This window comes from Eumetopias jubatus, unplaced genomic scaffold, assembly GCF_037043125.1.
Source record: "Eumetopias jubatus isolate StellerSeaLion01/CBP00866 unplaced genomic scaffold, mEumJub1_p1.0 scaffold_1, whole genome shotgun sequence".
NCBI classification, from domain to species: Eukaryota; Metazoa; Chordata; class Mammalia; order Carnivora; family Otariidae; genus Eumetopias; species Eumetopias jubatus.
Genome location: NW_028274807.1, coordinates 150,260,962 through 150,382,710, shown reverse-complemented (window position 1 = coordinate 150,382,710; position 121,749 = coordinate 150,260,962). Strand labels below are relative to the sequence as shown.

The 121,749-nt window shown below is 37.3% G+C and overlaps 1 protein-coding gene and 1 pseudogene across 5 annotated transcripts; both read left to right on the top strand.

The window, feature by feature from the left end:
- The first annotated feature begins 222 nt into the window (after positions 1 to 222).
- On the top strand, positions 223 to 121,527 carry GOLGA4 (golgin A4). Of its 5 annotated transcripts, none has more exons than XM_028107079.2 (24): positions 223 to 564; positions 17,412 to 17,501; positions 34,030 to 34,095; positions 43,489 to 43,803; positions 46,964 to 47,011; positions 48,503 to 48,559; positions 54,413 to 54,511; positions 55,305 to 55,434; positions 56,557 to 56,744; positions 57,035 to 57,118; positions 59,258 to 59,405; positions 70,247 to 70,425; positions 72,996 to 73,124; positions 75,714 to 75,869; positions 77,656 to 81,902; positions 82,889 to 83,010; positions 83,604 to 83,734; positions 97,105 to 97,218; positions 97,368 to 97,388; positions 97,773 to 97,841; positions 100,063 to 100,138; positions 107,083 to 107,186; positions 112,035 to 112,121; positions 120,864 to 121,527. In XM_028107079.2, exons 1-24 carry the CDS (start codon positions 493 to 495, stop codon positions 120,885 to 120,887), a joined length of 6,756 nt encoding a protein of 2,251 aa, XP_027962880.1. In that variant the 5' UTR covers positions 223 to 492; the 3' UTR covers positions 120,888 to 121,527. The 5 variants fall into 5 exon arrangements, with proteins under 5 accessions (XP_027962880.1, XP_087882865.1, XP_087882869.1 ...); XM_088026739.1 differs by lacking the exon at positions 120,864 to 121,527 and adding an exon at positions 118,241 to 118,353; XM_088026743.1 differs by lacking the exon at positions 34,030 to 34,095.
- On the top strand, positions 50,963 to 51,190 carry LOC148165078 (cytochrome c oxidase subunit 6C pseudogene; annotated as a pseudogene).
- Positions 121,528 to 121,749: the final 222 nt, after the last annotated feature.

The following is a 121,749-nucleotide window of genomic DNA, read 5'->3' as shown; positions in this document are numbered from 1 at the left end:
CTGCGGCGCTCAGACCAGCCCTCGCCCCAACTCGGAGGGCAGCTCCGCAAGCAATGAACTGGAGCAGTGCGGAACACCGCGTATTACTCGCGGGTGTCGCGTTCGGGAGCGACACCCCGAGCGCGCATGTGCCGGCGCGACTTCGTGCTTGGCCCCTCCGGCGCTCCGTAGAGCTCCCTTGGCGAGCTCCACGTAGGCCGCGCAGGCGTCTTTGGCACACCGTTCACCTGCTGCCGTTGTCGCCGCCGCCGCCGCTGCCGGGGCTGGATGGGGGGCATAGGCCAGCCAGTGGCACCCAGAAGAAAGAGACGCGGCGGCGGCGACGTCGACACCCGCAGGACGAGTGTCTCGATCCGCCTGCGAGCCCAAGGAGGAGGCGGTGAGGCCCGGCCCCTACTGTCCCTGGTGTAGAGAGGCCGCCGTCGCCGCCGCGGCCGGGTCTCCCTGGGCGCTCGCCCCTCAGGTCTCACACTCAGGACCCCGCGCTGCACCATGTTCAAGAAACTGAAGCAAAAGATCAGGGAGGATCAACAGCAGCTCCAGCAGGCGCTGGCCTCGACTCAGGTACTATGGCCGCTGCTCTCGTCTAGTTCCCGACACCCCTTGACACAGCTTCGGGGGGCCAGGAGGAGGAAAGGTTCTTCCGTGACCCTTGACCTGAGAATCTCCCCCAAACTCTGGACTGGGAATGAGTCCAGGGCGGCCCGGGTCCTCTGTACTGGGGACCTGGGGCCCCCAACCCCAAACTCCATGCAGGAGAGTGGGAGGGGGTGGCCGGATCCCTCGGGACGTCTGACCTCTAGTTTTCCCCCAGCGCACGACCCTGGCCTGAGAATAAGTTAGAAGGGCTCCGATCTTGCGTGACTTTTGACCCCTATCGAAGGTTCCCCCACCCATCCGAGACCCCAACTCAGGAGTGGGGGCGGGATGGGAAAACCTGGGTCCCTTGTAATATCTGACTTGTCTGAAGTTCCCTCTCCCATCATGACCCGAGACTGAGTACGGAGGGGTCTGGATCCCTCTAGACTCCCGACCCGTTACGGGGGTCTAATGTCAAACCGTGGTCCAGAGGTGTGGGCCGAGGGTCGAGCCATTCCAGGCCAGGCTGCCTGCCGGAGCGTTGGACCTGAAAGAGGTGGCAGTGTGGCCGGCGTCCAACGCCTGAGGCTGTCACGAGTTAGTCACTTCGCATAACTTGGTTGATCCCGGACGGGCCGTAGGGACAGACATTCTGAGGCCAGGCCGGGGTTCGGCCTAACGCCAGCCGGGCTTCTGCTTCTTCAAGAGTCTTGTTCAGTTTTTTTCATGAATGCTGTTGCTTCAGGAAATGACAGTTTCTAGGAAAAAGGGGGCGTGTTAGCAGTGTTAATTTAAAGAACAGTCTCCTAGACACCAATGAGAATGTGTGTTTTGGTGCTCGCAGCACTTGTCTCTTGAGCAAAGATGAGGGCTTCTGCTAAATTTCTTCCCAGCCTTTCTCAGTCTCAACAGATTGAGCAATTCTCCCTCTCTCAAATTTTAGTTTCTGTAAGAAAGGCTGAGTTTTAATGAATTTGGAGACATTTAAAAGTAATTTTAAAAATACGTTTTTCTTATACAGCTTTTAAACAACTGTTAAGCAACTAACAACTATTAAATCAGCTATTGCATTAGAACAACTGTCAACTATAAATTGAAGTTGTTCTCTTAAAAGCTAAAGCTCATGTAGAGTAAAACTGCTTGAAATACACTGGAATATGACACTGAATATTTGTTCTAAGTAAAATGTAAATAATGATTAAAATTTAGATAGTAAATACCTTACTTTTCATACTATTTACTGCCAGCTTTTCTAACTTTACAAAACACATTTATTTAAGAAACAAAAAACTTAGGAGTGAGGTAGAGATGAGGAATGTGGGGAAACACCATGTTGGCGAATATGAAACAGTTATATTTGGGAATGTATAAAGAATCATTGGTCCAAGATTCCACCTCTAGAAATTTATTCTAAGAAAGTTTAGGATGGGGTGCCTGGGTGTCTCAGTTGGTTAAGTGTGTGCCTTCGGCTCAGGTCATAATCCCAGGGTCCTGGGTTCCAGTGGGGCATAGGGCTCCCTGCTCAGCGGGGAGTCTGCTTTTCTCTTTCCTTCTGCCCCTACCCCCTGCTCGTTCTCTCTCTCTCTCTCCCACTCTCTCTCTCAAATAAATAAAGCCTTTAAAAAACAGTTTAGGATGTGTTAAAGATTTAACCTCATGGATTTTTATTTCAGTGTTGTTTTAATAGGTAAAAGCTGGCTAAAAATAGAAAATTGATTAACAGGTTAAGATAGTTGGTTATTATGCAGCCTTAAACAAAAACCAACATTTATTGGGCTCTTACTATGTGAGAGGCATTTTGCTTTGTATTTTACACGGATCATTTTATTTAATTCTTACATACACCAAAGAGGTAGATACTCTTATAGATGGAGTGAGGTTCAAAGAGATTAACTTGCCTAACACACCTATTGTTAGAACCTGCAGGAAAGTAATAACAACATGCAAAGATATTTGTGTTATAGGACAGATTAAGAAGCAGCATGTAAAGTGTGATCCCAGTTTTGTGGGGAAAAAATATGTATATAAAGTATATATGTATTTTTAATTATTAATTTTTTTAAGATTTTTTATTTATTTGAGAGAGCGCACAAGCAGGGGGGAGCAGCAGAGGGAGAGGGAGAAGCAGGCTCCACGCGGAGCAGGGAGCCCGACGTGGGGCTCGATCCCAGAACCCTGAGATCATGACTGGAGCTGAAGGCAGACGCTTAACAGACTGAGCCACCCAGGCACCCCATATGTATATAAAGTATATTTATATACAGGCACTGAAAATAGTTTAAGAAGGAAGTGCTCATGAGATATCATGATTATTTTTCTTATAATGTTTAGTTTTTCTTCATGAAAATGAATTGATTTTGTGCATTAACAGAGAGAGGTGGTTTTTAGAATAGTAAAAAAGTTAATGAGCTAACATATTAGGTAAGACAGTGCATCTGGATCAAATAAAATCACTTTATGTGTAAAAGATTTAAAACTTTGACAATATGTATAATATGTATATCAAGAAGGTAAAAGTTAAATTGTTAGTCATCATCTACTCATAGAAACTTGATTCTATTCTGGTCTCAGATCTTCAGCTATTATGAACCCTTCAGGATGAGAAGTTCTGGATTATTGTTTTCAAAGTTAAAGATTTTTTTTCAAGGGTGAATTAAAAAAACAAAAACCCTTTTTTGATGACAATCCTTTTGCAACAGATTACATGTATCCTTGTCTTCTTAAGCAAAGGATCTTGAATTTGTATAATATTATCATTTCTTAAATTTTGAGTATAAATTATTTTGTTTTGAAGGCACCATGCCTCAAGAATTTACCTGGGTGTGAAAGGCATTTTCCTTTTACCCATTCAAGAGGATTTGTTTGTTCTTGGTCTATTTTTTGTAATTTTGTAACCTCTGTGTCTTTCTTCTCTCTGCCTTTGAACTGTTGTGGGCTTTGAATCAAGACACATAAGCAGCTTCTTTTTTTTTTTTTTTTTTAAGATACGTAAACTCATAAAATTTTGTGTGAAATAAGGGCAAGTACCTGAGGGATTCTTTAGCACAGTGTAGTGTATTAATACAAATTTTGAGTGTTTGGAGGCCTTTGTGTGCATACTTTCTGTTTCTTAGCTTGCTTTTCATAGGTGTGGTGGCCTGAGAGGTATTTTTCCAATAGATTGAATTGTAAGGCATAGATAATTCTGGGATAAACCATTTGCATCACAATATTTGTAAAACTTTCCAGCAAAAATAATAATGATATAGTATAGGGTTTCTTTCTTTTTTTTTTTTTTAAAGATTTTATTTATTTGACAGAGAAACAGCGAGAGAGGGAACACAAGCAGGAAGAGTGGGAGAGGGAGAAGCAGGCCTCCCGCTGAGGGGAGAGCCCAATGTGGGGCTCGATCCCAGGACCCTGGGACCATGACCTCAGCCGAAGGCAGACGCTTAACGACTGAGCCACCCAGGCGCCTAGTATAGGGTTTCTTAAGGTTTTGAAAACATTCAATAAAAACAAGAAATAGCCTTCTAATATTCCCCAATCACTTCTATTTGGTTGGTACTAAGATTATTTGCACCTTTCCTTGACAAATATTTTAAGTAATTATTTATTCAACACTGATGATGACTTGAAGCCTAATCACTAATTAAAAATGAAGTTAAAAAATTTTTAAATAAAGGTTCACTTATTATTATTATTATTTGTTTATTTATTTATTTTTTAGAAGTAGGCTCTATGCCCAGTACGGAGTCCAATGCAGGGCTTGAACTCACGACCTTGAGATCCAAACCTGAGCTGAGATCAAGAGGCGGACATTTAACTGACTGAGCCACCCAGTGCCCCCACTTATATTATCATCATCATCATCATCATCATCATCATCATTTTTTATTTATTTATTTTGTTTTGAGAGAGAGAGAGTATGTGTATGAGGTGGGGCAGGGAAAGAGGGAGAGAGAGAATCTTAAGCAGGCTCCACACCCAGCACAGAGCCTGACCCAGTGTTGATCTCAGGACCCTGAGATGAAATCAAGAGTCAGAAGCTTAACCAACTGAGCCACGTAGGCACCCACTTACATTATTTTTTTAACAATAAGTATCTGTTTTGGATTCTTAAATTCCTATGTGATGTCTGTCTCGATTGGATGGGGGCCCCCCAAATGTGGGGCGTCCTGATTAGGTGGGCGCCAGTGGCATGGGCGGTGAAAGGATTCATACAAGGCAGAACAAAGGAGATAGAAATTTATTGAATACATAAAAAAATAAGTGGGGTGCCTAGGTGGCTCAGTCGGTTAAGCTTCTGACTCTTGATTTCATCTCAGGGTCCTGAGATCAACACTGGGTCAGGCTCTGTGCTGGATGTGGAGCCTGCTTAAGATTCTCTCTCTCCCTCTTCTCCCTGCCCCGCCTCATGCACGTACTCTCTCTCAAAATAAATAAATAAATAAGCAAATAAATAAATAAATAAATAATGATGATGATGATGATAGAGATTTATTGAATACACCTTTGCTGCAGGACAGCAAAGCAGACTGTTTGCAAGGAGGCAGTGAGTGGGGGCTATATTTAAAGCAGGAAGGTGAGGACATATGGGGACGTAGGGAATTTTCACTTTTTTGGTAACTGTTCCTGGTTGTAAGTAGCCCATTGGTCAGTTAGGGCCTATGGATATTTTGAGGGGGGTTGCCTGATGGGCCTGCCTGTATTTAGGTAGGTGGTCGCTGTGGGCCCTTTTGCCTTGATCAAGTTTCTGTTGCTGAAGCCTGTTGTCTAAAAGCAGTCTTACAGGGGCGCCTGGGTGGCTCAGTCGTTAAGCATCTGCCTTCGGCTCAGGTCATGATCCAGGTGTCCTGGGATCGAGCCCCACATTGGGCTCTCTGCTCTGTGGGAAGCCTGCTTCGCCCTCTCCCACTCCCCCTGCTTGTGTTCCTTCTCTCACTGTGTCTCTCTCTGTCAAATAAATAAATAAAATCTTTAAAAAAATAAATAAAAGCAGTCTTACAGAATGAGTTGGATAAAATAAATATTAAAAATAATATAGAATAGGGGCGCCTGGGTGGCTCAGTTGGTTAGGCGACTGCCTTTGGCTCAGGTCATGATCCTGGAGTCCCGGGATCGAGTCCCACATCGGGCTTCCAGCTCAGCGGTGAGTCTCCTTCTCCCTCGGACCCTCCCCCCTCTCATGCTCTATTTCATTCTCTCTCTCAAATAAATAAATAAAATCTTTAAAAAAAAATATAGAATATCTTGTAATTGGGATATATGTAATACATAAATAAAAATATACTTTTAAATTTTATTTATTTATTTAAGTAATCGCTACACCCAGTGTGGGGCTCTAACTCATGACCCTGAGATCAAGAGTTGCATGCCCCTCTGACTGAGCATGCAACTAAAACTGGTTAAAATGGTAACTTTTATGTTATATATATTTCACCACAATAAAAGAATTAAAAACAGCAGAAAGTGGGACTCCAAAATAACAGTTTATATAATAGAAATTTTTAAAAAATGCACCGATAGCAGGGAAAAGAGTCCCTTTCTGAAGGAACATAGACTTATTGTAAATCCATGTGTACTAAATAATTACCCTCCATCTTGAAACTGGGGAAACCATAATTCCCAGGGAGAACATTAATGTACAATAATCTGTATTTTGACCAGTAGCACATAGTGGCTGTTGGTAATTCGTTAGATAGAATGTGCATTAAGTTCTCATGTTTTAAGTAATAAAATAATCCTAGTTTATGGGATTAAAAAAATGTGCTATGAAACTTGAATAGAGTACTGGTCATACAAAGTTCTTTCATCTGCTTCTTAGTTTGATAGAGCTAGAGGAAAAAGTTCTAAGAGAAGTTTTGTCTTTCTAGCTTTTGGGGTGAATTAACCCAATTTGTTAAATTGTGAGATTCAAAGATCCCAGGACATGGATGTAATTTTACACACCTCAACTTTACATCCCATGGAAACTGTAGGAAAATTCAAAGGGCATCCTGCAGGGCCCAAACAAGAGAGCAAGGCTGGAAACTGATGTAGAATTCAGTTAATGTGTTAATATGGAAGGTCAGGGCTCTAAAAGTATAGGATTTTAACCAACAGAGGTTGGTTCCTTTACCTTCTAAATCACAAGATATTAGTAAGATTTTCTCATTTATTTATGCAATTTTACGTGGGAAATATTCCTTCAGACTGTTGAGCGTCTTTCTCTTCATCTTCGAGCATCATGTGTTTGAGATGAGAAGTCTAATTCCAAACCTGTTCTTTCTTCATTGGTAGTTAACCTGATGTTTGAATTTTCTCTTCCTCCCTTGATTTTAGGAAATTCCCAAATTTCTTCTTTTAGTTCTTTGTTGTTGTGTTTTGCCCCCCCCTTTAAAAATCTTATTAATCTTTCTCGACAAGTTCTTTGTATATATATATTTTTTTAAGATTTTGTTTGTTTATTTGACAGAGAGAGACACAGCAAGAGAAGGAACACAAGCAGGGGGAGTGGGAGAGGGAGAAGCAGGCTCCTTGCTGAGCAGGGAGCCTGATGTGGAGCTCGATCCCAGGACCATGGGATCATGACCTGAGCCAAGGGCAGACGCTTAACGACTGAGCCACCCAGGCGCCCCTCTTTGTGTATTCTAACTTTCTTTTTATATATTCCTTTTTTCCTGTTTGCTCTATTGTTTTGAGAGATTTCTTCAAATTTTATTACTAGAATAAATTTCTTTAAATTATTAAATTTATTTAGTAATCATTTAATTTCTACAAATAATAACAGTAGTAAACATTTATTGAGTAATTATTATTAATCAGGTACTTTTCTTGGTTTTATTGCATGATTTCTAAATTGAAACATGAAATAATATAACATATGACTTGTATTATCCCCATTTTACAGATAAGAAATTGAAGCTGAGGGAGGTAAAGTAACTTGTTTCTGGTACACAGTTAATCAGTGGTAAAGCTGAGATGAACTTGGGTAGTGTGGCTCAGAAGCCCATTTTTTTAACCACTGGGCTTGTACTTACTGCTTTGTTTTACTTTTTAGTAGCAGCTTATGTTTGTTTAAAGAAACTAGAGCTTATCAAAACTGGGAGGATAAGCATTATATTGTGTGTGTGTATACACACACACACACACACACATACATATTTAAGTTCTGTTTCTTGATTTATCTGATTTTTTGGGGGGTCACTTATTCTTACTTGCCATCTTGGTTTTTTGTTTTTTTGTTTGTTAAGAAAAATATCTTGTGATTGTTGGTTGTTCATTTATATTTATGAAGTCCTGGTGGGTGATTTATTTTGCTAGCTGACATGGGTTTTCTCTGCTCTTATGTGCCTCTCCCCTGTGTGGAGAGTGGTTAGGGAAGAGAACAATCAGGATTCCTCTCTGCCAGCCCAAACAAGGGGGGGTCTACCTACTTTGAAAGGTGACCGTATAATTTATCATGCAAACATCTTGAGAATGAAAGGGGACACTACTTCTAATAATGATCTTGGAACATAAACTGGCATAAACTGGGTAAGACTGGGTTGCAGTGGGCAAACTCAAGTGTATTGTTACCCTGATACTTTGTGGTACCAGCCCCCACTTCTGAAGATCTAACTCCTACAAGGTAGGTTGCTTATTACATTTTGCAGTTGCTTTTGTCTGGACATATGTTTGGGTAGGAGGAGGCTGACCTCCAGTACCTGTTTGTCATACAAACCCTTAATTAATCCCTGAGAACAGTATCTCCCATTCTAGTACTCTAAACCTGTGATTTTTTTTTTCCCCTATTGGAAGAATTTGCTGCTGCTACTACTTCAGCCTTCTGTGCAAATTTGGAGTTATGGCTACCTTTGTCCTTATTTCTCCACCAGTTTGAATCCTTTTGCCTTCGATTCTTCAGAAATTTGTCATTATCTTTTCTTTTCTTTTTAAAAGTTTTATTTATCCACTTGACAGAGAGAGAAAGAGCACAAGCAAAGGGAGCGGCAGAAAGGGAGAAGCAGGCTCCCCACTGAGCAGAGAGCCTGACATGAGACTTGATCCCAGCACCCTGGGATCATGACCTGCGCTGAAGGCAGATGCCTAACTGACTGAGCCACCCAGGCACCCCTGTCATTATCTTTTCACTGTTGATATTCTCTGTCTTATTCTTGAGTTTTAACTAATCTATGTTTTTCTACCTTTTTTTTTTTTAAACTTTCATTTCAGTGGGTTTTTAGGAGGGAGAGGAGGCAAACAGTATTCAGTCTACATTCTTGTACTGGAAACCTGATCATCATGATGTATTTTTTTTTTTAAGATTTTATTTATTTATTTGAGACAAAGAGAGCACATGAGAGGGGGGAGGGTCAGAGGGAGAAGCAGACTCCCCGCCAAGCAGGGAACCCGATGCGGGACTCAATCCTGGGACTGCAGGATCATGACCCGAGCCGAAAGCAGTTGCCCAACCAACTGAGCCACCCAGGCGCCCATCATCATGATGTATTTAAACATAAGTTCAGGGGTCGCCTGCGTGGCTCAGTCGGTTAAGCATCTGCCTTCGGCTCAGGTCATGATCCCGGGGTCCTGGGATTGAGTCCCTCATCGGGCTCTCTGCTCAGCAGGGAGCCTGCTTCTCCCTCTCCCTCTCCTGCTCCCCCTGCCTGTGCTCTCTTACTTTTGCTCTCTCTCAAATGAATAAATAAGTAAAATCTTTTAAAAAAACAGCATAAGTTCATCTTCTGAAATATTTGACTTTTTTTTTAAAGATTTTATTTATTTGTTTGACAGAGAAAGAGAGAGAGAGAGCATAAGCAGGAGGAGTGGCAGGCAGAGGGAGAAGGAGAAGCAGGCTCCCCGTTGAGCAGGGAGCCCGACGTGGGGCTCGATCCCAGGACCCTGAGATCATGACCTGAGCTAAAAGCAGACGCTTAACCGACTGAGCCAACCAGGCGCCCCTGAAATATTTGACTTTTAAATTATAAATTCTCAACAAGTGTATATTCCTTAGATTGTAAAGATATTATCTGATTTTTCTATCTTATTTATTTTGTAGAATCACTTGGTTAAGTTAGCATATATCATGTGATTGGCCTTGAAATACGCTGTTAACAATAGCTAGTGTCTGAAATGTTGAGAATATCAGTGCACTTACTATTCATTATCAGCCATCTTTTAATCTCTATGCCATGTTTTAAATTGTATTGGGTATCTTGTATTGAACATACTAAATACTTATGATTTTAATTAAAATTTTAAATAAAAATTTTGCTTTTATTTTTATCAAAGTAATATGTTACAAGGTTTTAAAAGGTGAAGTACTACGGAAAGGATATTATGCAAAAAACCATTGTCTGCTCCAACTCTCCAGTTCTGTTCTCCATGTTCTCAACATTTTGTTTGCTCAGATATTTAAATTCATATTTTTTTTTTTAAAAGATTTTATTTATTTGACAGAGAGAGACACAGTGAGAGAGGGAACACAAGCAGGGGGAGTGGGAAAGGGAGAAACAGACTCCCCGCTGAGCAGGGAGCCCTGTGCAGGAGTGGATTCCAGGACCCTGGGATCATGACCTGAGCCAAAGGCAGACGCTTAACAACTGAGCCATCCAGGCATCCCTTAACTTCATATTTCTAATAATAAGCTTTTGTTGCTTTGCTCTTTACTGAGTTGTACATTATAAACCATATTTACTGATTTCCTGCCAAGGTAGATGATTTTGGGAGCATTGCTCCATTTTCTGTTTGCAGTGTTGCTATTGAGAAGTCCATTGTCATTCTGCTGCTTTTTTCTTTCTAGAGATTTTAGGATCTTCCCTTTACATCTTGTTGTCTGAAATTTCATGGTAGATATGCCCCGTATGGATTTCTTTATGCGTTGTGCTGGACACTCAGTGGGTGTATGGTGCCACTCCTGTGCTTAAATTCTTCAAAACTTTTACGTATTGTTTCTTTGATAATTCCCTCCCCTTTATTTTTTCTCTTCTCTCTTGAGGTGCAATTTGGTAGCTTTTGTGCCTTCAGGATAGGTTCTCTTTTTTTTTTTACCATTTATGTTCTGTTTTGGGTTTTTTGTTGTTTTGGGTTTTGTTTTGCTCTACTTTTGAGAGATTTCTTCAATTTATTTAACTCTTCAATTGAATTTTTAATTTTGGCTATCTTATTTTAAAATTTCTAAGGGCTGTTTCTTACTGTCTTTTCCTTTTTCATAGCATTGTTCTTGTTATACAGATAAAATATCTTTTATCTCTCAGAATACTGATATTTTTTGAAGTTTTCTTTTAATCTTTATTGTTTTGTTTTTTCTAGTTTTTGTGTTTTTGCTTGTTTTTGGCTCACTTTTTTACTCTGGAAACTTTATTGCATGCTCTGGGCTTCCCATTCATATTTAAGGGTGAGGTACTAGAAATCTGGTGCTACTTGGAAGTAGCATGTGACAGAGACAATGGGGTTCTCTACTGGGTTATTATTGGGAGAAATACCTTCATACTGGTAACCACAGGTCTGGAGGTCATTTGGTTTCTCCAGAGAAGCACAGTGTGCGTTGGAGAAAGGGTGAGGGGGTTATAAGCCAAGCTGCCAACCTTCTGGAAGCAGGGCTGATTCACTGTGCAGATACCACTTAATTCCATTAAGGTTAGTCATATACTTTGCCCTTTACTCCTATCTTACTGTGCTTGGTTTTGCCCAGTTTGGAGCCTTATTGGCTTCCAAAAATAAACCTCTGGTTCTTCAGAGGCTCTGAAAGGTTGGATAGGGATCTAGGGATCTTTCAACCAGTCTTCCTGTTTTTGGTCTTGTCTCTTCACTTTTGCATCTTGTGTTATATTTTTGCTTTAAGTCCTAAGTCTTTTCATGGTTCTGGGGAGAAAATAAGCTTGCTTCTCATCATTATTCTCTTTTGTAGCTCCTTGGGGTTGTAGTGTTCTCAATTGTGTTAAATCCTTTACTGTTCTTCCAATTATACCAATCTTCTGAACATTGGTTGAAATTTTCTTTCTTTCTTTCTTTTTAAAGATTTTATTTATTGAGAGAGAGAGGAGAGAGAGAGAGAGTGAGCAGTGGGGACGGGCAGAGGGAAAGGGAGAGGGACAAGCAGACTCCCTGCTGAGCAGGGAGCCCAATGTGGGGCTCCATCTCAGTACCCTGAGATCATGACCTAAGCTGAAGGCAGACACTTAACCAACTGAGCCACCCAGGCTCCCCTGGTTGAAATTTCTTAGCTCTTTGGGAGGCAGAGAAAATAGGAGCATATACTCCCTCTGCCATGTTTAACTGGAAGTTTCCTTAAATTACTTTTGGGTGAGTGGATTTCACTATATTAAAGGACTGGTTTTGAGGTAAGCATTTATAACATGAACAGCAATATTTCATTTCCAGCACTACTATTTTAGATGTCAGGATGCAGAAGGTGTTTTATGAAGGACATGGTGAAAATATCTAATAATCTCTAATAATTTTGGTAATTAGAATATAAAAGTTTATGTGAAGAATTAACTCCAGGTTACTTTGGCCACCTCTATAGAGGTGTGATATTAAATAGATTGGAGAGAGACACTCAGCAGGGCTGTGATGAGAAGGATTCTATGGTTGTGTCCTTGCCATGATTGATTGTCCACAGGTATGGGAGGGAGAAATGAAGCCAGATTTTGTTACACGTGTGTAAGAATAATGTCTCATCTCTTTGGGGCATAACTTGAGAACCAGGAAATAAGTCAAAAGGCATCCCAGATTTTAATGTCACCAACTTCACATTACATAGCTAATCTTAAGTTATTAATTAGGAAACTTAAAAAACCCTCATTTAGAGCTTCCTTATGCTTATTTTGTCTACAATTCCAATAAATGTAGTTATCCAGTTTCTAAACTAGTAGCAGGCTAAAATGAGTAGAGAAGACTTACTATAAGTAGCATATTTACAAGAGTGATAACCTAGAAAATGTTAAAGAAAAAAGAAAATGTTAAATTATGTTGTTTCCTTTTTTTTTTTAAGATTTATTTATTTAAGAGATAGAGAGCAAGCACAAGCAGGGGGGAGTGGCAGGGAGAGGGAGAAGCAGGCTCCCTGCTGAGTGGGGTTCAATCCTAGGACCCTGGGATCATGACTGAGCCAAAGCGGACGCTTAAGCGATCAGTCGCCAGGTACCCCTCCTTTTATCTTTAAAAACTAGAATTAGTTAATTGATTTCAGAAAGTTGTAGATTCAAAATGGTTACAACTCATTATATCTCCAAAGCCCTTTAGGTTTTCAATGAGGTGTAACCATTTTGAATCTATAATTTCAGATAGATATCTGCATCTCTACCAATGTCTATATTTATATCTATATTTTTCTAAATCTATCTAATAATTCAGCTATCTTAATTCTTTCCATGAATACTCCCAGATAGTAGAGCCCCTAATGAGTAAACTTTGGTTAACATAGTTTTGACTCTAATGTAGAACTTTTCAGTAATATGAATATCCAAAATTTGTGTTTTTGTTATCTTTAGGTTGTGTTGTTCAGCCTAGGATTAGTGCTTTTTAATTTTTATTTTTTAAGATAACTAAAATATAGTAGATATATCTGATGTAGTCTAGATTTACGAGTTAGTGGCTGTGTTTATTTACACTGTTCTTCCAAGGACATGGTATGGTGAAAGCATTTAAGAGGGTTGTGGAATCTTTTAGTGGGTTGAGATCAGCTTTTTTTTTTTTTTTTTTTTTTTTAAGTAAACCCTACACCATGCGTGGGGCTTGAACTCAACCCTGGGATCAAGCTAGCCAGGCACCCCCTAGCTTTTTTTTTTTTTTTGTAGTGAAAGAATTAACTGGGTCAGGAAATATGACACTTTCTGTCATAAAGATTAAGGTTCTGTAAAACTTTTGTCTTAGAGGTATCTGTATGTAAAATGCTTTGTGTTGTCTGTTTACATCATGGGTCCCAGTAGAAAAAAAAATCTGAGAAACAGTGATTTAAGAATACCAGGGAAGGGCCTCTGGGTGGCTCAGTTGGTTAAGTGACTGCTTTCCGCTCAGGTCATAGTCCTGGAGTCCCTCATTGGGCTCCTGGCTCAGCGGGGAGCCTGCTTCTCCCTCTGACCCTCTCCCTTCTCATGCTGTTTCTCTCTCTCTCTCAAATAAATAAATAAAATCTTTAATGAATACCAGGGAAGTGGATGAGGGAATTGGAAGACCTGTGTCCTAACCCATAACACAGATCTTGTATGCAACGTGAGCAAGCGACATAAGCATTCTGACCATATTTTCTCATCAGAGATGAGAAATTGGGGATGATAATATCAGTCCTTCTTATCTTTCAGATTGGTTGTGAGGATCAAAACAAAAAGTATTTAAAAACATTTATTGGGGCACCTAGCTGATTCAGTTGGTAGAGTATGCAACTCTTGATCTCAGGGTTGTGAGTTCAAGCCCCACATTGGGTGTGGAGCCAATCAATCAATCAGTCAAATATATTTGTAATTTTAGAGCACTTATTTATTGAACAGGGCCTTCTAAATTGCTTTGTTGGATGTTGCATTAGCCTTGAAGGGTAGATGTAGTCTCTGTACCATGGGGTTGAGAGACAAGTACTCCTAGTATGGTAGTAGTGTGCACAGGGTGCCGTGGCTGCACACAGGAAAGCATTTTTGAGAGAGGGTGACATCTGAACAGAGTCTTGATGGACAATGAAAAGTCATGGTATAGGGACAAGCCACTCAAGGCTTATTATTCCCAAAGTTGATTGTATACATTTTCTAATGTTGCATAACAAATTACTACAATCTTAGTGTCTAATAACCCAATTGTTACTTCATAGTCTGTAGGTCAGAAGTCTGGCATGGGCGATGGTTTCTCTGCACAGAGTTACACAAGGTGTCATCCAGACTATGTTCTTTTTTTTTTTTAAAGATGTATTTATTTGAGAGAGAGGGCATGAATGGAGAGGGGGTAGGGCAGAGGGAGAGGGAGAAGCAGACTTCCCGAAGAGCAGGGAGCCCGATACGGGGCTCAATCCCAGGACCCTGAGATCATGACCTGAGCAGAAGGCAGACACCAACCTGACACAGCCACCCATGTGCCCCCAGACTATGTTCTTATCTGGAGCTTAGGGTTTTCTTCTGTGCTCATGTGGCTGTAGTAGAATTTAGTCCCCTGTGGTTATAGGACTGAGGTCCTTATTTCTTCCTGGCTGTTGAAGAGGGCCATTCAGCTCCTGAGGCCACCTGCAGTTCCTTGTCACTTGGCCCTGATAGGCATTTTGTTTTCTTTCAGGACAGCAGGGGTGCATTTCTCTGCCTTCTGCCTCTGCCTTTGCACTCAGGACTCTTATTTGAAGGGCTTTTGTGATTAGGCTAGACCCATCCAGGTAATCTTTTGATTGACTCAAAGACTACTGATTAGAAACCTTAAATATGCCTGTAGAAATCCCTTTTACTATGTATACAGTGTGAGATAGTCAAGGGAGTGAGCTCATCATATTCACAGGGTGAGGGTCGTTTGGGGTCATCTTAGAACTCTACCTACCACAGTGACTAAAATGGTTTTCCCTATACTGAAATAGAGGCCAATGGTTAGTTAATAATCCATTGGTGGGCAATAAAGATATTAATTGTGACAAATAGCTTAGAAACCAGTCCAGATTTCTCATGGCTATGAGAATTAATTAGACCAAGTGTAGTTTGGAGGAATCTAAATCCCTTTATATTTTGAAGTGAGGATAGCCCATTAAAGATCCAGGACCTTCCGATAAATGGTCAAGTACAATTAGTTTTTTATGCATGTTTTGTATTTTACAATCATACGTAACATATGTGATCCTTACTCTTGCAACTCCAGGGTAAGACCTACCAGCCATCAGGCCAAGCCTGCAGGTGGTACTACTTTTCTGAATACAGTGTGTTTTATGACCTACCTATTGCACACTCCAACATTTGATTTTGCTAGTTAATCCAGAGCTGATGAGGTTCTCAGTTACTGATTAGGCTCACATGAAGCCAAAGTATAAAGATCTTAAATATTTACATTGGGGGTATACTTTTTGAGTGATTGGATGGTCACTGTCTAAAAGTAGCCCTTTCCTGGTATCTGGAAAGCTGAATCAATAATTCCTCTGCACAACTGCATAAAGCTCTGTTTCCATTGCTCACCAGATGATGAACTTCAAATTTGTGTGTCTATTTTCTCACATCCCTCACTTATGACTCAGAGTCTCATGTGGGTATATTCATTGTTGGAGCTCAGGTCACCTGCCCTAGATGAAAGGGAGACTGAGTAAGTTTTCTGAGTTCTAGCTTACGGAGTTACAAGAGCTGTTTAGAAAAAAAAAGTTGTTAAATTTTTGTCATTATTTTGTTGATATTTTCCCCCCTCCTCCCAATTAAACTGTTCCTTTTGATTTCTGGTTTTGACAAAAGTCTCTTTTCTATTCAGTGATTATAGAAATAAACTCTCATATCTTCTTTTATATTTCAATTTTTAAAAATCATGAGTTAAATAGGTAATAGGGATTAAGGAGTACACTTGTGATGAGTACCGGGTGTTGTATACCTGAAACTAATATTACACTGTATGTTCACTAACTGGAATTTAAATGAAAACTTAAAAAAATTCAATCTTTAATATAGCTTAAGTATGAAGTAAGCATCTGATTGGTGTCTCTCCCCCCATATGGATGGCATTTGTCCCAATACCATTTATGGGACATCTGTCTTAATTTGAAATGTTGCACTTATTGTGAAGTAAATATGTATATGTGTGTATGTATGTATGTGTGTGTATGTGTGTACACTATTCCTAGTGACCTCTCTGTTCCAGCCTACCCACAGCAGTATGTGCCCACTCAACAGATCAGGGTTCCATTGGTTCATTCATTCACTCATTTATTTAACAAATATTTATTAAATGCCTTTTATTGATGTAGTGCTTTGCAGACTACAAAAGGGTAAGACATCAGGGCTTATTTCTATGTGTAGATGAGTTCAGATCTGTTTTGTTATCCATGAGGGAGGGTCTTAAAGTTTTGGCTTTATACTTTTAGGATTTTTTTAGTTCATATTAGAGTAGTAGATTTCAACCTTCTAGTTTAAATTTTGGGCCTTTTCTCCTGAGGATTTTTGTACTGAAAATGATAGGAGTCAGGCTCTCCTTTGCAGAACTAAATAGATTGGCATCTTAGGATCTAGCTGTGGTGTGCAAGGTAGACTTAAAGCAAGGCCCTTGACTAGAGAGATGTTTACTTGTGCATTACATAGTATTGAATATTAGAGCTGGAAGGCGCTTTATTTTTTTATTTTTTTAAAGATTTTATTTATTCATTTGCGAGAGACAGAGACACAGAGCACAAGCAGGGGGAGAGGCAGAGGGAGAAGCAGACTCCCTGCTGAGCTGGGAGCTCAATCCCAGGACCTGGAAATCATGACCTGAGCTGAAGGCAGACGCTTAATCATCTGAGCCACCCGGGCGTCCCTGGAAGGCACTTTAAAGATTGAATTGACAACCTTATTTTTTTCATGAACTTTTAATTTTGGAATAATTTTGATTTTAGGGAAGTTGCCAAAATCGTACAGAGAGTTTTCATATACTCCTCAGCTGGTTTCACTTTCCCCTAATGTTATCATCTTATGTTAACAGCACAACCTTATTTTATATATGAGGACACATAGCCCTCAAAAAGTTAGTTTAGCTAAGGTTACAGTTCTGGTTGGTGGTAGAGTCAGACCCAAGGACCCAGTAGGCAGCCTAGGTCTTCTAGTTGATTGTTTTCAGTATTGTTTTCTTTTTCGTGTGTTTGTTTTTTCCTTTCTTTCATGGGGTTCTTTGGGCATGAACTGAGAGAAAGACTACACAATACACAGTCCACTAGCCAATGTAGTTTTTGTAATTTATGCAATAATTTTTTAATCTAGGCTCCCTCCAATTCTTCAACACCAACAAGAACCAGGAGCAGGACATCTTCATTTACAGAGCAACTTGATGAAGGTACACCCAATAGAGAGGTAAGTTTGGAATTTCTTCTTTAATAAACCTCTTACAAGAAGCTTACTAATCTAGAATGCAGGCTACTGTTGATAACAAAATGGAAAATTATTTTGACAGGTCAATTTTTAATTGTTGGGTATTTTTATTAATAACATAACATTATTGTTTCTTTGTAAATAGTAATGCTTTTGTAAAGTATGTTTTCTTTGAGAATTTTAATTTGAGAGGACAATATACTCTGCCTTTAATGGTTGAGGTTTATAATAATTTGATAATAATTTGTTTAACATAGCATCAAATAGAAAAAAGTTCTATATTTTCAAGCTATTGATTGGAATCTGTGAACCTAACTGATTTTGTGTGACTTGCAGCTAGCCCCATAGCTCAGATTAGATTATTTTCAACTTCTTTTTCTTGTGGTGAACTGCCACACAGGTTCAGAAGAGAGTAAAACAGAAATGCACAAATCAATGAATTATGAAGGAAACCACTGAGGTTCCAAAAGGAACCCTGCCAGCATTATAGCGCTGCCTTCTCCCCCCCAGAAGATTACTATCATCCTGACCTTTTGGTACTTGTTTCTTTCCTTGTCTTTATAGTACCACTTAAGTATGCTTTCTGTTGTGAACATTATAAACATTTGGGTTGTTTACAGTTTGGGGTTATTATAAATTATGCTCCTGTGAACATCATTGTACATTTCCTTTGGTACACATGTACCTGCATTTCTTTTGCTTTGTACCTAGGAGTGGAACACTGAATCAAAAGGTATATAGAGTTTTAACACTTTAGAAGATAATGCCCACTGTTTTTCAGAATAGTTGTAGAACTTTACTTTTCTACCAGGAGTTTCTAAAAGTTGCTGGTGCTCTTATTCTTGCTAGTCTTTTTAATTTCAGCCATTCTCATGGATGTCTGGTGTTCTCTTATTGTAGTTTTAATTTGCATTTCTCTGATGACTAATAAGATTGTGCACTTTTTATCTCTGTATTGGCCATTTGATGTCTTTTTTTGTGAAGTGCTTGTTTATGTATCTTGCTCATTTTTCTCTTGTCTTTTATTGATTTGTAGTTCTTTTTTATGTAGTATGGATAGGAGTTTTTTTAATTAAGGTATAATTGACATATAACATTAATTTCATGTGTACAATATAGTGATTTGATATTTTAATACACTGAAATGATCACCACAATAAGTCTAGTTACCATCCATCACCATACATAGTCACATATTTTTTTCCTTGTAATGAGTTTCTTTTTCTGTATCTTGATGTTTCTTCTTCTTCTTCTTTTTTTGTTTCAAGTTTTTATTTAAATTCTAGTTAACATATACAGATAGGAGTTTTTTATTGGCTATATGCCTAGCAGATATCTTCTTCTGGCCTGTGGCTTGCCCTTTTCTCTTAATGGTGTCCTTAGATGAACTGAAATTCTTAGTTTTAATCTATTACAATTTATTAATATTTTATTTTCTGGCTAGTGTTTTTGTTTCTTATTACAGAATTCTTTTCTTACTCTGAGAGTATTTTCCTGTTTTACTTTTCAAAAATCATTTTTTTTAAGAAGTATAGTGTACAACATAGTGATTTGACAAGTCTATAAGTTACATTGTGCTCACCAAAAGTGTGGCTGCCATCTGTCACCATACAGTGCTATTACAATATCTTTGACTGTATTCTCTATGCTGTACTTTTTATTCCTGTGACTTAATCATTCCATAACGGGATGCCTGTACCTCTTGCTCTCCTTCACCCATTTTGCCCATCCTCCCATATCCTGTTTCACTTTTCACATTTGGATCTACATTCCATTTGGAAATGATTTTTTTCAGCATGGTGTGAGGTAGGGATCAAGTCTGTGTGTCTCCCTCCCACCCCCCACCCGCCCATTCTTTCCACATTGCTCTACTGTGCTACCTTTTTTCCACTTGTCCCATTCTTTCCACATTGCTCTACTGTGCTACCTTTTTTCAGAAATTAAGTATCTATATTTGAGTAGATTTGTTTCTGAGCTCTCTATTCTGTTCCCTTGTTTGCTTTGTCTGTCTTTGATCTGATACCACACTGTCTTAATAACAGTAGTTTTATATTAAATCTTGTCTTCTGTAGAGCAGGTCTTTGCTGTCTTGGTCAGTGTGGGCTGCTTTAACAAAATTCCATACGCTAGTAGCTTAAACAACAGACATTTGTTTCTCACAGTTCTGGAGGCTGGGCAGTCCAGGATCAAGGTGCCAGCAGACTGGCTGTCTGGCGAGGGCTCTCTTAACTGATTTGCAGGTAGCTATCTTCTCATTATGTCCTAGCATGGCCCTTCTTGGTACAGACACCTAGGAAGAAAGGGATGGGTGGGAGTAGGGGAAAGGCAGTTCTGTCTCTTTCTCTTTTTATAAGGATACTAATCCCATCATGAAGGCCCTATCCGCTTGACCTTCTCTAGTCAATTACCTCCCAAGGGCTCTGCCTCCAAATAACATCACATTGAGGGCCTAGGGCTTCAATATGTGAATTTGGGGAGACACATTCAGTCCATAGCACTCCTACCTTGTTCTTCTTGAGTGTCTTAGCTATTCTTATTCCTTTCCATATAAATTTTAGAATTAGATTTTCACATCTCAGAAAAACAAACTCACAACGAAATGAAACACAATGACAACAACAAAACAAACCTGTGGAGATTTTGATTGGGATTGTATTGATTCTATAGATTAGTTTGGAGAGAGTCTCAGTATTATAAATCAAATTTTATAACCTTTTCAGTATTATAAGCAGTACTGTACTGAGCATTGTACATAAACATTTATAATGCTATTCTTCTGCAAGATAGAATCCTAGGAATGGGATTGCTGGGTTATAGGATGGATTTCAAATTTAAAAATTTGAGCGGTATTTCCAGGTTGTTTTGATGAAAGTTATTTTTTAATTTTTTCTAAGGTTACTTTAACACAAAATTTTAAAACTTTATAGTAGATGTTGATAGCAAAATAAACACTTATCGTATAGTTTTTTTTTTTAAAGATTTTATTTATTTATTTGAGAGAGAGAGAATGAGAGAGAGAGAGCACATGGGGGGGGGGTCAGAGGGTGAAGCCGACTCCCTGGGAGTCCTATGCGGGACTCATCCAGGCACTCCAGGATCATGACCTGAGCCGAAGGCAGTCGCTTAACCAACTTAGGCACCCAGGTGCCCTAGTATAGTTTTTGCATTCAAAGTTAATGGCATATTATACTATGTCCTTGGTGCATAGATTTAAATGATCTGACAAAGTTGTTTAAAGTATGAAGTATGTGCATACTTTCTTTGGGATCTTATTTTCTTGTGTATCACTTGCAGTATTACATCTCTTTGTGATTTCAAATTTAATGCTGTTGAACTTAGTTTATACATGTAACCAATTTGAATGAAAGCTGCAGTACTGAGTAGAACCATTTTGGCAATCAGTGTTGATAGCATCATTACTATACTCAGTATATTGGTTGATTTTATAGTATATTGGTTTACACACAATACAGTTGAAACCCTGAAAATAACTTGTTGATTGCTACTATTGCTTTTTAATTTTTTTTAATTTTTATATATTTTTAAAGCTTTTTTGTGTAAGCAATCTCTACACCCACATGGGGCTCAAACTCACGATCCTCAGTCACATGTTCTTCTGACTGAGCCAACCAGGCACCCCTACTATTACTTTTTAAAAAATATTTATTTTATCTAGGATGCTCTAAAACTTTTTAATTGAATATATCTTTACAAAATAATCCTTTTTGAAAGGGATGATTTGAATATCCTTTTACAATAGGCTAAGTGAGCTAAAGGTTATTTTTTGTTTTTTCCCAAATTCCCAAATTTCAATCCTAAAGATCCTGTACTTCATAGGTTTAACTAAAGAAGTGGTTTCTGATTCAAAGAGCAGCATCATCCCTTCATCTCCTTGCTTTTAAAGTGTTTCCTAACAACTCTAAAAGCTATTTTTGACCAATGTAATTGGTCAGTTCAATTTATTTTACAAAATTAAAGGACTTCCTAATTTCATAATCAAGTTATTGATTAAATGGGCATTACATAAGAATTACCTTTTTATTCATCCTCCCACTCCCTGGGTTTTTGATTTTGTTAAATCTCTGAGATAGAAGATCCCAACTTTCTGTTTTTAAATGTTATAATGTTCCTTTTTAGTAAAATGTGGAAGTTTAACTCAAAATATAAATATTTGTCCACCTCTCCAGTAAATACAGTAGTCTTTGTTATCCAGAATGCTTCAGAAGTAGATAGTTTCATTAAATAATTTCCTGGATAATTAAAGTTTTTATATACCTCCTAATATGTCTATTTTACTGTGTTAATAAATACTATATGTAAATCTAAATAAGTCTGTCTTTGGTTGCAGGCTTCCTTATAAGGATATAAAAAATCATCTATATGATTCAGACATTGAAGGCAAAGGAGAACAGACTGAGATTGTGCTGACACTAAGGTCTACAGGGCTCTGGCATTCTCTCATCCTGTGCACATGCACGTTGACCATCCGCTTTCTTCCGGTGATCTGGGCATAGCCTTGTTATCTTCAGCATAGAGCTTCCTTCTTCCCCTTTTGTTGCTTGAGATGAATCTTTTTTGCCTCTCTAGAGCTGGATGCTTTAGAGTAGTAGAGAGTGTAGGATCATGTGAAAAGCTGACTAGGCAGATGAGGCTACCATAGCCTCCTGCGCTCTGTTCCACTCTGATGATGTTTTTTAATTGAGATTAAATTCCTATAACATAACATTTACAATTTCAAAGTGGCATTTCATATATTCACAGTGTTGTACATTCATCGCATCTCTCTAGTTCCATGACATTTTCATTATTCCAAAAAGAAACCCCATACTCATTAAGCAGTTACTCCCCCATGCTCCCTCTCCCCCAGCCCCAGGTGACTGCTAATCTGTTTACTGTCATTATGGATCCATTTATTCTGGATATTTTGTATAAATGGAACCATACAATTTGTAACCTTTGGTGTCTGACTCTTTTAGCATGATGTTTTGAAGGTTTATCTATGTTGTAGCATGTTTCATACTTCATTCCTTTTTGTGGCCGAATCTAATGATTTTTCTAAGAGCGTGAAGGTCTGTTTATGTAATTTGTTTGAAGTAAGACCTGGTGTAGACTACTGAGAAGAGGATAGTGTTTGGAGTCATCTGGATCAGCCTGGATTAACATCCAGGCTTTGTCACTTGCTGGCTGAAGGACCTTTGAAAGTTAACTTTCCAGTAACTCAGATTTTCTCTTTGTAAAATGGAAATAATAATACTTGTTTTGTGGGGGTTTACCAGCATGTAAGTCTCCTAGCATGGTGCTTTGCATGTACTAGGTGCTCGTTAAGTTTTAAGTAGTTTCTGGGGGCAGCCATGGAAGATGGGAAGGTCTGCTCAGCTTACTTTGCTTAGGTCCCTGCCTGAAGGGATGGAAACAGAGGGACCATTATGTAGACTAAGGTCCTAGGGATGTTATCTCTCTGTCTCTTTACTTGCTGAACTTTTGAAGGAAGGATTGATATCTTTACTTACCCTGCTCTCTAATTTGCTGTCTTTTGGACACACTTCCTCATAGTTTAGGCATGTCCGTTCTTATCCTTATCCTAGGGACTCGTCTAGCCAACATTTTCATATTGTTTTATTTTTTTGAAGATTTTATTTATTTATTTGACAGAGAGAGAGAGACACCGAGAGAGGGAACACAAGCAGGGGGAGTGGGAGAGGGAGAAGCAGGCTTCCTGTAGAGCAGGGAGCCTTATGTGGGGCTCGATCCCAGGACCCTGGGATCATAACCTGAGCTGAAGGCAGACACTTAACAACTAAGCCACCCAGGTGCCCCTTCATATTATTTTAAAATTAAATTCCAGAAATCAGTTTATTTTCTTAGGATCCTTTTTTTGTTTGTTTGTTTGTTTTGCTAAAAAAATGATGCATAGAAATAAATAGCTCTGGTTAATTGATTGATGGATTCCATTTTGTTTAGTAGATGTGTGTTCATAAATACCATATGCTTTTTTGCTTCCCTACATGCAGAGAGACAGCCTGGAATGGTGGAAGGATCACAGGATATCATCCCTTACTTGCTGTGTGACTTTGGACAAAACTGCTTTTAACTTCTTAGAGTCTCAGCTTTCTCATCTTTAGAATTGTGTTATAATGAATATCTCCTCTCATAGGGTTCTTGTGAGGAGCAAGTGAATTTAGAAGTATGAAAATACTCATGATTTTTGAATCACATACAAAAGATTATTATGATACAGAAACGAAAAGGCTTTTTCTGTACCTGTCAGCTCTTGGATAGCACAGACACTAAATTTTTAATTGTGACATTACAAGGGAAGAAATAATGAAGCGTCGGCCTGCTTTGGATTGGAATGCTTTCCCAAATGTTGAGAAAGATGTCACTTTTTCTTCTTCCTCCTCCCCCCCGCCTTTTTTAAATTCTGTTTTCAAACAATCTTTATACCCAACATGGGGCTTGAACTCATAACCCTGAGATCAGGAGTTGCACGCTCCACTGACTGAGCCAGCCAGGTGCCCCTCTTTTTTATTCTTCTTGATCTGAGACATCTTTCAGAAATAAAATACTGCTTCTCTAGTTGTCTTTGCCATTCCAAGTCAGTTTGTACTATTCTATGACACTCTCAGCTTTTGATAATTCTTAAGCACATTTTATAAATTTATTCTATTTCAGGGCTACAGGCATTGTTCTTTAGGAGTTACTGAGAAGTATCTTGAAAGTAATGGGCGAGAAACATTTCTTCTTAAGTCTGGAATGGATTTTGCCCCTAAATAGATTGACTTTCAAAGCTGATATGCTTTTACTTTGTTAGACATTAGATTGGAAGTTACCTGTCCCTACCCTCTGTCAGTTAGTGCAAGTCTTTTATCCCTGTCAAGTTGCCTTAGTATCTATTCAGTTCTCATAGTTTTTTCTTTTGCTCTAATGATAGGATATGAGTTATATTAATAGGCTTCCTAATATTAAGCTAATTGTTCATTCCTTAAATCAACTCAACTGATCAGATTGCATTATTAATATCTTGCTGTACTCACTTTGGTAGTTACTTTATATACATGTCTCCCAACTCTATTTGTAAGGAGAGTGGCTTGTACTTTTCTTTTTGTGTTGTCTTTATCAGTTTTTATTAGTTGGGAAGCTTTTTATCTTCTTCCCCTCTCTTTTTTCCCTCTCCCCCTCCATTTATTTAGATCTTCTTTAATTTTTTTCAAAAAAAAAAGTATGCTTTTCAGAATATAAGGTCTGTACTACTTCTGTTAAATTTATTTTCAAGTATTTTATTCTGGATGTTACTGTAAACGGGATTGTTTTCTTAATTTCATTTTTGGTTTTCTCATTGTCACTCTGTAGAAATAAAATTGATTTTTGTCCATTGATCTTGTATCCTGCAACCTTGCAGAACTCATTTATTAGGTTCTAATAGTTATTTAGTAGATTACTTAGTATTTTCTAGGTACAAGATCCTGTTATCTGCAAACAGAGGTAGTTTTATATCTTCCTTTAATCTGGTTGCCTTTTATAACATTTTCTTCCTAGTTGCTCTGTCTAGGACCTTTAGTACAGTGTTGAACAGAAGTGTGAAAGCAGACGTACCTCTCTCATTCCTGATCTTGGGGGGAAGGTATTCAGTCTTTTTGTCTTTAAGTATGATGTTATCTGTTGGAGTTAGTAAATTGCCTTTATTATGCTGAGAAAATTCCCTTCCTTTCCTAATTTGTTGAGTATTCTTAGAAGCAGTGTTTAATTTTATCAAATGCTTTCTTTGTGTTTATTGAAATGGGCATGTGGTTTTTTTCTTTATTCTGTTGATATGGTGTATTATATTAATTGGTTTTTGGATGTTAAACTAACCTTGCATTCCTGGGGTAAATCCCACTTGTTCATGGTGTACATCTTATATTGCTGGGTTTGATTTGCTAGTATTTTATTGCGGATTTTTGTGTCTATATTCATAAGAGATGTTGGTCTGTGGTTTTCTTTTTTGTGATGTCTGGTTTTGGTATCAGGATAATATTAGCCTTATAAAATGAGTTGGGAAGTGTTCCCTCTGCTTATATTTTTTGGGAAGAGTTTGTGAAGATTAGTAGTAATTATTCAGATGTTTGGTATAATTTGCCAGTGAAGCCATCTGATCCTGGACTTTTCTTTGTGGGAAGTGTTGTTTGTTGTTGTTGTTGTTTTTTAAGATTTATTTATTTATTTGAGAGAGTGCACATGAGTGGGCATGAGCTGGGGGAGGGGCAGAGGGAGAGGAGAGAGAAAGAATCCTCAAGCAGACTCCCTGCTTGTTGAGTATGCTGAGCATTTTCAGAATTAGAATGGCGAGCTGATCTTTCTTTCTTTTTTTAAGATTTTGTTTATTTTATTTGAGAGAGAGAGAGCATGAGTGAGAGAAAGAGACAGCAGGAACAGGGGGGAGAGGGAGAGGCAAAAGCAGATTCCCCCCTGAACAAGGAGACCAGTGTGGGGCTTGATCCCAGGACCCTGAGATCATGACCTGATCTGAAGGCAGACGCTTAACCGACTGAGCCATCCAGGCACCCTGCTAGCTGATCTTTGAAGACTTATTTTTCTTAAGCAGGTGCCCTAGGACTTAGTAGAAATTCCTTGAATCCATATTGCTGCTTCCTGGTTTCCTAGCCCAATATAACTTTCTTCCCATTTTTATATACCGTTGGTCTTTTCAGTAGTGATTAGGGCAAGGGAATATTAACACCTTGTGCTGATTTGCTACTTTTTTGTTTAGAGACCTTATATATAGTAGATATATTTATATAGACAAAATGGTCTTGAATTTATTCAAAATGATTTACCCATGGTCTGTACTGAATGAATATTTTCTCATCTGCTGCTGTCGACATGCTGTAAACAATTTTATTCTTGAATCTTTGATAGAGTATATTATGACAAATACTTCTTAAAATGTACATTGTTGGAAATAAAAAGAATGAGTTTAATGTCCCCTACTAGTAAGTAGGTGTTGTAGCTGACATCTGTATATAACAGTATCTAGGAAGTTAGAAACAAGACTTATACACACTTGCTAAGGTACTAAACTTTTTAGAGACCCTCCTCTACTAGGAGATACATTAATTCATAGGAGATATGCTAATTTGTTACATACAGTGAATGCTAGTGGATGCCTTAGCGCAGTCATTAGGACTTAATTTTCTCTTTGAACTCTGGTTAAGAAGGACGAAGTAAGTCAATCAGAGAAAGACATGTATCATATGACCTCACTGATATGAGGAATTCTTAATCTCAGGAAACAAATAGGGTTGCTGGAGTGGTGGGGGGTGGGAGGGATGGGGTGGCTGGGTGATAGACACTGGGGAGGGTATGTGCTATGGTGAGTGCTGTGAATTCTGTAAGACTGTTGAATAACAGACCTGTACCTTTGAAACAAATAATACATTATAGGTTAAAAAAGAAAAGAAGAAGAAGATAGTAGGAAGGGAAAAATGAAGGGGAGGAAATCGGAGGGGGAGATGAACCATGAGAGACTATGGACTCTGAGAAACAAACTGAGTTCTAGAGGGGAGGGGGGTAGGGGGATGGGTTAGCCTGGTGATGGGTATTAAAGAGGGCACATACTGCATGGAGCACTGGGTGTTAAATGCAAATAATGAATCATAGAATACTACATCAAAAACTAATAATGCAAAAAAAAAAAAAAAAAAGAAGGACTGGGAGGGTTCTGTGCCGCCAAAGTTAGATTTAGTGCTGCAAGACAGGGGCTGAAGTGGGGCTCCCAGCCCTGGAGGAAAGAGGTTGAGAAAATCTTTCGCTAACTGTTGCCTTGAGCTCTCTGTGGCCCATTATGAGAAGCTGGTGTCCCTAGGGAGGCTTCATGACCAAGAACTGAAGCAAACTCACATTGGCTTATTGTGACTGAGTCAGTGATAACCCCTATGTTGCCATAGGGCAGGAAACTCAAACTGGAGCCTAGGGAATCAGATTGACTGGATAAGGAAAGATGAGTGCAGAAGGAAGGAGAAAGATGATACCTTCCTCAAAGTGAACCTGTAAATGAAAATTCTAAAACAAATGCTAGGAAGGCAGCCAATAAAAACAGGAATTGGAATATAAATTTATCCTAGATGAAATTCAAATAATAGTCTAGAAAAGACTTTAAAAAACAAATATCTTTAATAAGATACACGCAGTAATAATTCTCTGAAAAAGAAGATAAAATTGTGGGGGGAAAAACAGACCAAAACAAAAGTAGATTAGGTAGATAAGAAAAAGAACCAATTAGAAATCCTTGAAGTGAAAAAAAATTTGATATAAAAACATAGAATAAAATTCAGACAAGTCCCAATTCATGGGGAAAATCAGGGTATTTAAAAAGAATACAGAGTAATTCCACCAAAAACTCATAGAGATAAATATATATATGTGAGAATAAGAGACATGGAGGATAGATCAAAAGCCTTCAGCAGATATCTAATGGGAGTTTTAGGTATCTTCATAAATGTTTAGACATAATATAACTTCAATCAGTGTTAGTTCAACTGATGGCTTCACCTAAGGACCACAGAAGAGGTGAATTAAGTTCTTAATAGATTTGGATTAGAATTTGAACAGAGTTTGAGAGATATGGAGTTGAGACAGAATTTGATTGAGAATATTTGGGAACTGATGTAAGATTTTCATAGGCATAAGAAGCAAATGACAAGACAGGCGAGTGGGAAGAAAGGCTCTTTAGGTTTTGAGGTAGCTGTCAATGGAAACTAATTTTGATACACTTGGCTTTTACTTGGGCTAGGGGCAGGAGTGTAAATTGCTCTTTGGCAGCATCTTCCTTTGAAATGTTCGGTCAGCATGTTTTTCTATACTGGGTATCCGCTTTTGTGTGTTTTTTTTTTTTAAGATTTCAAATATACTCTTTACTGTGAAATTCTAAATTATTTTGTTGTGGGCCAGAGTGACTTCATTTCAAATGTTAATTTTGGAAGCCTAAGAAGAGTGAATTTGTATAGTCCTTAATTTAAAATCACATCCATTTCAAGGATGACCTTTCTGAATTGCCAGGAGAGTTCAGATTTTCAACAAGAGTAGAAACTTGGATAGGATGAGTGCCCAGAGCCAAACAGGCATCTAGTACATTTTAGTATACCACTAATACTCAACTTTTAGGACCAGATGAAGAGTTAGTGGAGGCTCTATAGTCATATCCATAACTCTACCATACTAAGATGAAAAGTGTAAGTTCTTAAGCTTGTGCAACATTTATTTTCTGATACAAGTTCTTTATATATAATATTATAATATACATTAACTGCAGTGTTAATATTTGCAAAAGATTAGTTTTTTTTAGTTTTTATTTTGAAAAAATCCTAGATCCACAGGTTTTAAAATTTTTTTAGGGAAGGCCTTTTACCCATTTTCTCCCAAAGATGTCTTGTATAACTATTGTATGCTATCAAAATGGGGGAATTGACATTGGTAAACTGTGTGACATCCACAGAGCTTATTCAGATTTTAGCAGTTTTACATTTAAAAGTTCATTTTAATTATAATTTCTTCTAAATCTAATTCATGATTATTAATATTTTGGTGTGTATAGTTTCTGAAAGAAGACTGAAGGACAGAAGAGAATACATATTATAAGAATTAGTATAAAAGAATTTATCCTTAAAACTTGTTATATGAATTTCAGTTTCGAAAGTTTCCTTTGTACATGTTGGAGAAAACTATTTTTGTTTCTAAGTACAAAATAAATGATTTAAAATTTTATGTGTTTTGTCCTCCCCATAAATTTCAATGCTGTCTTTTTGAATGCATAAAAATGGTTGGTATTTGTTATATTAAGGCTTTGTGTTCTTTACCATGTATGGTTTTTTATTGGTTTAGACTCTTACACCAAATTGGCAGACACGCGGTGTGCAGTGGTGGCTGTTGCATATATCATTTGTATGCCAGTAAGCAAGTTGGTTCAGGTTGGGCTTTGAGTTTCTAAACTGCTCAACTCCTCTCCATTGCTAACCTTCCCAGTAACTTGTTATTTCTGTGGGTGGAGAGATGGTAGCAGTTGCGGTGGGGCAAGGCCACTGTAGTGTTGTTTATGCTGCGTGGAGAGAACACTTTGCAGCATGCTCTTATTGTGATCTCTTTTTCATTATTTGTTTTATTTTTATACTTCTGCTTCTTACACTGAATGAGACAGCTACTAGCCGGGATGATAGCAGAGCCTGCTTTTCTCTCTGAGTATACTATTTTTGCTTTGGATTCCTCCAAACAGCCTAAAACACAGACTGACAGTGTGGTGAGTCCTTCCACCGCTTTCTGCATTCCCTTTGTGGGGAAGCAAAGTAATTTGATAATTCTAGAAGCAAATCTCATGCTGCTTGTCACTGTCTCTCAAAGCATCTTCAGTGCCTTGTTGCTAACCCTGCTCTAAAAAATCAGAGTGAATTGCTGAATTCTGATGGCTGGTGTGTTTTCTGGTAGTTTTTTAACAACAACAAAATAACACTGTTCTCATTAACGTGGTGAAGACTACCTTCAACTTGGTCTAAACTCTAAATTTTCTCTCTAGGGAATGTTTGCACATTAACTAAAAATGGTATGTATTACTAGAAATCTCTGTCTTACTATTGGTAGGAGGCCAAGAATATTTTGAGATGTGACTCAAATTTTAAGAAAAAAAAGCATTGTATGTAAATCCGTAATTGAACAACAGTGAGCAGGTAGGTGGATTCTACTGTAACAAATAATTGCATCTTATTTTGGGAGAATACCAGTTTTCTATATATTAAACATCTGAAAGGAAGTAATTATCTCATTATTTTTCAATTGACTGAATTCATATAATTTTGAATCTTGTGTATGATTTCACTCTGAGAAAGTAGACTGTTTTTATATGTGTCTTAAGTTCTTAATATAGGGAAATTAAAAACTTACAGATGTTTGATTACCCAGTAAGGATAGCTTTTTTTGTTGCATTGCACACTGACTGATTTGGGATTAAGGTTTTCTTAAATGATGAGAACTGGTTTAATTTACAAAGTAGCTTGTGATGAAATTAGAACATTTCTGTACTTAATCCAGGCAGCCAGTAAAAACTTGGTCTGCATATGGTCAGTAGCAATCCTAAATTACATTCTGAACTTGGGTGTTTTTTTTTTTAATTTTTAAAAGATTTTATTTATTTGAGAGAGAGAGAACAAATGGGGTGGGGGCATAGGGAGAGGGAGAAGCAGACTCCCCGCTGAACAGGGAGCCCAACATGGGGCTTAATCCTAGGACTCTGGGATCATGACCTGAGCCAAAGGCAGATGCTCAACCTTCTGAGCCACTCAGGCACCCTGAGTTTGGTTTTAGAGAAGAAAGCACCTGAGGGTTTTAGTGGTGCCCTAGCTTGGATCTTAGGGCAGAGGGTCTCTCCTTCGTCTGGCTGTAAGTAACACCTCACTATTTTCAAAACTGGTTTGAGAGGGAGACAGGAGTCCCAGTTAAAGATAACTTACCAATTTACTTTAAAAACACAAAATGATATTACTTTATACTTCATGTAATAGTAACAGAGACTTAAAAGAGCTCCAAGGCCCACTTCCATATACATAAAAGTAACTTTTTTTAAAAAAAATTTTTTTTTTTTTTGAGACAGGATGAGAGAGAGAGCACATGAGAGGGGGGAGGGTCAGAGGGAGAAGCAGACTCTCCGCCGAGCAGGGAGCCCGATGTGGGACTCGATGCAGGGACTCCTGGATCATGACCTGAGCTGAAGGCAGTTGCTTAACCAACTGAGCCACCCAGGCGCCCTACATAAAAGTAACTTAAGTACCTCTTCTATTGTGAAAAATGCTAATGATTTTAAAATAGAGGCTTTTTAACTATTTAAAAATAATTTAAGTAGACTAAAAGTCTTCATTAATCTTATTTAAATTTTGTTCAGATAAAAATTTCTCTCCATGTAACAAAGGGAAACCATAACATAACCTATAATGGAATACAGATTTAGTGAGGGTGTACTTATGAGTTCATCAGCTGTTGACTTTTAGCTAATTCAGTTTTTTGAAAAATGACCCCGAATTCTAAAAATTGCTTAGTGCTCAGCAGTCAATAAATAGTTGTTGAAAGATTGAACAAAACATAATTGAAGATAAGTCTGGCAGGGAACCTGTGTGTGCTCTTGAATTAGATGCACGTTAGAGTAGAAGAATTTTTCTCTTGTCTTAGAATTGCCTCCAGGAGAAAGTATTGGTGACAGTTGAGTATTAACATGAGTTGAGCTTCTCTCTGGGAGAAGGACTTCAGAAGTCTTTTTATACTGAAGGAAGTAACTGCATAAGGATTTGACAAGCATATACTGAACTTCTACCACCAGTCAGGCAGAAGTTAGGTCCTGGGGACCAAGACGAAAATACAGGGTTCCTGCCCTCCAAGAGTTTATAGTTTAGTATGGAGACACATGCTTGAAATACAAAGGAATTAAACCTTCACAGAAGAAAATATAGGCATAGGGAATGTGTTAGCCCTCAGGCAAGCCATATGAAGCTTCATTAAAGAAGCTGCATTTGAGAGTTGAAAGGTAAATGAGAATTTGGGCAGAAATGAAGAAGGCATTTCAGGTAGTTTAATAATCTTTAATTTGCTTATACAGTTTTGTAATTTAAATTTACAAGGTAACATGACCAATTCTTTCTTTAACTGCCCTGCATTTATTTAGATATATGGTATAATACATGTATTGAAATATATATGCAGGGAGGGAAAGTTTTTAAATGTTAGGTTGTGTTTGTCTGGTAGGGTGATAGGTCAAACAATTATAGAATAGCTTTTTGTATGGATCACAATCATGTGTCAAGTAACTTAAGAGTAGAATATGGACTCTCTCACCAGTCTTCCTCCTAACTTAAAATATTTTAGGGAACCATTTCATTTCCTTTCTCCATAATTTAACTGTTAATTTTCAACATATGGACTGAAAGACTTGTCAGACTCTATAAAGTATGTTTTTTATTGTATAGTGTGTAGCATAGTATATTTTTAGGGCCAGCAAGCATTAATTATCACGCTACACAAATATAGCCATATATACAACTTGCAGTTCTTTGAAATGGCAGAGAATAGGAAGATAAAAGTTATGTTCCCCCAACTTTTCTCCCCTGTGTAACTCAAAGGAAAATGTCTTGGACTGATAAAATTTGATGACTTTTTTTTTTCTTGCCCTGAAAGAGAGAGAGAGTGTGTCTGCATACGAGCAGGGGGTAGGGGGAGCAAAGGGAGAGGGAGAGAGAGAATCTTAAGCAGGCTCTCCACCCAAAACTCTTTTTATATTAGAGGGAGAAAGTATTTCAGTTGTTATTAGAGAAAAATCCAAACCAAAAGTGGAAGTAGTGATAGTGGTATAAGAACTCTCTCACGTCCCCCAGTATCCTCAGTTAATAACTCATGGCCATCTTATTTTATTGTCATACACCTGTGCTTCTCTAACCACCGACCCACACATGCACACCTCCCTTCCCCTGTCTCCATCTCTGTTGCATTATTAGCAAATTTCAAAACCTTATTCCATCTGAATGTTTTGGTATATATTTCTAAAAGATAATGACTAAAAATATATAACAATACATTTATCACATCTAAAAATTAATAATTTCTTAGTATCAAATACCTAATGAGAGTTCAAAAATTTGAGAACACTTGCAAAGCCAAGTGCCTTCTCCACTTATATTTAAGAATAAGTAAGGTCAGGTATTTGACCCTTCCTTGGTCCACTATGGAAATGTATGGGAAATGTCTAATTTAACTACCAACTTACTGAAACATAGTGGCTAGTATTTGCTCTAATGCTTAGTTTAAAACTTGAAAGTTATTTTATCATGAGCTACTTATATAGCTCTAATTTTGGTTAGTGTATTACGAAGGCAGTATAGAATTTTGAATCTCGAACAATCTCATTCATTATCATGGAACCAATGCCAGAATGATGTAGTGTCACTTAGAACATTCATCATACTAACAGAACAAAACAAAAAGCTTTCACGTGTGGAAGATTTTATAAGTTTTTCTGAAAATTACCATAATAATTTCATTTAGATTGCTGGTTTCAGATGAATGAGGCATTTCCATTTCTTGTTAGGAAGATGTGTTTCAGGTCTTAGCCCAAATAACTTTAATTTGAGTATTATCTTATCATAGGGAACATTTGACATTTTCCTGGATAGTTGTCTATTTGAATGAGTTTTGCTAATTGAATCCCTGATGTTAATTTTGTCATGGGAGACAAAACTGGGGACATTATAATGGGGAGAGGTATGTGATTAGTTTAAAATAAACTTTGCTACATACTAATCTTTGCTATTTAGTTACATAGAGCAAAATAAATTTTCTAAATACTCACCATACTAGTTTTGCCTTGCATGAAAACATTCTAATAAATGAACTAATTTTGTTTGATAAATGTATCTAATAGGTTTTGGTACTTGGTTTTTGTTCTTAACAGTTTTAAAAGCTTAGCTTTTTGTTTCTTTTCTTTATGATGTTTCTTTGTTTTTCTTAGAATGTATCTATCCAAGCCACGAAATCTTCCGACAGTGTTAATGGAAGTGAACCAACAACTCCTCAGGTCTGTTACTGATGTTATTTTAGAAAATAGCAATTCGTTTCAGAGTGTTGGTCAATCTATATTATTAGCACCTGACTTTCATTGAAATAGTGATGTCCATACATTTCATATAATATGTATGGTAAATCCAGGTTGGTTGATGCTTTCTTGGAAACAGTTTTAAATGAAAGTAGTTCATGTATATACACCAGTCATGTAACATGCCATTGTTATTCACTTAAAAAATTAACGGCAGTGAAGAGAAAAATTTTGAAAAAAAGGAATCTGACTTTATAGTTGTAAAAGATTATGAACAGTTTATATCTAAAGACATTGAGTTCTTAATTTAGAAGGTGGGGATATGGAGGAAATGGGATTTCTCTTAAAGTTGGCTCTAATGCATAGTATTTTACTACTAGAAAACTTGTGTTATCTTTGATTTAGAAGTTATTTGGGGAGTACAGCTCAAGTGACATTTTTTTGACTCTTTCCAAAAAAGAAAGAAAAAATTCATTAAAAACGTCATAATGGCAGCAGTGTCTGAGATGAACATTTGTTTACTTTGCCTTTGATGATGATATAATCATTAACCTGGCCATTCTCAGCAGTCTCTAATGTAGGGCAAAAACATTTTTAATCTGTGAACCTGGAGCATATATGTAGACGATTTATGAACTAAATGATTTATGAACTAAATTATGTAGACTAAACATTCTAAAGTATTGTCTAGCAAGCGTACGGATTATAGCTTCCCAAACTCCATGAACAGATTCTGTGAACTGAGAACCTCATTCCTTTCACTGGGGGGTGGTTAAGTTCTAGGCATAGTCCAAGTCCCTGAGCTTGTTGACTCTGGCTTTGCCCAGACTCCCTAGTTAATTCAAGGTCCTCTACAAATATATCATTTTCTATGAGCGCCATGAAGTAGGGGTAAAATATTTGGAGATACCAATGGTACTGGACAGATCCAGTGATCTTTAGTGAATATTATTAAAAAATATTATTTAGAATGCCTATTTTCCTCTCTCTTAGAATAGTCCAAAAAGACTAAATACTGTTATGAATACAAAAACTAGAATGAATGATAACCAGCTTTATAACACATTCAGGAGAAATTTAAGTTTTCATTAAGGTGAAGAATGAACATGCATAATATTCAGGAAGTAAGCCCACTGAAGGCTTTGAAATTTCTTTAAGAAATACAACTATTTTTCTAAAAAATAATAAAGTAGTATTTAGTATGTGTCTGGCATTGTTAAACATTTTACATATATGATCTCATTTGATTCTAATAAGGGAGATGCCTTTACTCAGAGTCTATTTTTCAAACATTTTTTTAAAAGATTTTATTTATTTGAGAGAGAGAGAGAGACAGACAGAGAGAGCACACAAGCAGGGGGAGCCGCAGAGGGAGCCACAGAGGGAGAGGGAGAAGCAGGCTCTCCACTGAGCAGGGAGCCTTATGCGGGGCTCGATCCCAGGACCCTGTGATCATGACTTAAGCCGAAGGCAAATGCTTAACCAACTGAGCCACCCAGGTGCCCCGCAGAGTGTATTTTTAAACACATTTCTGACAAGTTGGTTGTTGGCTGTTATTAGCAAATTGGGAATAATGTATATTCTTAAAGGGGGTGGAATGCTTACTATAATTGGGCATCTTGACAGCAGCAGGAAATCAGAGTTGACACCAAGGTAGAAGAAGAGATGGTACAAAGCAAGCCCAAGAGTTCGTAAGCATAGCTGCCTGTGATCCCCTTATTACTGGGTCAGACATCCTACGTAAATCAGTTGGTTTTGGCACACAATATCATGATTTAACAAGCATTTACTCCTTTTTTCTTTTCATCACAGTATATTATGAAAATTTTCAAACACATAGAGAAATAGAACTTTAGTGTGAGCATCTGTGTACCACCCAGATTCTATCATTGGTACTTTATTATACTTGCTTTATCACAAATCTGTCCCAGTATACATTCTTCTATCTGCCCCTCAATCCATTTTACGTTTTTGATGTATTTCAAAGTAAGTTGCAGGTCACAGTATCCTTCCCCCTAATATTTTAGCATGTACATCATTAATCAGAGTTCAGTATTTGTATTTAAGTATTAATGCTTTAATTAATTTAAGAAGAGAGAAATACCATATATAAGAATTAATTCTCAAGTTAAAAAAAACAAGTTAAATCAAATTTTAAGGGACCTTGATATGGAATTGATTAGTTTCAGAGGTTTAATTAGTGGTATAATTATGTATATAGCTACTCATGACACACAGCCTAGTGGTTCTATAGGAATGAATCATGATGAAAATTTACTTTAGTTAATTTATCTGACGAAAAGGGAGTTATCTCCCTAGATTTTTTTTTAGATTGAAGTATAATTGACATACAATATACCTTTAGTTTCATACTAGGTGCACATCATAGTGATTTGATATTTTTATATGTTAGGAAATGATCCCTCTGATTAGTCTAGTTACCAGGATCTGTCACCATACAAAGTTATTACAGTATTACTGTGTTCCCTATGCTGTACATTACATCCCCCTGACTTCTTTCTTTTATAACTGAAAGGCTCTACCTATTAATTCTCATTATGTATTTTGCCTTATTCCCCAGACCCCTCCCCACTCTGGCAACCAATAGTTTGTTTCCTGTATCTTTGAGTCTGTATTGTTTTATTTTTTTTTTAGATTCTACAGATAAGTGAAATCATAGGGCATTTGTCTTTCTTTGTCTGAGTTACCTCATTTAGCATAATACCGTCTAGGTCCATCCAGGTTCACAAATGGCAAGATTTCATTCTTTTTATGTAGCTAAGTAATATTCTTATATATATATATTCCTGTAATATTCCTGTTATATATATAATACATATATATATATCACATCTTCTTTGTCCATCTATTGAAGGACACTTTAGATGTTCCTTCTGTATCTTGGCTAATGTAAATAATGCTGCAGTGAATGTAAGGATACATATATTTTCTTTGAGTTGGTGTTTTCATTTTTTTGTTTCAGATAAGTACCCAGAAGTGGAATTGCTGGATCGTATGGTAGTTCTATTTTTAATTTCTATTTTTTGATGAACCTCCATACTGTTCTCCATAGTGGCTGTGCCAGTTTACATTCCCACCAACAGTGAGCCAGGGTTCCCTTTTTTCTACATGCTCACCAGCACTTGCTATTTTTTGTGTTTTTGATAATAGCCAGTCTGACTACTGTGAGGTGATACCTCGTTGTGGTTTTGGTGTGCATTTCCCTGATGATGGTGAGCATCTTTTCACATGCCCATTGGCCATCTGCATGTCTTCTTTGGAAAAATGTCTATTCAAGTCCTTGCCCATTAAAAAAATTTTTTATATTGTGTTAGTTCTTTATATATTTTGGATATTAATCCCTTATCAAATGTATGATTTGCAAATATCTTTTCCAATTCAGTAGGTTGCCTTTTTGTTTTGTTGATGGTTTCCTTCACTGTGCAAAAGCTTTTTAGTTTGATGTAATCCCATTTGTTTATTTTAGCTTTTGTTACCCTTGCTTGAGGAGACTGGCCCAAAAAAATACTGCTAAGACTGATGTCAGAGAGCTTACTGCCTATCTTTTCTTCTAGGAGTTGTGTCCTTTTTTGAGGTAAATTTTAAGTAAAATGAAATATATAATCCTCAAGTGTGCATTAACTGAGTTTTAACAAATATATATGCCAAACCCATATGCTAAACGCATACAGAAATATAGAACATTATCAACACCCCAGAAAGTTCCTTTATGGTTCTTCTCCCTCCTAGAGGCAATCTTTTAAAAATTTTTTCCACCATACCAAGTTTTGCTTGTTTTAGAACTTTATATATAAAGTAGCCTCATGTATGTAGTATGTACTCTTTTGTAGGACTTCTTTCACTCACCATAGTGTTTTTGAGATTTCATCCACGTTATTGTGGTTATCAGTAGTTTGTTCCTTTACATTTTCGTATAGGATTCCTTTGAAGAGATATTGTACAGTTTATTTACCTGTTAATGGACACCTAGGCTGTTTCCAGTTTTCGACTATTATGAATAGAACTACTAAACATTATTGTAGAAATCTTTTTGTGGATGTGTGTTTTCATTTCTTCCTTTTTCTTTTTGACTTATGGATTGTGTACTAATACTTTTTGATGATTTCTAGAATAACATATACTGTATCTGTAAAATGATGTGCTTGATACATCTCGTTTTGACCAAAACACTGAATGTTTAAATATCTCTTATTAGATCATCATTATCATTTTGATAGATTAAGATACAACTGAACAAATGTGTACTAAGTAGCTGCTTTATGGAAAGCACTGTGGCAAGGAGACAGAGATAGGGAATATGGATTCTTTTCTAAATGAGCATAAAGTCTGGGGTGAGGGTGTGTGTGAAGAAGAGATAATGACAGGAAAACTTAGTGCTTACTGCATATAATACATTATTTTAAATATTTTAAATGTTTTCATTCATTTAATTCTTATATAACAATCCTACTAGGGTAGTACTCTTATTATTTCCATTTTGAAACACAGAGGCCTTAAAACTACAAACTACCAAGTGGTAACGCTGCAATTCACATCAGGGAATTTGGTTCAGAGTCTGTGTTCTTAATCACTGTGCTGTGATGTCACTGTAGTTATTCTGGGGCATAAACAACTCAGTTGTTATACCAGCATGTAAGTAACTAATGGTGAGTCAGAATGCAATAAGCGCTCCAGTAATGGTTCTAGTAAAAGCTAAGGCCATCAAGAGAGGTTACTTCTGATGAGTGAGATCTGAGGTTTCCTAGAAGAGCTGACATTTGAGCTGAGTTTTGAAGGATGTCTGGATTTTCCTATGCAGGAAAATTATGGGCAGTGGTACAGAGGCACACAATGATGCATTTGTTCCGGGGCAGGAAGTTGCCTGTTATGACTCAAGGTTTTGGTACATGGAGGGGTGAATTTACACAGAAAAGGGTCTTGGGAAATGGGAACCGTAAATATAAGCTAAGGATTTTGAACTTTATATTAAATGAGAACCCAGGTTAAGAATTGGAATGAAATGGTCTGGATGATGTTTTAGGAAGACAAGTCTGTGGTGACAGTGCAACAGGGTAGATTGGGGTAAGAGATTAGAGGCAAGAGAACACAAGGCTGCTGCAGGTATCCAGCTGATACGAGGATAAGGGTCTGAACAAGAACAGTGTTGGGGGAATAAAAGGAGGGGTTGAAAACAGGGTCAAACGGGAGACAGAAAGGAATTAAAAGTAACTCTGATGTGTTCATTTATTTTTGCATATATATTTCTCCTTCTCTAACCCCCTTCAGTTTTTTCAAAAATGAATTCTAAATTGGTGAATGTCTTTGGATCAGAAACCTGACAACAGTTGGCACGAGTGGGAGTTTAGTTTTTCACACATCAGAAGGCCTGAGGATTAAGGGCCCTTCTCCCTTCAGCCTCTTGTCCCCCCACATCCTTGCCACTGCCTTTCACCCTCACTACTACAAGTTGGCCTCCAGGAATTGCACCTTCATTTTAGACAGGAGGAAAGACTGAAGACAAGGACTAAAGCCATATTCCTTTTTATAAAGAAAATAATACCTGTCCTAGAAGGTTGTATTTTATAGATTTCCACTTAGTGTAAATAGTACAATAGTGGCTGAACTTATTATACCTTTGTAACCAACGCTCCAAATCAAGTAACAGAAATTACCAGTATCCCAGAAGCCCTTGTGCTCCCTTCCATTCCCTGCTCTTACTCCCAGGGGTAACTTCTATCTTTCATCTAGGTTAATTTTGCCCGTTTTTGAAATTTATGTAAGCAGAGTAAAAATGGGTACTCTTGTGTCTGTCTTCTTTTGCTCGGTACTTTATTTATGAGATTCATCTATATTGTCGTGGTTGTAAACCATTCTCATTGCTGTCTAGTATTCCATTGGTGAACAGACTGCAATGTATCTATTTGGTTATTCATAGTCATCAACAGTAGCTTCAAGTTTGGAGCTATTTTGAATAAGTTTGCTATAAACTATCTAGTTTGTCTTTTGTTGAACATATTTACACCTTTCTATTGAGTATATACATAGTAGTGAAATTACTGATTCAGATTGTGTACACGTGTTTAGTTTTAGTAAATACCGACAAATAGTTTTCCAAAGTGGACTGCTCCACATCCTTACCAATACTTGGTATTTTCCATAGTTTTAATTTTAGCCATTTTGGTGGACGTACGGTTGTATCTCCTGTGGCTTTAATTTGAATTTGGGAAGGTGAATGTTTTTACCTGGGTGTATTGTTACTCTGAACAAAATTGGGGTCTGGTAAAAAGAAAGAAAAGAAGATTGGATATCAGATGGTAGCCAGTATATGTTGTTCACCTTAAGCCAGTCATACTTCGGAGTACTGCATATGTATTGATTTATTACTCCTCACAACTACCCTATGAGGTGAGTAGTTGCTATCCGCATTTTACATATGAAGAAACAGAAGCACAGAAGGTTAAGTCACTTGTTTAAGGTCATATTGCCAGTAAATGGGAGAGCTAAGATTTGGTCCCAAGATGTCAGGTTTCATAGCCTGTGCTCTTAGCTACCGCATCATATAATCAGAAGACTCTGCCACATAAGCTTGTATATGACATTCTTATTTGTAAGTTTGTTTTTTGTTTTAGTCTTCTTTCTCTAATATTAATGACAATTGCTAATGTTTATTGAGTATTTGCTACATTGTAAGCACTTTGCATGTATTAACTCCTTAGTCCTTGTGGCCTCCATATGAGGTGGCTGGTATGACTATTATCATCATATAATTATTTTTATCATCCCCATTTTACAGAGGGGGAAATAAGACTAGTGAAGTGATTTGGTCAGGGGCATGTAGAACATAGTGGTGGAGCCAGGGTTTGAACTCAGGCACCCTTACTCAACAGTCCACAGGCTGAATCACTATACTCAAACATGTTACTTCCCAGTGTGGTGGAGGTGGCAGTTATTAAGTGTATCAGCTTCTGCAAATACATGTCTTTGACATTGTTCATTAGCTTTTGGCTGACTCTAAACCAGCTATTTCTAGTGTTATTCAAACTTGCTTCACCTGTTTGTCCTAGGGCAACTTACCGTGTGAAGGGAAAAGCACTTTTGGCTTAGGTCAGAAGTGGCTGGTAATGGAATATCAGTAAAGCAGTTCTTAAAGGTTTTTGAGCATAAAGGTCTCTCCTCTTCCTTAAGACTTTCTCCATCTCCCCCCTCCCCTAATATACGGGCAAAACTTACACATTATGAAAAAAAACCCTAGAAAGTACAAAAAAATATAAAAAATGAAAATTTAAAAAACCACCTAAAATTTTACCACACGGCATCACTCACTGTTAACTTTTGGTGTTTATTCTTAATGATCTGATTCTAAGGGTGTTTGTGTGAACATACACATATGTTTACACATATGCATGTATATTGAAAAGTACATGTCGTTGCTTTAAATCAAAATGAGTTCACAATATGCATATTGTTTTCTAACTTGGTTTTTCCCATTTAATAGTATGTCTTGAACCTCCCTTCATGTATTATAATTTACATCATGTATCCTCTAGTGGTGTACATTTGGGTTTCTTCCAGTTTTGACTATTACAAACAACCTATGATAAATCTCTGTGCATATGAAGGGGGTGGGGCATGTTATCCCCTCTTACTTACTCCCACCTTGCCTAATACTATTACTAAATCTCTAAAATCCATGAGTAAAGTATTCTTGGTTTGATTTTTAAAATTGGATACTAAAGAGAATCTTTTTCTTTTCCTGTAATCTTTGCCCACACATGACCTCAGTCTTCTCTGAGCATTCATTCCTGGCATTGCTGAGATCTTGCAGGTGACCCTGTGGCACTAATGAGAATGAGTTTGTTGGAAGCACCTGTTAAATACTGACTGCTGTAACCTGAACAAAATACTGTAGTTTAAAGCAGGTTGTTGAATTACACTATTTTTCATTGTTACTAATGAAATGAATGTTACTTGGGTGCCTGGGTGGCTCAGTTGGTTGAGCGACTGCTTTCGGCTCAGGTCATGATCCTGGAGTCCTGGGATTGAGTCCCACATCGGGCTCCCCGCTCAGCGGGGGGGTCTGCTTCTCCCTCTGACCCTCTTCCCTCTCGTGCTCTCTGTCTCTTATTCTCTCTCTCTCAAATAAATAAATAAAATCTTTAAGAAAAAAAGAAATGAATGTTACTCAAATTAAGAGAACAGCTCTTGCTTATCACTTTTTTTTTTAAAGGATTTTATTTATTTGACAGAGAGATAGCACAAGTAGGCGGAGTGGCAGGCGGAGGGAGAAGCAGGCTCTCTGCTGAGCAGGGAGCTGGACGCGGGGCTCGATCCTAGGACCCCAGGATCATGACCTGAGCCAAAGGCAGCTGCTTAACCGACTGAGCCACCCAGGCACCCCTGCTTATTACTATTTCTAACATCAGACTTAGTGATCTGTGCAGAGGGACTCTGTGCAGAGGGACTCAAGCTCAGACTTTTCAGCTGCCCTCCATGATTTTTTAATGCTTATTTTTATTTTTTATCTTATATTTATTTTTATTCCCAGTAGACAGAATGATAATTAGAGCAGAGCTGGATGCCACTAGTCAACTCTGCCTGGCATTCTCTTATTGAACAAAGTGGGCTCACTAAGCATTACCCTCACCTTTCCCCCATTCCCCTCTTTTGTTGAAGGGAGTGATGAGGAATTAGCACCTCCATACAGACTCAAGGTAAAGCCCACTTGATTTCAGCCACACACTTCACACTTCATATTATATACTCTGCTTTTAGGCACTGGGTATGTACTGCTGATGCAGATAACACTGCTTCCAAGGATCTTACAGTTGAGGGGACGAATCCTCACAGCATACCTGTGAGGTCAGCTGGGAAAGCATGGCATCCGTCTTTTTTACAGATGTGCAAACTGAAGGGAAATGACTTAGTGAAGCTTGTTCCACTGTTTGGTGACGAACCTGGCACCTACACCTGAGTCCTCTGACTCCAGGTCCAGTGCTTTTTCAGAAATAACGAGATGTCTCTTGTTTTTCAGAAAACAATGTATTATGTACAATGTCAGGAATATAAATTGAATTTGTTAGAGCCTTTTTTTAAAAAAAGATTTTATTCATTTGAGACACAGAGAGAGAGAGAGAGCATGAGCAGGGGGAGAGGCAGAGGGAGAGGGAGAAGCAGGCTTCCTGCTGAGCCAGGAGCCCAATGTGGGGCTCAATCCCAGGACCCTGGGTTCATGACCTGAGCTGAAGGCAGACGCTTAACCATCTGAACCACCCAGGCACCCCATGTTAGAGTTTTTAATAGATTATTTATGGTGATAGAGAATACTGAAAGTCTAAATGTGCATTTTAACCATGTTTCGTTGGATTTCGGTTACAGTCTGGTGACATGCAGTCTTTTGCACAGAAGCTCCAGCTCCGGGTGCCTTCTATGGAGTCTTTGTTTCGAAGTCCACTAAAGGAATCTCTCTTCCGATCTTCTTCTAAAGAGTCTTTGGTACGAACATCTTCCAGAGAGTCCCTGAATCGATTTGACCTGGACTCCTCTGTGGCCACCTTTGATCCATCGTCTGATATGGAGAGTGAGCCCGAAGACTCACTCTCCAATTTAGACAGTCTCAGCAAAGAACAGTTGATTCAGTGGTTGCGAAGAATGGAACGAAGGTTGAATAGCTACAAAGGAAAATGTTCTGAGGTAGGGGCTGACTTTTTTGCCTATATGAAATATTTTCCCATTGTTCTCTGATTCATGTTACTGTATGGCTTTTATTCTTGTGGTTGCTTAAACTGTTGATTCCCTAGATACACTGATTACGAAGGGTGGGTAGTTTGTGGCATTATCTAGTTAAAAGATTTTCAGGTGAACAGAAGCCCTTTGGCAAGACATTTAGTAAAATTTTGGAGAGGATCACTGTCTGTAGCTTTCTGGTTTGCACATTCTGTGCCCCTTTTTTCCCCCAGCCCCTCTCTCCAACATTGCTTGGACACTTAGTGCACAGTGCATCGTCTTTCCTCCTCACATCCCCTCCCTTGTTCATCCTCTAAGTGCTATAGTTCCAAAATGACCTCTTCTGCCAACCAGATTTTCATTACTACTGATCCCAGTTATGTTTTAGGTAGTCTGATTTTCTGACACATTTGGTTCATGCTCATTATACCTACATTTAAACTTTGCCTCAAATGAATCTTTAACTGCTAAACCCCCTGAGGATGACTCTCTGTGGTCTAAGAGAGGAGGAAGTAGTCCTGCCCCATCTCTCTTTTCTCTTCTTCCTTTTGGGCTGAATTATATTAGTTGCCCTGTGTAGTTAAAACAATTTATCTTCAGGAAAGCCTTTCTGGAGCAAGTTGCCCATGGATTTTTTTTTTTTTAAGACAATGCGTAATGTTTTATTGTCTTAACAGTTTGTAACCCAGCATTGTAGTTAACTTTAAGTAATGAATAATAAAGTTCAAGGTTCGTATATAAAGTTAGCCATAACTTCTATTCCCAGTTATGGCTACAATATGTGTAGTTTTACCCTGCAGCCAAAAATAGCAACAGAAACCCCTAATGAAACATATAAAATATCTTTTTAAAACTAGTACTGACAAAATAGAAAGGAAATATTAGGCGAAAATCTATCAGTTGGCTGGACTCTAGAGATGTAAACAGAGCATTAAAGCCACCTATTTCATGAGGTACTTGTGGAATCAGGCAACTTTTTCCTTTAAATTTCTTTTTTTTTTAAAGATTTTATTTATTTGAGAAAGAGAGAGTGGGGGGAGGGGCAAAGGGAGAGAGAGAGAGAGAGAATCTCAAGCAGACTCCTGGCTGACCACAGAGCCTCATGCGGGGCTTGATCTCACGACCCTGAGATCATGACCTGAGCCAAAATCAGGAGTTAGACGCTTAACCGACTGAGCCACCCAGGTGCACCATTTATTTTTTATTTCTATCCAAGTTAATAATGGTCCTGAATTTGTTGTTGTTGACTTACCCATGGCTTCTGAGTTTGAAGCTGGGGCAGTAGTATAATTAGTATTTAAGTATGCAAGACACTATGCATTTTATGTTTATAGTGCCATTGAATTTTACACCGTCTCTGTGAAATAGATATTAATTAGCTCTGTTTTGTAGAATAGGGATTAGAGACTCCTAGAGACTTAATCATAGAGTTTAAATAATGTGCTTAAAGTCACATAGGTAGCAGTTAACAAACTGTGGATTTGATTTTAGGTCTTTCTGGTGGTTTCCATTCTTCTGTGCCACCCCAAGTCGAGTCATGCAGCTTATTAGGGATGAAAAGAGCACGTAGTCTTTGTTTTTTTTTAAGATTTTACTTATTTATTTGACAGAGAGAGACACAGCGAGAGAGGGAACACAAGCAGGGGGAGCGGGAGAGGGAGACGCAGGCTTCCCGCTGAGCAGGGAGCCCAACGTGGGGCTCGATCCCAGGACCCCGGGATCACGACCTGAGCCGAAGGCAGACGCTTGACGACTGAGCCCCCCAGGCGCCCCGAGCACGTAGTCTTTGTCTGTCTTTCCTTGGCACTGTAGGTAACCAGGATAAAATAGCGCTGTAAGGGACATCCAATCGTTAGGTCGCTCTTCACCTGTACTGCTCCCCACTCTTTGAATACCATTTTCCTATCCAGCAATAAGGGTGCCTAGCTTAAGGTCATAAGAGCAGGAGGATCTTGGTCTTTGGCAGAATTTTTTTTCTTCTTTATTGCTTTACTTACCTTCCATTGCTGCTTGCCTCTCAACTCAAGACATCAGCAGATGTGTTTGGGGGCACACAGCAACCTTCCAAGGGAAATGGCAGGGCTCAGAACAGGGGAGTACTTCCTCCCAAAGCTGTAGCCTATGTCTTCAGAGTCCTCTTGTACTTCTAAAGTGGGGTCCAAATAATTTAGTGGAGTCATGTGCTTATTTTTCAGATGAATAATGCTAATTAATAGGTTAAAAGATTTGTTAATCCGTAATTTCATCAGGTTGTGCTAGAATGTTCAAATATCCTATTTAATTAGGTTAAATGTTTAAACATCTCTTTAGGACCCAAATTACCAGTTTTCATATGTTGGTTATAAGTTCCTTTCCTCAGATTTTTACCTAGCCATAGTCACAGTTCCTATAATCAGAGACTTTTAGAGACGAATTACATGGTCTGTAATAGCCCAAAGCAAGAATCACCTGATGAGCTTGCTAAATAAACACATATCCTGTCCCCCCTCCACCCCCAGTCTCATTCACTTAGTTTGGGGTGGGACCCAAAAATTTCTCCTAGCAAGCCCCCAGGGGATGCTGTTGCTGGTGGTGACTACAGTTTGAGTAGTCTCTTCCCCTTAGGCAAATTGGCTTTAATCCCTACCCCATTCATAATTAAGTACTGAAATTTGAAGATTTATTTATTTGAGAGAGAGGGAGAGAAAGGGAGAGAGCACTGAGCCGAGCCGGGGGAGGGGCAGAGGGAAAGAGAGACAGAGAGACTCTCAGACGCCCCCCTTGAGTTCAGAGCCCAACGTGGGGCTAGATTCTAGGACCCTGAGATTGTGACCTGAGCTGAAACCAAGAGTCGATGCTCAACTGACTGAGCCATCCAGGCGCCCCTAAGTAGTGAAATTTAAAGATGTATGTGTCTAAGGTGAAATCAAGTACAGATTTAATATCTTTATTTATAGTCAAGTTACATTTTACTTTCTAGAAACATTTCTAATGTTTGTTTTGACTGTATATGCATCTAGGTTGAATTATCTATAAAAGGATTCTTCCGATTTGTGTATTTTTTTACTTTTGTAAAGATATTTTAGCAGAGTTTAGAATATTTATTTAGGAATGACTGATGTTATTGGTGATTTTGTCTTTATTTTAGTTTGTTATAGCTTATCAGACTCTTCAGAGAGAGAAGAAAAAGTTACAAGTAAGTGATATCTTGGCTGTGATATTGATTCATACATAATTTAAAAATTAGAGTCTTATTGTAAGATAGTTCTGACCCTCACTTTTAATAATTCTCCATGCGATCCATGTATTTAACCTATTTTACTACTGGCAATTTTAATAAAGAGAGTGAGTGGAAAATTCCAGAGATTTTACCTCTGGTAGGGATGGGCTTTTTTTGTTTTGGATCCCGGCAGTGTTCAAGAGGTTTGGATTTAAGGCATGTTTGCCTCTTTCAAACATGCTTTCTAGTGTCTTGGTCTGCAGGTTGAATCTTTGTTTTAGTTGTAGAGACATACAACCTTCTAAGCTTTCCCTTCTGTTTTTGAAATACCTGCAGACATTTCTGTTCCATATCATTCTATCAGGGTCCGAACACAAGCATCCTCTCTCTTTTTTCCTGAGGCTGCTTCTTGTAAAGCTCTTGGTCAAGTATGTGGAGAAGGAGGAAGCCATTAAGCTCTTCTGGGTGACCCACCTTGGCCCCACTGTGTCACCCTGTCCCGTGGCTAGACATTTCCCACCAGGTAGCCCAGGTGATAATTCACAGGTCAGAGCTAAGGGGAAGTATCCACTCCACTTCAAACAGTGCCATCAGTTTGCTGTGCTAAGATACATAAATATTTATCATTTAGAATAATGCTTTACTAATTTCTGCTTCTGTCCTGTCTTGAGAAGGATGGAGAATTATATTCTTATATTTGTTAGGGGATAGCATTCTGTATCTCTGCTGTATCACTTATAAACATTTTTAAATCTTTTAATGGTAAAATATATAGAAAATCATGCACAAAAAATATAGTCTTATTTTTTACAGTAGAAGTTATTTAAAACAGTTTAGCATTTTGTCCCATCTAAAAACACTAATTACATAACCAAAAAGTTATTTGTAAAGTGAATTTTGGTAAAATTAATTTCCCCATGTACATTATCTTAAAATATTTAATCTACCATAAATAATCTCCATTAAGTACAACATTAAATTTCCTGGCTTTGTTCTGGAGTATAATCAGTTCAGAATTGGTAACACCAGTTATTTATTGCTGATTCAGTGTTCTCATTGTCTATAACAAGTGTGAAAATTAGATTATTACAAATAGAGTTTTTAGTTTGACAGTGTTCTCTTAAACATGAGGTCTTTTGAAGTGGAGGGTAGCTCTGATTTAATCCATTGTATTATTAATATTCCATAAATTCATGCTTAAAAGTTCATCTTATTCCCACTTATTCCTACTGTTTGGGGGTACCTTGCTTGGGTCTCTATGAATTGTCTCTCGAGTTTTATTTCTAGATGTATGTAATTCTACCACTAAGTGGCGGTAGAGAACTGTAGAGAACTGTGGTTGTATAGTCCCAGTGTAAAGAATGTTGAAGATAAAGTTCAATGACTTGTGCTCTTTTTTACTTGCTTTTCATTACTATGTCATGCAGTTGTTTGAACCAGCTTTTTTTTTTCTTTTTAAAATTAAAGGGTATATTAAGTCAGAGTCAAGATAAAGCACTTCGGAGAATTGGAGAGTTAAGAGAGGTAAGTCGTAGTGATTATTTGAGAATTAAATCTCTCATTTTTATCGTAACTCTTATACTTGTTGGGATAGTTTCATATTTACTTCATTAGTTATAGTAAAAACCAATCAGCCCAACCCCTAAGACCAGAGATCAATTCTTATGGTTTTATTTGTGTGGTTTCCCTAAGATATATGCTGGTGGAATTTATGACATAAGAATGCCTTATTTAGCAACAGAATATCATTTGCCAGCTTGACAGTCAGTGGCAACTTCCAAGGCTAACCTGTCTCTTCTATTAGGTATTTGAGGCTTCTTTTCATTGTTCCTAGCCAACAATCTTGATAAAATTAAATAAAAATTATGTTCCTTGTAATTTTGGGGGATAATTTTTACAGTGAAATATTAGAGTCCAGGCAGATATTTATCATTTGGAATCATACTTGACTCATTTATGTTTCCGTCCGGTCTTGAGAAGGATGGAATATTGGCTAGCGGGTAGGATTCTATGTCACTGTGATATCATTTAAACATTTTGAAATCTTTTAATTGTAAAAATATTTTAATTGTAAAGTACAACAAATTTAGAAAATCATGCACAAAAATATATAGCTTATATGTATATGGTGAACACTCGTGTAACCACGACTAAGGCCAAGAAATAGAATGTCGCCAGTCACCCTGAGAGCCCCTCTGTGTTTCCCAGGCCAGTCATAGCCCCTCCCTTTCTCCAAAAATAACTACTGACTTTTGTTGTGCTTCCTTGTGTCTCTTTAAGGTTTTATCACCGAAATGTGAGCCTCTAGGTACTACAGTCATGCCCATGTAAAAATTGTTTTGATACATCTTTTAAGTCTTCTTTAAATCTATATATCCCTGCTGCATCTGTTTTTGTTACAGGTCACCTGTCGAAGAACCTGATGATAAATTAGAAGACCCCAAATGACTCATTTGCCTTATTCCAGCATTATAAACACAACACTCTTAGAATAACAATACTATCACCATCAATTATGATTACTGAGATTAAATAAATTTTTATATACTATTTCTGTTTTCCACCTTTAAAAATCTTTTTCCATATCTATACTGTTAGATCATAAGCCATTAAATATGTATTCTTTCCCTTTTAACCCTTGTGAAAACCCTCGTAGGAAATACTGGTCAGAGCCACAGATTGATAAGTTTTAGTTCTTTTTTTATTTTTACTTATTTTTATTTTTTATTTTTAAGATTTTATTTATTTGACAGAGAGAGATACAGCGAGAGAGGGAACACAAGCAGGGGGAGTGGGAGAGGGAGAAGCAGGCTCCCCGCCGAGCAGGGAGCCCGATGTGGGGCTCGATCCCAGGGCCCTGGGCTCATGACCTGAGCCGAAGGCAGACGCTTAAGGACTGAACCGCCCAGGCGCCCCTAGTTCTTTTTTTATTATCTGCCTACTCGTATTAGTTTTCTTTTGCTGCTGCAGCAAATTACCACAAACTTAATGGCTTAAAACAACACAAATCTCAGAAATTTGACACAAGTCTTACCAGGCTAAAATTAAGGTGTCAGTTGGGCCGTTCCTTAATGGAAGTTCAAGGGGACAATCTGTTTCTTTGCCATTTCCGGCTTCTAGAGGCTGCCACGTCCTCTGATGCATAGTCGCTTTCCTTATCTTCAGAGCTATCAATGTTGCATCTCTGCCCATTCTACCATAATCACTCCTCCCCTTCTCTCTGAACTCAGTTGGGAAAGGTTCTGATTTTAAGGACCCATGTTATTAGATTGGTCCCACCCAGGTAATCCAGGATAATCTCCTTGTTTCAAGGCTCTTAATTTGATCACATCTGCAAATACTCCTAATATGTTCCAGTTTCAGGGATTAGGATTTGGAATCTTTGGGGCCATATTCTGCCTACCACCCTGCCTTTAGTCAAGACTATAATCAACGAAATGGCCAGGAGACAGCTTATAAAGGAAAGGAGGAGAAATAAGGGGTCTAGAGGCCATATAGTAAATTGCTGTTTGGTGCATATCTATACTGTTATTGTAGTAGCTAAGATATATTTCTGAATCAAAATCCTGGTTACAGTTACATGAAGAGAGATTTATTCAGTAATTTATATGTAAATAGTAGGTAGATAAGTGAAGGTCTGGATATTTTAAATTTTGTTCACAAAGAAAAAAATTTCCTTCAACTAAATAGTATAACCCATTAAATCATGACTAGTATTTAATTGAACATTCGAAGTGCTATATGTCATAAAATGTTCTGTTTCTTTGGAATTAAAGTCCGAATAGAAGTTACATACTGTTTCATTAGTACTTTATTGACTTAGACTGGGGCAAAACAGTATAATGTTCCTTATTTTGTTATATCAAGATACTCAAGGTATCAGGAAAGATGTTGGGTTTGAGGTTGGTGTTGAGGAGAGTAACTACCATGACTTCCCGTGCTCTGATGAAACCTCAGATGCGAGGCCTTCTGGCCAAGCATCTGCGATTTCATATTGTTGGAGTGTTCACTGTATCCCCGGGGGTTGCAGCATTCTGTAAGTCTGCTGTGGCCGAACCAAGAAAGAAGGCATATGCAGATTTCTACAGAAATTATGATTCCATGAAAGAGTTGGAGGAGATGAAGAAGGCTGGTATCACTCAGGGTGTAAAATAATTTTGGAATGTAAAGAATTTTTTTGGGTTGAGTTCCATGGAAGTTTGTCACTGACCTGTTTGGGTTATGGAATAGTTTCCCTTTATAAGTAAACAACTAACAAATACCGTGGGCAGTAAAAAGAAAAAAAAATTTTTTTCAGAAGATAGTCCTTAGTATTTTATATATTCCTCATGTTGTTATGAGTATATGCACGAGTAGAATCCATGAACATCTCTCCTAATATTTTCTAGGGAATGAAAGAAAACAACAGTTCTGTATAGGCAAATATTATGTCTTATGTCAGTTTCTAGCATATTAGAGATTTGTTAATGAATCAGATAAAGAAGTAAAAAGGTAAGCGAAAACATACCCCAACAGATACCCTGTAGTTTTCTTCGCCTGATTTTGAATCTTAACATCAAAACATAATAAATAGGAATATCATACTATGAGAAGCTATGAAAATTATGAGCTCATCCAAATAGATGGGGGGTTCTCTGATTTCCTTTTAAGGCCAGTTAAGTGGGGAATAAGTGAAGACATTATTTTAGATATTTCCTCCTTTCTCTGTCCTTCTGTCTGTGCATGGTGTGTTCTTTTTCTAGGCTCACCCAGATGCAGCTCGCTACGAGCAACTGCTGTTCTCAAAGCTAACTTCAGGGAGGGAGGGTTCATGTTTCTCACCTTGAAACACAACCAAACATAATGGGTAACATTAAGGCTGAGATAAAAAATAAATAGTTAATTAGTTGGGATATAAGTCGTTTTTTTTTTTTTTTTTAAGATTTTATTTATTTATTTGACAGAGAGAGACACAGTGAGAGAGGGAACACAAGCCGGGGGAGTGGGAGAGGGAGAAGCAGGCTTCCTGTGGAGCAGGGAGCCCGATGTGGGGCTCTGTTCCAGGACCCTGGGATCATGACCTGAGCCGAAGGCAGACGCTTAAGGACTGAGCCACCCAGGCACCCCTAAGTAGACAGTTCTTAAGTTTCTTTGTAGTCTTTACTGTTTATGGAGTGCTTTTTGGTAGAATAGGGTAAGGTAGCAGGGGGAGGGAGAAGAAGATATGATTAAAGATGCTGCCATTGTATCCAAGGACTTCTTATCTACATGGGGAGATGAAAACGTTTTAAAACCTGAAAACCATCATATAAATTGAGGAATTTTTGTTGGCTGTTAGGGATGGCATGTAACAGAGTCTAGTATGGTAGGATGTAGAAAATTATGTGGAAAAAATGAATTTTAAGGAAAGTAAAGGACTGCATTACTATTAAGGAGATGTGCAACTGTTTCATACTAAAGAATTGGCCTGTGCAAAGTCATGGAAGATAGTGCTTTCCAGACTTTTGGATTTCATGGACTGAAAAAACTACCTTCCAGTTCCTTCCAGATATGGGGGAAAGGAGAATTGTCATAGACCTGCAAACTTTCTTTTAAAGATTTATTTATTTATTTGAGAGAGAGCCCGAGAGAGTGTGTGCACATGTGGGGGAGGGGCAGAGGCAGAGGGAGAGAGAGAATCTCAAGCCGACTGGCCACTTAGCTGAAACTAAGAGCCTGATGCTCAACCAGCTGAGCTACCCAGCCTCCCCAGAGCTGCAAACTTTTATTTTTTCAAGTAAGGATGTTGAAGAAACCAAATTCTTTTATTGTCATTATTTCATGAAAGAAAGCTTTTTCTTTCTTTCTTTCTTTCTTTTTTTTTAATTTTTAAGTAATTTCTACACCCATCTCAGGACCCTGGGATCAAGATTCACATGCTTTTCTAACTGAGCCAGGTAGGCGCCCTGGGAAAGATTTTTTTTTAATATCAAAAAAGATGAGGAAGGACATATTCTCAGAGTAAAGGACAGTTGTTTAAATGAAAGAAAAACTCTCTCTGTTGCTTTTCTGTTTGTTATTTCACCATGGGTCAGTGAAGACTTCATTCTGGACTTGTACTGATTCAAAGACTGGCATTTGGAGACTACTGCTGTGGGAAGAGTCAAGCCAGGAGTCTTTAGTGAGAGGAACAGTGCAGATGGGATCTTAGGGCAGTGTAGGTGTGGGGGAGAATAGAGGACAGTTAGTGCTTCAGTGTTTTGAGAGTTAGTAAATTTGAAACAATGCAAAAGGAGGGCGTTGCTTGTAAGTCCTTGAAAATATTGTTTGAGGAAAATTTTCTAGCAAATGTGTAAGGGATGGATTAAACCAGAGGAAGACTTGGGGTAAGAATTCTCTCTAGAAGGCTACCGAAGGAAATTAGTCATTGAAATGATAAAGATCTGGACTATGGTTATAGATGTGGAAAAGATAGGACTTAAACATTGTAGAAAAAGTAATACAAGAATTTGATTATATGCAGGGATTGACAAAGTTAGGTAAACTGTGACTGAATATTTTGAGCTCAGGGAATTAGAAAAGTAGGAATCCTAGAAAAATAGAGGGATTTGATGGGATATTTCCTATGTTCCAGATATTATTCTCTAGGATTCTAATGGAGTAAGTGTAAGGAAGAAGGACTGAGGACGCAAACTGAGTCCAGGGGGATAGATGCCCATAGAATCCGTGAGGCAGGTAGAGGAAATTCAGAGATACAAGTGTAGGCAGGAGCCTGAAGCCGCAGAGAGCGGGTATCTCAGCTGAGGAGGGACTTATTGGTGACTAGTGTGATGGAGAGGTAAAGATCATTGGATTTAGTGAGGAAACCTCATTAATGACCTAAAGAGAGTAGCATTCTAAATAATTTCAGGAACTTGGAATTTTTCTGTTTGGTAATCAGCTAGTTCAAACTTTTCATTTTACAAATGAGGAATCTTCTGACTTTGGCTATTGACTGCTGTTGTGTATTGGGAGGAGGAAAGTTCTATTGGCTATGGCTATCTGTTTGGTATAAAACAATGTAGTTTTAGATCAAGTGCATATAAGGTAGCACACGTAGTAATATGTCTTAAAGTAGGATACAGTTTTTTTTTGTCTTAATTAATTGTTTTATCCTCTCCACATTATCATTACAGAGCAGTCATTACAGCTCTAAAAATATACTTTCTTTTCTTGGATCTCGTATTTTTTAAGGAACAGAATTATCCACTGGGATAAATACCAATGTTTTACCTGCTGATTCTTCTCTAATTATTGTGCTGATACCTCATCTTAAGAAAAATGCAAATCTGTATTGATCATGTTTTTAAACTTTGAAAACTTCGTTTGTATTTTTTTTTTTTTTATTGAAAACTACTTACAAAACCTTTTATGTTTTAGGAGCTCCAAATGGATCAGCAAGCAAAAAAGCATCTACAAGAGGAGTTTGATGCATCTTTAGAGGAAAAAGATCAGCATATCAGTGTTCTCCAGACTCAGGTAAAAGAGTAAAAGAAAAAGAGTGGAATTTTTAGATAAAGAAGAATTAAAGGGGATTTGATGGGATATCTCATAGGTTCCAGATGTTACAAAATGACCTATTTTTAAAACTCTTGCTTTTTCTTAGGTGCTTTTCAGTATATTTTTTAATGTATTTTGTCTTTTGGCTAACTATGATATCATTGAAAATAGCAAATATAAAAATCAACTTCATTGGGAGTAAACATTTTATTTTGATTTTTCCTCCCAGTATAATGATAAAGAGTATCTTTTACTCTGTCCCCTCTGTTTTGTTTTATTTTATTTTTTTTAAGACTTTATTTATTTATTTGACAGAGAGAGACACAGTGAGAGAGGGAACACAAGCAGGGGGAGAGGGAGAGGGAGAAGCAGGCTTCCCGCTGAGCAGGGAGCCCGATGCGGGGCTCGATGCGGGGCTCGATCCCAGGACACTGGGATCCTGACCTGAGCCGAAGGCAGACGCTTAACGACTGAGCCATCCAGGCGCTCCCCCCCTCCCCCATGTTTTAAAGTACTACTGTGTAGTTTCTTTCTCTCTCTCCCTCTCCCTCTCTTTATTTTAGAGTGAGAGTTGGGGGGGGTTCCGCACAGACGGAGAGGGAGAATCTTAAGCAGTCTCCATACCCAGCACAGAGCCAGAAGGCAGGGTTTAGTTTAGATCTCACAACCCTGAGATCATGATCTGAGCCAAAACCAAGAGTCAGACACTTAACCAGCTTAACTACCCAGGTGCCCCTCATTTTTTTTTTCCTAAGGCACCTTTCTTTTTTAGGTTTCTCTGCTGAAACAGCGGTTACGAAATGGCCCGATGAATGTTGATTTAGCAAAACCATTCCCTCAGATGGAACCACAGGCTGAAGTTGTCTCTAAAGAGAACACAGACGGTGATATAGAGCCAGCAGGTAAGCTTCATCTTGTCGAAAGGTTAATTTAAAAGCTAGAGGAGGATGTTGATAGTTTCCAGGGCATGATGTGGGCTGAGGTAGAAGTATCCTCCAGGAAGATGCAAGAGTTTTTGTTGTTTTGTTTCTTTGCTTGTTATTGTTCTTCAGGAGAACAAAGCTAAGTAATTGTGTTAAGACTTGAAAGTCTGTGTGTAGCACCACATTTTCGTTGTAACTAAAATTCATTCTAGTGTTCTCGTCAGCAGCACGTATACTAAAATTCATTATATTACACTGTTTTATTGATAGCAGTAGCTAGATTTCATATAAACAGGTCAGTTCTGTTTAAGATGAATGAATTTGCTATTTTCATTGTTTGGCTGTTTTAGTTTTTGAGTAATATTGCTTACATACTTCTACATTCAAAGATATCTATAGTCTATTATTTGGTTTCTAATTAGAAAGGAAGAAATAGTTAAATTTTGTCTCAAAATCCAGTTATAGCCCTCCATATTTTTTGAGGCTTTAAGGTACATATTCAGTAAAATTCCCACTTTTTATTTACTGGCTCTTTCTCTCAAAGACATTTATGATAAACTTTTAGTCCAGCCAGAGCCAGAGCAAGGTGCTGAGCAGCTGTCTGAGCAACCAGGCTATAAAGGGTCCTGAGAGTCCCTTAGGGTATGAAAACTTAACTCATAAATGTGTGGAGAATGTAGAAAGCTGTACTTAACCAGAACTCCTCTCAGGGACAGATTAGAATGCATTGGAAAAAAATTCTTTATTAGTCTTTTAGGGATGGGAGCCAGGACACAGAGGGCACTTTTGAATAACAAAAGATGGTTATCAAACTGTCTTTTAAGGAGGGTGAATTCAGTTAATGTTAGTTGACTACTGAGTGTTTTGTGCCATTTGTGGTGGGCCTGAACCCTAGGGAGGTGACTGTGCTCCTCAGCTTTTTGGGATATGGATCATACAGATAGTGAGAGTCGAAGTTGGGAAGGGTACCCTTCCCTTCTTCGTCTGGCTCAGAGCGTTGGGGTGGGAATACACCCCTGTGTACTAACAGAGTAACTGTTCCCAGGGAGCCCTTCTATTCCTTACTGACCACCCCTACCTGTGCTGCTTTATTGTTGATAGTGGTAGATGGAGCTTCTGCTAAAACACTGGCGGTACTTCAGCAGAGAGTTAAGCGGCAAGAGAATCTTCTGCAGCGTTGTAAGGAAACCATTCAGTCACATAAGGAACAGTGTGCACTCTTAACCAGTGAAAAAGAAGCCCTGCAAGAACAACTAGATGAAAGGCTTCAAGAGCTAGAAAAGATGAAGGTAAAAGAGCAAATGAGTTTGGTTTATGTAACCCTGTGAAGCCAGATCCACAGGTCCCAGCGTGGCCTGCACCTCCCTCCTCTGCAGAGCCTTCCCCTCCCTCCATAGAAAGCACGGAGACAACTTCCGCGCACCCTGGGCTTCAGAGCACTTGCACCATCCTTTTCTGACGTCCTGTATACTTGGCTCTTACTGGACTGAGAAATATCCAAATTCGATAAAATGTTTAGAGTTCTCATACGAGGAGAAGCGTTATTAGAGTTGGAAATGAATTTTTAAAATTTTTTTAGGAGCTTCATATGGCTGAGAAGACTAAACTTATCACTCAGTTGCGTGATGCAAAGAACTTAATTGAACAGCTTGAACAAGATAAGGTAAACCAATAAACCTTACGATACTAAAATTTGTCAGGGGGCCCCAGCATTCCCTTTTGGAAGCAGTTAGAAGCATTCAGGCTTATGCTTTCCAAAGTTATTTGTAGCTTGCTTCCATGAAAAATCTTTTTGTTGTAAGTTTGAAATTTAAGTAACAGTTAGCATTAGTTGTGTATCACGTGAAGCTGATTCTCTGTGATTTTTTGATCCCAGTCAGCATTTTGATTCAGAGATTAGAATAGCTATTGCAAAAGAAATCTGTTTACAGTACCTACCTACTTTTCAGAGAAAAGTTGAATTTTTTATAGTTAAGGCATTACTAAATGTGAATGATATTACATATTGTCTTCAGCGGAAACAGAAGAATCTCTCAGATACACTGTCTAAAGTGAAGAAGTGGTAGTATATATATTAGTGTAAACAGAAGTTTCTGCAGGTGAATTTTGGGACTCCTTTCAGGTGAGATTGGCAGTGTAGCGGTAGAACAGCAGCTGTGGTGATGGCAGCAGAGGCAACTGAAAATTCATGGGCAGACGCTTTTGCGCTAAGTCTTTCAGCCCCAGGTTTTTGGGTTCTTTTTCTAAAGCAGCTCCCAGTTGGTTCGCATTGTCCAGCGTTTTCTTCAGTATGCCACTTTACCGCTACAGTATTTTAAGTGGCCATGCAATTAAGAACATGTCAGGGCTGTTCTGCTTTTTGAAACGTATTAGCAGTCTTTGCATTCTATGATGTCGTTTTGTTAGATTCTACTCCGCACACTTCATGAAGGCCCGCTTAAAAAAAGTGAACCCACCACCCAGCTTCAACAGTTAATATCTCAAGGCTAATGTTGTTTTATCTGTACATGCCCAGCCTTTATTATCTATCCTCAACCCAGAATTTATTTTCTTGTCGAGCAAATTCAAGAAATCTCATAATTTCTTACATAAGTATTTTGATGTAGTTTTAAAATAAAGGACTCTTTATTTTTATAAAAATGTAACTACATTATCATGATCACATCCAAAAATTTAATAAGTCCTTAATACCATCAACTAATCAGTTTCAGATTTGCCTTTTGTCTCATACCTTTTTTCCATTTTTATGGATCACGATCTAAGTAAGTTTCTTTCACTGTAATTGGTTGATATGACTCTTAAGACTTCTTTTAATCTATAGGTTCCATTGCCTCTGTCTCTCCGTGTCTCTTTTTCTCCATTGTGATTTGGTTTTTGAAGAAACTGAAGCCCAGCGATCTTGTTTTGAAATTTTGTGTAATCCCCACTTACCTGGTTTTTATCTGTCCATTAATATGAGCCATCTGGAAGAGTCAAACCCTAAGCCAAGGTTTGACAAACCCTGCAAGTAAAGTAATAATCTTCTTAAGACCATAAAATAGCTGTCACAAAAATCTTATTTTTCAAGAGACAAGTTGAATCACCCTGTTTTTTGTTAGTCACAAATGACTGATTCAGGATATAATATTTTCCCCCTAGTGACCTTCATTTTATGTGTAGATTATCCAGGGTGGGAAGCAGTAGCAGTTAGCAGACAATTTGCAGACAGTAGCAGTTAGCAAATTGGAGGAGTGGGGGTACCTCCCTGACAGTAGTGAGGAATGGCGGTGGGACCAGAGACTGTCACAAGAGAAACAAGAAAAAGCAGGTAGATCTGTACCACAGGCTTGGCCCATCTTTGTGGCAGCGTAACCGTCTACCCTCAGTAGCCTCTGAGGCTCTCCACATGTTCCAGCAGAGATCAGTAACATAGTTCATGGTGGCCCTGAGCCAAGTACAGAAGGCTATATTTTGCTCATTATAAACTGTTCACTAAGATAGGGAAAATTATAGCAAACATTTATAGAAAGATTATAAAGTAACACTTTTAATTAAAATGTGTTTTTAATACTCAAAAGACTAAACTTACTATTAAAATAATTTTTTATATTAACAAATAATCCTCATCTGCCAGGTAACCAGAGTTGTGATACTGTGTAGTGTAGTATAGAGTGCAGAACACAGACTTCAGTTTGTGAAATACTAAAATAATTCTTATGCTGTACTTAGTAAGAAATACTATGTTTTCTGCCTTTTAAGTAAGTTTGCTATTGATGATACAGTTTTGTTATGTAAACACTTCAGTGTCTGCACTTCTGTTTAGGGAATGGTAATAGCAGAGACAAAACGTCAGATGCATGAAACCTTGGAAATGAAAGAAGAAGAAATTGCTCAACTCCGTAGTCGCATCAAACAGATGACTACCCAGGGAGAGGAGTTACGGGAACAGAAAGAAAAGTCTGAAAGAGCTGGTAAGAACTCAGGGATTATTTGTTGTATGTTAGAACTTGAAAGTCATGTAAAGTGCTGACCAACCAACATTTAGAAGAATTAGTTAAAATTGATACAGATACAGAGATTTTGTATAAGATACTGAACTGTTCCTTAGAGGGGGCAGGGGCTAGTAAACCATGGCCTGTGGGTGAAATCCAGCCCATGCACGGCCCATTTATAGGACTCTCAAGCTTAGCATGCTTTTTACATTTTTATGTAGTTGAAAAAAAGAAGAATATGTGACAGAGACCATACGTAGCCTGCAAAGCCAAAAATATTTACCATTTGGCCCTTTACAAAAATGTTTGCTGACTACTGCCTTGGAGTATCAAAATTCAGGTTTACACTTTTGGAACTCCCCAAGTAGGCACAGCATAGTATATATTAAATAAATGCTACCTTGTAGATAGATGCTCTAGAGTAAACAAAAGGGTAAACAAAAAATATAAGATAAAGTATAAGATAAGCCTTTTAACATAACGGAATTATGTTTTGACATAATAAAATGCTAGGCTGTGAAAGTGTGGAGACCAGCATAGTGTTCTACAAGGTACGATACTGAGTAATGCTGGGAAAGAGAGGAGAGAGCAGAGTGAAGGAGCATTTCAGGTTAGTGGGGGTGTGAGGTGTTTTTGTTTTTGTTTTTGTTTTAAATTTTATTTATTTATTTGACAGAGAGACAGCCAGAGAGGGAACACAAACAGGGGGAGTGGGAGGGAGAAGCAGGCTTCCTGCTGAACAGGGAGCCCGATGTGGGGCTCAATCCCAGGACCCTGGGATCATGACCTGAGCTGAAGGCAGACGCTTAAATACTGAGCCACCCAGGTGCCCCTAGGGTGTGAGTTTTGAGTTGGGCCTCTGGAGGAATGAATAGAATGGGCCTAAGCAGAGAGGTGGGGGCAGCATACATTCCAATTACTTACAAGGGCATTGCAGGCCCAATGACTAGAGTGGATGTATTAATCAGCTGCAAACAGTTCTTGTTCAAGTGGGAAATAAAGTTGGATCTGAAAGAACTGTTAAAATCTTAAAAGGTGAATCGTTGAGCTTAGATTTTGGTGTACAAGGCAACAGGAAACCAGTAATAAGAAAGCATACTGTGATGGAAGCTAGTGTTTTACGTAGAAAAAAAATGAAGTGGGAAGTCAGACCTACAAGCAAAGGCAGAAATCTGGGTGTGAGGGATTGGGCGCTCTGGCCACCTTGGCTGGCATGAATCTAGGAAAGAGAGGAAGAGTGCATCTGTAGAACTTGGTGTCTGATCAACTTGCAGGGGCAGAAGAATAGTAGAAGTCTAAGATGACTCCAAGGTTTTAAGCTTAGGAGATTGAATGAATAGTGAGAAGTCAGAACAGGAAATCTAAATGGGGAAGTTGAGGAATGGAGTGATGAGTTTGCTTAGATACTTTGAATTTGGTCAATCATGAGCTTTCCGAATTAAATTGTCTTCTAAGAATGTGGAAAAGAAACTAGAGCTTTTTAAAGGAGTCAGTAGCCTAAGGTGGAAGGCTTTGATTAAATCCGAGGGAGCGGCTGATTTCTCCAGAAGATTAAGTCTTATAGAGGTAGCGGTAGCAGCTGCTAGTACCTATGAGCGTGCACGTGCCTCGTTGCCAAGGCCACTAAGAGCCAGCATTTAGTTAGCTTTTTTATGCAAGGCTCTGTTATAAATGCTTTACTTGTATTCACTTGTGTGTGTGCTTGTATTTAATCCTCTCAGTTTCTTTGAAATAGGGACTGTTATTACAAATAGGAGAACCCAAGAATGTGGAAGTTAAGTAGCTTGCCTATGTTCATGCACAGAGAGTAAGTGTATAGTCAGGACTTCAGTCTGAGCATTTTGAGTCCAGAGTCTGTGCTCTTAACCATAGAGATCTTGAGTTTGGCAGAGAGAAATAAATGAGGGGGAAAAAAGTTACCCAAGAAGTCAGAGGAATTGTGGGTAGTTATGCTTTGGGGGGAATATAAGAGGCATTTCCAGAAGTGGGAGAGGTAGGTTGAAGACTTTAAAAAAGGTCTTCGAGGGCACCTGGGTGGCTCAGTTGGTTAGGTGGACTGCCTTCGGCTCAGGTCGTGATCCTGGAGTCCCGGGATTGGAGTCCTGTATCGGGCTGGGCTCCCTGCTCAGCGGGGAGTCTGCTTTTCCCTCTGACCCTCCCCCCTCTCATGCTCTCTCTATCTCATTCTCTCTCTCAAATGAATAAATAAAATCTTTTAAAAAAAAAAGTCTTCGATTTTGGTGAGGATTTGATTCCCTGGGTGCAGTTTGAGAAATGATTTTAGAAACCAGATTGTAAGGTTTAAGATGGGAAATGGGTCTGGATAAGAGAGCTAGTTGGTTGATACCAAATGTGCTCATAAAATCTCTTTGTAGTTGTTTTATTAATAAGTGGTTGGGGAATTTAGTTAATGAATTTGTTCCCAGTAAACCCAAGAAAATTTCTCTCCAGAGAGCATTAATTGACAGCAACTCTCAGAATATAATCTCTGAGGAATTACCTGAAGCAGTTTGAGAGGTGTGAGGCATTGTTGAACAGGTTTGCTTTCAGGGAATAAGAAACCTAATGCATGGTCTCAGCTTCTCATATCAAGCTGTTCCATTTTTAGGGCTGCTTTTGTTGACTAATGTAGCCAGTCACGAGAAAATAATGTTGGTTAGGGGATTAAATTTTCTTTAAAATTGGAGTGTAGTTTGTGAGGAGGTAGAAATCCGTGACCTAATATCAAGTTGAAAGAGGTGAGTGACAAAAAGGTAGACAGAATACAGTTAATTCACACGTAGGCTCCCAGGCTCCCATTTTAGTCATTTCATTAGTTAGTACAGCCTTCCTTCTCTTGCTTCTCCAGAACATGATTGTATTTTGTCTTTAAATGGTATTTTCATAAAACCATATTTTTGTAAATATTTCAAAGCTTGTAGGTTGGGAAACTTTCCTGTTAATAGTACCATAAAAATATCAAAAATTAATAAATACTTAAAGAGAATTATGATTTAGTTATTTAGTAAAGACTAACTTTGGAAAGTCTTCGGATCACACGGTTATACGTGCCTTTATAGATATTTTAAGAATTATGTTTGTAGTCCTAATTATTGGACTGTAACAGAAAGTTATAACAGACTCATTCTACAATGAAGATACTGCCTTTTAAATCTATAATGATCTATAATGAAAACTGGTCTTGCACAACTGCATTTCATCTAATGATTGTAGTTAAGTCTAAACAGAACTCTTAAAATATAAAATGTTTAATTCAAATATAAAATGCGTATGCCAGTTGACAGAAAAATTCCAATTTAGTGCTCAAAGTAGGAAAAGGTCTTTTTATTTAAAGGAAGTAGAGTTTCTGTAGTCTGTGAACATAATCTGGCTCTTGGAGAATTCTATTCCTCTATGAAATATTTGTCTTTCTCTTTCTTGAATTTAAAATTCAAAGACTAAGCATGTAAGAGCTGGCCATGAGAAAGAAGCATTGACAGCATTAATATCATTAAAGCTTATGGTTGTTAAGGATTTTTAAAAGTAAATTTGTCTACATAAAACGATTATAAAAGAATATAAACTCTCCTAATTAATTTTCAACTGTAAAAATTTAACCCTGATATATTTAGTAATTATTGACGTGTGGCTCTCAGTAGACAACCCGTTTTTTTGGCTCACCTATTCTCGCGGTAAAAATCAGCTCAAACACATTTCCCACTACTTCCCACCACTTTTCTTGGAAAACAGTCTATTGCGCTGGTTCTCATAGTTTTTTTAAACGAGAATTGTGATGCCTCCCATATGTTGGAGGACACAGAAATCTAAATGTCTCTGATTTTAAAAAGAACAGTTCTGCCCTAAAAGATGGAAACTATGTGAAATATGGTGACATGCCCACTTTACAACATACACTGTACCAACATGTAGACTTATTTACTCTCTAGAGAACTGTTGGGCATGGTTTTTGAAGCACGACACTATAGCATTCTTGTTTTGTTAAAATTATTTATTTTAGTGGATAAAGAAAACCAAAACCAAATATATTTGTTAGAAGCATTTTACTACCATTGTTGATAGTTTTCCTTTCTAGGTGTCACTTAAGAACAGATGGCCACATCTTCAAGTAACCAGACTTTAAACTTAGAGAAGTCTGGTGATTCAGCTTTAGTGGATAATGCTATATTTTAGATGCTAGGGATTATTATTAATAGTCTAGAATATTATCTCTTCAGTGCAACACAGAGTGTTCAGTGCAACAGTGCAGAATGTTAATGCTGCTAAATTTTGCCCTAGGTTTTGGCTGTTCTTTGTGTGTGCATGTGTATGTTTTAAGTGGGGTAGGAGGTAGAGGTAGCTGGCTAGTTATTAATACAATGTATTGCAAAAACATTGGAACAGAGAGAAGATGAAAGCACATCACTGTTGTTTCAATACACTTCCATTTAGTTTTTCCTCCAATCCTTATTTTTATATTATTGTAATCCTATTGTACATATAGTTTTGTATGCTCCTTTTTTTTTCCATTTAGCATTATTTTGAGTACTTTTACATGTTGCTAAAGTACTAACATATTTTAATGGCTGTGTCAGAATGCATGTACATCACTTAACCATTTTCCTCTTGATCATCATCTAGATAATTTTATATTTTTGCTATTATGAATAATAACTATAACAATACTGTGATACAGCTTATTCCATATTTGAGTTTTTTCTCAGGATAAATTCTTGCCCACAGACTTCTAGTCTTTTTTGTAAGTTAGTTTTAGGTATTTAAATATAGCTATTAGAAAAAACCCATGTCACAGTGTTAAGTCCTTTGCCCCCCATAAAATGTTCTTGCCTACAATTTATGCAAAGTGAATAAAATATTCTACTTGGATTAGGAAAGTTTCCAGAGTGCTTTCCAGAGTATCTTTTGTAAATCCTGTTTCCTTTTCATTTACCCTGTCTTTGCCTAAGTCACGTGTTTTCTATGATTGGCTGCATTTAAAAACTTAGATTAACTCATAACATTCTTTGCTTTTTTATTGCCATGCTGTTTGTGCAGGAAATAAGTTTTTTATTTATTTGTATAGTGTAGGCCTGATATATCAAAGACATACAGTGGAATATGTTTATTTGACATTTGAAGGGCCCTCTTAAGTAGAGTTTATGTGTTTAAGTAATATGTAAGATTTATGCATATTTATATAATAAAAATCAGATGTGTATTTAAGTGGTTTGTTAGTTGCTGATAATTTATGTAACAGAGTTTTCTTGGAGTCTTAAGTCTCACAAAACATCTTATTTTTGTGCATCCACACACGCCAATAAGTGAATCATGGTGCCTTTCCCAAGCCTTGTATGAACAGGACTGGGGTAAGGGCAATTTTTTTCTTATCATGGGTACTTAGAGTAAGCTTTATAAAGAAAATTCCATGTTTCTCAGGCAAAAAAGTTTGAATCAAAGTAGAATTTATGTCTGTCATGTTAGGTAAGTAATATGTACATATTTTGGCACTAAATGTATACCTGATGGAAAAATTTCTTATTTTAAATGGAATTAGATTTTCATTCATTAAACGTGGTTTATTTAATAGCCATATATTTGCAGGTACTTGATATGTTTCTACGTACATACACAATCATTGTCATCCTGTGCTCATGTCCCTGGCAGTGTCAGTGTTACTGGAAAGCATCAGGAACCCATTTCTTTGCTACAGAATCACATTTTCTTTTTTTCTTTCTTTTTTTGAGTGAAGTTGACACGCAATATCACATTAGTTTCAGGTGTACAACATGATTGGATAAGACTATACGTTATGCTGTGCTCAGCGCAAGTGTAGCTCCCATCTGTCACCATACAGCGCTCTTACAGTGTCATTGACTATCAGAATCATATTTTCAATTTAATTAAATTTACTTAGCTTTAGCCTGATACCTTTCAGGATTAGCCTATTGTTTTCAAGGTATTTAATAGATAAATTTGCATGGTTAATGTAAGGAGTACATGAAAATTTGGATAGATCTGTGAAATTTTTAGAAGTCAAAGCCTGGTCAATCTGTAGAGTGAATCTTGTTGTGTATTTCAGAAAGTGGCTTAAAAAGTAGATTTCCATTGCAAATGTGATACTAAATTTCCGAAGACCCCAATTTATATACAAGTATTGCACTATCTGGTTTGTGCCACTGGGTGGTAGTATTATTTTCATTTTTGTAAACTCTAGACAAGCGGTTTTCAAACTTCTTGATCTCAAGGACCTCTTTACACTGTTAAAAGTTACTGAGGATTCCAAAGAGCTTTTGTTTATATGGGTTACATTTAGTGATATTTACTCTATTAGAAATTAAAACTAAGAAATGAATAAAGTTTTTAGCTCTTTTAAAAATAACTATAAACCTGTTACATATTAATCTAAACATTTTTATAAAAATTACCTATATTTTCCAAAACAAAATTTAGTATAAAGAGCGGTCTTGTTTTACATTTTTGCTTATCTCATTGTTTGGCTTAATAGAAAATAGTGGATTTTCATGCCTATTTCTGTATTCTGTTGTGATATGTTATTTTGGTTGAAATATATAAGGAAAATCTGCCCTTAGGCAGATATGTATTTGGAAAAAAGAGGCCCTCATAGACCCGCTGAAAGGGCCTCAGGACCCAAGGATCTTTGGACCACACTTTGAAAACTGCTGCTCTAGACTTTTGCTTTTATTCACAAAAGAGCCTTGATGATGGGTGGGAATTCTGATAAAATTCATTTTATTCCTTTCTCTGCTAATTTGCATTTCATTCATTTTGTAGTACTACCTGTGTTTTTTTTTTAGTTTAATAACATGAACTTTAGCAGTTTTTTTTGCTGGGATGAAGACACGGGCACTGGCTTACTTACTCATTCTTATGTCATTAATCAGCTTCTTAGGATCAACAGTTAATCTGCAGGTTGGCAGCCTTTCTGCACTTCTGCATCTATGTTTATTCCCTGTAGAGGGAGTAAAAATGGGTCTTATTATCCTTATAGTAAAGTGTACTCTGGGATAGTGCAACAAAACAGTAATGCTCCCTGGATCTCAGAATTCTGGCATTTGTTATTGCGATGGGTAAGGATGTTGAGGATGAGGAGAGGCAAAGGTGGTGAAGTGGCAAAAGCAAACATCACATTCTTCCTAGTTTTACCTAAGTTTTGTTCCCCTTGCCTTTAACTTCGTCAACTGCTGGAAAATTTGGAAAATTTGTCTTCATGTCACCCAGTGCCTCGCTTATGCTTGGCAGATGGCAAACATCCAGTCAATGTTTGTTGAATGAATGGTTGGATTATTGAGCTGTAGATTGCCAACCTTTCCCATTTAATTCTAGTGAGCATTTATCCATTTTTATAATCCCCATGGATGTGAGTGAACCTTGTCTGAAGTGGAAAGCAATAAAAGGCCTCCCCTGCATTTTACTTTTGACAGAGGACCATTCTTAAGGTTTATTAAATTTTTGCCTAGAAATATTTTCAAAGTTTTTTTTTTTTTTTTTTTTTTTTTTTTTAATAAAAAGTGCCTGAGATACATTGAATTTTGCTTTGGAAGAACACAGTGTGTTCTTGCAAGATTTGGCAGCAGTTCGTGCTTAGCCTTCCTGTTGTCGTGTGTTGTGACTGTAGTTTTCCTGCGCTCTCTTGCATGTTGGCAGAGGACTTGTCAGCTGTGGCTGATGCACGCTTTCTTTCTCCCCACTCACTTATCCTTTGTTGGTAATTGGAAAATAAATTGTGTAGACATTCACAACATACTTCTTTACTCACATTAAAATCCTAGAATAGTTTCATTTTGGAAAGTGTGGGAAATTTATCTTTAGAGCATTACAAGCTATGGGTACCACTTTTCTTCTATCTGATGGTTGTAAGATCAGAGGGTGAGACATTTCTAGTTAGTAAGTAAACTCTTAGTATATTCTCCTTCAACATTGAAATGGGACTCATTGTTGGAGGCAGACTTCCTGTAAGAAAGTGGCTTCATTTGTGGTACAGTGTGGAATCCAGAATGAGTTTGAAATATGTTTTCTGTATGTCAATATATGTAATGTGTTTTAATACCACCCCCCACCCCCCCCGCCGGATACTTAACATTTCCGGAAAGCAAGGTGGAGATGGAACGCAGTGGAGGTTTTCTGTGTCTGTCAGAGGTATAACATGCTATATTTTGTTGAGAGTTAGAAGCCATCAGCAACTGATCAATTCAGAAATTCTGGTTTAGTAAGATACATTATTGCCCAATTGAGCTGGATCAATGTCAGCATTCTTAGAGTTTTTAAAAAATAATGCAAGATAAAGAGTGTTCCTTAAATATTATTTTAAAGTTCTGGCATCAAGCTAATATATTCAAGTTGATTTATCATCTGAGGGAAAAGTTGGATGCCTCACTTCTTGCATTTGAATGAGAATGTTGAATTAAAAGATTTCTTTCTAGGTATAAAATTATGTGGTTCTCTGACGTGGTAGCAGAAAGTGGGAGAGAGGATTAAATTTAGATGAATGGAACCAGATTTATCCTACTTTAATCATTGTATGATGGATAATCAAGTGACTTAGGAAAATGATTTAGTGGACAAAACACTAAAATTAGAATATAATATAGGAGAGTATTCTAAAATTTACTGAGTGTGGCTAGGAAACTTAATTATTAGAAAATTATTTCTCAGTAGGAACTTTGTGACATAGATTTTTGTTATTTCAAAAAGTGAGAGCACTGCATCTATTTTTATCCTGTATTGGATTGTGGAATTTTAAGAATGAAAATGAGGAAAAGTCACTTGGTATTGCCTGTATACAGTTGTTTTATTTTGCTTAATCAAGAAAAGTTTTTCGCTTAAAACTCAATTTTGTTGGAAGAGTATCAAAACTACCTTCAGGTTTTCCAGAGCCTAATTTAGGAAATTTCTGTAAAGTGCTTAAAAGTCCTAAGATACAATTTGACATACTGAATAATAACAGTAATGAAAAGACGATGGTGACATCCAGCCATTAAAAAGAATTGTCATTTCTTTTCCCATTTTTCTATTTCCCAGATTTAAACCTTCAGCACAAACTGAGCAGTAAGCACCTTGTTATAGAATTTTCTCCTATAATTGATCACTTGACTTATTTCTAGGAAATTAGGAAACTGGTTTTTAAGAAATTAGGAAACTAATTTCTTGTTAGTAGCAAGAGATATTTCTTTATGCTTAACACTAAAATTTATAGTAAAAGAATATCCAGATAAAACAAAAACAAAACAACAGTTTTCTTTAAATATTTTATTTTCCAACCTAATTATGTCTGAGAATCTTGGTCTTTACAGGCAAATACCAGTAAAGTTAGATCAGGAGTCTTTAAAAATGATTTCAGCTAATTAATATTCCTTTGTAATTTAGACCTTATTTGAGCATCAGTTTTATCTTTTGGACATATAAAAGGAATAAATTGGACAGGTTTTGTTTTCATATCAAAGAAAATGTTTGCTAGAGAGTTATTTTTTTAAATGTTGAGCAGAGTAAGTTGTGTTTCGCAATTGTTACCAGAATTCAGCCTTTCTTTTGTCTTTTTCTGTACTAATGCAATTTACCATTAAGAATATGCTATAGAACAGATATTTGTCTTCACCTATGAAATTCCTGTGCCCAATCCACCATCTGTTAAGCCAAGTTGTGGTTAGTAAAAGGGCTCTACTTTTTGAGATGCCATAGGTTGAAGTTGTACCTTTCTTATACCACTGAGGGTGAAGATACTATGTATATTAATGAACTGTCTCTCCCCTGGACATATGTTTCTTGATCGGATTTAAAACCCATCTTGAAAATTTATGTTTTGTTTATAGTCCATCTCTATGGTAAAGGGAAGTCTGGTGTCTTCTGTGAGGACTAAAGAAAATAATCTAGGATGATAGTAGCAGTAGGATTTTGACAGTGTATCGCTATGCTAGTGGAGAGAAAGAGAGTGTGTACAGTGCACACATGCGTACATAGACACACACAGATGCATATACACACAAATATACACAAACACACACAGATGCATATTTTCAGTGCTGAGTTCCAGCTGTTGTATCCAACCCGTCTGATATTGTTGGAAGCTGGGTGAGCTATTTGGCCTTCTTAAAGATCATACTACTGTACCCCCGATGATTGTTTTTGTAGGGCCTGAATTCTTATCTCACAAAGAACTCCCTGCTGGTTATGCCTTTCTATATACTGTTGAATCAGGTAAAGATTTCTTTCTCGTTAACAGCCCTGGTTTGAAACTTACACAAATAGTAGGTTTCATTTCAGAATACATTGTTTAAATATGTGATTCAGCTAGTAAATGGTAAAACAAAAACCAAAAAACTCTGCTCTTTATGTATTATATGGTTAAGAGGTTTTTAAAAATAGAATTAGTCAAAGAATAATTTTTCTGTTCTTAAAAATGTCCTAGTGAGTGCATAATAATATTACCTAATTATTGATAAGAACTCCATAGCAAACAAAAAAGCAGTTGAAATTATATCATACAGAAGTAGGAACAAGTCTTCATTTCTTTGAATTTGTTATTTGTGGGTAGAGAGCGGGGGGAGCCATTAGTAATTTAATTTTTTTCCAGACTCCTGAACAGTTCATATAAGCAGTCTTAAGATCTGAATCCAGAACTCAAGGACAAATTGGTTTCAGTAACTGGACACTTCTTGTGGCTTTGTTGAACGGCTCGGAACTATCTCTTGGCTTAAAACAAAATGACTATTTTAACCTGTCTTGCTACTGCTGCCCTTAGTTCCCATAAACTGAATTAAATTAAATTACTACTTTAGCTCAATGATAGTATTTCTTGAGATACTTGTTTTCTCCTGTTTTCATTGTAGCTTTTGAGGAACTTGAAAAAGCCTTGAGTACAGCCCAAAAAGCAGAAGAATCACGGAGAAAAATGAAGGCAGAGATGGATGAACAAATAAAAGCTATTGAAAAAACAAGGGAGGAAGAACGTACCAGTCTTCAGCTGGAATTAAGTCGGGTGAAACAGGAGGCTGTTGATGTGACGAAAGTAAGAATAGTTCTAGATTATAACAGGCTACAACAATTTTGAAACATAAGTCATATGCTTTTCCTACAATTTTTGATTGTAAAGAAGAGTTAATTTATGTTTTAGACCTTGACCATTTCATGAGTTCAGGATATAGGAAAAAAAAATCACTTTGATAGAGAAAAGAATTTATATCTTTTTGGATATACTTCCCAGAGATAGTCTCTGCATATAATTTCTCTTTTATGTTTTTTAATCCTCTCTTTAAAATTTTAACACAAAAGATGGCATGTTATATATACTGCTCTGTGTTTTGCTTTTCTGCTTAATATGTTCCTCATCATTGACAATTGGTAATGGTGCCACATTTGTGTGTGGTTTTTTTTTTAAATGCAGCTGTTTTGAAGACAGCTCAGGATTTCACTGTATGAATGTTTCATAATTTAATAAATCTGATGGATATTTAGGTTTTAATTTTTTGCTGTTGCAAATGGTGAATATCCTTATATTTGTTCACCTGTATGTTTTCTTAGGATAGATTCCTAGAAGTGGAATATTAGGCAAAGATTATGTATTTTTAATTACTGTATAGCTGCTACACGCTCTGTGGAGGACACTTTATACACTCACAAGCAAGGTGTTACCTCACAAGGATGGTGTTACCTAGCTTTTTTTAATCTTTTCAGGCTTATCAGTTTAAAAAAATGACATTGTAGGTTTTTTTAAAGATTTTATTTATTTGAGAGAAAGAGAGCGAGTGAGCAGGGGAGGAGCAGAGGGAGAGGGACAAGCAGACTCCACGCTGATTGTGGAGCCTAATGTGGGACTCAATCCCTCGACCCTGAGATCATGACCTCATCTGAAATCAAGAGACGGACACTTAAGTGACTGAGCCACCCAGGCACCCTGACGTTATAGTTTTAATGTGCTTATCTTTTTACCAATAGGATAAACATATTTTTATATGTTTTAAAGGAATTGGCAGTTTTTCTTTTTGAGTTGGTTGGTCAGATCTTTAACTTGTTTTCCTGTTGGACAGTTGGTCTTACTGATTTGTAGATGTTTTACACTTAGAGTAGGAATTATTTCTTTGGATATATAATGCATTTGTCCAAATAATCTTCTTTTTTTTTTTTTTTTTTTTTTGAGAGAGAGAAAGAGCACACACACAAGTGGGGAGGGGCAGAGGGGGGAGGGAGAGAGAGAATCTTAAGCAGGCTCCATGCCCAGCATGGAGCCCAGAGATCATGACCTGAACTGAAACCAAGATACTCGGACCAAGACACTCGGACGCTTAACCAACTGAGCCACCTAGGCTCCCCTGTCTTTTTTAAATTGACTTTGTTTATGATTTGTTTTAGCTTTGGGATTGGTTTATTTTGGGAGAGGGCATGCAGAGATTTTTTTCTTTTTCTTAAATGCTGTCTGGATTTTTGTTCTGATTTAAAAATATATTCTCACTGAGATCATTTTAAAATTCTACTTTTCTTATGGCACTTACATGCTTTTATTTTTTATTATTAAATCTTCGATCCAACTGGAATTTATTTGGTATTAGGAGTGAGGTAGGGATCCAACTTTAATTTTTTTCCAGATGACTGACTACCAAGTAGTCTTCAAATAATTTATTTAATAATCCATGTTTTCCCTTCTGGTATGGCACACTATCTTTATTTCATACTAAATTATTGTGCTACATATGGGTCTCTTTTTTGAATTCTCAGTGCTGTTCCATTGCTTCTCCTGACCACGTGCCAGTATTACACTGTTATAATTACTCAGTTTTATTCTATTATTTGGTAGCTTCCCCTTATTACTCTTATTTTTCAGAAGAGTGCTGGCTGTTCTTGCATGTTTATTTTATCCAGTGAGCCCCTCCCTCCCCATTCTGTTGGTAATTTTATTCAATTATATTAAATTTTTAGATTTATCTAGGGAGGTTTGACATTTTTATAAGATTAAGTCTTCCTGTCCAAAGAACAAGGCCAGTACTTTTTAATAAATAGCATATGCATGGAAAGCTAGGCGTCATTAGATTGGTACAGTCAGGGCAGCTTGACCATAGTGGAGTGCCCTCTTTGAGAGCATCCTTATTCCTCCTCCTATACTTCCCCATCATGATTGGTGGGGAACATCCCTGCAAGATGTGGAAATGCTCCAACCCAACAGGACTTACTACTGAAGCAATAGCCATCCTTGTCTTAAATGAGAAGTACTTGGGGTACCTGGGTGACTCGGTTAAGTGTATCCAACTCTTGATTTTCGCTCAGGTCATGATCTCAGGGTCATGAGATCGAGCCCCATGTCAGGCACGGAGCCTGCTTAAGATTCTCCCCCTCGCCCTTTGCCCCTCCCCCACCCTGCACTCTCTAAAAAATATAAAAACATAAAAAGAATAAATGAGCAATACTTGATTGGCTTTTCTTTTAATTATTGAGACTTTGGTGACTTTTGATTTATGTGGGAAATATGTTTTGATTCTTCTCTTACACTATTGGCTTGATGATTAAATTGTAATAAAGTCTTATTTAATTGTAGAGTTACATATTTTATTCTGGGTGTTTCAATTTAACTATTTGGCTGACTTTCAGAAATCCTCAGAACAAATTGCTAAACTACAGAAGTTTCATGAAGAGGAGCTGGCCAGCAAAGAGCAGGAACTGACCAAGAAGTTTCAGACCCAAGAAAGGCAATTTCAGGAGCAAATGAAAATAGCTCTTGTAAGTACCTATTTTGTTTTTGTTATAGGTAAACTTTGCAGCTTTATTACATTGTCATCTTACTCCTGCCTTTCAGCTTAAGGTCAGACTACTGGCAGCCTTGACCTTTGTGTGTGCAGAGAGGATAGGATATAGGCAGGGAAGAGGGTTGTCAGAGCTTATTAACTTGGTATTGTGTGAAAATTATATTAACTAACATGCTCTCAGTAACCAGTTTATTTGTTTTTATGTCATCCCTCTCACCCTGGCAGTAAGCTGTGATTATGGAGAAGTAAAGGGGAAGATAGGCTAATTGAAGCCAAGAGCCAGTGACTGCATAACTCAGGAAAAATGTCTAGAAACTCACCAGACTGAATATAACAGTTCAAGGCTCAGAAAGTTTTGTCTGAAATGCATTTTAAAGAAGAAAAAATGAAAATGACCAAGTAGTTTTCATTTTAAGTAGAATAATTTCAGTAGTAATTTTCAATACTTATATTTTAAAAAATAAAGTAAAATTAAAAAATGACTGACTGGACTAACCAAAATAATATCCAGAAAAGCAGAGGTAAGATTTGGGGGAATAGTGTAATTTGAAAGTTTGAAACAAAAAAAAAAAAATTTTCTTTTTCAAATTGTGAAAAGCCTTTTTATATAGGTTACCATAAGAAGTATTAATGCCAAAAATGTAGGTCGATTGTTTTTATATGAAATTATTATCTATAAGATAGTATGTATAATTTTAAAAATCTTTTAGTGCAGAAGGATGAGAAATAGTATTTATAATTTTAATTTTTTTTATTTTTTAAAGACCTTATTTGTTTTAGAGAGAGTGAGCACGAGCTGGGGCAGGGGCAGGGGGAGAGGGAGAGAATCTTAAGCAGACTCCCTCCTGAGCGCAGAACCTGGTGCGGGGCTCAGTCTCATGACCCTGAGATCATGACTTGAGCTGAAATTGAGTCGGACGCTCAACTGACTGAGCCATCCAGGTGCCCCTATTTATTTATTTATTATTTTTATTTTTTTAAGTACACTCTATCCTCAGCGTGGGGCTCGAGCTCATGGGACCCCAAGGTAAGAGTCACATGCTCTACTGACTGAACCATCCAGGCACTCCAGCCTAGAAAGGATTTAAAATAGTTTACGAGAATGCTTAAAACTATAACAGGACAGCATAGGGGCATAAAAATTAAAGAACAAAGCAGGACATAAATGAAGCCAGGAATTGTTCTAAAAAATTCCTGTCATAAAGATCTGTGTGTTTTCATGCCGGAGTAATTGGCCTTTGGGGACACTGAGACTTGAACATTGGCCTTGGTAAGACTGCATTCTAGAACTGATCTACTCATATATTCTGAGTAGAGAGAGCAGGATACAGATACACATGAAGCATGCACACACGTGTGCACTTGCTGCTTTCTGCTCCCCTTTCTACCTAGTTCCTCAAAGAAGTTAGCTTTGCGTTGATAGTCAAAATTCAACAGACTCTTTGTCCTCTTTTATTTTTATGGGCACAGAGAGATGTATTTAAAATGTAGTTTACAGGGGCGCCTGGGTGACCCAGCCGTTAAGTGTCTGCCTTCAGCTCAGGTCATGATCCCAGGATCCTGGGTTCGAGCCCCACATCAGGCTCCCTGCTTGGCGGGAAGCCTGCTTCTCTCTCTCCCACTCCCCCTGCTTGTGTTCCCGCTCTTGCTGTGTCTCTCTCTGTCAAATAAATAAAATCTTTAAAAAAAATTAAAAATAAATAAAATGTAGTTTACATTAGACAATGTAGTATATTTAAAATGATGTTTTAAAATTGATTAGAAACTAATATTCTCATATCAGTCTGCTTATAATGGGGCACAACACCTTTCCTTAAAGCAATATATGCTTCACCAGAGTGTAGTGAACTGAAAATATTGCTGCTAGCACCATGGAACTCTATGCAATAGGTATGGATAAGTATTCTTAATTGGAGTCCAAAGCCACTAAATGTTAAAAGTGCTCTCTAGAGCTTCTCTTTTCAAAGCAGTAAACAGTTTTAATATAGATGTTGATATATAATAAGGGCAATCAAAGAAGAAGCTTTTTGGGATTGATAAAAGAGCCCAGATCATCTGAGAAGAGTTATGTAGGCTTTTATAGATACTTCCTTGATCTAATCCATATATTCACATGTAATCTTCTGATTTTGATTTGTTTTTCTATGTGGGGTTCCCTAATGAGGTATTTCTCGTAAATTATATAAACTTACAATCTAGTTTCTTGGCCTAGAGTTGAAATAATCAAACTCTGGAGTGCAGAGAAGTAGTAGTGACAATTTGGGGACCCTTCACATTAAGCCCTGTTTTGCAAAATATTTTAAATAGTGGAAAAATAGAGGTAGTGCGGTTACTGGAACAAAATTTTTCTTTTCAGTAGTAATTGTGGCAAATATTGGCTGGACCACACTGGAATAGCCACAGTGCTTTGTTTCTGCAGGCTAGGGCATGGGAAGAGAGAGGTGATGATACTGCCTACCTCATAGGGCTGGTGTGCAGATCAAATGAAACATGATTCCTGTGGAAGTGCTTTGGGAATGCTGAAGATTTATGTGGGTCTAAGGTGGTTTTGTTTTTGGCACAGGAAAAAAGTCAATCAGAATATTTGAAGATCACCCAAGAAAAAGAACAGCAAGAATCTTTGGCCCTGGAAGAGTTAGAGTTGCAGAAAAAAGCAATCCTCATGGAAAGTGAAAATAAACTTCGGGACCTTCAGCAAGAAGCAGAAACTTACAGAACTGTAAGTTTAAATAATATTCAGGTTGGAATTATTTGTATATAGAAACTGTTGTTATCTCTCCAGTCAGTATAAAGTTGTTGAGAAGCTTTTGTTTTACTGGGTTAGGTTCACATACCTGCACTTCATCTCATGCCATGTCCTGGACATAATTCGTCCTGTTTTTTCTTTCTTTCTTTCTTTCTTTCTTTCTTTCTTTTTCTTTCTTTCTTTCTTTCTTTCTTTCTTTCTTTCTTTCTTTCTTTCTTTCTTTCCTTCCTTCCTTCCTTCCTTCCTTCCTTCCTTCCCTTTCCTTTTCCTTTCCTTTTCCTTTTCCTTTCCTTTTCCTTTCCTTTTCCTTTCCTTTTCCTTTCCTTTTCCTTTCCTTTTCCTTTCCTTTTCCTTTCCTTTTCCTTTCCTTTTCCTTTCCTTTTCCTTTCCTTTTCCTTTCCTTTTCCTTTCCTTTTCCTTTCCTTTTCCTTTCCTTTTCCTTTCCTTTTCCTTTCCTTTTCCTTTCCTTTCTTTCCTTTCTTTCCTTTCCTTTCCTTTTCTTTCTTTTCTTTCTTTTTCTTTCTTTTTCTTTCCTTCTTTCCTTTCAAGATTTTATTTACTTATTTGACAGAGAGAGAGAGACAGCGAGAGAGGGAACATAAGCAGGGCGGGTGGGAGAGGGAGAAGCAGGCTTCCCGCCGAGCAGGGAGCCCGATGTGGGGCTCAAACCCAGGACCCTGGGATCATGACCTGAGCCGAAGGCAGACATTTAACGACTGAGCCACCCAGGCGCCCCTTGTTCTCTGTTTCTGTCACAGTGTAGGCACCCCAGTGCCCTGCTTTTAACATAAAGTTTTCCCATATTAAAACAGTGGTGGACAAATTTATATATATGTGAACAAATTTGTATTATCTGTCTCAGTGTGCACATTTTTAAGGCCCTCTGGCCCTTCCCTTAGCAATATATGGAATGTATGACCTGTTTTGAATAAACTGATGTTATTTATATTTTTGCTTTGGTTTAGACAGTGAAAGAATCACACTTCTTTCCCATAGTTCTAACTGTACTTTACTTTCCCATGTCCCACATTTATGTAAGGTGGCATGGTGGAGGGGAATAAATAAGATATTCAGGAGACCTAGATTTTTCCGCTTGCTAGCTTTGTAAATTAATTATACCTTAATTTCTTCACCTGTCTTACGGAGAAATTGGATTTTGTAATTCCTTAGGACTTTTTCCATTCTGATGTTGCATGGCTCTGCCTTACTTAGCTCTTTTTCCTTTAGAGTCCAAGATTGACATTTTCATGAGCTAATAGTAATCTTTGGTAAAATTTGTATAAGTAGCTTTTTGCAAAAAATCTTCTAAATAATCATTTTTGCAGTGGAAAAACCAGATACATTATTTATCTTCCAAAATCAAATTATGAAGGTAATAGAATACTATTAATAGGCCTTAAAAAACACACAGAAAAAAATAACCATCTTCCTACCAATAGTTACTGTTATCTACTTTATGATTTATTCCTTTTTGACTATCCATTCAGAATATTCTTGAAAATATGCATGATTGAAATAGTTACCCAAGTAGGTAGAAAGAATCTGAAATTTTAAGTTGTGTTAAAATAGAATCTTTTCTTTGTTACATGATTCCTTTAGGAATCGAGCACAGATTCTCTGTGCTTTCTAGTGTTTGGCATGATATATAGAGTTATTTTTCTAAGTTTTAATTTTTAAACAGGTGTAGACATTATGTCATGTATTTTCGCTAATAAGCAAGTCTGTACTTTAATAAAAGTACATCTGTTTTTATTAACAGAGAATTCTTGAATTGGAAAGTTCTTTGGAAAAAAGCTTACAAGAAAGCAAAAATCAATCAGAAGATTTAGCTATTCATTTGGAAGCTGAAAAAAATGAGCACAATAAAGAAATTACAATCATGGTTGAAAAACACAAGACAGAATTGGAAAGCTTGCAGCATCAGCAGGATACCCTTTGGACTGAAAAACTCCAAGTGTTAAGGCAACAGCATCAGACTGAAATGGAAAAACTTAGAGAAAAGCATGAACAAGAAAAAGAAACATTGTTGAAAGACAAAGAGAGTCTCTTCCAGGCCCACATAGAAGAGATGAATGAAAAGACTTTAGAAAAGCTTGATGTGAAGCAAACAGAACTGGAATCATTGTCTTCTGAACTATCAGACATATTAAAAGCCCGGAACAAGCTAGAAGAGGAGCTTTCTATACTAAAGGATCAAGCAGATAAAGTAAAGCAGGAGCTAGAGGCCAAGCTAGATGAACAGAAAAGCCATCACCAGCAGCAAGTCGAGAGTATCATTAAAGAACAAGAGATATCTATCCAGAGAACTGAGAAGGCATTAAAAGATGAAATTAATCAACTTGGGCTTCTTCTGAAGGAAAAGGACAAGCATTTGAAAGAGCAGCAGGCTCATGTGGAAAACTTAGAGGCAGATATTAAAAGGTCTGAGGAGGAACTCCAGCAGGCATCTGCTAAGCTGGCTCTTTTTCAGTCACAGCAGAGTACTACACACGAGCAGGCCAAAGCATCTGAGGAGCACTTGGCTCAATTGCAGCAGAAGTTGTTGGACTTGGAAACGGAAAGAATTCTTCTTACAAAACAGGTAGCTAAAGTTGAAACGCAAAAGAAAGATGTTTGTACTGAGTTAGACACTCACAAAATCCAGGTACGGGACTTACTGCAGCAACTAGAAAACCGGAAAAGTGAAATGGAGGAAAAACTACAGGCTTTAACCCAACACTATGAGTCCCAACTTAGAGATACTAACACAGAACAGGCACAGACAAAGCAGAGCTTGATAGAAAAGGAAAATGTAATTTTACAAATGAGAGAAGGACAGAGCAAAGAAATTGAAACACTCAAACAGAAATTATCAGCCAAGGAGGACAGTTTTAGTGTTTTACATGAGGAATATGAAACCAAATTCAAAAATCAAGAAAAAAAGATGGAAAAAATTAAGCAGAAAGCAAAGGAGATGCAAGAAACATTAAAGAAAAAATTACTGGATCAGGAAGCCAAACTTAAAAAAGAGCTTGAAAATACGGTTCTAGAGCTTAGTCAGAAAGAAAAACAGTTCAATGCCAAAATTTTGGAAATGGCACAAGCTAACTCCGCTGGAATCAGTGATGCAGTGTCAAGACTGGAAACAAACCAAAAGGAGCAGATAGAAAGTCTCACTGAGGTACACAGACGAGAACTCAGTGATGTCATATCGGTCTGGGAAAAGAAACTTAATCAGCAAGCTGAAGAACTCCAGGAACAACATGAAATCCAGTTACAGGAAAAAGAGCAAGAGGTAGCAGAACTGAAGCAAAAGATCCTCCGAAGTGCATGTGAAACAGAAGAGATGAACAAGGAACTAGCGTGGCTGAAAGAAGAAGGCATTAAGCAGAACACAGCAGTAAGGGAATTACAGGAACAGTTACACCAGCAGTCTGCTCAGACGAATTCTCTCTCACAAAATGAAACTAAACTAAAAGCACAACTTGAAAAGCTAGAGGGTGACTTGAATCATTCTCTGAGGGAAAATACTTCTCTGCAAGAGCGTATGGTTGAACTGGAGATGCTGGCAGAGAAAGACAAGCTGAAGGTTTCCGAGTTGACTGACAAGTTGAAAACCACAGATGCACAATTCCAGAGTTTGCAATCTTCACATGAAAGAAAGGAGAAAAGCCTAGAAGACAAAAGCTTGGAATTCAAAAAACTGTCCGAGGAACTAGCAGTTCAGCTGGAAACTTACTCTAAGAAAACTGAAGCCCTGTTACAAGCTAAAACAAATGAGCTCATCAACATTAGTAGTAGTAAAATTAATGCCATTCTTGCTAGAATTTCCCACTGCCAGAAGCACACAACAAAAGTTAAGGAGGCACTAGTGATTAAAACTTGCAAGGCTTCTGAATTAGAAGCACAGCTCAGACAGCTAACGGAAGAGCAGAACACACTAAACAGTTCTTTTCAACAGGCTACCCATCAATTAGAAGAAAAAGAAAATCAGATTAAGAGCATGAAGGCTGATATTGAAGGTCTTGTAATGGAGAAAGAAGCCTTACAGAGGGAAGGAGGGAGCCAGCAACAGGCTGCCTCTGAAAAGGAGTCTTGTATCACGCAGTTGAAGAAGGAGTTATCAGAGAACATCAATGCTGTCACACTGATGAAAGAAGAGCTTAAAGAAAAGAAATCTGAGATCAGCAGTCTTAGCAAACAGCTAACTGATTTGAACACCCAGCTTCAGAACAGCATCAGCCTAACTGAGAAAGAAGCAGCCATTTCATCACTAAGTAAGCGATACGAGGAACAACAACGTGAATTGCTGGGTCAGGTGCAAGATTTATCTTTGAAAGTTGAAACTCTGAGTAAAGAGAAGGTCTCTGCTCTTGAACAGGGAGATCACTTGTCCAACAAATTCTCAGAATGGAAGAAGAAAGCACAGTCAAAATTCATACAGTATCAAAGTACTATTAAAGAATTGCAGATGCAGCTTGAGTTAAAAACAAAGGAAGCCGGTGAAAAGGATGAGCAGATACATGCACTGAAGGAGGACCTTGATCAGCAAAATGAGAGATTGGTATGTTTAAAGGGTGAAATGGAAGATAAGAAGAGTAAGCTGGAGAAAAAGGAGTGTAATTTAGAGACTGAGTTAAAAACTCAGACGGCAAGAATTGTGGAATTACAGGAGCATCTTACTCAGAAAATAACTGAAATTGAGTCCTTAAATGAAGCTCTTAACAAATACAATCAACAAAAGGACACTGAACAGAAAGAAATGCTGCAGAAACTTCAGCACATTCAAGAGTTAGGGGAAGAGAAGGACAACAGGGTTAAAGAAGCTGAAGAAAAAGTCTCAAGACTTGAAAAGCAAGTGTCTTCCATGAAATCTGAACTTGAAACCAAGAAGAAAGAATTGGAACATGCGAATTCAGGTATGAAAGGCAAAGAAGAGGAGTTGAAGGCACTGGAAGATAGGCTTGAGTTAGAAAGTGCTGCAAAATTAGCAGAACTGAAGAAAAAAGCCGAACAAAAAATTGCTGCCATCAAGAAGCAGTTGTTATCTCAAATGGAAGAGAAAGAACAGCAATATAAAAAAGACACAGAGGGCCATTTGGGTGAGCTAAACACAAAATTGCAGGAGAAAGAGAGAGAAATTCATGTCTTGGAAGGAAAACTTCAGTCAGTGGAGGGTCCACCACAGTCAGAGGCGTCAGCTGTACCCAGATCGGCAGAACGCATGGCAGCCTGTGCTAAGCAAGAGGAAGCGGGTCTCCAAGGCTGTGTGCAGAACGCATACGAAGACAAAATCAGTGCTTTACAGAGAAGTCTAATGGAAAAAGAAAAGCTGTTGCAGAGGCTAGAGCAGGAAAAAGAAGAGATGGTATCCTCTCATTCTGAAATGCAGGGCAGATACCAGGAGCTCTTAATAAAGATAGAACACGCTGAAGCAAAGCAGCATGAAGATCAAATTATGATAAATCATCTTCAGGAAGAACTTGAAGAAAAAAGCAAGAACTATTCCTTGGTAGCATCCCAGCATGTGGAAGAAGAGGGAGGTGAAAACAACATAGGGGCAAAGCAAAACTTGGAAAATGTGGTTGATGATGTCCAGAAAACACTCCAGGGGAAGGAACTAGCCTGTCAGATCTTGGAGCAAAAGATAAAAGAACTGGATTCCTGCTTAGTAAGAGAGAGGGAAGGGCATAGAGTTGAAATGGAAGAGTTGACCTCAAAATTTGAAAAATTACAGGCTTTACAACAACAGATGGATGGAAAAAATAAACCCACAGAAGCTTTGGAAGAAAGTGCTGAAGAAAAGTCCAAATCACACGTAGTCCAACCCAGATTGCCTGGTAACGTGGAGGCGGCCGAGCACAATGACCTGGAATTTAAATTAGCAGGGGCAGAGCAGGAGAAGCAGAAGCTGGGCAAGGAGATCGTTAAGTTGCAGAAAGATCTTCGAATGTTGCGGAAGGAGCATCAGGAAGAATTAGATATCATGAAGAAAGAGTATGAACAAGAAATAGAAGAGAAAATCAAGTAAGTTTTTCAGCATGAATATTTATTTTATTTATTTACTTTAGAGAGAGAGTGAGAGCGGGGGACGGGGTGGGGAAGAAGAGAAGGAAAGAGAGAATTTTAAGCAGGCTCCATGCCCAGCATGGAGTCCAACTTGGCGCTTGATCTCACGACCCTGAGATCATAACCTGAGCCAAAATCAAGAGTCGGACACTTGGGGTGTCTGGGTGGCTCAGTCGGTTAAGTCTTCGACTCTTGATTTTGGCCCAGGTCATGATCTCAGGGTGGTGGGATGGAGCTCTGCATTGGACTCTGTGCTCAGTGCACAGTCTGCCTGTCCCTCACCCTGCACGTGCATGCTCTCTTGCTCTCTCTCAAATAAATAAATAAATAAATAAATAAATAAAATCTTTAAAACAAAACAAAAAAAGAGTCAGACATTTAACTGACTGAGCCACCCAGGCGCCCCAGCATGAATATTTTTAAGACAGTCTTTATTAATTAAGTCCCTTTTATTGTGCCTAATACACTTAACTTTCACCTACCCAAACTATGAAACATGATTTCGAGTAAGTTGTTAAATGCCGAGAAGAAATATAAAACAATTTAAGGCAAGAGGCATTGTTCTTTCATGTCTGTTTAGAGGGGAGAAAAACATTTCTTGCATATATGATTATGCTTATTATGTACGTATCCCAGTAATTACTTTCTTTTTGTTTTACTATTTTTAGTATTAGCATTATTATGATATAAGATAGATGTGTATGATGAAAATTTTAAGGGGAAAAGAATTCTCAAATCCCCAGGACTGTTGTATAGAGATAATTATAGTTTCTGTATCCTCCCAGGAGTTTTCTGTGCCTGGACACACACATACACACGTATGCACCCTTGAACCTGTTTTTATACCAATGAGATCTTACGAGCACTGTTGTGAAGACTAGGTAACTCTATATGGCGTGTTATGTGTTTGACAACAGTTAGCTCTTTATATTTTTGTTGCACAGACAGGAGCAGGAAGATCTTGAGTTGAAGCACAATTCCACATTAAAACAGCTGATGAGGGAGTTCCATACACAGCTGGCACAAAAGGACCAGGAGCTGGAAATGACCATAAAAGAAACCATTGGTGAGTCAAATTTTAAATTCAGTAAAGAACAAGTCAGAATCAGCAGAGACTATTTATAATTTACACTTACTGTTTTCACACTGTGCTAAGTGCTTTTAAGTAATTGAACTGGAGAAAAAAAATGATTCCTGTCCAAGAAAGTTCTCTAATTGGAACCTGTGCTTGCTTGGCAGCAGCTTGCCTTTAGGAGAGGAGGGGCGGGTGAAAGAACCTGAAACATTAGCTAATTAATTGCCTTATAAAGACATTCCTGCCCTGTACAGGAGGGTACATACATGATCAATTGATTTTTTTTTTTTAAAGATTTTATTTATTTATTTGACAGAGAGGCAGCGAGAGAGGGAACACAGCAGGGGGAGTGGGAGAGGGAGAAGCAGCTTCCCGTCGAGCAGGGAGCCTGATATGGGGCTCGATCCCAGGACCCTGGGATCATGACCTAAGCCAAAGGCAGACACTTAACAACTGAGCCACCCAGACAAGACACCCTTGATCAATTGATTTTTATCAAATTTAATTTGGAACTGAATTTGGGATGTAGATACTAATTCTTGCCTAATGTGTGTTCTTGTGTGTCCCCATTTTTTATGTATTAGATAAAGCCCAGGAAGTGGAAGCTGAACTTTTGGAAAGCCATCAGGAAGAGACAAATCAGTTATATAAGAAAATTGCGGAGAAGGAAGATGATTTACAAAGAACAGCGAAAAGATATGAAGAAATCCTTGATGTACATTATTTTCTTTCTCTTTTTTGAAATTCACCTGTGCTGGATTTCGTGGTGGTGCTAAAGATTGGGCTGTCAGATTTCCTGCTTTTCTAATGTAGAGGGTTTTTGTTTTGGCTCAATATTAACCAAATTTAATATTTGCACTCTATGCATATTTATAAGGAGTCTGATTGATTTTTGTCAGGATCATAGTTTCGTGATCAGATTCTGCTAACCCAGCAGTTCAGTCTACTTGGCAGGTATCGAAGCAACAGTGAGTTACTAAGGGGAAGAATGGATTCTCTTCTTGTCTTTCTCTCAGTCAGACTAAATTGTAAGAGAACCAGACTAAGAATTGAGAACTTGTGCTTAGGTAAAATCTAAGTAATGGGGCAGTTAGTGTGTGTGTATGCGTTGGCCACCTAGCTGGGGTCTTTCCAGGAGGGCCAGTTAACTTTATTCCATCACAACCCAATTTTCACAGTTTTTGTTGCTCTCAAGAGAGAAAAAAGATGGGAAAAAAATGGAATGCATCAGCCAAATCTTTTATACTTAGTGGAAGGTTGGTTCACTGTACTTACTCTACTAGTGGTGGATTAGCATTGCCATTTCTGTGTGTCAGGATAAGCCATGAATGCCGGTATTTTGGACTCCAGAAAATTTTCAAATGAAAACAACATAAAGTATGCTGTATTGGGATGCAGATTCTTTAGTTACTCCAAGCCTTATTTCACTATATGCCAGGAACCACTTGATGATTAAGAATGCATAAATCAGAGAATCATGCCTCAACAGACTATGGCAGCAATAGAAGGCTGAGCCAGGAACAGTATAATAATAATTATTTTTAAATGCAATTGAAAAGGCTGGAATTCCAGGATAAGGCACATGCATAGAAATGCCACCTTTGTGTAATTTTTGAACTTTAGATTTTATTATGAAAAGGCTTGAATAATTTTACTCATTTTCTTATACTTCTGTAGAGTGTATATGTGCGAAGCTTTAAAAAAGCTGTTGTTTCTTGAATGCTTAGAGAATGTTGGAATTGGAAGATACATTAAAGTCAGTTTAGTTTCATCTTTTTTTTTTTTTTTTTTGTAGAAGGCAAAGCAAGTTCAGCATAGTTAAGTGATTTACCTAAAACTTCAGTGAGTGGGAGAGCATTGACCCTTCATTAGCTTCATATATTTATAAAGACTTCTCTCTAAGAAAGGAACTTGGGGAAGGCACTAGTTATTCATCATGGATAAGTAAGTCAGGGAGCTTCACTTGCAGGGGATGAACTGTGCCGCAGCTAGAATGTTCCCTTTTGTGAATTACTTCTCTGTCTCTGGATGTATGGGGTAGCAGACAGAAGACTTTCCAAGGTCATGACAGACCTCTATAGGTAGAGGGGTGAGGGAACAGAGAGGCAGGTAAGAAAGTTAACCTGTGGTATGGTTCTTCTTGAAAATCTGGTGTTTATTTGGGAAATTAAAGGATTGATCCTCTAAGTTTCAGGCTTCCAGACAGGAATTGGAGAGTGAGGGAAGGAGTTGGGTGGATTCTTCTCTAAAACCCCTTCCTGTGCCTCAGACCAGCACTGTCCATTAGAAATAGAATGCAGACCACAAGTGGGAGCCATACGTGTAATCTAACCTTTTCTAGTACCTACATTAAGAAAGGAAAAAGAAACAGGTGAGCTTAATTTTTTAAAAAGTTTTTATTCAAATTCCAGTTAGTTAACATACAGTGTAATAATAGTTTCAGGTGTACAATACAGTGATTCAGCACTTCCATACAACACCCAGTGCTCATCACGGATAGTGTACTCCTTCATCCCCATCACCTATTTCACCCATCCCCACCCACCCACCTCCCCTCTGGGAACCAGCCATTTGTTCTCTATAGTTAAGAGTCTGTTTCTTGGTTTCTCTCTCTCCCCCTCCCTGTCCCTTTCTCCTGCCCTCCCTCCCTCCTTTTCTCCTCTGCTCATTTGTTTTGTTTCTTAAATTCCACATATGAGTGAAATCATACGGTATTTTTCTTTCTCTGACTTTTACTAGGTGAACTTAATTTTAATAGTAATATGTTAACCCATTATATCCAAAATATTATCATTTCAATATGTGGTCAATATAAAAATTACATATGTATTATTTAAGATTCTGTGTGTTTTTCTGTTTGCAGCTCCCACGTCAGTGTGGATTAGCTACATTTCAGGTGCTCGTAGCCACAGTTCTGGGTAGCTTATGGCTACTCTGTTGGACAGTGTGGCCTCAGACTTTTAACTGCCAGATCTAGGGCTGACTTTGACAAATAGGCAGTTCATCTGAACACTCCAAATACAAACTCTGTCTTGAAGAATTTCTTTTTAAAAGTACAGGTATTACCGGGGTGCCTGGGTGGCTCAGTCGGTTAAGTGTCCAACTCCATCTCAGCTCAGGTCTTGATCTCAGGGTCGTGAGCTTGAGCCCCACAGTGGGCTCCACACTGGGCATGGAGCCTTCTTAAAAAAAAAAAAAAGTACAAATATTACTAAAAGAGATATTAACAGTTCTTAGCAAATACTATATTCCTTTGATTCTGAGACATATTCTCTACCATTCTCCCCTTTTAAAATATCCAGAATTAGAGTTTTATATGGGATTTGTATGTTTTATGTAGTGGTGTATTTTCCCCCTCTGGAAAGCTATTATCAGATTGATGATGTGTCTGAATGATGGCATTGAAGAATGCTGTATTTTCATTTTCATTTTCATTCATCCTTTAGAACAATTCTGTGATTTGTTAATAGCAAAGTGGTGCACAGAGACGTTTTCATTTTCCTGCCTTTACTTTAGTCTTAAGTCATTCTTACTATTCTTTCCCCTATTTGAAGATGCTGGGAACTTTTGTCATCCTTGACAGAAAGACCTTCTCTCTTTCTCAGCCCCTCACACATATGTATCCCCACACCTGTTAGGGCATGAAATCTGCTTATCTTCCCTGATTTACTAGGCATGGAAATCATCTGTTTCCCATTAATTGTATACCTCCAGCACAATAACCAACGTATAGTAGACTCTCAGCACATAGATTTTCATTGAGTCATACTGCATGTTCCTCTCCTCTCAACGCCACCGCTATTACCACCGTCTGACTGCCATCTTCCATTCGGTCTGGTCTTTTGTATTACCCAGCTGATGTCTTTGCTACTGGTCTTTTTTCTAAGGTATTCATCTCTTCTTGTCAGTTATTTTCTGTCTTGAAATGAGGATGTGATATATCACTTTCTTAAATACCTTCAATGGCTTCCCATTATCCCAGTGACACTTCCTCCAGTTCATCCTGTGCTAGATGAACTCAACTTTATCTTGTTCTTCATCATATTTTACCTTTGGTCATGCTTTTCTGTGTGCCTAAAGATCACTTTCTCAAGCTTTGTGAATTAGTGAGTTATTACCATCTCTCAAATTTGGCTTTAAAAAATAAGTTTTCAACTTAGCTTTTATTTAGAAAAAAATTTTTGAATCAAATCTTTTCACACAAAAATCAAAATAATATAAAAAATATAGAGAATGGTCTATAATGAAAACCCATTCCTGTTCGCTCTATTCTACATCTTGCCCCTTTTCTCTCCACAGGTAACCATTCTTCTTTTCTCTCTCTTTTTTTCTTTTTTAAAGATTTTATTTATTTATTTGAGAAAGAGAGCAAGGGTGCATGAGCAGGGGGAAGGGCAGAGGGGGGGGAGAGAGAATTTCAAGCAAACTGTGCACTGAGCATGGAGTCTGATGCAATGCTCAATCCCAGGACCCTGAGATGATGACCTGAGCCAAAATCACGAGTCGGACACTTAACCCACTGAGCCACCCAGGCGCCCCTGTTCTTTTCTTTTTTAAAAAAATTCAATTTATTTAAGTAAGTAAAAACCCAAACAAAAAGAGTTGATCCATTTCTCCTACCTCCCCATACCCTACCTCTGGCAGTCACCAGTCTGTTTTCTGTGTCTTTGAGTTTGGTTTTTAAATTTTTACTTATTTTTAGATTCCACATATAAGTAAGATTATTATGGTATTTGTTTTTCCCTCTCACTTCTTTCATTCAGCGTAATGCCTTTGAAGCCCCTCCATGTTGTCACAAATAGCAAGGTTTCATTCTTTTTTATGGCTGAATGATATTCCTCTGTGTATGTGTGTAACAATTTCTTTATCCATTCGTGTGTGTGTGTGTGTGTGTGTGTGTGTGTGTATGTGATAGTTTCATTATCCATTCATCTACTGATGGACACTTAAGTTGTTTCCATATCTTGGCTATTTATTATAAATAATGCTGCAGTGAACACTAACTTTTTGAATTAGTGTTTTTGTTTTCTTTGGATAAATAACCCACAAGTGGAATTGGCTGGATCATATGGTAGTTCTATTTTTAATATTTTGAGGAACTTCCACACTGTTTTCCAGAGTGGCTGCACCAGTTTACATTCCCACCAACAGTGCACAAGGGTTCCCTTTTCTCCACATCTTTATCAGCACTCATTATTTCTAGTTGTTTTTTTTTTTAATAATAGTTATTTTAACATTTGTGAGGGGATATCTCATTAAGGTTTTGATTTGCATTTTTCTGGTGATTAATGATGTAGAGCATCTTTTTATGGACCTGTTGGCCATCTGTGTGTCTGGAAAAATGTTTATTTAGGTCTTGTGCCCATTTTTAAATTGGATTTTTTTTCTTTTTGCTGTTGAGTTATATGAATTTTTTATATATTTTGGATATTAGCCCTTTATCAGATATTAGCCCTTATCAAAATACCAGGTCAATGTTTTCTCTCATTTAGTAGATTGTCTTTCCAGTTAATGGTTTCCTTTGCTATCCAGAAGCTTTTTAGTTTGATGGGGTGCCACTTGGTTATTTTTGCTTTTGGTGTCAGATTCAAAACCATCACCAAGGCCTGTTTCAAAGAGCTTACTGCCTTTGTTTTCTTCTAGGAATTTTATGGTTTTAGATCTTACATTCAAGTTTTTAATCCATTTTTTTAAAAAAGATTTTATTTATTTATTTTAGAGAGAGAGCACAAGCAGGGGGAACAGAAGTGGGAGGGGTAGCAGCAGGTTCCCTGTGGAGCAGGGAGCCCAATGTGATGCAGGGCTCGATCCCAGGAACCAGGATCATGACCTGAGCCATAGGCAGATGCTTAAACATCTGAGCCACCTAGGTGCCCCATTTTGAGTTAATTTGTAGATGGTGTGAGATGGTAGTCCAGTTTCATTCTTTTGTATGTGGCTGTCCAGTCTTCTCCACGTAATTAAATGAAGAGACTATCCTCTACCCCATTGTATGTTCTTGGCTCATTTGTTATAAATTAATTTACCATATATGCATGGATTTATTTCTGGGCTTTATCCTATTCCATTGATCTCCATGTCTGTTTTTATGCCAAGACCATACTGTTTTAATTACTATAGCTTTGCAAAAATAGTTTGAAATCAGGGATGCCTCCAGCTTTGTTGTTTCTCATGATTGCTTTGGCTATTTGGGGTCTTTTGTGGTTCCATACAAATTTTAGAATTATTTGTATAGTTCTGTGAAAAATGCCATTGGAATTTTGGTAGGAATTATCTTGAATTTTAGATTGCTTTGAGTAGTATGGACATGTGACAATATTAATTCTTCCAGTCCATAAGCACAGAGTCTCTTTACATTTATTTATGTATTTTTCTATTTCTTTCATCAATGTCTCATAGTTTTCAGAGTACATGTCTTCCACCTCCTTGGTTAAATTTATTCCTACATATTTTTTTGTTTTTTAAAGATTTATTTATTCATTTGAGAGAGAGATAGTGCACAAACAGGGAGAGGGGCAGAAAGAGAGAGAGAAAGAGAATCCCAAGCAGACTCTCCACTGAACACAGAACCTGACGTGGGGCCCAATCTCATGACCCTGAGATCATGACCTGAGCCGAAAATCAAGAGTTGGATGCTCAACCGACTGAGCCACCAGGCACCCTAGTATTTTATTATTTTTGATGCAATTGTAAGTGGGATTGTTTTCTTAAATTTTTAGTTTATTTATTAGTGTATAGGAATGCAGTAGATTTTTGTGTATTGATTTTTGTATCCTACAACTTTACTTAATTCTTTTATTGGTTCTAACAGGTTTTTGATGGAGTCTTTAGGATTTTCTATATATAATATGTACTCTGCAAATAGTATTTTCCTTTTCTTTCCAATTTGGATGGCTTTTATTTATTTTTCTTGCCTAATTGCTCTGGCCAGGACTTCTAATACTATGTTGAATAAAAGTGGTGAGAGTGGACATCCTTATCTTGTTCCTGATCTTAGAAGAAAAGCTTTCAGCTTTTCACCATTAAGTATGATGTTAGCTGTGGGCTTGTCATATTTGGCCTTTTTTGTGTTGAGGTACATTCCCTCTGTACCCACTTTGTTGAGAGTTTTTATTATAAATGGATGTGGAATTTTGTCAGATGTTTTTTTCGGCATGTATTGAGATAACCGTATGATTTCTAGCCTTCATTTTGTTAATGTGACATTGACTGATCTGCAAATGTTGAAACATCCTTAATCCCTGGAATAAATCCAGCTTGATCATGGTATATGATCCTTTTAATGTATTGTTGAATTTGGTTTGCTAATATCTTGTTGAGGATTTTTCCTTTTATGTTCATTAGAGTTTTGGCCTATAATTTTTGCATATTTGTGTGGTGTCTTTGATTTTGGTATCAGGGTGATGCTGGACTCTTAAAAGGAGTTTGGAAAAGTTCCTTCCTCTATTTTTTGGAAGAGTTTGAGAACGATTTTTCTTTGAATGTGCAGTACATTCAAAGTGAGGGTGTCTGGTCCTGGACTTTTGTTTATTGGGAGGTTTTTGATTACTGATTCAATCTCATTACCAGTAATTGGTCTGTTCAGATTTTCTACTTCATCATGATTTAGTGTTGGTAGATTGAATGTTTCTAGGAATGTTTCTGCTAGGTTCCCCAATTTGTTAATGTATAATTTTTCATTGTAGTGTCTTACAATTCTTGTATTTTTGTGGTATCAGTTATAACTTTTTTGATTTCTGATATAATTTATTTGAATCCCCTTTCTTTTTTTCCCAGTGAGTCTAGAAAAAGATTTGTCAGTTTTGTGTATCTTTTTAGAGAACCAGCTCTTAGTTTCATTGATCAATTTTCTATTGTGTTTTTAATCTTTATATCATTTAGTTCTAATCTGTTATTTCCTTTCTTATTCTTTCGTTCTTTTTCTAGTTCCTTGAGGTGTGTGTAAAGTTAGTTTGTTTATTTGAGAATGTTCATGTTTCCTGAAGTAGGCATTTATCACTATGAACTTCCCTTTTAGAACTGCTTTTGCTGCATCCTATAAATTTTAGTATGTTCTATTTCCATTTTTATTTGTCTCAGGATCTTTAAAAATTTTTCTTTTGATTTCTAGTTTGACCCATTGGTTGTTCAGTAGCATGTTGTTTAATCTCCACATATTTGTGAATTTTCCAGTTTTCTTTATGTGTGTGTGTGTGTGTGTGTGTGTTTAATTTTTTAATTTAAGTACAGTTGACACATAATGCTACATTAGTTTCAGGTATACAACATAGTGATTCAGCTTCTCTATATGTTATGCTACACCCACCATAGTGTAGCTACCATCTATCAACATCCAACGCTTTTACAATATCATTGACTCTATTCCTGGTGCTATCTGTGCCTTGCAGTTTTCTTTGTGTAATTAATTTCTAGTTTCATACTGCTGTGGTTGGAAAAGATGCTTGATATGATTTCAGTCTTCTAACTTTATTAAGACTTGTTTTGTGGCCTAATATATGATCTGTCTTGGAAAATATTCTGTGTGCACACAAGAAGAATGTGTATTCTGTTGCTTTTGGATGGAATGTTCTGTATATTTCTGTTTAGTTCATTTGGTCTAATATGTCAGTTAAGGCCATTATTTTCTTATTGATTTTCTGCCTGGATGATCTATTCATTGATGTAAGTAGGGTTTAAAGTCCCCTACTATTATTGTATTGCTGTCTGTTACTCCTTTTAGGTTTGTTAATATTTGCTTTATATATTTAGGTGCTCGTATGTTGGGTGCATAAATATTTGTAAATGTTTTGTCTTTTTTGTAGGGTTGACCACTTTACATTATGTAATATCCTTCTTTGTCTCTTATAGTCTTTGTTTTAAAGTCTTATTTTATCTGATATAAGTTTTGCTACCCTGGCTTTTTTGTTTATTTCCATTTGCATGGATATCTTTTTTCATCATTTTACTTTTAGTGTGTATGTCCTTACATCTAAAGAGATTCTCTTGTAGGCAGCATATAGATGGGTCTTGTTTTCAGTTTATTTAGCCATTCTGAGTCTTTTGATTGGAAAATTTAGTCCATTTATGTTTAAAGTAGTTATTGATAAATATGTGCTTATTGCCATTTTGTTCATTGTTTTCTGGCTGTTTTTGTATTTCCTCTCTGTTTGATGCTTCTTTCCCTGTTTTCTTTATATTCTGATGACTTTCTTTGATGGTATGCTTATCTTTATCTTTTGTGTATTTATTATAGTTTTTGCTTTGTGTTTACCATGGGGCTTACATAGAACAACTTATAACAGTCTGTTTTAAGTTGATAACAATTTAAGTTTGATCCCATTACAAAGCTCAACATTATAATTACTCCTTGACATTCTATGTTTTTGATGTCACATTCTACATCTTTTTATCTTGTGTATTCCTTTTTTTTTTTTAAAGATTTTTATTTATTTATTTATTGAGAGAGAGAGAGCGCACAAGCAGGGGGAGAGGGAGAGGCAGGCTCCCCGCTGAGCAGGGAGCCCGATGTGGGGCTCAATCCCAGGACCCTGGGATCATGACCTGAGCTAAAGGCAGCTGCTTAATGACAGAGCCATCCAGGCGCCCCTGTCTTGTGTATTTCTTAATTCATTATTGTAAATATAATTATTTTTACTACTTTTGTTTTTTAACTTCAGACTAGCTTTATAAATGATTATACAGTAGATGAAACAACCACCTCTCTCAGTCTTGAAGGATTGGCATCATGCAGGAGATGAGCCTTTATTGTTCAGCCCTGCCTCAGCTCTTGGTTGTCTCTTAAACCTTTGTGCTTGTCCGAGCAGCTTATTATATTTTTAATAGTTCTCAGTAGTTGAGGATGTGCTACCAACCTGTCAGTATTTCAGAAGGGAGGCTCTCAGCACTTAGATTCATGCTGATTGGAAGCCAGACCCTCAGGCATCAGTTTTTAAAAATATGCAAACATATATAGTCCTGTGGGACTGCAAGCAAGTGTAAGCCCTGCAGGCCACCAGAGGCAGGCCATCTGAAAGTGTACCTTGAGTGGCAGTCACAAAAATCACGATTCCATATGAGTGTATAAGCTCTTTTCTGGGTGATATTGGCAAGCTAGAGCAAGGCAGAAGGAGGGAGAGCACCATGGTAGCATCCATAGCCTGTGCTCCCTGAGAGCAGCTCCATAAGCCACAAAATGTGTCCCAAATCTGAAGCCTGCCCCTTAGGCCAGAGCTCCAGGACAAGCAAAGAGGCCTCCTTCACAGAAAGATTGGGGGTTATACTTCAATCCACTGTTTGCACAGTGCCCCAGGGGTGGGTAGTCTGCCAAGAACCATCTCTCCAATTGCCATAGTGCTATGGGATCCAGGAATGCAAGCCATCTTGGCCACCAAAGCCAGGTGATCAAGGGGTGTCTTTGGGCAGTAGTGGCAAAAATCAGGACACCAGACACATGTAAAGTTCCCCTCCTGAAGACACTGGTGCTCTGGAGTATGGCAGAGGGTGAGCTCAAAGATGACTTGAGGAAGGGATTACATTCTGCCTTTAGGTGCATGTTTAAGTAGAAGCCTTCCCCTTAGGCCACAGTCATGATGATTAACCAATAGGCCTCTTTCACACACAGTCTGAGCTCCTGTGTCTGTTGTCTTTTGCTGTGCCCTTGGGGATGGTTAGCTATTTAAGAACTTTTCCTCTGTTATAGCCCTGTGGGATCCATGGGCACTGTCCACCAGAGCCAGTATAGCTGTGTTCCCTGGCAGCAGCTGCAAAAATTGGGGCACCAAATGGAGATATGAGCTCCTTTCTGAGTGATACTGATTATTACAGTCTCATGGGACTAGGAACACAAGCTCCCTTGGCCTCCAGAGCCATGTGATCAAGAGGTGTCCCCTTAGGTGGCAGCTGCAAAAATCAGGGCACCAGATGCCTGTAAAAGCACCCTTCTGGGAGATACTGGTGTTCTGGAACATGTCAAAAGGAGCATGGAAAGATGGCACCTGCCAGTCTGTGTGCCCAGAGAGTATTCCAGCAGGCTCCTAGGTGTGTGTGTTAAATTAGATGTCTGCCCTTCAGGCCAGTGCTTTAATAGAAGCAGGTGAGTCTCCTTCACTTTAAGTCTGGATGGAACTGGCTACCTCTGAGCTGGGCCCTGAGGTGGGTGAGTGCAGGCACAGGAACCCTTTAAGAGTGGTTTCTCAGATCACTAGTTTTGTGAGTCTCAGGATGTGAACCTTGTTGGCTTTCAAAGTTAGATGTTTTGGGGGCTTGTCTCTCAAGTATATATCTTAAAAGTTGGAATGCTCAGTCCTCGGAAAAATTCTGGGTTTTGAGGTTCCTCCCAGTTGTTGGTTGTCATGCTGGGGATGGGATTTATGACCAGGTTGTGTCTTAGCCTCTCCTACCCACTCCAGTGTGGTTTTTTTCCTCATTTGCCTGATGTGTAGCCATCACTCAGCCAGGCTTTTTTGTTTTTTATTTTTAAGAGGAAATTGTTCCCTATGTAGCTGTACACTCAGTGTGTCCATGGGAGGAAGTGAGTTCAGGATCTTCCTGTATTGCCACCTTGAGCCAGAGATCAATGATTAGTTTCTTTCATAATATTGCAGTGTTTTGTGTAAACAGAAACAAAAATGAAATATGTTTTTTCCCTTTTCTACTCAAAAGTTTGCTTTTTGAATATTCTTTTCTGCATCATATTGTTTTAACATAGTTTTTTTTAGAACCCCTTAAATATAATTCATTGCATCAGTGTTCTTTTGGTACTCATCTGTATTCATTACTTCACTTATAACATGAATTTTTGTCATACATACATATGTGTGTAGGAGAATATTAATGTGTATGTCCTCTCTCCTAGATTATAAGCATCTGGTGGGCAGGGATTTTGTTACTCATCTCTAGTCTTGAAGACTTAGCCAGATACTTGGCACATACTAGACACTTGGTAAATTTGAAGGAGGTGACATGTGCTAGGGCAGGGAAGAACCCATTTGGGAAGAGGGACTGATGACATCTCAGAGGAAGAGCTGAGTACTCATGTAAGTGAGCTTAAGTAATAGCCTGGTCCCAGCTCAGAGCAGTCCCACTGGGAGGAGGTAGCTTGGCTACATTAGATACAAAACTGGTTTCCTTTTGACATTGACTATATTTTAGTGATTTGGCTTTGGCATAATAACTAGACTCTCAAACATGATTTCCATGGATGTGCATTAACATTCAGTTTAACTGGTTTTCCTTATTGTTCTTACTTTGAAGTAAGTAGTACTGTTTTTTTTTCCTCCTTCAATACTAGAAAGCTCTTAAAAAGGAATTTACAAAATTGTTTCTTAAATTAGAAATAACACAGAAGGGATTTTTTCCTAATTCTTAGTGGGCTTGATTTAGATAGTATCCCACAACTGTCAAAGGAAATGTCAGACATAGCTGATTGTCATATTAAAATCTGGGCCTGGGGGCACCGGGTGGTTCATTTGGTTAAGCGTCTGCCTCTTGATTTTGGCTAAGGTCATGATCTCAGGGATATGAGATTGAAACTCACGTCGGGCTCCATGCTCAGTGCGGAGTCTGCTTAAGATTTTCTCTCTCCCTCTGCCCCCCCGCCGACTCTCTCACCAAATAAATAAATAAATTAGTAAAATAAAATAAAATAAAATAAAATAAAAATTGGGGCCTAACTGAATAAGTAGCTGTAGAGGTGATCCTTTCAAAGGTGCCTAAACCACATTGACACAGACATCCACACAGGATATGCCGTGGTAGACTAAAAACAGTAAACTGTGGGCAGTAAAATATTTGCAAGAGTTTGTGGTTGATGGTGTTTTAGGGATGGAGGCTAGGTTCAAGTGAGCCTCAGTGGGGAGATACCTAAGGAGGCTGGTTACTAGACATCCCTGCTTTGCTTATGTTGCCAGAAGAAGTTTGTTCTTTTTCAGTTGGTCTAAGTTTCATGACCAGTGGGGTATTTCAAAGTAGATTTTCCAAGTGTCCTTATGGTTCATTGCCTTATTTTGTGCCATGGGGCCTCTCTTTTTTTTGTTTGTTTTTGAGGATGATGTTTCTTGGTTCTGTCAAGTCAGCATCTGTTAAATCAGATATCCATTTGTTGCTGTTTTTCCTGTTCAGTCTCTTAGTCAGCAAACACTTGTCCTGTCTTATTACTCAATCTGATCAATATTTCAATTGCAAATGTTCTTTTAGTAAAGATGTTATTACAAGATTTATAAGAGCAAGAAGAGGTCTGGACTGCTCTGTACAATAAATGATGGCAGTTATCAAGACAAGTGAAGAAATGTAGAATGGGCAATAGCCTTTACTAGGGCAATCAAAACAGAAGAGAGAAATGATTTGTATACCAAATTTTCTAAGTTAGGATTTTTGGACCAATAAGTCACATATACTTTTACAGCCTTGTCTATTTTTTTGCAAAGTTCAGGGCAAATGGAGACATTACATGGTTACTAATACATTGGACAATAATTTTTTTTTTAATAGACTTTAGTTGAATATTTTACCCCAGAGAACCACTGGTGTGGTTTAGGGACAGATGTATAGATGGAGGTTTGCTGAACCAGGACAAAAAATCATTTCTCGATTTACACAGCTATCCAAAGGGCTAGGAAAAACCTCCACAACTTGTGATCAGTAAGTTGCCAGCTGGTTGATCAGTGCTGTGCCTCACTGTATCTACTGTATTATTTGTATTTGTATTAATGGATGTTTTCTGGAAATCGGATCCTAATGTGGAAAAGGGCAGAGTCCCTAACACACAGGCTCTGTGTTCAAGTCCTGTCACCACATTGTTACATACCTGATGGTCATTCAAGCCTGGGAAGCTTACAGGGAAAGAAACTGCTTGATGGGCTTTATGGAGTGGGGACAGAGGGAGTGAGAGAGGGAACAGTAATATGGCATGAATAGCAAGGTTGACGTTAAAAGTGGGACATGAAGGAAGGTATTTAGAGTATAGTCACGAATGACGATAGAAACAATGGTTTGTGTCTCCAGAAATATTTAGGTATTTGTTTCTCCTTCTGAGGAGTTTACACTGTGTTGCCTCTACGATGTTCTTTTTGGTATGTTCATTAGCACTTTTTTTCTTTAATCTTAAAGGCTCGTGAAGAAGAAATGACTGCTAAAGTAATCGACCTGCAGACTCAACTGGAGGAGCTACGGAATAAGTACCAGGAAAGGCTGCAGCAGGAGGAGAGCCCTGGCAATGACAAAGTGAGAGGAACTAGACTCTTAAATCTTACCACTCTCTTAAGACTAAAATACTAAATTTTTATTTTCTTGTGAGTTCATATTGTTCCATTTTATTGCTTCTTATCGATTTTAGTGTATTATATACTCATTTTTTTCTTTTCCATTTACAGATAACAATTATGGAGTTACAGGTAAGACTAGTTCTTCATTGAATTTGACTGAAGACAGTATATTTTCAGGAGTATTTTGTGTGTGTGTGTGTGTGTGTGTGTGTGTGTGTGTGTGTGTTTAAGAGTTTATTTGAGAGAGAGCACGAGTCGGGGGAGGGGCAGAGGCAGAGGTTCAAGCAGACTCTCCACTGAGCGGGGAGCCCAACACGGGACTCGATCCCAGGATCCTGAGATCATGACGTGATCTGAAGTCAGGTGCTCCACCAACTGAGCCACCCAGGTGCCCCAGGAGTATTTTGTGTTTTAAAAGTTAAAACATAAAGATAATTTACCAAGCAGTACAATGTATATCCAGGCAGTGATGAAACCCATATGCATTTCAGATCTGACTTTATGTTTTTTTAGACACAACTAGCACAGAAGACTACTCTAATCAGTGATTCAAAGTTGAAAGAGCAAGAGTTCAGAGAACAGGTAAGGTTTAATTGGTGCCTTTTATTTTGAACTGACTGCCTTAATTTATGTTCTTTTGTACTTGGATCTCATTTAGCTCACTTTTAAAAACGAACTGATATAATACTGATTTAATAGCTGGCTTTGCAATTTTGTCTTACACAGGAAATTTTATTTCCAAAACTGAAGGTGCTGGAGTTTATCTCTTAAATTCATGATCACATGTATTTAAACAAGAACATTTGTATCTTATTCTTTCTAGTGTTTAACATCTTGGATAAGAATTTGTCTTTATTTGTAATAACAAGTTTTAAAAAAATGTTTTTGCTTTTATCAGAGGGAAAATATGTTGACATCAATCTTTACTACTTTTTCCTAGTAAATTGCCTTGTAAATTTTGTCCATATATTATCCAGTAATTAGGTTTAAATAGGACTGTGTATATATGTCTACAAGCATGCATAAGCATGAAAATACCAGTATATGCGTATCTGTGGTGCATCATCTTTAGTAGTCTTTTCTCCCAAATTCTAGAGGGATAGTGTACAAATCAGCAGGCTGTTTGAAGGCTATATCTTCAGGGATTTTCCAGTTTTTGCTTTGTTTTAAAAATTATTTGAGGGAGCGCACATGCAAGTGGGGGAGGGACAAAGGGGGGCAATCTCAAGCAGACTCCCCACTTAGCGCAAAGCCCAACATGGGGCTCAATCTCACAACCCTGAGATCATGAGCAGAGCTGAAATCTAGAGTCAGATGCTTAACCGACTGAGCCACACAGGCACCCCAATTTTCCAGTTTTCTTAAAAGTCATACATACAAAAATCTTGACAATTGTTGAAATTAGGTGACGGATTGATATATATGGGCATCGATTGTACTATATTCTCTGTGGTTATGTTTGAAAACTTTCACAATATATTTTTTTTAAATCATAAAAATAGTTGCTAAGTCCCAATGCTACTTTTTTTTTCTACTTCCCAGTGGTTTATCTTTTCTCATCTATTCTCAAGGTTGTTGCTTTAAAACTCTCTTCTTATAGCATCCTCAAATCTTCAAACTGTGCTAGCATAGCAATTTTTGTATTAGTTATTTTTATGGTGGTAAAATACACATAACATAAAATTGACCATTTTAACCAGTTTAAAGTGCACAATTCATTGACATGTAGTTCATTCACAATGTTGTGAAACCATCACCATTATCTAGTTCGAGAACATTTCATCACCCCATAAGGAAACCTTATACCCATGAAGCTGTTACTCCCCATTACCTCCTGGCAACCACTACTCTACTCCTGTGTCTGTAAATTTGCCTATTGTATTTTATATAAATACAATCACATAAAACATAGCCTTTCTTATCTGGCTTATTTTACTTAGCACAGTGTTTTTAAGGTTCTTCAGTGTAGCATGTATCAGTACTTTATTCTTTTTTATGGCTGAATATTATTTAGTTATATGGATATATCATACTTCATTCATTAGTTTATGAATGTTTGGGTTATTTCTACCTTTTGGCTATTACGTATAGTGCTGTCAGGAACATTGTGTACAAGTTTTTATTTGAGCACCTATTTCCAGTTCTTTGGGGTATATACCCAGGAGTGAAATTGCTAGATCATTTGGTAATTATATGTTCAGCTTTTTGATGAACCACCAAAATACATTGTGGCACCATTTTACATTCCCACCAACAAAGTTATATAAGGATTCCAATTTTTCCACATCCTCACCAACAAGTTTTTGATTATAGCCATAGTAGTTGGTATGAAGTAGTATCTCATTTTGGTTTTAATTTGCATTTTTCTAATGACTAATGATTGGACATCTTATATTCTGTTTGTTGGCCATTGGTATGTCTTATTTGGAGCAATGTCTAAGTCCTTTGCTAATTTTTTAGTTGGGTTATTTGGTTTCTTGTTCAGTTGTATTCTTTATTCTGAATACAAGTCCCTTAAGAGATACGTGATTTGCAAGTATTTTCTCCATTTTGTGGGTGGTCTTTTCACTTTGTGATAATGTCCTTTGAGGCACAAAAGTTTTACTTTTGATAAAGACCATTTTATATATTTTCTCTTTTGTTTGTGCTTTTGGTGTCATATCTAAGAAACCATTTGTATTAATTGTATTTGCCTATATTCTGTCCTAAGTATTAAAGAATCTAGTAGCTATAGCAGTCCTTTCTTTTACATATGGTTTCCATACGAATCTTATGATATGATTTAAGTATTTGTTACTTTTAGATTCACAATTTAGAAGACCGTTTGAAGAAATATGAAAAGAATGTATATGCAACAACTGTGGGAACACCTTACAAAGGTAGGAATGATCTCTTATGCTTTCCACAGTTATCTCTTATTGCTGGATTTATGGAGGAGTTTTATTTTTGTCTTTGCTAATCTGCTCTTTACAACGAATATATTTTACCTTTGTAATTCACCAATGACAGCTAGTTTTAAGGAAAGAATGATAGTAATCTAAAACAAAAATAATGCATATTTGTTGCAAAAAAAAAATCAAACAGCTGCCGTGTGTAAGTGGAACTGCAGGTTCCCACTTTACGCTCTCCAGATGGAACCAACCTAGTGGTAATTTATGTATATTTTCCCAGACTCTTCTGTATGTATGCAAACATTTATGTAATCTACTACATGTACTCATACAGACACAGCTCTATGATTCTTTTTTTTTTTTTTAAGATTTTATTTATTTATTTGACAGACACAGCGAGAGAGGAAACACAAGCAGGGGGGAGTGGGAGAGGGAGAAGCAAGACTCCCGACTGAGCAGGAAGCCTGATGCAGGGCTCGATCCCAGGACCCTGGGATCATGACCTGAGCCGAAGGCAGATGCTTAACAACTGAGCTACCCAGGCGCCCCTATGATTCTGTTTTTTACTATTACCATAGTGTTATATTTACTAATTTTAAACTCTGATTTAAGGAGAAAATAATTTCATAAAAATTCTTATACTCAAGGTAGGAGAGGGTGATTTGGAAACATTCTCTTGATTGAAATAATATATGCCACTTACAAAGGATTTTAAAGATGAACTTGAGTGTTTACATAGTGTTTCCCTTGAGATAACTATGACCTTTGAATAATCTCATAACAATTTCCCCATCTGTTTTGCTGCCTCATTTCATTAAGAATAGTTTTATTTTGCTAAATGTCTTATAAAGCTTTTTGCTTTTTCAGGGAAGCACTTGGGCATAAATCTAAACCATTTTACATCCCTTTGTGTTATTGAAAGCTCTTACTTACTGCAATGAAATAACACAAGATATTATATAATTTTCAATTAAATTAAACAAGGACTTGCTTTGGATTCTCTCCAAAATGCTCTTCAAAAACAAGAGAAAACCAGCTTGGAAGTGTCTCATGGCTCGTTGCAGAAAAGATTCCTGCTACAAGGATTGTTTGCCATATCTAAGTCAACACATATGATTGTCAGCTCAACTGCTGACTCGGTGCTCAGCAGTGCATAGAGAATAATATTGATTCTTTTCATTAGTTTCAACTTAAGATTTTTATAATTTTCTTTTTTTCTCAGTTTTGAATTGTAAAATGAACACACATGTACAGGGTATTTAATAACTAACACATATACCAGTCTCCTCTACCATCCAAAAGTAGAGCATTCCTTTGATACCTTTCATAAGCCGAAATGGTGTAAAGCAAAGAAGCAATTACAGTTAGTTTATATGGAAAAAATTTTTAGCATTCCCAGACCCAAAAAATATCCTCTCTTAGGCTTTTCTGATACCTTAGGACACATCTTGCTAACAGATGCACAAATAAACCAAGATAAAGCACAGATGCTCACAGACACAGTTCAGAGCTATGGCGGCTTGATGCCGAGCGTAGTTCCTGGGGGCAGGAGCTCGATAGAGTCACCCTTCTGCTGGGGGTGCGGGCTGCCTCTGTAATGGCTCACTGCAAAACAAATGCTGAACACTATTTTCACTTCTCGCCTTTTTCATAAAAGCAAAAGACTCTAGATTTTTTTCGTTAGCAAAGACAGGTACTAGTGTAGGTTTTTGTAAAAGCGAAGTGGCGTAACGTGAATTTTCGAAAGGCAGGGGATACCAGAATAACACTAAGTGCTGGGCACTGTTTTGCATATCAACTCATTTAATTCTCTCACCAGCCTGGTCAGTCTAGTTGAATATGCACGTTAATCTCTTCACCATGCTATCTCTTTAAAGAGTAGAGTAGAATGAGCATCCACCAGGCAGGAAGAAATAAAAAGTACTAGTTCTTCAAAACCTCTGTGTAGGCCTCTGCAATAATAGCTTTATTCCTCCCCTCTACTGACTTTTTTTCCCCTGACTTTATGTTAACCATTCTCTTGTTCTTTATTGTTTACCACCTATGTATGTATTTCTAAGCAATACTTTGTTTAGATTTTGCTTGTTTTGGAACTTCATGTAATAGAATCATACTACAAGCTTGTATTTTTTCTTTTGCTTAACGTAAGTTTTGAGGTGCATCCATGTTGTGTGTAGCTCTGGTTCACTCATTTCCATTTATTAATTTTGTATATTGTACATGTCTCATGTGAAAGATTTTCTCTGTGCAACTAAGACTGGATTTGCTGAGTCATAGGATATGAACATTTTTGTGCACACCCTATCCTAGGTTGGCCAAACTAGATACAATTTGAAGATAATGTAGGAAACTGTTTTCTATATTTTTGTACTAATTTTCATTTTCACCAGCATTGGATAAGAGCTCTCATCACTCCAGCTCCTCAGCAGTCCTGGATTTATTAAAGCCCTTTTAATGCTTCACTGATTAAATTCTGTGCTGTGACTTGTAATTTTAATTACATCTCTCTTATTAGTAATCAGGTTGAACATCTTATTTGATCTTTTTTCTTTAAAGATTTTATTTATTTGAGAGACAGAGCAAGTGTGCATGGACAGGGGGAGGGGCAGAGAGGGAGGGAGAAGAAGAGACTCTCAAGCAAATTCTGTGCCAAGCATGGAGCCCGATGTGGGGATCAATCCCAGGACCTGAGATCATGACCTGAGCCGAAACCAAGAATTGGACTCTCAACCGACTGAGCCACCCAGGCGCCCCAATTTTTCATTTTTTTATTCATTCATTTTAGCTGTGTATATTTCTTTTGTGAAGTTCCTCTCCATTTCTTTTTTGTTTTCTAAGATCATCTATCATTTTCTTACTGATCTGTAGGAGTTTTTAAAAAATTCTGAATATTAATCCTTGTTTACACATTATAAAAACAAGGATTAATATTCAGAATATAATACATATACTATGTAGCATATATATGTAGTATTTATATAGTATAATATTTATATATATCATAAAGATATTGTACTAGTTGGTATTTTCTTTCTTTATTGTCTTTTGAATTTTTTATTATGGAATTTTTTTAGACATATAGAAAAATAATGAATATGGCATATAATGAACACACATGTACACATCAGCCACCCTCCAGAATTATCAAGACATATCTAATCTTGGTTCATTTCTACCCCAACCTTTCCTATCCTTAGTCCATTGGATTATTTTAAAGTAAGGTAGGTATTATATCTTATTTCATATGTAAATATTTCAGTATGTATCTATACAGAGGATTCCTTTGAAATAACCATGGTACTAATATCACACTTAAAAATTTCACAGTAATTCCTTAATCAAATAACTGGTCAATGTTCAGACACGTGTAGTTTCATAAATGTTTTCTGGCAGTGATGGTGGCAGACAGTTGATTTATTTGAATCAGCCAAGTAGTACCCATACTACTTTGATTGAGAAATCACTTAAGTCTGTTTTTAAAACTCTAGATTCCTTGTCTTTCTCCCTCTCCCTTTGTGTCTCCTTTTGTTGTTTATTTGTTAAAGAAACCAAATTACTTGTGCGTAAGTTTAAGGCATTCTGAACTCTTGGTCCTCCATCCCCTAGTAGTTAGAATGAGGGGCTTGGTCAGATTTAGATTTGTGTTATTGGCAATAGTACCTCCCAAAGGGAGCCAAACTGTATGTTGTTTCACATCAAAAGACACGTGTCTTTTTTTTTTTTAAGATTTTATTTATTTGAGAGAGAGAGAGAATGAGAGATAGAAAGCACGAGAGGGAAGAGGGTCAGAGGGAGAAGCAGACTCCCCGCTGAGCAGGAAGCCCGATGTGGGACTCAATTCTGGGACTCCAGGATCATGACCTGAGCCGAAGGCAGTCGCTTAACCAACTGAGCCACCCAGGCGCCCCGACACATGTCTTTTTTGTAACTGCTTTCACACAGTTCCAGGTGTCATCAGTTTGACTCATCACCTTTCACCTTGATTTTAGCACCCAGTGGGGACTGTTTTCCAAGATCTGTTTCACTAGTTATTGTGTAATGGTGATATTCACATTCTCCCATTTCTTGTGCAGATGTTAACTGGAATTCTTCTGTAAATGGAAAGATTCCCACATTATCTATGTGGTTACCTTGAGGTAAAGCTCATACAGGGAAAGCAGGATAAGTTCTTTTTACCCAGTTTAGTTATTCCACATTTTTGAGGGTCTCTTTTAACACCAGTAGTCTGTTCCAGTGATGGATTTGTCTATGCCTGCTCTAACACTTCACTCTCTTAATTATGATGACTTCATAGCCTTTCTTGTTTAGCTGGGGAAGCCCTCCCACTTTGTTTTTCAAGAGTGTCTTAGCTATCCTTAGCTCTTTGAATGTCCATTTAAGTTTTAGAATGAGATTATCAAGTTACACTCACAACACACACCCAGACCTGAGAGGATTTTGATTAGGATTGCTTTGAATTTATAGAAAGATTGAAGAGAATTGGCACCTCTATGGTATTGAGTATCCAACCCATAATCATGATATCTTTCAGCATTTACTTAGGTCTTCTTTGATTTCTGTCGCTATTGTCCTGAGTAGTTCTCTTGCACCTCTTTTATTACATTTATTCTTAGGTGTGATTGTAAAAGTAAAATTAGTTTTTTATTTTTATCTTTCAATTAAATAAATGCATGTACAGTTTTAAAGAAAATCTGAGCCAAGCCTGCTGTTAACTAAAATTATCTGCAATACACTTAGTTGATTAAGATTGTTTCAAGTGTAGTTAAATGGATTTTCCAGTTGTACATTTTGGAATTGGGCCCAGGTAAAGTATTGTATTAAAAATGCTGAGTAGTACTCAGATAAAGTTATTTGGAAAGACTTACAAGAAACAGTGGGTAGACAACCTGGCAGGCATCTTTATTTGAATAACTAATTTCCACTCTCATTGCTTAAAACCGAAAGTAAGAATTATGAGGAGAGGAAGAAATTTCTTTTATATGCTACTGTTAGGGAAAAGACAAGAAAGGGGGGTATATGCATTGAAAAACAATATTAATTACTTGTCCCGGAAAATGGCTATACCTAAGTAATCCACGTGTTTATAATAATAAAGTCAATTATTTTCTGAAAAGGGTACAACATTGTAAACTCTTGCATTTTGCATCAATCTAGAGGAATGAAACACTTAAGTATGATATATAAATGGCTTTTGAAGAGGAAGTAGTGCATTATCATTATTGAGTTCTGGTTGCTATGTATTTACAAAGCGTGGTTTGAGAGCTTGTTTGGAGGTTGTAGCAGGGGAGCGCAGCTGAAGGTGTGGTTTGAGTGAGTTGGGACTTTAAAGGTGTACACTTTTAAAAAATGAAATATTCCAAACATACAAATGCATGCAAAGTAAATACCAAGTACGAAGACTGGTTAGCACTTATGAATTCGCCCTCCAGAACATTGCCAGTGCTCCTTGTGCTGCTCTTCAGTCTCCTATCTCCCTGTTCTCCCATCGGTAACCACTGGTAACATGCTACAGCATATGTACAGTTCTCTAAAACAGTTGACTTTAACGTGTTACATGTTTTGGGCTGTATAGAAATGATATACTGTATATATTCTGCATATTCCTGCCCTTTTTTCACCTAGCATTATGATTTTGAATTTCATTCTAGAAGCTATAGTTGTTTAACCATTTTGAATGCTGAGTTTAGTAATAATACATTCCATCTGTATACCCTATTTTATTTATTCTCCTGTTGGTGGACCTTTGAATTGTCTCAGTTTTGCTTTTATAAACACTGTAACTGTGAACATTGACTTCTGGTGTACATGTGAAGCGTTTCTCTAGGATGTTTTGGTAGGCATTGAATTTTGGCATCATAGAGTATGCTTGTCTTCCACTTTATGAAGCTCTGCAAAGCAATGCCGAGTTGTCTAGGGTGGTCGCATCCATTCACACTCCACAGTCGGTGCACAGCCATTTCCATTGTCCTACACACTCACCAGTTCTTGGCATTATCTGACTTTCGGGATTTTACTAATCTCTTATGTGTCAATAATACTCCATGAGGTTTTATTTGTTTCTTTTTACTGAACAAATGGTGGTTTAAATTCTCAACCAAAAGAAATGTAAAGTTACAATGAAAGGCCACTTTCAACTTTGGCATTTAGAGGCTCACGTATTGTTCATCGTACAATATTTGAAGCCTTGATGTATTATCTTGCTGCACAGTGTGATTTTGTATATTCAGTTTTTTAAAAATCCAGGGTATAAATTTACACATAATATTCAGTGTGACTTCATATACCTGATCTGTATTTATTGTTTACTTTTAGGTTGAAATGGGGCTTGGTTAACAGATGGACTGTAACTTTTTATGACAGGCTTTAAGATGTTGAACCAAAATATTTGAAAACCACTAAAATGGCATTAATATTTCATGCATTTTCAAGTTATTTTATCTGTCCTGTGTATCCAAAGAGTTTTGAAAACTTGATTTAAACTCAGGTGCTTTTAGATTTGGAATATGAGAAAAACTAGAATTCTGTTCTGAGATACTCAGTTCTTAATAAATACAAATGATTATTAATTTTAGTCATTGTGGAATATCTGAAGCCAACCACATAATACTGAGAAGAGAAATACCGGATTTAAGGAATCTTTATATTCCCTAAGTATAGTCTTTTAAAATTGCCATGCCAAAAGGAGGAGGAGGAAAAGATATGAGAAATAAAATTGCTATGATAATTCTTATTTTTTTCTTCCAATGGAAAAATACCAATTGGAATGTTTTGTGTATGTATGTACAGTACTATACAGTACAATATAATTAATACAAGAATGATGCCTCCCTTTATTCTTTGGATTGTTCTTTAGTTTGTCTGGTGTCTAAGTAATAAGTAGCTTATCTGGTTTTGCTTTACAATGTGATCTGTTTTTTTTTTTTATTTGACAGGTGGCAGTTTGTACCATACTGATGTCTCGCTCTTTGGAGAACCTACCGAGTTTGAGTATTTGAGAAAAGTGCTTTTTGAGTATATGATGGGTCGTGAGACTAAGGTATAAATCATTTCTGATGATTTGGCATGTGGCTTAATTTAAAAGGAAATGTGTGCATTTTTAATACTTTAATACACATATTGATGCTGTATTTTTACTGTTGGCAGACCATACATGCTAATAATAGATAATAGGTAATTGTGTTATTGTTCTTAGTTTACAAAAATGAATTGGCAGATCTTGCTTATATTTGTTATAGTTATAAAATATTAATTAAAAAATACTGTTGGTTGATGCTGAGTACTAAAAATTGACATTTCATTAACTGATACTTTGTGAAACATGTGGCTATTTTTACTTTTGACCTCAAGTCTTAAAGTTAGGAGAATAGATTTCATTTTCATGGAAACTTTAGGGTAATGTGGAAGTATTGGAAATGGTCATAATTAAGAATTAAGTAGTAGACTACATAATTAAGCAGTTGCTTAGAGATATTTAGAAATATTTTAGTTTAGTCACTGTGAGAAAATCATTCCTATACATATGGAATATCGATCATTAAAATCATCACATAATATAAGTAATAGTGCTTGGCTAAATTTGTTTTCTGGAATGTTAAATTTATTGTAAGGTTCTTGAGTATATAGTCTTGTCTTTTTCTTGTTTGTATCCCCTGCAGTGTTCTTAAAAGAGCCTTATATTGGACTTTTGATAAATGTATCTTGAATTGAATATATTTAGGGAAATTCATGAGCCTTTCCTCAAAATTTTTCATTTAAAGCAATTTCTTTTCTGACATTGCTTCAACTTTTTACCTTCATAAACTTTTACATTGTCCATATACGTTGGCTGAGAATGGGATTATGAGTTTTCCATTTTTAGAAGCAATCAGTGTTTTAACTTACGGGTCTTTGGGGGTTACTGAGTCAAAGAGGGCTAAACCAGTTCAGAGATTAATTTGGCAGATATATTTGAAGCCTAAAAAGTAAGGGCATAAGAAAATCTCTTAAAAGAATATTATGAATTTATGGATTATAGATTAGCTAAACACTAGGAGTTATAGGGCTCTAAGTCATTTGAATCCTTAATATCTATAGAAATCTCATTTCATTTTATCAAATAGTTTCAAATTAAAGTAGTATCTAGTGTGATCCTGAGCATGTAACACAGGAAGGGTATGTTAATTCATAGTAATTCAGTTTTTTTTCTTAAAGGAATTTTTTTTAAATTCAAAGAATAGCTAAAGCGAATTTTCTGCTTTTTAAAAATAAAGCTAATGAAATATAACAATCTCTTATTAAGTCTTTATTGGATAGTAGCCTGTATCTGAGGTGGGGTAGATAATTTAATGTTACCTTGTTACTGCAGGGAAGGGAGAAGGGTATATCTTTAAAAAAAAAAAAAAAGGCTTCTCAGAACTGTAGCTCTATTGGTTCATTTGTTGAATCTAAAGCTGTGATCCAGTGTGCTAAATAAATTATTTGACCTTTTCTTGATCTGTGGAATGAAGAGACTAACTGCCTCAAACTGTGTCTTCTGGAGGTTGCGAACTGTGGAGGCTGAGATCTCTACAGAGTTTGAATCCTGAAGAAAGAGCCAGCCCAAGCATAGATGTGTTCAGGGGCAGTGCCAGGCTGCCAAGTGCAAGCTTGTGCTTCCAGGGTTGTGCAGCTTGTTTTAGGCTGTGACTTAGGAAACAGCTGGAAGGGGTGTCCTCAGGACACAGGCAGCCCTATCTAATACCTGACTGGGAATCCATGTGGCAGAGTGCTCTCTCTGGTCTTTTATCGTCAGCATTCAATGCATCTGGTTAATGATGAGTCTGTCATTCTGCCATCACATTTTACAGGTAAATACAGAAAATCGGTAGCAGATATTCAGCTTAATTTACTACTTATTTATTGAGCACTTGCTACATGCGGCCTTTTGTTTATCACCACGATGGGTAGAAAGATGAAATTTGACACTATCCCTAATTTTTTTTTACACCATCCCTAATTTTAAGGAGTTTACTATATAGTAGGAAAGTGGACCTGTTCCCAGTTAAGCATAACATGATACAAAATGTCATTAAGAGAGGCACAGAGTTCTCCTGTTGACTTGTGGGAAGGTCAAGGAGGACATTGTGGAGAAGCAGTTGTATCTGCTGGGCTTTAAAGCCAGGTCGGGGGGTATATGGGGGTGGTTAGATTTGAATAGATGAACTCAGATGTGAGGGAAAGCCTAGACAGGAGGTCCAAGGCAGGAAATTGAGTGTGGGTTTTGGAATGACAAGTAGTCTGGTCCAACTGAAACACTGGATCTATGGTGGTGGTGACTCCTTTTAGGGCTGCACAGGGTGTGGAAGGCATGGAATGTTTTCAGAGTTTTACCTGTAGGGACTGGGGGTTAGTTAGCCCTTGAGCAGAGATTGACAAGATCAGAGCTGGTTTTAGACTTATCTTTTACGGATTTGCTTCATTTCTACACATTAAAGAATTTGAAATGGAGACCAGGCTGTGGTTTTAGAGTGAGCCAGAGTATATTGTGGCCTTTGGGATTTGATCCTCATCTGAAGTTGTATCTTGTCCAGCAGGATATGTATGTCATCCCACCTGTGTTTCTTCATCTGCTTTTGCACACAGTGTTCCTTATTTTATGAGGCAGATGATTTATTTAAGAAGACCACATGTAGGACACTCATTCTTATAGTATGAAGCTAAGTAAGTGTCCCTTCTTTCTTCTGTCCTTCACTTTCTTTTTCTTGGGTTTTGATCCTCCATGCTAAATTCAGCCTGTTTTCCTTTTCAGTAGAAAGTGTTTCTCACCCTAATTTTTATTAAAGCTTCTCCCTCAAGAAAACCTGGCAGGAGATGCCACCTCTAAACCAGGTGGCTCATTTGAACTTTGCCTTACCTCCCAGGGACTGAGGATATTACTGTATATAGAATAGACCGACTGAGTTTTCTCCCATGGTATGGCAAAGAGCCTGGGCTTCTCCATTTAAGTTTTTTGGCAAGCCAGGGAAGAGCTTTAAGTCTTTACTGGGTAATCTGCTGCAATTTCAGGATTGCTGATGAATCTAGAGGTGGGTTTCTCATTAACATTGTCTAGAAACGAGACAACTAGCGACAGTTTGGGGTTTTTTTGACAGACATGTTTGTGTGTGCGTGTATGTGGTTTCAGAGTGAATATAAGTGGACTTTTCGGTACTTTGAATCTTACCAGCTATTGAAATTAATTCCTAAAAACAGTCTTCTTAGACAGTATACCAAAAACCATTAAAAATTGCTTCAGAGTGTTAATGAAAAAGATACTGATATAGTCTCTACTTCATATTCCTCTTGTCATTTCATGCCACATATGCTTAGTTTCTAGACTGGTTTAGCATGGAAGATTCTGTTCTATCTAGGCAATACAATTTAAAGGATGAGGGTTTTGTAAAATGCCTTTGGAATTCTCCAAGAACTGCGTTATTTTAAATGGTATTTTTTTTTAAAGATTTTATTTATTTATTTGAAAGAGAGAGACACAACGAGAGAGGGAACACAAGCAGGGGGGGTGGGAGAGGGAGAAGCAGGCTTCCCGCGGAGCAGGGAGCCCGATGTGGGGCTCAATGCCAGGACCCCGGGATCATGACCTGAGCCGAAGGCAGACGCTTAATGACTGAGCCACCCAGGTGCCCCTTAAATGGTATTTTTTTGATCCTCAAAATGGCAGAGGTAAAGATGAAAGGAAGGAAGGGGCTGAAATCTTGCTGCGTATGGGGTTTGTGGTGGAAGAACAGAATTAGTTGAAATAAGTATTAGAAGTATGTAAAGTGCCTTGCCTGGGCTTGGCGCATAATAGGAATTTTAAAAAACATTAGTTTCTTTCCTTCCTGGAGATAATTATACATATACATATACATTATATATGATGTGAGTTTGTAAAATTTTTGGTTAACTCTATTATGTCATCTTTTCCTTAGTGGCCTTCCCTAGTCCCCGGCCCCCTCCCGTACACACACACACACACACACAGAATCTGTGTAACTGTGAACCAAGAATGTTAGAGTGAGTTCTCTAGGTGACCCTGCCATCCTCTGTAGGAATCCTCAGGGGAGAGCACTAGCACCTGAATTTGTATGTAAGCACTGAACTTGTTATCCTACTTATTTCGTAAGTGTATCTTATTTCATAAGGTATCTTCTTTCCTCTCTGTCTCCCTCAAAACATCTCATCTTGATACAAAATAGGGAATTTCCACCTTTGAGGAGAATTTTCCACGAGCTTTTGGGTGACAGTCTGACTTACGGTATATTCATTTAGATCTGCACAATTTATGATCTTGTTTTGCAAGCCACCATGTGTAATGTTTTGATTCATCATGTTTTCTACCAAACAAAACATCTTGTGTTTATTTAAAATGTAATTTGTATTTCTATTAGGCTGATGTGCTGCATGTTGTAAAAAATACCTACTAAGCATGTTCATGTTCATGCAGTAGCCCATGTTTATGAGATATATGATGTGATTTAGTTAAAGCTGAACTTGGGAGTATCTAATTCTGATTATCTAGAGCATATGTTTGGCAATACATCACTTACTAGATAGATTTCTACAAATAAAAAACCTAATAAAATGAATGAGTAATAAAGTTTCATCTTAATTAAGACAAAGGGCCAAGAGCATTAGAACTTTATATAGCTTCATGCTATTGTAATTGCATCGTCTTGAAATAATATCAACAGACATTGTGAGGAGTCCTTTTAAATTGAAATTCTAGTGTTGGCTGTTATTTCCTTGACTGATACCTTCACATCATACTTCTTTGGTCGTGGCTTCCATTGAGAGCACTAAAGAATCCCACCAGCAGAACATGTCAGAATGGGGTGAGACTTCATCTGCTTCACCGTCTGTTAGTGATCATCTCTTGTTTTTCTTGTAGACCATGGCAAAGGTTATAACCACTGTACTGAAGTTCCCTGATGATCAGACTCAGAAAATTTTGGAAAGAGAAGATGCTCGGCTAATGGTAAGCTTTAAAAGTAGGCTACAGATAGAAGATGACTTTATCCCATCTTTTTATATCCTGTTTAATTTACAAAGACTTTGAGTTGATAGAAGATATTTTAAATGTTTAGTTTTTATTATACCGTAGCCTAAAAAATGAGAGTGAATCTACATTAAGGAAGTTTAACCAAGGGCAAATATGAAATGGTGTCCTCAAGGAAAGAGCAGTCTTCTTCAATAGCATATATGAGGTTGACACCCATATATGCTGTATGTGGGATTTCCAGAACTTGGGCTATTTATGGGAAGTACAGAAAAGGCATTTGTTCTGGTATCTCTAGTAATAATTTTTTAAAACCAGTTTACGCCATGAATTTTGGTGTTCTATAGATTACATCTCTCTTTCCCACTTTAGTTATTTTCAAATATAATAATTCTGAGTGAAAAATTTAAGCATTTTTTAGTTTTTGACATACCCAGCAAGGGAAATGTGGATAATTGTATTATTAGAAACCTTTGTGTGAAGTTAGCTGTAATTGAAATGAAACAAATACACACTTCATAAATTATGCAGAATTATTCCCCAGCCTAACTTCTTTTTGCCCTGGGCCAGTAATTCACTAAGAAGATCCATTCTAAGCAGAGTGTGAAATTTGTGAAGTCTCAGGTCCTGCCCTGGCTTTCTCTTTCTGCTTCCTTTTCTTGTCTTGCTGGTAGCCTGCAGCACCATTCACATCATTCTCCGTTTCTTTACTTGCTTCATGATCCCAGCACCACTGTTCTTTTCTCACTAAAGCAAGCAAAGATCTCCTTTATGATGGGTTAGCCTATGTCTGAGTATCCCTAGTAAGAAGGACTAAGTCAATAAACCTCCCAAAGCATCCCATCTGATCTCGACAGAGTGTGTCTCTTACAAAAGCTCTTGCTTATCTTGAGCCCCAATCTTCCTTCCTGTAGTGGTTACCAATTTGTTCTGGTTCTAACCCATGGAACTCAACCAAAAATTTGTGGATAGCCTGAGTGGAGGACTTTTCCTCTCCAGGCCAGACACCCTGCACCTGTCAGCCATTTCTTTCTTTCTTTTTTTAATTTGCCCATTTTATTTATTTTCTTTTTAGGTTAGGCTCCATGCACAATGTGGGGCTTGAACTCATAGCCCTGAGATCAGGAGTTGCACCCTGGAGCTCCTGGCTGGCTCAGTTGGTAGAGCATGCGACTCTTGATCTCAAGGTCATGAGTTCAAGTCCCCTGTTGGGTGTGGAGCATACTTACAAGAAAGAGAAAAAGTTGCATCCCTACCAACTGAGCCAGCCAGGCGTGATGCTTCTCTCCACTGACGCATTGCGCAGGGCCAATTGTGAAGGAACCCCAGTGTATCAGGCACATCCTGATCTCCTCTTCCTTGCTTTCTCTAAAGTCATCCCAGCATCCCTGACCTTTGTCCCATTACTCCATTGCACATTGTATCATTTACCTATTGTATATTTTCTGAGACAGTTGCAATTATTTTGGTTAGCATTTAAGTGTTTTTTGGAAAGCATTCCTCCCGGTATCTAATGGCCTGAAAAACATTGTTATACCTCTGTAGTTATCTCGGGTGATAAATATTTTTTATAAGAAGTATATCACTATAATGTATGCCCTTGGTCAATAGAATGTTTTAAATTATAGCAAACTTTAATTCTAAAACCATGTAGTTACTCAGAGTAGTTTTCCTCCTCACTGTATAAAACAGCTGTGTCTTTGTGAAAATAAAACTCTCCAGTGTAATTGGAACCTGTCGACATGATTCTGTCATTATGGCCCAGTTTAAGAAAATATTTTTAAATGATCTAATATACCTTTGTTCATTCTCCCAGGGCCTCTTTATCATCTTGATATTGGGGTATGGCAAACTCTCCTCTTACTCTTGGGCTACATTTTATCATGGCTTTGGCAATATGGTGGGAAATATTCCCCTTTACCCCATACACACATGCAGTCTTGGATTTGTTTGTCTTGAAGGAAATGGTGAGTTGATAGTGTAAATAGTGAACCATGTAAAGAAAAACCTTTTAAAGCAGATGGAAAAAAATTTTTTTTAACTAAAAAGAAATCTTTGAAAAATATTACACTCTTTATTCCTGAATAAAGTGGTATTCATTCTAGATAGGGATGAAATGGTGACTGTTCGTTCCTTCTTGAAATAATTCTCCCTTGTCCCAGAGGCTGACCTGCCCAGGAAGAAAGTCCCACTCTTTCCACTACTACTTCAAGCAGAGTCTTATCCATCATTAGCTTTTGCTGAATGAATGAGTTCAGTCAGCAATCACCTACTCTTCTGTTTGTTGTGGTGGGTATAGGAAAATTGAAGACATGGAAGATAATGGTTGTTGACCTTGTGGGAGCCTTTAATTTTAGGGGTAAGAGGTAGCATCCATTCATTGTGCACAAATAAAAGGTATTTCTAGTAATGTAAATCAAGTAATAAAAATAGATGCTTAGGAAATATGAAATAATGTATAATGAGCATGAAGTGAGGCTCAAAGATGGCTTATAAATCAATTTGAGTCACCTTTTGTTAGTTTGAGATTCTTGGTACTTGAGAGTGATTCATGGTTGTTTTTACATTTGATATATAACTGTATAGAATACGGGCTTTTTTAGGAGTTTATTAAATGAGCACTTAAAAACTGTTTAGTGACATTAGCTTTATTTATTTATTTATTTTTGACATTAGCTTTAAATGTGTGTTCCAGATGGATCTACTCTGTAATTTGTTATAAATAAGCAGCACAATGTCCCTTGTATTTAAAATCAGCACCTTGAATGCTTTGTTATTATAACTTTGGACGCTAAAAAGCTGGTAAAAGTAAACCAAAACAAACCCAAGCACATTACAGAGCTGCCTTCCCATCCATTAATTTTGGGGATGCTCGAGAGAGTGTGGACCGCGCTTTGTGCTGACAATGTGTAGCCACGCCAGCATTTGCATTATTTAGTGGGTGTTGTAGGAGGAATGCAGTCTAAAACTTTGCTTCATGACCCTGATGATTGTGTATTTGCTTTTTGGCCTTGATCAAAGAATTTCTATGACTGCTGGTAAGGTATTTCTCAATATACCTCTTTTTGCTTTACCTCCCCTCCCCTCAGTGAGTTTTACACTCTGTATTTGAAAACCCCATTATAGAAAACAACGATTATTACTTAATAAGTGGTTTCAGAGTTTAACCTAATTTCAGGATTATATTTCATAGATGAGAAATTGTTACCAGTCAAGATTAAATTGTACAGCATAATTAAATGCTGGCTTATTTGAGGGCTGTGATGTGTAGAGAAGGAATCCTAGTCCTTCACTGACAAGTGTCAGAGCCTCTGTTTCTTCACAAAACAAACATCCCCTTATTAGGTTGTCAGAAGACCAGAGTATATAGTGCTTGCATTGGGTTTCTGAGATGATGGTAGAGGGGGCGGTGATGATCACTTAGCCGCCACACAGCAATACGTGTGTGTAGAATGTCTTTCCTAGCAAAGGAGACTTAAAATGGTCAGTTAATCGTGATGTGTGTAAGATCAGTCATTACAGATGTCAGGAGGACAGTCAGGTCATTTTGCAGGAATGATAGCAGCTCAGAAAATGTCCCTGTGTCCATGCCAGTGCCTTGGAGTGCCCGCCATAGGCTGCACTGAAATATTTGTAGATTTTCAAGTTTTAGATTTGTTTCAAGTGGAAAAAAATTGCCTTATGTATAACAGAAGTTCAGAAGAAAACTCACACCAAATGCGCGTGCTGTTTTTGGTGAGAACAGCCTTTTTCTTTCTCTTAGCTTTCCAGCTTACTGTGCCTGATACTTCATTTTGTGATGGTTTAGGCAACTTAGATGGCTACAGTACACTAGATACTTTGAGTAACAGGGTAGGAGCAAGAGTGAGTACAAAAGTCTTTGACTTGTCTAATTATTTTTTTGCTGGATAAAACTGCCCTACGAGTACACCATCAGCTTTTTTTTTTAAGGAGAGTGTTATTATTTAGGATAATTTTATTAAAGTTTATTTCAATCAGGTGCTAACTCATCTCTTGGAATGGAGAGGTTCTTTTGTTATATAGACATCTCTTTTAAAGTGTTCTTAGCAATGCATTTTTCTTTTTAGGGTACTAGCAAACTGACATGTTTCACCTAGATGGCTATTTTCTTGAGGACTCCATTGAAGGAAAATTTTTTTCTCTTCTATTGAAGAAGATTTGGCTTATTTTCATTCCCCATCCACTCTTGTCATTTTTAAAAATTGATTTTCTTTTGACTTTGTTTTTGCTTTTCTTTCACACTGATCCTTTGTGTTGCGTCAAGTTCTTGATCAGTCCTTGCCCGACCAGTCTTGTACTTAAGTTAATGTTTCTCACTTTTTCCCTTTGGTTGGAATTTTAAGAATCTCCTCTGAGTTAATAATTCATCTGAACTTTTCAAGCATTGTTAGATACAGAAGTTTTCCATCCCAAAAGAGGCTTACCTTTGCTTTTGTGTGGGCTCAGTAGATGCATGGAAGGTGGATCAAGAAACAGATGGCAGGGGTGCCTGGGTGGCTCCGTCTTTGGGTGTTTGCCTTCGGCTCAGGTCGTGATCCCAGGGTCCTGGGATCGAGCCCCGCATCGGCCTCCCTGCTCCTCGGGAAGCCTGCTTCTCCCTCCCCCACTCCCCCTGCTTGTGTTCCCTCTCTCGCTGTCTCTCTCTGTCAAAAAATAGGTAAGATCTTTAAAAAAAAAAAAAAAGATAGATACTGATGCAAAGTGAAAAATACTGTACAAAGTGCTTATTTGTTGTCTCAAAGTGGTTTTGACTCTTGATTTTCTTAGAATTATATAATATGTGGTCATTGCAAAAGAAAACATTGCAAACAATTCAGAATTATATTACATAGAGAGGGAGACCTTCATGTTTTCAGCTTCCCAACACTTTCTATCATGCCATGATCATCTCTCTTAATAGTTTGTTGAATATCCCCAGGCTTTCTAATAAGATTTATAAATATATATTTATAATTATGTTTTTAATCACTTAAATATTTTATAAAAGTGGCAGAATGCAACAGCATGCTTTTTTCACTTAACATATTTATTTTTATTTTATTCCACCTCATTACAAATTGATGTACCTTAATCTTTTTACTGGCTGATTGTATGATTATATGGATGTCCTACAATTTAGTTCACCAATTTCCCATTGATAGACATGTAAGCCGTTTCCAGTTTTCAGTGCTTACAAAGCATACACACAGGGAGTGTCCCTTTATATATAGTTTGCCCACTTCTGCAAGTTTTTCAATAGGATACTGGCCTTATTGTGTTGTGTGTTGCAAATATTATTTTCTAGTTTGTCTTTTGATTTTGCTGCTTCTTACTAACTGCACCATTAAATATAATAGAAAAGTAAAGTGATTCTTCTGATGGTTACACTAAGAACAGACTCAGATTTTATAAATAACCCTTTTTACTGATGCTATTTTGAAGCAAACCAGAAAGCTAATTAATAATCTTAGATTATGGCCATTTTAGATAGGACAAAGAATTTATTTAAGAAGGTTGTTAACAGTAAAAAGTATGTTTGAGATTGGGTCCCCTTGACTGGAAATTTTCGGTTTGGGTCATCATTCCTGAAACCATTCCTGACAATATGCTGTTGAATTACAAGAGGGTTATTCAGTGATAAAACTGACATATATTAGGAAGGACAATTCAACATAGAGACATACTGTATTCACATCCATCAACATTTTCCCCCAAATTTTTGATGGTAAATTGAGATTATATAAATCAAAGTTTAATGTGTACTTTAATGGAACTATGAAAGAAATCTTTTTATAAAGCAAATAATCATATCCAGTTAATCTTCTGTATAAATATTTACTTAAAGTGTGAAGTATCTTTAATTATGTTGTTCAAATTTTTAAAGTTGCAAATGAAAGCTACATAATACTATACTTAGAATGGGAGGGAGGTGTTACAGATTCCTTATACTTTGCCTATGCTCCCTTGATTTGGGGAGATTTGAGAAAATGTTAAGTACATTCTGTTTAATCCTTTGAAATTCATATACACATATGATCTCTGTGTTATATTAAGTCTTAAAACTAACCCAATAAGCTTTTTTTCTTCCTGGCTTGTAGTATACTTCACCTCGCAGTGGTATCTTCTGAGTAAACCATCAGTCTGTGCTTAGTTAGCATGTGGTGAGTGAAGAATAATGTCTTGTGTCTTTTGTGCAAAAATCAAATGTATTGCATGATACTAACCATTTCGCTGGAATTCTTTTGCTCTTTTGTTTAATGAATATATGATTATGCTGTGGGTTAATATAGGTATTTTCTGTTAATTCTGTTTTATAGATTAATAATATATAGATTAATAATCACCACCACCAGTAAGAGTTACATAATCTTAGGAAATTTTGCTTCTGTAAATAATAATTGAAAGTTAAAAAATTGCTCTTTAAAATTTTATTAATTCAAAAAAATTTATGTATTTTATCATCTTTTTAGTTTTTATTTCCCAAGATTAGTCTTGGCAATTAATAAAGATTGTTAGAGAGAAGTGAAAAATCATTTTCTAGGTAGAGGTGAAACGATATATTTCACGAAACCAGAATTTAAAATATTGTAAGGCCCACTTATCAGGGCCCGTCTGAAATAATGAAAACTAGTAAAGTTGATTTTAAAACAAATGTAATTTTATTACTTCCTGGGCTCATACGGTATAACAAGCTAACATCTATCCTGAGGAGACCCTAAGGCAGCCTGCTTCGACTGAATGCGGCTGTTTGTAGTTAGCATATTGTTATTAGGAAGTGAAGGCATCTAAACTGTTTGGACACAGTTAACTGTCCTCACCATTTAAACACCCCACCATCAGCTCTGTGTATTAGTCATGCTAGTGGCTTGACTTGGCACCACCTAACATTTACGGTACATCTTTACCTCTGACTTCGCTGCAATTTTTACAAATGACAAATAAGCTAGATTGCAATTAATAGAGCTTAATCGAATTAAGATAAAGATTCTCTGTGATTCTTAATTCCGCTAGTATTCAGCTAATGGTATCAAGGTTTAAAATGCCAAATGTATAGCTTTTCTTTTTTAATCTTTTAGCTTTAAAAATCATTTATGCCTACATTTGAGTCTTACTTTGATTTTAGTATACATCAGTTAACCTCCCTTAGTGATTATCTAGAACTATCTTTAGTCTTGTAAATCCCTTAACATTTTCCTTTGTTCATGGTATTATAAATACTCCATTATGCTTATCTTTGTATCATTTAAATACTATCATTTATCACTGGAAGTGTGTACTATGTAGCATTTTATCGATTGATTGGCTTTTCAGCTTTTATTTTGAAAAATTTCAAACATAAGATTTGTAAAAAATAGTGCAGTGAACACCTATATACCCTTCACCGATATTCACCAATTCTTAACCTTTTGCAGAATTTTCTCACTTGCTGTCTCACTCTTGCTCTTTTTCCATATATATCTTCCCCTCCCTAACACTTGACCATTGCTTGCAAACACTTGCGCTTACAAGCATTTGACACTTACTTACAAACTTGCAAAATAAATACTTTAGAAAATATCTTTAAGAACAAGGGCATTTTCCTACAAACTCAGCAATACAATTATCACTCTCAGGAAATTTAATATTAACATACTGTTACCTAGTATATTGTAAATATTCACATTTTTCCATTTTTCAAATAATGTCTTTCATAATTTTTTAAATTCCAGGATCCACTCAGAGATTGCACATCACATGTCATTGTCATGTTTTTCTAGTTTCTTTTACACTAGAAAAGTTCTCCCAGCCTTTTTTTTTTTTTTTGGTTTTTCATGACATTGACATTGAGCAGCATTATTAAATCATATGTGAATTTCTTTTCCCACAGCAGTATAAGCTAAGGCTTCAAAATAATAACTGACATAGGAATTTAAATATGACAGAAGATCTTTTTCTCATCTTCTCTAGGTTTCTAGGACCAACCTGATTGTTGAGCAAGTTTTATAAATAATACACTATTGGGAATACATCATGAGTATCAGTGGATTATATTTTTCACTTACAAATTGTGAAGACTTTAAAACTTTCTCTTTCCACTAAATATGTATAAAAAGTTTATCTCTTAATTTTATTTGGTAATTTATTTTTGTGGCATTTTAACTTAATCTAGCTACTGGCTTTTAGCATTTTAATCAGAGAAACCTTATTAGGAATCATTAGCGTCATTTCTCTTAGCATTTTAGGGTTTTTAAAATTGAGTTTGTTAATTTCCGATGAGGCATAGCTTTTTTACACCAAAATGCTGTTTGTCCTTTGCTGCCATGCGTATCATCCTAGGATAATTGCAATATGTAGAAAAATCAACACATTAGAGAAAAGGGAAGAACTCTCTGTCCCCTTTAAATCTGAATAACTGCATCCTTGTGAGGTTCTGCCAAGTCAGCACATGTACTCCTGGCTTCTCCAGCTATGATCAGTAGCATTCAGGACATGTGAAAGGTGGCAGTTCCAGATGTCACTGAAACGTCCTGTCTTTCAGGATCGCTGACCTGTAGGATCTATAGGTCAGATCATTCCAAGAATTTTTAGAAGATTTTTTTTAGGATTTAATATTTAGAGAATATTTCTACTTTAATCCCTAGACCATAGAATATAATTTTATTTTAACTTGAAAAAACAAATCTCCCAAAAAGTTGGCTTAAAATTTTTTTTCTTTATCCCTTTTCCCTTCTTCTTTTCCAGTCATGGCTCCGATCGTCGTCTTGAAGAAACGGGGTGGTGGTGTTGGGCAGGCATGGAGCCCTGTCTGTGTTTGCCTCTTTGAGAAGCAAGCTGTTATTCAGGGCCCGATATGGAGCCAAAGACCAAGAGAAACCTGACATTGGCCCACAGATATATTGCAGACTGCCTTTCAGATCGATTATATCAGTGGAGAAATGGTGATAGTTTTTTTCTTTTTTGTTGGGAGGACTTTTATGTTGTTTTAAAAGATATTTTGAATAACTCAACCTGACTTACGGGCTCATTTAATGTTCCTTTCTTCCATTCTTTTTGTCCCTCTTTTTGAAGAACTGCTTGCCTTTCCTATTTATTTTTAGGGTGATTTCTTTTAAAGACTTGTGCAATACATTTTGAGGTGAAACTTAGTAGATTTTTTCTGATAAATTAGAGCATTTAAATTGAGTATTTTATCCAGATTGATTTGTTGAAAATTTGCTAAAGACTAGTTCTTTAAGCTATACATATGATAAATCCAAACAGCAGTACCTCATTGTTTACTTAGCTTTTGTACTTATATTTTTCAGAGGAAAAAATACTACTGTAAATTGTAAATAATCAATATTGTATTGTATGCATACTGTATTGTATGCAGATCTGTGACTGTTGGCAGTGTCATCTTGGAAGAACAGATAAATAAAGTTTATTTACTATATAAAATTTGCTTATTGTGCTTTTTTACTATGTTGAAATCTTATTTCAATATAGTTAAGAAATGATGTTCTATCTGGGTGAATATTTTGAGGAACTGTTTGTCAAGATAGCTAAATGCTAACCATTTGGGAAGATCTTTTATGTTCAAAATTAGCATGACCAAGTTAGAAGAAGTATGGAAACAAAAAATACTTCA

Bases quoted from the DNA above. Each gene is read 5' to 3' on its own strand.
- GOLGA4 (XM_088026739.1), top strand. From the start codon at position 493: ATGTTCAAGAAACTGAAGCAAAAGATCAGGGAGGATCAACAGCAGCTC. The intron at 34,096-43,488 runs GTCTGTTACTGA...TTTCGGTTACAG, and splicing joins GTGAACCAACAACTCCTCAG to TCTGGTGACATGCAGTCTTT. The intron at 75,870-77,655 runs GTAAGTTTAAAT...TTTTATTAACAG, and splicing joins AAGCAGAAACTTACAGAACT to AGAATTCTTGAATTGGAAAG.